The sequence below is a fragment of the Myotis nattereri genome (genome assembly GCF_964212035.1).
Source record: "Myotis nattereri genome assembly, chromosome: 7".
Classification (NCBI taxonomy): domain Eukaryota; kingdom Metazoa; phylum Chordata; class Mammalia; order Chiroptera; family Vespertilionidae; genus Myotis; species Myotis nattereri.
In genome coordinates, this window is record NC_138082.1 from 65400213 (window position 1) to 65544391 (window position 144179).

The 144179-nt window shown below is 39.2% G+C and overlaps 1 pseudogene across 1 annotated transcript; it reads left to right on the forward strand.

Moving 5' to 3' along the window:
• Nucleotides 1–6687: 6687 nt before the first annotated feature.
• LOC308522357 (small ribosomal subunit protein eS10-like) lies at nt 6688–7205 on the forward strand (annotated as a pseudogene). Its single transcript has one exon. The product of its transcript is annotated as a small ribosomal subunit protein eS10-like (transcript).
• Nucleotides 7206–144179: the final 136974 nt, after the last annotated feature.

Genomic DNA, 144179 nt, shown 5'->3' on the forward strand with positions numbered 1-144179 from the left:
GATAGCCAAAGGCCAGGTTAGAGCTCTGACCATGGAACAGCTGTCATATGACCTCTCAGGTATGTGAAGATTTTGTCTTAAGGGCAGTTTAGTTCCCCACAGAAAGTGTTTAAGTAGGGGAGTGGCATGATTAGAGCTGCATTTAAAAGAATGCATTGCCCCATGTACAGAAAGGATTGGAGATGGACGTGGGAGATTCATTGGGAGGTCATTGTAGCAGCCCCGGTGAAGGATGCTGATAATTTGAACTTGATTGTTAGCAGTTGTTGAGAAGAATGAGATATATTCTGGAGATAGAGTTCACAGATTAGATGTGAACTCTCGGGTCAGGGCTAACTCTGATGTTACTGGTATGGACTATGAGTCTATATAATGAAGTCAAGTGTTGAGGGAGGGTCCTGCGAAAGAATAACCAATGCAAAGTGGGAAGAGATATCAGAAGTTGACTTTGGACTTTTAAAATACCTATGAGACAACCAAGGGGAAACACCAAGTAGTTAGTTGAATATTCAATTTTAAATGCTTAAAGAAGAGGCTGGGCTGGAAATCTAAATTTGGGAGCCATTTTATATATTTGGAATTTAAAGCAGTATGTCATTGAGTTTGCCTAGGAAGAGAATATGATATTGGGGGGGGGGGGGCGGGGAGAGTGTCCAGGACACTCAATATCAGGTGGAAAAGAAGAGCCAGCAAAAGAGATTAAGGAATAACCAGAGAGAAATGATAGCAAAACTTGGGGACACAGTGTACTGTTAAGAAATCCAAGAGGAAGAAGAAAGAAGCAGGTGATCATGTGTCTTGAATGCTGGTGAGAAGTTCAGAATGAAGATGAAAACATCTCGTTCAATCAAGCAATGTAAATAAGGATGGTTTTTAGTGTGGGCAGATATCTGACTGGAGTGAAATGCAGAGTCCATGAGAATAAAGAAGTTGAGGCTAAAATTCTAATTGTGAGACTCTTGACCTTCCAGGGTCCTAGATGGAAAAGACAATAGCTGAAAGATGCCATGGGGTTCAGGTTTTCCCAGACTTCCAGTGAGAGATACTAGATCATATGTGAGTGATGATGAGAGGAGTTTAAAGGTTGATGATACTGCAGACAGAGGGGCTCTTTGGGTAACTCTTGGCCTTTGAAAGGAGGAGGGATATTTCTTCATTGTAGCTGAAGGAAAGGGCAAATGGTTGCAGACATTTGGTGTAAGAAAGGTGTATTTAAATGCACACTGCATGATATTTTTGAATAAATACTCATGTTACAATCATGATTCATAAATTCTAATAAAAAGGAGGAAGACTGGCAAAGTGTAAATTGGAAGTAATTCTATGTAAACATCAGTTTGGGTGCTCCTGTTTTCATATCTCCTTCAAACAGAAATGTCTTTAAATTAAAACAAATGGATCTTTTCTTACATCTGCACTTCTGTTGAGTGGTTATAATATTGTAGTTGGTTCTAGTTTTCTCTTTTGGCTTTGATCTGCAGTACATCACTTTTCTATAATTCTACTAAATGGGGGAAAAAATCATTCTCTGTGCACAAACTTTCAGTGCTCATAAAGATATTCATTTGTAATATTAGAGCTGTCACATGCCTACTCCTTCATCTAGCAGTGCAATTTACCTCTACCTGGATTGGCAAAAAGGAAAAAACTTAATTTTACTCTCTACTTTCCTGGCAGTTTTAAAGTTACATAAAAGTAACCTTGCCTCCTCTGGCAGTTCGAAAATGTTGTCAGGCAACCAGTCTATCAAGAGTAACAAGATTGTCTTTAAATTCAGTGATTTTGTTGTATTCATTCCTGTAACAGCAAGACAGCTGCAAAATGATATCCTAATTTCAGCTTCTACTGGGTACAGTCTTTCAAGATAATTCTGGCTCTTGCTTCTCATACTTCTCATACACCAGTAGACTTGGTCAGAGCAAAGTTACAATCTGGGACCTCTTTCTGGGTCTCACCAAGCATACCACATATAGCCAGATGTGTCTGAGCCTGTATTCTGCTTGTCTCTAGTTGCCTGGAGTAATGGTAGTTACTAATACTTATTTAAATAGCATTTTATAGGTTTACTAGAGGCCCGGTGAAATTTGTGCACTGGGGGTGGGGGGGGGGTGTGTCCCTCAGCCCAGCCTGCACCCTCTCTAATCTGGGACCCCTCGGGGGATGTCCAACTGCCAGTTTAGGCCAGATCCCTGTGGGATCCCAGATTGGAGAGGGTGCAGGCTGGGCTGAGGGACCCTCCCCCCCCAACCCCCATGCATGAATTTCATGCACCGGGCCTCTAGTATAATTATATGAAGAAAGTGCATAGTATTTCAAGGTAGAATATGAAAATATATGCAAAAATGGGTTATGCTAGATGTGTGCACTGCAGACATTTTGAATTAAAGTCATTCAGAAGAACCTCAGAGAAGAGGGTGCGTTTTGAATTACGTCCAAAAAACAAATCATATATGATATAAATGGGTGATATAAAAGAAGAACCAATCCCATTTGAGGAAGGGTTTGACTAAAGATCAAGGATGAGTCAGACATGTTTAGAGGTAGATATGGAGATCAGCTGTTTTTTAGTGTGTTCATTTGTGGGTTTTTCTTTTCTTTTTGTGGCTTTAATAATTGATAATATTGAGGCCATATTGTTAAATTCTCGACTACAGAATGAGAAATTTGAGCTAGCCTATGGCCAGGAGGGGCTAAGTTCTAAAACAGGAAAATAGCATGAACTGGTTGGTATTTTTGGAAGATCAATTTGGCACTTAGATTGATTGGACCTTGGAGAAACAGGGGACTGGAATACTAACTAAAAGTCTTCTTGTGATGGTGCATGTATAAGGAAGTGCAGGTATGATCTAGGATGGATTTGGAATCAAAACAATGGATACATGAAGAAGAATCAACCGAATTTGTGAACCAAAGATGAGAGATATAAATGGGAGATAATTAAAAGGGATTTAAATACCTGTTGGTTGGAATGCTTTTGAAATATAAAGCAGATCATATCATTCTTCTGCTCAAAACCCTCCAATAGCTTCCAATGATAGTTAGAATTAAATTCATCTTTACCATGGTCTATAAAACGCTACAAGTCTTAGCCCCTGGCTGCCTAGCTGACCTCCTTCCTACCATCCAAGCTTCCTGTGGGCCAGCCACACTAGTTCCTGTAAAAGTAGCCTACTTATTCAAGGGCCTTTACCTTTGCTGTTTGTTCTCTCTGTCTGGAATGCTCTGCCCCAGATGTTCATGTGGCATCACTGTTTCAGCCATACAGGTCTCTATTCAAAAGTTACTTTTTCAGAGAGGAACTCCATTTTCATCCATGTTAGCTGAAAGCTTCTGTTGCTGTCTATCCCATTACCCTGCTTTATATATCTTTATTGCAATGTATATGACAATATATCCCATACTCATTTGCTTAATGTCTATCTCTTATGTCAGCTCAATGAAGAAGACTTAGTCTGCTTATTTTCTATTGCTGTGTGGTACTTTGTAGGTGCTCAATAAATATTTGTGAATGAATGACTGATTTCTAAACTGTTGGGTGCTAATTAAGTTGTCCAAGATAATAAGAAAACTGATATGAGGACAGAAGATCCTGAGTTTGGTTTTGGTCTTGTGAGTGTGAAATGAAATTTTGGTGCTTAACAGTATAAATATTTTTCTGTTATTTTGAAAATGACATACTTTTTATCCAACAAGTAAATCCTCTCCCCACTCCCATCTCCCCCAAAACAATCTTAAGTACTTTGATGCTTACAGTAGAAAGAACACAATGATCTGATTCTAATCAGGTATTACAAACTTTCAAATAATTTTTTAAATTCATTTTCAGTGGCACCCAGAGCTTTTAAATAGGGGCTAATTTGCACCAAAGGAGATAAAGGTGAGGCATGTTAATTGAATGTTCTATCTATCTGTCCATCTTAATATAAAAATCAATTTCTAAAGTAAAGTTTTAAGGGAAAGTGATTTGCCTAATTTATAGGCCAGACAGTGTTTCCCTGAAGCTGACACCACCCCCACTCCCTCAGTTTCTTGGCAGCCCTGCTCTCTGAAAGGGCCAATTTACTCATCTTTCTGGAGACATTTATGTCATCAAAGCTCCCTCACTGTCATGACAGCAAATAGCACATATATTTCCTTTTCACTTAAAATACAAACACACAGAACATTCTCTTCTCAACTTGCAGCATTGAGGCAATAAGCATAGGTATTTGGCAATCCTGGAAGCAAGTGTAGATGGTACTTTATCCTACTCCAATATATTCAAGTGGAAGTCACCCTGTAGATATGTAAAACCCATGAAGTTGTATTGGAAAGGATTAGTTGGAGCACAGCCCCTCAAGGTGAATGGAATTGTTAGTCTCTGGCCAATGTTGTTGACTGATCCCTTATTTTAATCCCTTGGGCCAGCACAAGATAGTAATGGTGGAGGTGGTGGAACCAGAAAAGATTTTGCACAGCAAAAGAAACCATCAATAAAACAACAAGGAAGCCCACTGCATGGGAGAACATATTTGCCAAAGTTATATCTGATAAGGGCCTAATCTCCAAAATTTACAGGGAACTCATACATCTTAACAAAAGGAAGATAAACAATCCAATCAAAAAATGGGCAAAGGACTCAGATACTTTTTGAAAGTGGACACATAGAAGGCCAAGAGACATATGAAACCATGCTCAAAGTCACTAATCATCCAAGAGATACAAATCCAAACAATAATGAGACACCATCTCACACCTGTCAGAAGAGCTAAAATCAACAAATCGACCAACGACAAGTGCTGGTGAGGATGTGGAGAAAAAGGAATCACTGTGCACTGCTAGTGTGAATGCAGACTGGTGTAGCCACTGTGGAAAACAGTATGGCATTTCCTCAAAAAATTAAAAAGGAACTCCCATTTGACTCAGTAATCCCACTTCTAGGAATATATCCCAAGAAATCAGAAACATTAATTAGAGAGGATATATGCACCCCTATGTTGATAGCAGCACAATTTACAACAGCTAAGATTTGGAAAAAGCCTAAGTGCCCATCAGCAGATGAGTGGATTAAGAAACAGTGGTACATCTACACAATGGAATACTATGCTGCTGTAAAAAAGAAAGGATGCTTATCATTCCCAACAGCATGGATGGACCTGGAGAGCATTATGCTAAGCAAAATAAGCCAGTCAGAGAAAGATAAATATCACATGATCTCACTCATTTGTGGAATATAATGAACAACATAAACTGATGAACAAAAATAGAGCCAGAAACAGAGAAGCATCAAACAGATTGTCAAAATTCAGAGGGAAGGAGCGGGGATAAGAGATCAACCAAAGGACTTGTATGCACGCATATAAGCATAACCAATAAACACAGACACTAAGGGGGGGGAGGGCATGTGCTGGGGAGTGGAGGTGGCCAGTAAGAGGTCAATGGGGGGAAAAAAGGAGACATATGTAATACTATATGTAATACTTTAAACAATAAAGAATTTAAAAAAAAATGAAAGAAAAGAGGAACATGCTCTCTCTGTTTCCTTTGCTGTTTTGAGGCTTACAAACAATGGCTTTAGGAAAACCAAATGTAGCATTGTAGGCTGCATGGAAGAGTTGTGTATCTAGGATTCAGTGGGAATTAGAAACTCCAGTCATGTGTCAGTAAGATTCTCAATGAGTTAGAAGGACTGCATTTGGGTCTTGCTCAAAATTTCACAGTTGTATAAACTGGGCTGAAAATTGTAGATCTAGACCAGAGCTAATGTGAAAATAGAGCTGAGATTTGAGTCCTTATTTGGGGGTGGTTTCTATTTTCACTCAAAAAAATAAAACTTATTGCTTTAACATCCCCCAAATTAGCCATCAGAGTTCTCTGCCTAGTCTCAATGGGAAGCTTTGCTGCTGGTTTTGAGAATGCATTCTCGGTGGGGTGCTGGGCAATTACATTCCAAATAGCAGCCCAGGGTTCTAAGTCATGATTGGATTGTATTTTTGCTGCTGGCGGATGTGGCCAATCAGGCAGCAGGGCTGGGAGCAATGGGGAATAGAGGGAGGAGGAATGGGGTTGCTTTTACATTCCATTGAAATATAATACCACGAGAGTACTTGAAGGACTCATTTCTTTTAAAGTATAAATAAATAAATGCTTGTTAGTCTGTAAATATTTGCCTTAATATACATGGCCTAAAGTGGCACTTTTTCATCCTGTCAACTATTGGAAGTATCAGACTGCAATGTGGAGTGATAGGACAATGTTTGCTTTCTTAGGCATTGATCTTTGTCTGCAGTAGTTTATGGACAGGTCAAGTCCACATCTTTTTGGGTAGGAGATTGGAGCTTCAGGCTGGGAGACAATGGGCTCTTTTTCTAGATTTTCCACAAATGATTGCATGAGATGTCCTAACATCTCTCAGCCTCAATTTACTCATTTGTGTTAAGATGACTTTGGTTTTCAACCTTTCTTGCTATATGGACCCTAAAAAGAATTTGATAAATCTGTGATTCCTTTCCTGTGTGTGTGTGTGTGTGTGTGTGTGTGTGTGTGTGTGTGTGAGAGAGAGAGAGAGACATAGAGAGAGAGAGAGAGAGATAGAGAGAGAGAGAGAGAGAACATAACAAACATAACATATGAAAACAGGATTGGAGTGGTCCATGGGTTCCTACATAAGATTCTGAAGTTAAGATCCTATGAAATGGCCCTTCCTTTATAGCTCCAGTCCCAGACACAGCAGCCATGGTGATGCTGATGCCGAGGAAGAAACAGGTTTCCATTTACAATCTTCTTTTTAAGGTGGGAGTGATGGTGGCCAAGAAGGATGTGCACATGCCTAAACACCCTGAGCTGGCAGACAAGAACATGCCTAATCTTCATGTCATGAAGGCATGTAGCCTCTCAAATCATGAGGCTACATGAAGGAACAGTTTGCCTGGAAACATTTCTACTGGTACCTTACCAACAAGGGCATCCGGTATCTCCGCAGTTACCTCCACCTGCCCCCAGAGATTGTGGCCTGCCACTCTGCACCTGAGACTGGCAGGCCAAGGCCCAAAGGTCTGGAGGGCGATGACCTGCAAGATTCACACTATGGGAAGCCGAAAGAACACATACAGACAGGGTGCTGTGCCCCCTGGTGCTGACAAGAAAGCTGAGCCAGGGCTAAGTGAGCAACCGAATTCCAGTTTAGAGGCAGATTTGGTCGTGGACGTAGTCAACTACCTCAGTAAAGTTGGAGAGATTTATTTTGTGTTGAATAAGATCGTGATCAGAAAAAAAAAAAAGATCCTATGAACTGGATCATCCCTTCCAGAACTACTATGGCATCAAATGCAAATCACATATTTGAACCTAAGACAATTTTATTGTATATTTGTAACCTACTGTCTTACAATTTCACTTCCAACTAGATTTTCTATTCATTGTTAGTGAGACTGATTGTTTCTTAAATCAGGCAGAAAGGCACATTCTCAATTACCTGAAGGTCCCAGGGGGCTGATTTCTAGGGAAGTTCATTACATATACAATAGGTGTGTTACAAATAGAATTAAATGAAGGGCAGTTTGCTGGTCCCTAATGTTGTATCTCCACACCTATCAGCTAATATCTGCCGTAGCCAAAATTGTCTTGTTTACACATTTTCCAGCAAGTTAATTGTTTAGCAGAGAGTTTACACATTGATTATAGACTGATGAATACCATTGACAAACACACTGCTCTTGAATTCACTCAATCAGCAATTTTATAAGCTTTACCCCATGTGATGAAAGGATATTGATGTACTTTAAAAGAAAATCACCACTAACTTCTAGAATTAGAGTACAAGATCATTGAAAAGCTCATCAATTAACATTGCAGTGTAATAGGTAAGATTCAGGGCTTAGAAATCATGTGGATCTGAGTTCAAATCCCAGTTCTACCTCTTTCTAGATCTGTTACTTTAAACTCTCTAAGTCTTGCTTTCCTCATCTGTAGAATGAGATGAAACAGCGCACAACTCAGAGCATTGTAATGAGGATTAAATGAGATATATCAAAGTCCTTATCAAAATGCTTGCCTAACAATCTAGTTACTGTTACCTTTATTATTTTTATCATTATACCTGCATTAATGAAAAAGAAATAGGTTGACACATTGAAATCATTCAGCAAACAATTGTTCACTCTCTGCTGTAGTCTATGCCCTCAAGATATTGTGGATATAGCATTCCTTTGGCTCCCAAGAACACACACTGAACTGTCATGATTTGCTCATAATCTCTGCATATCAATGAGGCCCTTGAGGGCAGACACTATGTCTTATTTGGCTTTCATCCCTAGTTCAAGAAACAACTTTGGAACAACCTCTTGCCAGTCACTATGAGCTGCCTACAGGGTGATGTCTCAGCTTCCATTCCAACTCTTCACGGAAGGGTTCCCGCCTGTCTCTCAGACATCTCTCTTCTCTTTTGTGTATTGTGGACAAAAGCAACCTCCCATCTGATCATAAATTCCTTACTGGGCTGGTCATGATAGGTAGTCATGTCCCAGGCATATAACTTCTTTAGTAAAAGGCTTATATCTTTGCCTTTAGCAAGTCCTGCCCATTATTCCTGTGCACCAAGGCTAACATCCCTTTGACCCTTTGAAATGCCTCTTTTCAGACCCACCCTTCAAAGGTGACCACCCTCAAGAGAACATATGGTTGTTGTGTTTTTTTTTTAAATTATGCTTTTATTTTTATTAAAAGGCATCATAAAGAGAGAGAAGACTAAAATTTGGAGGGCTTGTTTGTCATGCATTCAATTAACAAAAGATTAGTATACAGAATTCATGGAGAGCTCCTAAAAATAAGCGAAGAACACCCTCCTCCCCTGAAAAAGGAAAGAAGCAACAAGAATGAAAAGGCTTTTTCATTCATTTTTTTTTTTTTTTCACGGAAGAGGAGACACCAATGGCTGATCAATATACGCAATGTAGCTTAATTTTATTAGGAATCAAGCAAAAACAGAATAAAATCATAATGGGAGATATATTCACATCTACCAGATTGGTACATATTTGAAGTCTGACAGTTTTAAGTGTTGGAAAGACTTTGTGGGTATAATAGGGTCTCCTGAACACCAGTGACAGGTGATAACAATCGCTTTAGAAAAGAGTTCGGCATGATCTAGTACAGTTGAAAATGCATATTTCCTATGCCTCTTAGGAGTATACCTTAGGAAAACTCTTGTACCACATATTATATTTATACTAGAGGCCCAATGCACAAAGAGATTCGTGCAATAGGCCTTCCCTTCCCCTGGCTGCCGGCACCGGTTTTCCTCTGGCACCCGGGACCCAGGCCTTCAGTCTTCGCGGCTCTGGATGGAGCCTTTAGTCTTCGTTCTGCCACTTCACCCCTGTGTATGCAAATTAACCGCCATCTTTGTTAATGGAGCTGGAGCAAGCAGGAGGTTTCCCTCCTGCCTGCTCTGGCCAGCTCTGAGCTCCTCTCAAGGCTACAAAGTTTCAATTATAGAAGGTAAATAAATCCCAGAATAAAAAGAAAAAAGCAAAAAAGGAGAGGCTGGGAGCTTCCTTTGCCCACCCAGACTGGCCAGGCACCCCAGTGGGGACCCCCATGCTGAAGGAGGTGTGACCAGCCTGCAAACAGCCATCAGCCCCTCACCCAGGCTGGCCAGGCACCCCAGCGGGACCCCCACCCTGATCCAGGACACCCTTCAGGGCAAACCAGCCGGCCCCCACCCATGCACCAGGCCTCTAATATGCAAACTGACCCTAACAGTTTGCATATTGACTGGGAATGACTGGTCATTATGACACACACTGACCACCAGGGGGCAGATGCTCAATGCAGGAGCTACCCCAGCGGTCAGTGCACTCCCACAAGGGGAGCTCTGCTCAGCCACAAGCCAGGCTGATGGCTGCCAGTACAGCAGTGGTGGTAGGAACCTCTCCCACCTCCTCAGCAGCGCTAAGGATGTCCGACTGCAGTTTAGGCCTGCTCCCCGCTGGCAAGTGGACATCCCCCGGGGGCTGCTGGGCTGACAGAGGGATGTCTGACTGCCAGCTTTGGCCCAATCCCCCAGGGAGTGGGCCTAAGCCAGCAGGTGGACGGCTGGGCTGAGGGGAACCCGCCGCCCCCCACCCCCACCCCCCCGCGCCGAGTGCACAAATTTTTGTGCACTGGGCCTCTAGCTAGGTAAGGTATATATATTTTCCTATTTATTGAATTTATCAGGGTGACACTGGTTAACAAAATTACACAGGTTTCAGATGCAAAATTCCATAACACATCATCTATACACTGTATTGTGATAGCACATAGTCTTAAAACTATTCTGTAATCCGATCCACCCCGTGCTTTCTTCCATCTTTATGTAGTCTTCCTTACTTCCCCTCCTTAATCTCAAATGCATAAAAGGAGGTGCAGGCTGTTATTGTTGGAAGCATTTACCTCAGTCTGTTGAGAATGTGCTTCCAGGAGTATCCTCTGTTTGACTCAAATAAATTTTTTAAAAGGGAGGAAGGGAGAATAAGAGAGAGATAGAAGCATCAAAGATGTAAGAGAATCATGCCCCACACTGGAGATCGAGCCCACAACCCAGGCATGCGCCCTGATCAGAATTGAACCATGACCTCCTAGTTCATAGTTCGATGCTCAACCACTGAGCTACCCCAGCCATGTTCAAATACATTTTTATAAAAATTATCTACAGGTTTGAACATTCTCATGTCAACAAATATTAAGCTCCCTCAAAACAACTCTGTTATATCTAATGAATCCAATAATCCGTTCCATGTCTTTCTGACTTGGTACCTGTGGGTGGTTGTTTTGGTTTCTGATGTCAATGACTTCCCTTCCTTTGTTAGTGAGTGATCAGATATCTATTGTGCACCTACTGTGTACAATTCTGAGCTGAACTGTGTTCCCCCCCAAAAAAAGATATGTTGAAGTTTTAGAATGTGACCTCATTTGGAAATAGGGTCTACAGAGGTAATCATCTTAAAATGAGGTCTTTAGGATGGCCTCAATCTAAAATGACTGGTGTATTTCCAGAGGCTGAGTTTGTACAGGGACACTGACACTCACAGAGGGAAGATGATGTGAAGACTCACAGAAAGAGTGCCCTGTGAAGATGAAGAATTGGAGTGATGCATTTGTGAAAGCTAAAGAGCACATAGCACTATAAGAGCTCAGAAGAGACAAGGAAGGATTCTCCCCTATAAGTTTCAGAACTAGCATGGCTATGCTGACACCTTAATTTCAGACTTTTAACTCCAAAACTGTGAGACAATATATTTCTATTGTTTTAACCCACACAGTTTGTGATATTGTGTTATGGCAGCCCTAGGAAACTCTTATAAACCATATGCTAGAACCTTATTTGAAATTTAGAATTAAAAACTTTTAAAATAATAATGTACGTTTGTACCTTCCTTCTCTCATGTGTGAATTATGAATGATGATACACACTTCTTGTTTTTGCCAATGGGCTGGACAAATACCAGGGCACACAATATATACTGATACAGAAACAGCACTGAGTTGTGAAACAAGCTGTGGTTAGAAGCCATTAAGCAGCTGAGTCTAGTTCTCAGCTTTTCAATTGGTCAAACAACGTTTGGGTCATATGGTTTATCTCCCAGATCTCTTTTTGAATTATTCTATGAGGCCATGTTCTGGGTCAAGCATTTTAAAATTATGAAATTTATTTTTAAATAATTGTATATTTACATGCAGTTATAAGAAATAATATGGAAGCCAGGCTGGTGTGGCTCAGTGGTTGAGTGTCGACCTATGAATCAGGAGGTCACAGTTCAATTTCTGGTCAGGGCATGTGCCCAGGTTTCCGGCTTGATCCCCAGTTGAGGTGTGCAGGAAGCAGCCAATCAATGATTCTCTCTCCTCATTGATGTTTCTACCTCACTTTCTCTCCCTTCCTCTCTCTGAAATAAATAAAAACATTTTTTTAAAAAAGAAATAATACAGAGGAATACTGTGAACCCTTTATTCGGTTTCTCTAAATGATAACATCTTCCAAAGCTATAGTAATTGTGCAGTTTTTAATACAAGCTAATCTTATTGGAATGAAATGTTGAAGACATTTTATTTTTTTTGCAGGCAATTCTGTTTATCTACCTGACTTAAACAAGATACTGAAACCCGGTCTCTGATCATCACTATGATAAAATCCTTGGTTTCTTTGCTTTATTGACTATTTTACCCATTGGCCTTTGTCATAAAGTAATTTTAGTTTGATCGAGGAGACTAAAGGAATGCAGACATTAGTCAGTTTTTTTCAGAAAAATGTGCCTGGCAACCAAGGTATGTATTCTCATCATGGTGTGCTGAATTTATAGTAAGGCTACAAGGATAATATTAATAGTAATAGTTATGACTTATTGAATACTTACTATTTTTCAGGCCAGCCTCAGGCTAAGTTCTTGAGAATCATTATCTTATTTAATTCTTAATCTATGAGGTAGATGCTATTATTGCATCCATTTCACAGATGTGGAAACTGAGGCCCAAGGTTTTCAATGAACGGCTATAACTGGAATTTGAACGTAGACTCCAGAGTGTAACTTAGCTGCCATGCCACAGTGCCAATGCGTAAAACTCAACTCATTCAGAATCGTTACTATTTAGTTAAGCTTTCAAACTGAGCCCAAGACATCTTGTCAAGTTCTGCCCGTTACTGGCAAAGTTTTGCATTGTGATTGTGTGGGCACAGTGGTACTTCTTTCTTGCCAATGCCCCAAGTGAGGAGCGGAGAGGAGTCCTCTCCTTCTGATCAGGGCTTTGGGCTGACTCTGCAGTTAAGCCTGGGATCGAGAAAACAAAAGAGGAGGAAGGTGAATGTATGTAGGGCTGGCAACCTCCTTCCTCTCTTCTCCTTGGCCTCTGTTCTGACCCGTGGTGTTCATTTCCTTCTCAGAATGGGAAGAGACTGTCCACCTGGCTTCACTTTCATTGGTGATCAATTATGCCGAGGGGCTGTTTCTTTCAAAGGTCATGCAAAGGAACCCAAACCATGTGCAGTAGGCTCATGTCTAAATTATTTATTTGGTTTGTGTTGTCTTGTATTAATGACCTTGCTTGTTAAAAACACCATAAAATGACTCATAGGGTGGTGTGCTGTTAAGTATCGACTCATGCTAATTAGCCACTTTTATTTTATTTATCAACATGGTTCAGAACTGGAGCAAAAGTCAACCCACTTTAAAATGTTTGTATTTTTTTCCTCTTGGCGTTTGCATTTTCAAACCTTTATGCATTTGCTCCAGGGTAATTCTAAGGCCCTTATCTCTCTTCCTTCATTATCTTGATAACTTCTCTTTTCTTTTGCTTGATAATGTCTTGTTATTTAGCTGGGTCATATTTATGTACATTTTATATATAACATTTCTGCATCCTTTGTTCTCATGAGCCTAAGAAGGGACTATACTGACCAACTCACATTCTGTTACACAATCCATGTCCAACATAGCCCTAATTTAAAATGCAAATAATATGATGTCAGAATATGTGGTCTAGGATGATGTGCCATTAACAACCCTCTGAATTTTGGGGGAGATCTGGAAGATGTCTTTTCCTGCATTCCTTATTTCCTAGGGTAAAGGGAAACCCAAGAAGTAATAAGATTATCCCTGAGGGCTAATCCATGAAGAATCAGCAGCCACTAACTCCAGTATAAAGTGATTAGTGAATAGCTAGCACTGGCTTAGCTGTGTTGGAGGAAATGGATCAGGGCAGAAGTATGTTTTGATGGAAATGGCAAGGCCTGGGGCATAGGCATCCCAGTCCACAATATTTGGGAATGCCTGGTAATGTAGACGTGTGGGGAGAAATGGAGAAATGGAGACTGGGAGCCCAAGACCTCCCACCTGACCTGCATTCTGCCAGGAGTGTGTGGTAGCCCCACATCCCCACATGTACTTTTCAGCCACCTCTTTTCTTATTTCCCTTATCCTATGTGACTCCATTACTTTGAATTTGACAACCTGCTTCACAATGCAGCTGTGTATGTGTGAGTGGGGGGCGGAGGGGGCGTGGGGGGGGGAGCGAGGTCTGCCTTAATAAAGGCTTAGTCCCTCCATTGCCTTGGATAGCTGAAATAAGACCTAGAATTATTTGGAACCAATTGCTTCCGTATTCAGCAGCTGAGTCAAGGCAAGTCTTGTTTTTGTTTTGTACCTGCACCAGGTAAATAGGGTTATTACTTTGAGGTATATCTCTAAGGTAATGGAGGCCTGTGCCTGAAAACTCAGGTATCTCCTTAGGGCTACATTTTAATTATTTATTACAATTAACTTTCCTGTCAAACATAAAATATTTATAAAGCCTATGGAATAAAAATTCTTTCTATTTGTTAAGATATTAAATAAGACATATGCTCCATTTGTAAACATTAAAGGAAAGACCCAGATCAGGTTTGGAATTGAATCTGGTTCTGTTTGATAATCTATAGCTCTTGTTGAGGTACACAATTCAGCACTGAAATAATTAGAACAGACCTTTTCCCCAAATATCAGTGCTATTCTCTAGATTGTGACAGACCCAAGATAATTTACACAGTGCAATGTGTAAAGCTTACTAATGGTTATTCACTTAGAAGTGCAAAATACAAAAGGCTCTGGGGTTAAAGCAATGGCAATGAATCATTTATGAGATATTATCTACTGAGATGGATAGGGTCCATCTGTTATAGCTGGAGAATTGTTGTTGTTTATATAACTTCATTTAATTTTGTTTACAGTATTCAAAATGAAAGAAGTATTAGGGCAGATAAGCAAGGTGTTTTTCAACTGACAGATAACTGGAGTCCGTGGTTTTCTACATAAAAGCCAAGAGCTGTCCACGTGTTGTGGAGAAAACACAAAATAAGAAAGCCCCAAAGAGCACGAGCACGAAGCAGAGTCTGAAAATGTTCACTGATATTCCAAGGTGCAGTCTGTCTGATTTCGGTTTTCCACTGAGCGCATCTGGGAGTCGTTTTCCTCCCCTTGACAGGATGTAGGCCTGTTGTAGGAGATACACTGTGGGAACTGAGAAGTTTGAAAATCATGTAGGTAAGAAACGTTTTTGTGTTCAATAGTAAATCCATTTAAAAAGAGAGGCGAGGGCAAGTTCAAAATGTCCTTTTAGAAAGCAAGTTGGGAACTGGTAGGTTTCCCCCAATGTTTAAGGAGGAGGGGAATGCCTGAGAGAATGGGACCTGCTGGCAAACATAGACTGGCTTCTGGTTGGTACTAAAGGTGGAAGGTGCAAACTGTTGAAGCAGAATATGTGTGTCCTCATTTGAATTCTCCTTAAACATTCATCATCTCTTCAAATAATTTGCAATTACTTAAGGCCTCTGACCTTCTTTATTTCTCTTTATCCTTCGTAGGGTTGGCTGGACATAAAATAAATTTTCTATCGGTGTTAGCTAGAGATGTTTTTCAAAGGTGGCAAGTTAAATGACCTATTTTCTTAATTTAATTGTGGAACATCTAGAAGATGTTATTGAGTGGGTACTTTAGAAATTTTTTCCATTGATTAGCACACAATGGGGCCTAGACTTTTCGAGTCTTCTCTCTAAATCTTTTCCATGGCCATGCATTAACACTTGAAGTGATCATTTTATTACATACATGTTACAGAGCGAGTATAACTAGATTACAGCAAGTGCAACCCACAACTGGAAAAAATAGCCTACATGCATGTTTAACTCTTTCTTCTTTACATTTAAACAATTGGTACCTACTAAGTCGACAGCTTATAAGGGTCATATAGGTAGTGACAAAGCTGTCAAAAGGTGCAGACATGAGCTTTTATAAAGGAAAAACGCAACAGTAAGCTGTACATTTGAAATTTAAAATGAGGCACATGTAATTTTTCCTTGAGCAATTGAGGAAAAAGAGGATTTGGGGAATAAGAACTCAAGGCAGGAGTTCAAAAACAGGGAGTATATCACCAGGGAATGAGCACTAGACTGACTGGAGCATGCGCTCTGTCCCTCTGTCAAGAAATAAGGACTTGATGTCATAGTCCTTTGGGTGGGAGGAAAAGCATGTGATAAAGGTATCAAAAAGTAGAGAGAATAAATACCAGGTAGAGGATAAAAAGTTTGAGTCTACAGGGATAGAAAACAATGAGGAGGACGAGAGTGATGGAGTCAGGGCACAAGTTTAATGAGGAAAGGGGAAAAGAAACAGCTGCTTTAATGTGCAAAGGTCACATGGCTCTACTATAATTCCAAAACTGCAGATTAGCAAAGGAATCTAAATCTGAAACCAACTGATGACTTTTTTTTTTTTTGAATGGGATTGTAAAACTTGAGCCTTTAAACAGTTGTATCTGTGTTTTAATTTTTTTTAAATAACAGAAATATTTGACCTCAATATCAGACTAAAGAATAGTAAATATTTATTTAGAAAACTTTCTCTCCATTTGCTGCTGGGGGTAGGGGACTGCACTGAGGTATTTTGCCATGATCTCCTCTATGGTAGATATAAATGTGTGCTATAGAGGGAAAGATGCCTAATTTAAATAAAAAGTAAAAGCCTTTTATCAGAATAAAAATGAGTCAAAAATGTAAAAAGACAAACTTTACCCTCAAAAATCTTGTCCTCTATAGGGCGATGTGAGAAATGCACATGTATTCATATAATAAGAGACAGAGACTGATCCACGTCCCATGAAGAGTGTTAAGGGAACCCTGAAGGAAGGAAAAATGCATTTAAGGTAATGAACATGCAATGCAGTCCTAGAACCAGGATTCAACCCCCCCGCCCCACCCCCCTTGCATATTTTCAAATCATTGTTCGAGGCGACCACTGGAAGAAATTTTGAATGGGCATTTTCCAACGTTCTGAAACTCTCTACTCTCGCAAGCCTTGGTAAGAACATGGTTTTTATATGAGCCTCTCACAGATGGAGGTAACTATTAGCGGAAGAAAGATTAACAGCTGGTACCACTTCAAAAACTCGACAAGGAGTGTGGTTCTCAACCCTGGCTGCACATTAGAATCACCTGGGAATCTTTTTAAAATCCTGATTTCTGGGCCTCATCCTCCAGAGAAATTCTGCTTCTTTGTTATGGGGTGGGGCCACAACATTAGTAACAAAGAAACAGAATTTCCCGAGGATGAGGCCCAGAAATCAGGATTTTAAAAAGATTCCCAGGTGATTCTAATGTGCAGCTCAAGTTGAGAACCACTGGTCTAGATGTTGAAAATACTGAGGTAAATTCATAAAAGAATTGAAGCATTTTGGCCTCTCTGGGACTGTTGGCTTTTGAAAAATAAGGCATTTGCCTTTTGCTGGTGGTGGTGGCACTGGCCTTGGTGTTGGGATGTGTGTCATTCAGCTTTCACATGGGACTTGTTTGGGGAATAGGCAGGTCTTTATTTGGGGGTCATTAGCATACATGTCTCTTGAAGTTTAAAATAAAAAGGAGGACTCTGCTTTTTTGCTGCTTTGATATTACTTATTGCGATGACTTTCTCTAATGGGGATATGTCTTTTTTTTCTATTTCAAAAAGAAAACTTTGGTAGTGCTGAGAGAAAGGGGTAGAGGACCACGTGTGGTGGCCGCTTAGGTGATATCTTTACTAAAAATGACTTTCTGTGCCACACTGCTCCAGGGACCCATAATGATTGCCTTAGTTAATCTTTTGAGTTGTGAGGCATTGAAACCCATGTCAAATTGCATGTGTTACCAGAAAAGGCATATTTATAAGAAGAAAAAAGCCATCCAAGCATGCTTTCAACAACAACAAAAAATTATTGTATGTAAGGGTTTGAAATTTAGGTCACCCCGAAGCTTGGTTCACCTGCTCAGAGATACTCTAAAGGCTTTTCCTGCTTTTCTGAATTATCATCCTCATGACATTGGCATTTTATCTTTGTAGCAGTCATCTCTTGGTGGCAAAATAATGGCCATGGCTTCAAGCATTATGTTCTCACACCATGTCAAAGCCAGGGACCAAGCAGTGGGAGCCAAAAGGAAGTTCCTCTTAACAGAAAGCCCTCTTTCCCCCATGAGGTAGAACTAGTCACATACAAATGAATCTGGGAAGTTGAGGATATGAAAGAAGAAAATGATGTAGTAACATTATTATTTATCCAATAAACTGGGATGCTGTTATTAGGGAGAAGTTAGAATGACTATTGGGTAAATCTCTAACCGAGGAATGCGCTAACATCCTTTATTCATTGGCAGGATATTTTTTACTTGTCTCAGGACAAGACAGCTGAGAATGATCAGATGCTACCAATGGTTCTGAGGGACTATAGACATCAGGATATAGTAATGAGGGAATGTATAGATAGGAAAGAGAAAGAATGCAGAAACACAGATTGAAGAGGTTGAATTCAATGTTTTCTGGGTCACTTCTGGTTCTAAAGTGGGGAGGGACCAAGTGCCCCTTTTCTACTTTCTCATTTTGTCAGTGCCTTGTTGTAGACATTGAATTTGTGACCCTATAGTTTTATTTAGAAGTAATTGTCAGAGGAGTCTGCTTTACAGCTTGTTTTGGGCCCCTATTTTCAGGAGCTGGGAGGGAATAATTTTACAAGAATATATTCTTTGTATTTTATTGATATTTTGTCAGTCAAGAAAACTAGAAAATGAAGTTTCAGGCTATCTCTACTTAAACACGTAGGACTTCAAGTTCCATTGATCTGGGGATTCTAGATCTGAGCCACCCTGCCATGCTTTTCTAAAGACCCTCCTTTGAGATGGGTAGAGAGCCTACAGTTAGGATTCTGATCCACTTTGCCTAATTTCTGATTAGGGCAACCAAATCTCATACAAAGAAATTTGTGCCAAGGGAAGGTCATATCTGCACCTTTTTCTGTTCAGTGGGAAATCTTGCTGTAATTACTTCAAGAGGTTGTTGTGAGAAGAAAATGAGATAATGTATGAGACAGTTCCTTTGAAAAACTGTGTGGATGGCATAATTATCAGATTGGTGCTGATGATTCAGTGTCTGTAGAAGTGGACAAGGGTGAGTTTGAGGTACCACTGTCTATTAGTGTAATTTCAGTGTTCAACTCTATTTTGTTTATTTTTAGCTCTTCTTTCTTTCTTTCTTTCTTTCTTTCTTTCTTTCTTTCTTTCTTTCTTTCTTTCTTTCTTTCTTTCTTTCTTCTTTCTTTCTTTCTTTCCCCTCCCTTCCTCACAGCTTCCTTCCTTATTTTCTTTCTTTCTTTCTTTCTTTCTTTCTTTCTTTCTTTCTTTCTTTCTTTCTTTCTTTCTCTTTTTCTTTCTTTTTCTTCCTTTCTTCCTTTCTTTTTCTTTCTTTCATTTCCACTTTGGCCTCAAATGCTTCCCTTCTATCTTCAAGTTCTTTGGGCACTGGAAAAAGCTATGTGGACAATCTTCATTCATTAATTTTCATAAGAACTTTAAACCTATTTCTATTAGCAGTTTTGCATATAGTCATGGGAAAGAAAGAGTGATATCATCTGATGTGAAAGCATGGTGAGGAAGGTTATGTAATTGCAAAATAAAAACAACAACACCATGATCTTGTAGGTCAAGGAGTTAGTGAGGCAGGTCTGTAGATATTTAAATGCTCTTCTCAAGAGTTATACTGGGAGTACTGAACACAACAATGGACCAGGAGTCACCAGGTGTGGGCAGAGTGCCAGCTCTAGAACTAATGATCTGTTTATGATTTAGCAAGTCACAGAGACTGTATGGGCCTCAACTTCCTCAGATGCAAAAAGGGGAATTCTCAGAATGGTAATTAAGAACAAGGAGAGAATGTATTAATCAACTAGATGATTTCTGAGACCTCATGCTTCCAAATGAAAATTCATGAACTTCTCATTGTCCTTATCTCTATGGTTGTGACTCTAGAGTGAATAATTTGTAGAGCATATTAGATTTAAAGAGACTTTAAATATCAACTGTTTAACTTCTTCAAAGAAGTATTCCTGGTCATAGACTGCAACGAAAAGTCTGGGCTTTGAACCAAGGACTTCTGACTTCAAACCCATTGTGCCTTCCATTGCACAAGACTAGAAAACCTTTCCAAAGGAGAGACCTTAGGGAACATAAAGGCTTTTGTTTACAGACCATATATGTAAATTTAAAAATCTGCCCTCTGGCTAATCTAGTGGAAAAAGGGAAAGGAAATCACCATATGTATGATGGTAGATGTGAATGTATGCATTGGGAAGGTCATGTCAAATGTTCACAAATATGAGAAAAATCAAGCAAATTGGAGCACTCTCCTTAACTGAGGATTATGGAGCTTTAAAAATGATGTTTGTAAAGATTATTTAGCACAATGAAAATTCTAATTTAATAACATTAGATGAAAAAAGAAACACCATGAAATTTTATAAATATCTCAGTTACAACTGTTAAATATATATCAGAAATACTGCAAAGCGATATATTAACATTCTAATAGTATGATGGGATTACAGATAATTTTTATAGCATAGTTTTAATGTATTTATCATAAAAAATGTCCAGTTAATTTAATTTTATTTTTTTAAAGGAAAGGCTATGCTACCAAACAGGCAGGTGTTTTAGTCAGGATTCTAGCAGAAGACAGATGGTGCATTGAAATTTAATTCACAAGAATTAAAGAAGAAACTGTTCAAAGGTGTAGGCAAGTTAGAGATGTGCCCTGGGGCTAGTACCACAGAAGCTTGGAACTCCACAGGCCAGTCTTCTGGAAGGTGCTGCCATGAAAGAAACTGCAATATTGACTTGAGGTTTGAAATCAGCCTAGAGAGGAGACATCACAGGGAGGAGCCAAGGGAGTAAATATGCCAAACTCCCTCTCGTCCCTGTCTTCAATATCTTGCCAGGGGTGCCTAGTAGCTAAGCCCAGCTAGTAGCCAGAGGGCATAGGAGCCCCTTGATGTGGTCCATGCAGGTTTCCCAGGGCAAAGATTTGGGTGGAGATAGATGAAGGTGGTATTAGGATGGGTAAATCCAACATAGCAGGACACACAGGAGGAGGGCTTGCTTAGACTGTTAGCTTGTCACAGGATTGGCCTCAAAGCTCAAATCTTAACCCCATTCTCCTAAAACAACATCTGGCTCATAATCTCTCAACTGATAGCCCATAGATGAAGGTACTGCATTTTTCCATGTATAAGATGCTATTTTTTTCTAAAATTGTTAGACTGAAAATTGAGGGGCATCTTATACACGGAAGTCAGCCTAGTAGCTGCCCATACCTTGTCAAACAGGCTTCCTTCAATCACGAGCCTTATTGTTACTGACGTCAGCTGATGCTGTGGGTGGATGTGGAGGTGGAAAGTGCACAGCTGCAACAGGGACCAGAGCGTTCTGAGCCCATAAAGATGTCAAAAAATAAAAAGATAAATCCCCTAAGTGATTGTTTTACACTGCAAAATTCTAACTGAATGTAATCAGCTATGCAAAAGGGCATGGGAATAGAGCTGCAGAGAGACAATTTGGACCTCCTCTTACCGAGTGTATGATCAGACAGTAGAGAAAACAGGAAGAGCAACTCCTTAAGATGCCAAAAAAGAAGAAGACCTTAAGAGGAAAACCAACAAAATGTTTAAAATGTTGATTTCTTAATTTTGGGTTGGAAAAGTGGGGAGTGACTTATACATGGGGGCATCTTATACACAGAAAAAAATACAGTATTTATAGACCATTTCTAGGACCTCTGAGATGTTTGAACTGCCTTCCAGATCTAAACACACAAAGTAGGCATGACTTGGTTCCTCTGGAAGAACAGGGCAGTGATCACATATAAATAAAGGTCTGTAGAAAGATCAGGAATGGAGAATCACTGACATATTGGAGGGGATTGATGCTATGGAAGGGGATATGGCAGTTCAGAGGGAATAAACAGGAGGTGAGAACAGATCCCCATGAAATCCAACTTTTCAGGGGCCAGCAGACACTAAGAACCACTAAGATACAGTAAACTAATAATTAACATATACTAAATACTTATTATATACCTAGTCACTTATATGCCTTATTTCATTAAATGGCCCTTGTATCTTTATGTCATTATCATCTCTGTTTTACAGATGCAGAAACTGAGGCTTAGATAATTTACTTTGTGAAAGGTCACATAGCTGTGAGGGGCTGGCCAGGATGTAAATCAGATTGACCTGGATTCTAGAAACTGCCTCCCAGGAAGCAAGAAAAGAAGGGTGAATAATGTAAAAATCCAAGAGAAAAAGAAGCTTTGGGACAGAGAGAGGGGGATTTACATGGTCCACAATGTTATATAGGAAGCTCAAGTAGGATGATGTCTAAAAAGAGGCCATTTTAATATGATGACCCACCCAATCTGTTTTTATTTATTTTTTAAAAATATATTCCCATTGATTTCAAGAGAGGAAGGGAGAGGTAGAGAGAGATAGAAACATCACTGATGAGAGAGAAACATTGATCGGCTGCCTCCTGCTTGCCCCCTACTGGGGATCGAGCCCGCAACCCTGGCATGTGCCCTTGCCTGGAATTGAATGTGGGACCCTTCAGTCCGAAGGCCAACGCTCTATTCACTGAGCCAAACCAGCTAGGGCTCCAATTGGTTTTTAAATAGCTAATGCAATATGACTAGGTCTAATACATGTTTTTGGATTGTTGCTTTTTGTTTGTTTTTATCCTGAGCCTAGAATATGGGTTCCACATTTATTTTTCAAATTTTGAGTACAGGCTCAATTTTCTATCATAAGTCTGTTTTTTCTTTTTCTTTTTTCTTTTTTTTTTTTTTAGTTTCTTTTGGAGATTTTGCCTTGAAAATTTTAGTTCTGATAAAATTCAGTAAATTAAACATTAGCTTTATGAATGTGTCTGTTGTCTAAGGTTACAGATATGATTTAGGTGTTATGAAGGAATGAAACCTAAAGTGCTGAGAATTATTCCATTTACATATGTAGACAGGAAACAGCATGTGTATTAACAAACTGATTGGGATAGGAATTATATCTCATACTCTGAAACATTTGACTTGGGAGCCATCAGGCATTAAGCTGTTATCACATTAGAGTGCAGTAAAAAGGCAAATTTAGGAAATTCCTGAAAAGATGATTTCTCCTATGATCTGATGATGGTACAGTAAATTCTTAGTTTTCGAGTAGAGATGCCATTTCAAGTTAAGTATATGCAATTTAAATTAAAGATGCTCAGATGTTAGCTGGCTGCCACAGCATATTGGCAACAGCATGTGTTTGAACTAGAGCAGATAATTCAAATGGCTCGTTATCCACTTACACTCTAATCATCTGCGAGGTGGCTTCTCTCTGGGCAGGCTCAGCATGCTCTCAAGGGAGATTTTATAGTTTCTTAACTTATAGAAAGAAAAAAGGAGTCCTTCTGGTTGCCGTGACTCAGCCAGTCCCACCCAGTTTCTAAACTGCTTCAGCTCTTTCTCTTATTAGGAAAGCCCAAATCTTTGGGTTTTAACCAGGTTTGCACAAAGTGGCTTCTGAACCTGTTTCCAGGCTGGGTATTTCAGTAGCACTGCATAATAAATCATTCCCAAACTAATGACCTAAGAAAAACAGTTATTTTATTATCTCTCATGGTTCTGAGGGTTGATTGGGTTCATTTAGATCAGTGGTTCTCAACCTTGGCTGCACATTAGAACCACCTGGGAATCTTTTTAAAATCCTGATTTCTGGGCCTCATCCTCTAGAAATTCTGTTTCTTTGTTATGGGGTGGGGCCACAACATTAGTAATAAAGAAACAGAATTTCTGGAGGATGAGGCCCAGAAATCAGGATTTTAAAATGATTCCCAGGTGATTCTAATGTGCAGCCAAGGTTGAGAACCACTGATTTAGATGATTCCCTTTTGGGGTATCTCATGCGATTGGAGTCAGATGCTGGCTGTAGCTGAAACCATCTTGAAGGCTTACTCATCCACCAGTCTGGTGGTTGATCCTATCAGCTGGGACTTCGGCTGGAACAACTATATGTGGCATCTTCGTGTGGTTTCTTGGCTTCTTAACAGCCTAATTCCCAGTGATAGTGTCACAGGAGGACCAAGAAGTAGTACCACCCTTTATGAACTAGCCTAGGGAGTCACATAGTCTCACTACCACTGTAGTCTCAGACCTCCCCGGATTTAAGGGGAGGGAACACAGGCTCACTTTTTGATGGGAGGAATGTCACTGTCACACGGTAAGAAGAACATGGTAATGAGAGGTTGTCTGGTGCTATCTTGGGAAATATAATCTGCCTCACTGGGGACTTTTCTATAGACATATCCCAAGGCAAACCTGTGACGCTCCAGTCATTTCCCATTTTAGATCCCTTTTGCTTTCAGCAAGCATTTCTTTCTTAACTTGTAGGTCCCCCTAAGGAGCCAGGATCCCGGGTTGCCCTAGGCTTGGTACACATAAGCAGTGACCTATGATCAAGACCTTTTCTCTAGGTATCTCCTCACCAAAACTTCCTTTTTTTATTTTTATTTTTTGGCACTCAGGGCCCATGGTCTGGTCTTTCTTCCTATGACTGGCTGGAATGTGGCTGCCTATAACTTCCCCCGCCCCTCGCCCCTCTCATATAACATGTATGGCCTACATTTATATTAAAAAAGGAGGTTCTTAGCCAAGACGTCCCATTTTAGAGGTATTTTAGTTTAAGTCCAAGGGAACCATGAGAGCTCCTATTAGGTGGTCCTTTCATAGATGAAGTTGGATTATGTAGAATGGTTGCAGAACATCCTGGCCTGCTTTTACTATGCAATAAATTTACATTAGAGCCGAAACCGGTTTGGCTCAGTGGATAGAGCGTCAGCCTGCGGACTGAAGGGTCCGGGGTTCGGGGTTCGATTCCGGTCAAGGGCATGTACCTGGGTTGCAGGCACATCCCCAGTGGGTGGTGTGCAGGAGGCAGCTGATCGATGTTTCTCTCTCATCGATGTTTCTAACTCTCTATCTCTCTCCCTTCCTCTCTGTAAAAAATCAATAAAATATATTAAAAAAAAATTTTACATTAGAAATGAGTTCTGTCCCAGGCACTGTGCTGGTGCTGAGACTACATATATGAATGCAATATGAATTCTTCCCCAAAGGTGCTTACCATTAGTGACAAGAATCCCACAGTAACTACTGCTTTGAGTTAAGCATTAACAGCTTGTGATTAAGTGGAAACCCATTATCTTTAAGAGGTAACATGTTAAGCTATTTTTATTTGTTAATTCTCAGCGTAGATTCTATGAACCAGAAGACATCAAGACTCAGGAAATTAAATGCCAGGTGCAGAAGCTTTGATAGGAGAAAGGGGAGCTAAGAAAATGTTGTAATTTGGTGGAAGGAAGGAATGAAATAAGCTGTTGGGAGAAGCCATAAACTTTTTCGGCCATACAGTTTTTTGGTAACAGATGAGAGACTGTAGACCATGGGTTTAACTTCATGGACTCTGGGTCCAGACTGCCTTGCTTTGCAACCTTGTTCTACCACTTACTAATTATATGGTCTTTGGTAAGTAACTTAACATTTTTATGTCTCATTTTTATCATTTGTAAAGGAGGGTTACTAATAATAAATCTGTCATAGAGCTGCTCTGAGCATGAATTAAATGAACTAATACTAACCAAGTGCTTAGCTCAATGCCCAGCACATAGAAAACATCCTTCTTTGATGGTTAAGTAAGCAAGAAGATTATTTTGCCTTATATTTTTTATACTCAGTTGTCAAATTAACTGGAGAATTAACATATTTCTACATTTGTGAAGTCATAGAGAGTTTTTTGGTGTTTTTTTTTTTTTTTTTTTTTAGAATGTGTTTCTTCTCTTGTCTATTTATAGCATAACTTAGTATAACTCTTTATCACCCTGTGGTCATATATCCATTGGATTTCATTCTTTTACTTTTAGATGTCTATTTTTCCCCTATTTTATTGAATTTATTGGGGTGACACCGGTTAATAAAATTAAATAGGTTTTAGGTGCACAATTCTACAACACATTGTCTGTAGACTGTATCGTGTGTTCACCACCCAAAGTCAAGTCTCTGTCTAACGTAGATTCTTCTTGTTCAAGCTTTAATATATTTGGGAAATTGTGAGGGGTGCAATAGACTTTCTGTTCTTGAAACTCATCAATTTAATGTGATTTCATTTGACAGTTTTATATTCTTATGCTCTTCTATCCTCTGTCAGTTAACCTATCTGCAAGGTGAAATTCTTGAACAAATTGTCTACCCAAAGCACTGTTCTGTAAAATAGATGATGTGCCTAGAGTGGACATATCTGTTGAGTCATAGGAATGGTGAAGGTTGGAGAGGACATTAGGAATTCCTATTTAAAAGGATAGTAAAATAGACAAAACTGGGAAAAACATTTGTGTGGTATTTTTTTGTGGAGAAACCTCAAAATTGTTCAGACCACTTGTGTTGTGCCTTTTCTTGGGGCTGTAGATAATATTTTTGCTTATGAATTCTGTCCCCATCACTCTGCTTGGAACCTTGGAAAGATGGAAAATCCATTTGCTTCTTATACTGTTGAAGTCCTACTTCCTGAAGGCCAGAGTAGACTTATGGTTCTTAGTCTTGTCTGGGCAATACTTGTGGGCTGTAAAAATTTTTCCCAAGCCCTCACAACTTCCTGAAAATCTGATTTATTAGATCTAGAGTGGGGCCAGGACTCTTTTTTCTTTTTAAAGTACCTCCCTGGATGTTCAAAATCAATGGAGCAGACACCTAAGGCAAAGAGCAGTTAATCCATATGATTTCACCTTAATAACATCATATTAATACAAATATTTCTCACATATCTGGTTATAAAAGTATTGCACTTTAGATTTTGCAAGCTCTTTGAAAACATGCCTATCAGTTTGAATTTATTGTCATTTTCAGACTGGAGTTTATGCTATACTGGAGACCTTGGTTTATAGCAATGGAGGGTCATATCTTCTGTCTCTAAGTTATAATTTATAATTAAATGGGAGAAATACTTCTTTAGCATTGTTCATTATGACTTGCAAGTGGACCAAAAAAATCCAATATGCAGAGGAAAACATTTTTATCCCTTAATTAAAAAGAAATCCTTTTGGATCCAAGGAAATAAGAAAATAAAACTAACATCCTGGAAAGTATAATGGGAGAATGTTAAATGATGTCTGCCAGAATCACTCCTTGAGTTATTCCAGTTGTGGTGCCAAAGGCCAATTACAACTTGTTTTGTGGTAAGAGATGGGTCTGATTTAGACAATAGAAGATTATAATAGAATACTGAGAATTTTCACAGTCAAAAAAGTTAGACCAATCTCTCAAGGTATTTGTAATGCAACAGAAGGCTTTCCTCCAATGCTTTAAACTTGTGCATTTATACAGTGCTGCTATTGTTTCGTTTTTTTTCCTACTGCTCTCTCCTTCTCTTTTAGTTCCCTTGCTTGGCTATGTGATGCCTTAAAAGTTCTAGGCCTATCACTGATGACTTGTAGGGAAATAGGACACAATTTTTTTTTATTCTGGTTAGAAAAATAATTCCAGAGTAGATGCTTTACCAAACAATAGTGCTATATTGCAAAAGATTCAGTCTTATTTTTTGTCTACTCATGATTTTACCTGGTGCCCTTTCCAATACAAAGGGAAATAAATGCATTTCTCTGAAGTATTATTCCTTTCAGTGAGAATGTCTGTTTGATTAAAGGAGAGGATTGTGGCTAATTTAGGATATTTCACAGCATCATTTGTGTGAGATGAAAATGTTCCCTCCCATGTAGTGGATGAAAAGTGACAGATGGTATTTCGGTCCAGACCAGGCCAGTCAAGCTCTTGGTTCCAGGCAGAGTTAGCTGTACCCATGACATGGTTTTCCTTCCTTTTTACCTCTGTCTGGAAATAGCTCCTTCCTTAGCATTCCACCCCAACACCTATGGTCTACTGAAATGAGAACCTACCAAGTTGTCCAATTTCCCCTATGTTCAGGCTACTTTTACTATGTGCATTTCTGGGCTTGAAACTGGGTGAGGGCTAGCTAGGAGTAATTATTATTATCTTTCTAATCTTTATTTAAATGGTCTGATTTTCAGCCAGCCAGCATGGCTCAGTGATTGAGCATTGACTTCCTATGCACCAGGAAGTCAGGGTTCAATTCCTGGTCAGGGGATATGCCCGGGTTGCGGCCTCAATCCTGGAATAATCGTGCAGGAGGCAGCCGATCAATGCTTCTCTCTCATCATTGATGTTTCTATTTCTCTCTCCCTTCCTCTCTGAAATCAATAAAAAATACATTTTTTTAAAAGGTCTGATTTTCTCCCCAAATCATAAAATGAGATTACCTCCTAGCTCCTTTCTCCGTGCCTGCTGGATACAGTTCTAATGAAGTTCTCTAATAACTTCAACAAATTTGTGTTAAATGAACTGGATATAGTGACCTCCTTCAAATGAATTAGCTTGATTCTTCTTGATTTCTGTATTGCTCCTATATTATTATCTTTTTGAAGAGGATAGGGCTGCATCTTGATCTTGTTTTTATGATGTTCTACATAATGTTCAAGAAATATTTATTGTAACAGAAACTTCACAAGGACCCACAAGGCTAGTTGCTTTTGGAGTCCTGATAATTTTACCCTTGCTTCTTGAAAATTTTTTTAAAAGGGAGGGGGTATAATAAAAGAAGTGGGAAGGGTGTTGCCAGGAGAATTCATCCAAAGGTTTCATTGACAGTTTACCTGGAATGACCAATTTGAGATTCACCTGATGGCAGATGGCAATACTGTGCCTCCTGAGCAAATATTAGACCCAGATGAAGGAAAGGGCTGGCTAAAGTTGTTGCTGGACAGGTGAAGCTTAAACTCGTGTGCAAAGTGATTTCATAGCACATGAAAAATGCTTTCAGTATTCTTTCCATCCTGCAGCCTGACGCACAAGCCCACTTAAAGTCATTAGTGTATAGCAGATATGCTCTTTTTTCCAAGCACTTTATACTGTGATAACGTTCCAGCTGAAGACGTGGGAATTTGACTCATGGCTCATCAATTGTTTCATTACAACACTCGTGTTGCCATGATCTGCTTTTTGCCACGTGTCCTGTTTGTTTTTGACTCTGAACTCCTCTCTCACCCTACTGTGTCACCGCTGGGATACAGCTACCCTGTGCTGAGTTTTGTTAAGGGGATAAGGAAACTTGCCTTACCTGGCATATGGGTTGGCAAATATGGCACATGCCGCTGCCTTATGTAGCTGAAGGAGTTAAAAGAGGATAGCATTGGAAGACCAGGCGTTTAGTATTGTCTCTGCTGCTTAATGATAACTGCTATGCTCCTCCATAATCCGCCCCATCTTTACTTCTTAAAGGGAAATGACGAGGAAACTCCTTTTGTTTTTAATTTTAAAGATGTCACACATGAGAAAGAGGACATATGTAATACTTTCAACAATAAAGATGAAAAAAATGTCACACATGGCACTGGAATTATGTTAAGAAATATAATTGCTGCCTAGGTTTTTTTTTAATGTAAACTTCTTTTTTGCTGATTCAAGAACTATTGGCCTTTTCCGCTGTGAGGTATAAGTGAGGAGCATTTCTGCACTAAAGAGAGTTACCTCATGAGCTGCCTCATTTTCCAGAATTTCATGGACCACAGCATTGTATCCTACTCTAAAATTCTCTCATCTTCTCCTTCAGGGAAAGAGCCTGGGGGAGAGCCGACTCTAGTCTAGGATGTGGATTGAGTTCCTGAGATTTATAATAATCAAAATATTAATGAAGTAGTCGATACAAATGCTGTTTGTGTAGAATGCCTAAGTAACCGGTTGTGTAATATATCAGGAAGAGATCCAGCGATGAGCAGCGGCAGAGCATAATAAATCAGGTCATTTGTTTTGCAATAATGGAATGATAATTGTGATAATTTCAGAAGTCACTATCATCCTGCAGCGTGAAAAAATCTTTTTGCTGGCTTCCCATTGTTTAAATATTCATGTGATGTCTATGAGTGACTTCCTGCTGAGAAAATCTTTGCCTACCTCCGGCTGGCAGGAGGACTAGAAATTGTGCTTTGCTTTACCCTGGGAAGGTTTTGCAGGAGCCTGGGTGCTCTCTTGGTTTAGTTGGGGGGGAGGGGGGGGGGGTTGGCGAGGGCGGGGGGAGGATGTTTCCTCAAAGAACAATTCTTTGTGTGAAATAAAGGCCCACAATACTGAACTATTTTCCAAATGCCTTCTCTTAGCCAGCAGCTGTGTGAATTTATAGGCTCTTGCCTTTGCCCTGTTGCACTGAGTGAAGAGGCAAAGGCAAAAATAACCGCGCTAGCTTCGAAGGCAGTTATGCTATAGAAATATAAACATAGCTAATGACCCCAGAGAAGAAAATCTGCAGTTGTCACCCATGCTTGCCCTCTTCCCTGCCCCCAGCTCCAGCTTTTCTTCTTGGTCTGGGTGAATAGGGCTGTTTTAATTGAGTTATCTAAATTTGGCAGGCTATGCACTCCACTGTCTCATATCCGAGGACTTAGGTCCACCTGTTGCCATTATCCCCCAACCAGCACAGTAGGAGGTAGACAACAAATGCTTTCAAATTCCTTTTCTGTATAAAACCCCCAAAGAATTGCAGTGAAGGTTTGGAATTATTTGGGTACCGCAATGAATGGGAATTTGGGTTCTTGCAACAGGGTTTTTTTTTTTTTTTTTTAAATAGCATGAGCAATATTGTGCTGCTGCTTTGAGCAAATGTTATTGTGAGTATGTATACTAGATTGCATATTAGATATTGTATATCAGAATGTCCTGGAGTTTGGTATTCTGTCAGTATTTAGACTTCTGGCATTTACGAGCAAGTCTCAAGTGATTGGCTGAGGGGAAAATAGAAACAGTAAAGAGGCAACAGGCCTTTTCTAAGAACTCAAGTGCTTTATGTTCATTGTTTTGTTAAGCTTCTTAACTCTTTTCCAGCACTGGGAGAGAATCAAAATTCTCTTATTAAGGAGAACAAAAGCAAGGCAACTAGGGGACAAGCCTCAGCCCAGGTTCTACAAGAATTACGGGTGGAATCAGGATCTCTCTCTGACAGAATTCTGTTAACCGAGATTCCTCCCTTGAAGAGTTAATGGCCTCTAATGGCGGCTTGATTTGGAGGTGATTATGCATCTAAACTACCTGATTAAAAAATACATTTCCAAATGTGGCTGATTACCTATTTACATATTGCTAGGGTTTAGGTGAAATTGTGAAGTTTAGTGCAATATGCAGAAGCAAATTCTGTTTTTAGCTTCGTGATTAGATTGGACACCAGTTAATGTTTAAATTAATAATCATTTTTTCCACTGAGTTAAAAGGAAGCAGTCCTGCATATATTCTTTCAATCAAGATAAAAGCAAATGACAGCAAAATTTCTGGGTTAGCAGAGGGTGGTGGTTGGCTGGGGTTTCAGAAGGGGAGGGTTCTGGTAAAACCACAAAGTCCAAGGTGAAATCTATAGCATTTGTTTAGCACCATTGTATAGTGGAACAAACAGTGATACTTAGATCCACTTAATTGACTGCCCTCTGGTATTTTAGAGCCGAAGGCCACTCACACCAGGGTGGGACAGTCCTAAAGAGGATAAGGACACTTAAAATGGCAAATAAATTTAATAACGTTGCAGGAATAACCTTACATATACAAAGAAGCGTTGCTAGGTAACAAGTGAGGGGGTGTCGAGGCTTCAGATCAGAGAGGGCTGGTTAGAAAATAAGATGACAACCTCTCTTCTAATTAGTCCTTCCCAATCACATGCATCAAGATAATTTTGCGGTTTGGGGCTTTAGCCTAGTTTGCAAAGCAGGATGCTTTAATCTCTGACTTTAATAGAGCCATTTTACTGTGTGTTTTAGACTTGGCCCATCAGCTGCTGTTTTTCTCCTGGCAGGCTGCAGCAAAGCCAGTTAACTGCAAGACCGAGGTGTTTGGTGGTGATAGTCAACTCTCCAGCAAATGTTTCTCTAAGCAAATGTTTCCAGTTTGGTGAAAGACAAAGGCAGCCTCTTTGCCTCTATAGATTGAAAAGCAGAGTTAGCCATGCAGTTAAGACCTTAACTCAAAATAACTCAATGGATCAGTTCTCTAAGATTAATCAGAGTTTTTCTCCTGCACAAAATTTTTAGAAGAGAGAAGAAAACATTTCAATCAACATTTCTATGTTAAATTCAAAGAGCTGCCCAATTTCCTAGAGCAGTGAACCTCAGGATCACCAGAGGAGTTTTTTCCAGACCAGGCATATTTCAGAATCTCGAGTAGGGTATGGACATATGTAGTTTGAAAAAACAAAAGACAAACAAACAAAAAACACCCCAAAAACCTTTTTGGTGATTTTTATACATTTATCCCTAATCCTGTTGAGAACAGCCATACTAAATCCTTGCTGTATCACTATCGCCTATATTGATATGGCATGTTCTGTCTTGAAGGCCTGAAAAACCCCGGATTTAATTAATTAATTAGAGTTGACATACAATATTATATTAGTTTCAGGTGTACTGTATAGCGATTTGACATTTATATACCTTAAGATGTGATCACCCCACTAAGTCTAGTAATCATCTGTCACATGCAAAGTTATCACACTATTACCTGATTACACTCCTCTTCACCTTTTTCCACATTCCTCCACTCTCTTCCCCTCTGGTAGTCATCAGTTTGATCTCTGTGTCTATGAGTTTGTTTTTGTTTTGAAAGGAAGGATCAATTATTTTAATAATGTGTATTTACTACAGTAGGAAGATGTTAATCACCTCATAAAATGCACAAACATTTATGTAGCACAAAACATGGGGAATCATTTCATAGGAAGTCTTCAAACAGTAAGGAATATTTGATTCTATTTAAATTGGCAAGAAAAGTGAATTAATTACCTTTAAATAAGACTTCATGTTGGCCTTCTGATGTACTGAGGGTTTATTATTTGATATTGAAAAGAGGCAATAATATACCACCTCCCAATTATCTTATTCTACTCAGGAGCACACATATTCAGTGCATTTGTCTTAGAATTTTGCCACCAAAAAGACTGTGGTGAAGGCACTCTGTTTTTCAGCGCACATTTAAATAATTTCCAAAAAAATCCAATTCAGGAAATGGAAATTAGAAACATTTAAAATATTATTTTTCTATTAGAGGCCCAGTGCACAAAATTCATGCACTGGAGGTGGGAGGGGAGTCCCTCAGCTCGACCTGCACCCTCTTGCAGTCTGAGAGCCCTCAGGGGATGTCCGACTGGTGGCTTAGGCCAGCTTCCTGTGGGCCTAAGCCATCAGTCAGACATCCTTAGTGCTACCGTGGCAACAGGAGAGGTGCCCACTGCCACAGCAGCTGCACTTGCCAGCCGTAAGCCCAGCTTCTGGCTGAACAATGCTCCCCCTGTGGGAATGCACTGACCACCAGGGAGCAGCTCCTGGGTTGAGCGTCTGCCCCCTGGTGGTCAGTGTGCATCATAGCGACTGGTTGTTCCACCATTTGGTCAATTTGCATATTAGCCTTTTACTATATAGAACTAGGGGCCCGGTGCATGAAATTCATGCACTGGGTGTGTCTGTGGGGGGGAGTGTCCCTCAGCCCAGCCTGCCCCCTCTCACATACTGGGAGCCCTCAGGCGTTGACCCCCATCACCTTCCAATCGCAGGATCGACCCCTTGCCCAGGCCTGACGCCTCTGTCAGAGGCGTCAGGCCTGGGCAGGGGACCCTCATTTCCCCCCATCACTGGTTCTGCCCCCAGCCCAGGCCTGATGCCTCTGGCCCAGGCATCAGGCCTGGGCAGGGGACCCCCAGACTCCTCCGATTGCTGGCTCTGCCCCTTGCCCAGGCCTGATGCCTCGGCCAGAGGCGTAGACCCCCATCACCCTCCGATTGCCTGATCGGCCCCTTGCCCAGGCCTGATGCCTCCGCCAGAGGTGTCAGGCTTGGACAGGGGACTCCCATCTCCCCCCAATCACTGGCTCTGGCCCCTGCCCCGGCCTGAGGCCTCTGGCCCAGGAATCATGCCTGGGCAGGGGACTCTCATCTCCCTCTGATCGCTTGCTCCACCCCCCGCCCAAGCCTGACGCCTCTGACCAAGGCTTCAGGCCTGGGCAAGGGGACCATCATATCCCCCCAATCCCCGGCTCCGCCCCCCATCCAGGCCTGATGCCTCTGGCCCAGGCATCAGGCCTTGGCAGGGGATCCCCAGCCCCCTGCCCAGGCCTGATGCCTCAGCCAGAGGAGTTGACCCTCATCACCCTCCAATCACCAATCACCGGATCAGCCCCTTGACCAGGCCTGAGGCCTCCGGCAGAGGTGTCAGGCCTGGGCAGGGGACCCCCAGCTCCCCGCAGTTGCAGGCTCCGCCCCTGCCCAGGCCTAACGCCTCTGGCCTAGGCGTCCGGCCCAGGCAGCGGGGACCTGCAGTGGCAGCCGGAGGCGCCACGATTGCACAGGCTCCGCCCCTGCCCCTGCAGGACGCCTCTGACTGAGGCGTCCGGCCCGGGCAGCGGGGACCCGCAGCTGCAGCAGCCCCACGATCGTGGGCTTCGCTTTAGGCCCAGGCAAGGGACCCCTAGCTCCTAGGACTGCCAGCTTCGACCGTGCCCAGCTCCCATCGTTGGCTCCACCCCTACTTCCTGCTATCACTGGCCAGGACGGAAAAGGCACCTGATTCTCAGATCATGGCTGGGGGGCAGGGCAAAGGCGGCCCCAGGGCCGCCTTTGCCCTGCCCCCCAGCTCTTAGCTCCCCCCTGGGTTTCCGATCACTGTCAGTGGCAGGGGGCTTCTTCCTGCTTTCCCTTTCGCCTCCCTGCATTGTGCCTACATATGCAAATTAGCCGCCATCTTGTTGGCAGTTAACTGCCAATCTTAGTTGGCAGTTAATTTGCATATAGCCCTGATTAGCCAATGAAAAGGGTAGCGTCGTACGCCAATTACCATTTTTCTCTTTTATTAGTTTAGACTAGAGCCCCGGTGCACAAAATTTGTGTACAGGGGGGCTGTCCCTCAGCCCGGCCTGCACCCTCTCCAATCTGGGACCCCTTTGGGGATATCTGACTGCCAGTTTAGGCCCGATCCCATAGGCAGTTGGACATCCCTCTCACAATCCGGGACTGCTGGCTCCTAACCGCTTGCCTGCCTGCCTGCCTGATTGCCCCTAACCCAGTGATGGCAAACCTTTTGAGCTCGGTGTGTCAGCATTTTGAAAAAAACCTAACAACTCTGGAGCCGTGTCACATATAAAAATTTTTTGATATTTGCAACCATAGTAAAACAAAGATTTATATTTTTGATATTTATTTTATATATTTAAATGCCATTTAATAAAGAAAAATCAACCAAAAAAATGAGTTCATGTGTCACCTCTGACACACGTATCATAGGTTCGCCATCACCGCCCTAACCACTTCTGCCTGATTGCCCCCTAACAGTTCCCCTGTCAGCCTGATTGATGCCTAACTGCCCCCGTGCTGGCCTGATCGCCCCCAACTGCCCTACCTTACCAGCCCGATCACCCCCAACTGCCCTCCCCTGCCAGCCTGATCACCCCCAATTGCCCTGCCCTGTAGGCCTGGTCACCCCCAACTGCCCTCCCCTGCTGGCCTGATCTTGCCCCCAACTGCCCTCCCCTGCAGGCCTGATCTCGCCCCCATCTGCCCTCCCCTGCTGGCCTGATGGCCCTCAACTGCCTTTCCCTGCCAGCCTGGTTACCCCTAACTGCCCTCCCCTGCTGGCCTTGTCTCCCCCAACTGCCCTCCCCTGCAGGCCTGGTCACCCCCAACTGCCCTCCCCTGGCATGATCGCTCACAACTGCCCTCCCCTGCTGGCCATCTTGTGGTGACTATCTTGTGGTGGCCATCTTGTGATGACATCATGGCGGCCATCTTGTGATGATGTTGTGTGAGGGTTTCGCATGACGCCACCTAGGCTTTTATTATATAGGATGGGGAAAAGACTGAGAAATAGTAAACAGTGTTTGACATAGTGAAGGCTGAGCTATTTCTTTTCTCTGATTTATGGGCCTGTGCTCATTTTTGATTACTGAAACGAAATGAGATTATTACATGTGCATTTTAAGTTACTCCGTATAACTTACATTACTAAAAATGCCTGTTACTAAATATATTTTGCATCTTTACATTGTGATTATGATGGAGTGGAGAAGAATTTGAGGGGGACAGGTGCTTTTTATGACAAGTGATTTATAGACATAAAGAACACATTCTTTATTGTAAATAAAGACAAAATGTTTTGTTAAGAAATAATGTATATGAATTTTATTTTATACTGGAGTGAATGTGTCACCAGGCTGTCTTAACTTCTGAGCTTGTTCAGAGTGGGGTATGGCTTGACATAGGTCTAGGAAGCTTCTATAATAATGAGGTCTTATACAGTTCAATCCTTATGGACATGGAAAAACGATGACTAAATGAACACAATGCTCAGATCTATGTTTGTCAAGTTCTTGTGCTTTTTACACAGGGTTTGGGAAAAAGCCTAGCAGGCTATTTCTAATCCAGGTTCTCTATGGCCCACCCATCTGCATTGAAGGATGACAACACTTCTGTTCTTGGATTTTTTTTTTCCTATTCAGCAGAACTTTAGACTGAGGGGAGGATTTTTATTGTCTTTTTTAATCCTCACCCAAGGATTTTTTTCCCCTGATTTTTAGAGAGAGTGGAAGGGAGGGGGAGAAACAGAGAGAGAGAAACATCGATATGAGAGAGACACATCGATTGATTGCCTTCCATACACCCCATCCAAGGCCAGGGATCATACCCTTGACTGGACTAAAAACCCAGATCCTTCAATCTGCGGGCCAATGCTCTATCCACTGAGCAAAACTGGCTAGGGCAGGGAAGGATTTTTTAATTAATATTATTCATTTTAGAGAGAGAAGAATGGAGAGGGAGAGAGAGAGAGAAATATCGATGTGAGATAAACTTACCAGGAATCAAACCTTGATATTTTGGTGCACAGGACAATGCTCCAACCCACTGAGCCACACCAGCCAGGGCTCGGAGAGGATTTTACCACCTTAAGGACCTGTAATGATTGCACCTCTGCCAGGATGTTTCCACAACACAATGATGGAGCAGAGGTTAGAGTGGCTAATCTGTTCTCCACTTTCTGAAAATACCTCCCTCCTTTTGAGTTGTTATTGGCTAAGTGTGTGAAGAAAGGGCATAATTTCCAGAATATGAAAGCTACTGCCATAAATTTGTGACTTTATAGATAACGTTTTTGCATTAAAGATGCCAACAGCTGGATGAAGCTATGTTCAGGAAAGGTTAGGTAACATTTGTTTATATCTGCATTCTCCAATATTTAATCTCTTTAGCTAAGAATTCTCATCTGAAAAATACTTTCAGATCAATTTAGTTATTTCTACAGATTAAACTTCACAAGATTATTAGGTTCATAAACCTGCTTTGAACTGGCTGAATTTTATTTGGTGTTAAAAATCTTTGAGAGCTTAGCTGCTGGGTATTAGAGATGATAAAATAATCATGACAACAATAATTTTATTTTCTAGTGTCTATTTCTGACAAGTGTACAGCTGTTATATACTCATAAAAATTATTCTCTAATCATAATCCCTGAAAAATGTCTATGATGAAGGCAACATCTTTCTCCATTATTTTCAATCAACACTTCCCCTCAGACCCAGAGTGCTGTCAATATACAGAAATTTTTGTTTAGATGAAACTGCAAGTGGTGAACTCCACACCCAGCAGAAGATCATAACAACTCTTTGTGAACAGAACCCATTCTTAGAAATGAGTTTATTTCTACATCAGACATTTAATGTTTTGTAAAACTGCACTATAACTACAGTATCTGATAGCCTTTCACTAATCATAACCAGTAATAACAATGACATGTCAGTCAGGTTTGCGTAAGTTATGCTGCAATAAGAAGAACCCCCAAGACTTTGTGGCTCAAAATAACAAAGTTGTTTTATGTCCTTTTCACAATACATGTCCGCTGTGGGCAGCTGGGGGCTCTACTCCAGCCTTTCTCACTCTGGAGCCAGGCTGATGGAGCCTCCAATATCTGGAGATTTGCTGGTGACATTGGTGGGAGGAAGGAAGCCTGCAAAAATGCCTGTCCCTTAGTGGGTTTTGCCCCAAAGCAATACACATGATTTTTCCCCCCTCTAATTATATTGGCAAAGCAAATCATATGTGTCTGACCAACTTTAAGGAGGCAGGAAAGTCAGTCTTACCCTGAGATTGATAGAAAATCTGCAGTAATGGTGAACAACCTCAGTATTTATCACAACAAGAAAGCCAAGACACTGTTTATTATTGCCTAACTGCAAAATAAGATAAGATGCATAGCAGAGGATTACACGTGAATAGAAAAAGTAAAAAGTAAAAATGGATAAACATATAAGAAAGAGCTTCCTTAATTTTTACTCTTTGAGTATCAAAATGACCCGTGTTTCAAAGCTCCTCTCTTTCTCCCCATCTCTCTCTCTTTCTGTTCCTTTCTCCCTCCCCCCATCCTTGTATTTTGAATCTGCAGGGACCTCTGCCTTGGGAAGGGTTCAGAGCTATTGGGGCCACAGCTGAAGATGTTGCAGCATCAGGTATTTAGTCTTGTCCAGGCCGTGACAGTGGGCCCAAGTCCTGGGTAGGTGTTTCTCAGACACACATGCTTGGTCATGGGAGGAGAAACCTATATCACAAATCCCTCAGCACTCCAGGAAAAAATGCCCCAAGTGTGCTTTTGAGAGGTATCTGTGAGCAATCCCTTCCTTCTACAGAAAGGAGAGCCAGTTCTAATATAGCAGAGGGTCTCTTGATAACACCATTGGGCTCTTCAGCTCAAGTAACTAATTCCTACTACATATTAAAGTGTGTAGAATCCTATTTCCTTGTGAATCATCCCACCCCCATGGTGAAAATCAGGTTAGAGATTAATGACAGAAAAAAATGACATCCTGGAAGATGCTCAGTAACTGTGGCACCCTCATGACTCTCGTCTGCCTTCTTCCCGTGTCCTCTTCTCTCCTAGCCACACCATCTGTGGTGCCTTAGTGAGGAATCACAGAGACTGGCTGAAGGGGAGCTGAGGGATGTTAGTTCTGCTCCTTAATTTTAGAGATAAGGACCCTGAGTCTCAGAGAAGTTAAGTTTCTTGGATAGAGGAGGCACCAGGCCTGGAACTCTGATCTTACAACATATTCAATACCATTTCACCTCACGGATATAAGAGACTCCTAGGGGCCTTGTTGGGGCGATCATTCCAAGAAATTCATGCAAAAGATGAGTGTCAGAGAACCAAGTGCTGGACGACCTTCCCGAAGCATGTTGCCTTACTCTGTGTTGCCAGGTCGATGTGGTCCTTCCCAGGCAGAGTGGAACACTTTGGATCTCTTCACTTTCTGGAAAAGTTCACCAAGTAGAATCTACCCCCAAATTACCAGGCACAATGAACTCAATGTTGGGAGAATTCAGTGTTGGAAGTTTGATCCTAATTAGGTGCCCCATTTTTACAAATTGAGAACCCATTTTGCATATTTATTCTCATTAAAGAACCTTGCTCTTTCAACACTTAATCGTGATACTGGATTGTTTTCTGAAACCATTAGTGAAAATAAAGAAAGAGAGATTGCTGAATAGTGAGTTTGAAACACTGGCGATTAATTATTGGGCACTCTTTGAAAACAGGTCTCAAAGTAAATAGCACCAACAAGGAGGCAAAAAATACCACCAACAATACAGGCAAATGGTTGATTTTTATTGAATGAAAGCCCAAGCCCATAAGAATCTTGCCTTTCCTTTCTTAATAATTTTTTCTTTCTTTTTTGGGAAGGGGGAAGGACAATGGGATGCTGGGCAGCTTGCCTATTCTGTGTAAGGAAACAAGGGAAGCTCAGTGATAAGACTCTCCTTTCTGTAAATGCCTGGCCGCAAGTGCCATTGCTGTGAAAACCCTGCCCTCATATCAAAACGCAGATTTCAGAGTATCCAATCGATGTATTCCAGACCAATCGAGGAATCAATTAATCCACAAGTCTTTACCAAGTGCTCTTTATAATTGGAATTGTTCCTGAAATAAGTAAGCCATTGCCTGGGAACTGGGCACTGTGTCGTGTTACCTAGAGAGAATAAGGTCTTAATGGTGTTTGTTTATCATGACTGCTTTTGGCTTATAAAGTGTTTTCTGTAGGCAGTGTATATATAGACATGTTGATGACGGTACTTGAGAAAATGATGTAATCCCTGCCAAGGAGAACAGAGGGCAGAATAAAGCCATTTCTCTTTGGTGCCTGATGCCTCATCAGCCAGAGTCCCAGGGGAAAATCTCAAGCACAATGGCAAGGCATCCTAGTTTCCTGGGAGGCCAATGAATACAACAACTGTTGTTTTCCTGACAGTCACAGAAGCAATCCCTCTCTCTTGACACCAGTCAGTGAGAATGCTCAGTGTTAAAATGGATAGTCCACAGTGGTTTGAGCCTGGAAGCTGCATTAGGCAGCTGCTTGAGGTAATTAGGAACTGGAAGGCAACTTTCTAAAGGCATCCAACTAGAGAACGGAACATCCATAGGAGGGCATGACAGAGGAGCAGGCGGGAGGGAAAGGTGGGGTTCCTGGGGGAATTGCTGCTGGTGTATAAAAATAGACACTTGTCGCTTATGCCTAACTGCTTATAGTTGAGTTACAAGTTGTCAGATGATTTCAACATCGACACCAGACTTCAGCACTTCGACAAGAGTTGAAAAAGTTGGGGCTAAAGGCTAGGTTGCATTATGGGGAAGCATTTTCCTGACTCATTCTTTCCCTCAGACTCTGCTAATTTAGCACCTGAACTCTCTAAGTTATGCATTTCGTCTGTATTTGGTTTTTAAATATATGCCAACACTCTGAATTCTGAAAAGTGCCTGAAGGGGCATTGAATATTCTTTTGACTGCAGTATTACTCTTTCCTGACAATCCTGATAAGACTATCTGGAATGCAGGCAAAACAAAAGAAGTTATATTTTTCTTCTATGGTCTGTAATTAAAAATGCTGGGGTGGTCTGCACATGGCTCAATAATCATTTTTCACTGCTCTTCAGTTGCTACTGTTTAGTCCTTAGAACGTTAATATGTGGGAGGATTTTTGTGAAACCCCCTTCCCTTGGGGAGAAGAGGGGAGGTCTTCTGTCACAATGAAATGCAGCAGGAGATGGTTCGAGGCCTTTGCTGCTCTGGCGTTGACATGAGGCCCCCACAGAAAGCCAGTTAATGTGGCTTTCTCTTGATCTGGAGCCCCATTGCTTTTCAGGGCTCTGACTCCCCTTGAGTAGAGACTGTCAATGGTAATAAATCCAGCTCCATGACAGGAATAAATTCACAGAAGAAACTCTAAACCAATTTCCCTGTGTCTAAACTCTCATGGGTAACATGTCCCAGTGCTAGTGGTGAATTAACTGAGCTGGGGATCTGGCTCACACATTTATTCAACAACCCTCCTAGGCAATTCACCAGTTGTAGATCACTAGGGGAAACAGTTTAGTGGAGGGATACTGGGCCTTGGGAATCAGAGGATTTCTGAGAAATATGAAAAACTCATGTACCCCCAATTAACATTTATGGAGTGTCAGGTGATGGGCTAGCTATCTCTCCAGGTGTTGTTCTATTTCATCCTCACAGTAGCCCCCGACTTACCTTCAAGCTGGGCACCCTCAAGTGATTTGCCTCAAGTTGTTCAAATTTGTGCCTGAGCAAGATTTGAACCACCTTTATTTGGTGCAGTCCACATTCACACTGCTCTGCACAGACTGCCGTTATTTTTAGTACAGGGGAAAAAAAAAGGAAAACGATGTGCTTGGGGCCCCTGGTGGATTGGATAAAGCCATTCACCTGTTGTTATGGCAATTGTTATGGCGGGTCCATCTTCTTCGTCCCCTCTGCCCAGAGAGAAATCTCCTGGTGGAAGGGACTGAATATCATTTTTCTTGTCTCCCTAACACCTACTTCAGAGCCTGGCAGTTGAAATACACTCAGTAAGAACATAGTTGAAGCAATGAGTAGGATCTGAATATCGGAGCAGAATGCTTAGGGGGAAGAGGGAAGAGAAAAAGGGCAATCAGGGAGGAAAGTCATTCAAAATATCCACCTTCCAGTGTCCATGAAATAACCAATTAAAAGCATCTATGTGAACTAGCTTGGACTGAACAAATCCTAACAGCAGCCCTGGGACCTTGAGGGAAGGAGAGGCAAAGGGAGCAATCAATAGGTATCTCTTGTGGCTGCTGCTGTAAACGTGCTCTCTGTTAGGCTCCAGAGTAAGATTATAGAGGACAGCCATCTTGTCATTATCAAAAGCAAAGTGAAATCGGAGCTTAATGACATGAGTGTTCAAAGGGCAGTGAGAGAGGGGACAATGTCATTAGAACAGGTAAGAAGGGGGCCTGTGAAAGGGGCACTTTTAAAAGCTGATGGTGTACTGAGACTAATAGATTTAATGGGCATGGTAAATAGGGTGAGACAAGGCCTATTGTGCGGTGCTCAGCCAACAGTGTCTCACAAAGAATGATGGATTAAGAAGAGAGGGGAAAGGATGAAATCGGAGACCCAGGGAAACAAAGAGGATATGAGAAGCAGCGGTAAGGAAGAAGTACAGCTGAAATTTCAGGGAGAGTTCTTTAGTCAAGCCTGTGAAGAAAGGAATAGACCAACCAGTGCAAGAATAATTCATGATGACAATAATCATTGGGAAGGTGGGGGCAGAATGTGTCCTTAGGATATAGCATATCACAGATTAATGGGACTGGAGAATAGCTTGTCTATCTCTACCACAGAACTGCATTTAAGTATTGTCCCTTCCGTTTTATTTGTATATAGAATCTCTGCCTCTCTCTCTTTCTCTCTCTCTCTCTCTCTCTCTCTCTCTCTCTCTCTCTCTCTCTTATCATCATGACATCTGTTCACCTCTCTCTCTATATATATGTATATATTTATGCACACATATTTCTATATATTTATACACATACATATACATATATAGGGTGGGGCAAAAGTAGATTTACAGTTCTTTGTATGGAAAATAATACAATAATAAATGCTGTTTCATGTACTCATAACTGTAAACCTACTTTTGCTTCATCATATATATATATGTAAATATAAATAGAGTTTGATGAGAGAATAATACAAAGTCTCCAGGGAAGATATTTATAATGTTCTTCCATAGTATGTTTTTATTCTCACAAACTGCTGTGGGGAGTTTTGTTCCCAGATGTAATCCTGCTGCCTGTCAGTAGTGGAAGAGAACAGCTGCTCTCGACAACCATGCAGTCACCCCTGATAAATGGAGGCTGTTACTGTCAGTCTCTGCTTCTCCCTGATTTTCATTCAGTGGCTCTAAGAAACTCCTGTACTTCACTCTCCATGGCTGTGCCCACTCAGGCAACAATTTCTCTTGCTGATTGCTCAACATGGCCAGAGACACACCTAGTGGTTCATGGGCAGCTCACGCATCACTACTCCAATCTGATTCAGTTGCTTTCCTGATTTTGCCAGGCCAGTAGAAGCTCAATGAGAGCCAGTCAGGGGTGACATTTTATGTTTGTGTGCAGAGTAAGAGAAACACACTTAAGCAAGGACACACTTTTTCAGGGGATGTATCAGTTATGGAGAAATTTTTCTGCAACTGAATCTGAGGTCCTGTTATAACATTCTGGGGATTTCTATAAGCAGATTTACAACAAGCACATCAATAGGGGCTAGTAGGTAGCTAGTCAAGAGAAGTTAATAAGTGTAGGAAGGAACAGTCAGTCTCTGGAAGATGGTCAGGACCTGAGGATTTCTCCAAGTTCCTTACCCCCTTTATATACTACGTTTTTGGTTCCCCTTCTTTCTTTAGTCACATGCCTTTGGTAGGAATCACAGAATCAAGACTGTTGGATAGTCTCTGTTATCTTTGACTCTGTAGGCTTAATAAGACCTATTTTTCTGGATTGGATATCAGTTAAGATGTATTCAGCTTCGGATTACAGAAAACACAACTCAAATTGGTTTAAACAATGAGTAGGTTAAATAGTTCACTAACAAGAAGTCTGGAGGGCTTGTTAGAGCACCTTCAAGGTTAATTATTATTTTCAGTGTCCCATCAGGGACTCATGTGCTCTCCATCCTTCTCATCTGACAATCTCAGCATATTGATTTATTGTCTCACATTGGTTTTCCTTATGATCAATCTCAAGTTACCCACTGTAGTTCCATGTATTACATGAAAATACAAAAAGGAAAATTTCTCCTTTAATGTTTATTTTTGAAAGTGAAAATCTATTTCCCAAAATCCCCATTAGATTTCCTGTCAAATTTCCTATCACATGTCCATTGTTAAACCAATTGATAGGAATACTATCATTATCTTAGGTCGGTAATGATTCACTACCTGGGTTTGTGAAGGTCCTCATCCCTTTGGAACCTATGGCCATGTATCCCCTGAATAAAATCTGAGCTCTGTTGGCAAGGAAGAAGGAACGGAAGAGGGGCAGGGTGTATAGGCTTTGAACAGGAAATTTGGTGCAAAAAACTAGCCAGTTCACATACCAGTATGTGGGTGCCCTCATATTTCTGTTGAGTGATATGATGTTTCAGGGTCAATGTAAACCACTATTTTTGGTCATTTACATTATAAAGTTGAGGTAAAGGTTCATTTAGCACCCTTTTGGCTTTTTTTTTCTTTTTTACAGTCTCAGACCACTGCCCAGTCCTGATTAGCTATCTCTTAAGCATTTGACCGTGTTCTCAAAATATATAGGTAAAATAATTTAAATGGCAATTGTGATTCTCCTATTAATAAAAAGCTACTTACTGATAACTTTATTCTTATCAATGAAAATGTAACTATATATCTTAAGAAGTAACCATTTTATCAGGAAATCTTAGAGATTATAAAACAATCATCTATCAAATACAGTAATAGCTACTATTTAATGCAGGGGTCCTCAAACTACGGCCCATGGGCCACATGCAAATACAGATATTGTATTTGTTCCCGTTTTGTTTTTTTACTTCAAAATAAGATATGTGCAGTGTGCATACGAATTTGTTCATAGTTTTTTTTTAAACTATAGTCCGACCCTCCAACGGCCTGAGGGACAGTGAACTGGTTCCCTGTTTAAAAAGTTTGAGGACCCCTGATTTAATGATTAGTTACTCTGGGGCAGGAACTACACTAAACACTTTGTATGTATTACCTCATTCAATTTCTCCATCAATCTGATAGATAAATAGTATATTTTCCATATTACTGACAAAGAAAATGAGGCTTAAAGAAGTTAAGTGACCCAGACTCTAAATCCAAGAGAAAAGAGGTAATATGTCATAAGGATTAAGAGACGTGAGTAGATATAGGACCAAATCCTGGCTCCATCTCTTATTGTGACCTTGGTCAAGTTACTAAACTTTCTACATCTCAGTTTTCTCACCTGTAAAATGGGGACAAGAGGAGTACATATCTCATGTAGTTATTGTGACAAAATACAGGTAAAGGAATGTGCCCAGGACTGGGACTTTGTAGCAACTCAATAATTATTAACAATGAATACTTACAACTAAGTGACAGAGCCAGCATTTGGCTGAAGGGCTGGCAGGCTGCAGATCCGCCCTTTCCCTTTTCCAGTGCTGCCTCCAGGGCAAACAATGGGCCAAGGGACCATGAGAAGTTTTGTGTCATTTAAGAACTCAAAAACACACCTTCCCAAGAAACACATTTTGGTTTAAGAAAAAGAGGAAACTTGCCACACTCAGATGTCCATTTGTTATACTTGTTGCTTTTCATCCCTCTTCTTAGAATGTCGTCATTTTTATAAATCATGTAACCCAGAGATTCAGTTAGTTAGTGTTACATAAAAATGAATCATCTATGCATACTGAGCTAGGACAAATCGTTTAGCTGATTGAGACCTATGGGGAACTGAGTTTTCACAATTCCAGGGTATGATATGTTAACTCTACAATTAATTGCCCTGTTACTGCTAAATCTTTCTTCAAGATCTGACTATGGAATTAGACATATCCTTTTTTTGGTACATGAATCTTATTTTAATATAATATTTGATTTTTAAATTCCATTTTAAACTTTTGTTCTTGAGAAGCGATTATTGGAGACATAAACATTTATACTCTTGGCCTGCATGAATGGAATCACTGAGTTGACTGTTTATCATATCTATCTTCAGGTCACAGAGGGGAATTGGGGGCACGAGCTGTTAAATAATTTATGGCCAAGTTTAATTTGTGGCTTGGTGTCAAAGTTTTGCACCCGTTTTTCCTCTTGGAAAGGAGGTGATGTCCCTACCATATAGGGAACAAATGCAGCCCCTGTCTGACTGGTGGTTTGGTCTGGGAAAGGGTCTATCAGTACCTTCCTTCTCAGTGCCATTGGAGTAATATCTCATCCTTGCCTAACCTCTCTGATTTCCGTAGGTAACACTTTATTCCCACCTCCACTTCTGCCTTTCTTCATCTTCTTTTCTTAGTAGCCTAGTCTGAGCTGCCTACATCTCTAGCCCCCATAAACTATAATATCTAATTACAGGCTCTGTTCTACTTCTTTGGGGATAACCATGTTCTTCCTTACGATTCTGATCATCGGCCTCCACCTAACTCTGCTCAAGTTTGCCTATGGCATTCTTGGGATCCATTTAAGGATCCCATCCCCGCCATACATACTTGCCTTTCAACTGAGATTTAACTCTTAAGGTGAGGCCAGTTACTTAACTGTACATTGTTTTATTTTCTTTTATGGTTGGTAGATGCTCAAACCATGTTTTAGAATTCATATTCCTACACTTTGTGCCAGAGTCTTCTGCTTTCTTCATTTTTTTTTTTTTGCTTTTCTAGTGGGGGTAAATCATAAACCTGACCTAAATAATAAAACAAGAATCAAATGTAGGAAATGATTTAAATTCCTGCAAAGGAAGGGCTTCATAATTCATTGAAATTTACCACAATCTCCTTCTCTGCACTCCCTAATTATTAATTACTGCTTTATTAACTTATTTTGTGCTTTGATTATTCTAGTATATAATCATTTAGCCTTTGGTGTACATATTTTGGCTTTCATCAGATTGTCAATTCTGTGAGGAAGGTCTCCAGCATTGTGTCCAACTCAGTTCCTAGCACATTTCTTTGCAATGAATGTTGTTGCTGCTGATGAGCTGAGGGGATACCAGAAGAAGATGATGAGTGCAGTTTTAGATAAAATGAAATCACTGTGTGAGGCCCTTTGAATTCCTCCAGGACACCCCTTAGTTTTTTCAGTGGGTGTCTGGTTTCCTGAAAGAGCTTCTTTTCTACATGAGGTAGACGTGTGTATTATGGACTCTCTGAGCTAAGTTACCAGTATAGTAACTCATCACAGGGCAAGGCCCAATGAATAACAGTGAGAGCAGTGCTGCTTTACCACCTACAAGATCCCCTGATAGGATCTGGTTCTTAGTTCCCACTCATGTCAAAGGGAATTGGACACCCATTGGTGCCCAGGGTGTCAGGGCAGCCACTTTGGCTTCTGTTCACTTTATTTGAACACTGTTGGCATCACACAGCCAAGCTTGAATTCACTGTCCACGACTTGGACGTGAAGGTAGAGAGTAACCCTGCAATAACTGTCTTAACCAATTCAGCCTTTGATATTTAAGATTTTTGTTGAATTAAATAAACCTCAGAAGAAGAAAAAAGAAGAGAGCCTAACACATTTTAAGAAACCACAAACACCTTGTAAAAAGTCATCTTGTAAAATCCAAGCTGTTAAAATAGTATATTTAGTAACTCCTTATACCTGCAGTAGGTATGGATGCAGGAGTATGCATGTGTGCCTGCACATGTTTTGGACTTATTTCAATAGGAACAAAACCAAAAAAAAAACTGTTCGGGGACAAGTAGATCAAGGTCTGTCTGTCTGTCTGTATTTCTTTTGTGTGTGCGTATGACCATCCCAAGGCCATTGGATGTTCAGGAAAAGCCATTTTTCTTTTTCTAAGTCTTCGTCTCTCTTCTCTAAAATATGAGGACCTGACCCTATGCTTCCCGAGGCTCTTTGGAGCTCTCACTTTTTGATTAATTGTTAATAATTTAAAGTCACGAACAGCTTGTTTTCTGATAATGCTGTCTGGACCAAAAATCAGGAATGACAACCAGTGCCCACATTTTTGACCTGAGAGGAGTGGATGTCCTTTACTTAGTATCATGGACTGAATGTTTGTGTCCCTCCTAACCCCCCAGCATTCATATATTGAAATCATAACCTCTAATGTGATGATATTAGGAGGTGGGGCCTTTGAAAGGTGATTAGGTCATCAAGATGAAGCTCTGATAAGTGGGATTAGTGCCCTAATAAAGACCCCAGGGAGCTCACTTGCTTGTTCTGCCGTGTGCGAACACCACCAGCAAATGCCATCTGTGAACTAGGAATTGAGCTCTCACCAGATACTGAATCTGCCAACTCCTTAGTCTTGGACTTCCAGCTCCAGAACTGTGAGGAATAAATTTCGGTTGTTTATAACTAACCAGCCTTCTATCATATTCTGTTAGAGTTAGGGCAGCCCAGACAGACTAAGACACTTAGTTACAAAGATGTCTCCTTCTTCCTCTGACTTTACTTGGTGTTCCTCAAGTGTACATTATGTCTTCCCAATTCCATTTCTGAATTTCTCTATATAGCTCATTTAATTAATTAAGTAATTATATATCTATTCATTCATATATTTGCAGATATTTGTAGATATGATTACAGAAGGGACTTCCCTCGTCACAGCCTCAGCTTCCTTGCATGTGAAGTGATAGGTTTGGACTAGGTGGAATTTCAGGTCTCTGACAGCACTAATGATCTTTAATGCCATGGAGAACTTTCCTACAGAACCCTGTCAGGAGGAAGTGGCCATCCAATCCTTCAGTCTCTATGCATTGATTCTCCCTACAGGTGTACAGATTTTTCCTGGTATGTTTTCTCAGATGGCAGTAGGGCTAAGGATGAGGTAACTACTGAGGATTGGCTGCCAAAACCTTATGTGGGAAAACAGTTTTCCAGAATTGATACTTCTAGGAATAATTGAAGATAAAAAAAAAATAGATGCAGCTCAACTTGGCAAGGTTAACAGCATAGGCAGCAGGCTCTTGGGCTCAGCTGCCAGCATGACCTTAAATAAACCAGCTTTGCCTGACAGGACACCTAACAGGACTGCAGGGTGCAGGGTGGCCCACCTGCTGCAAGAATGACATGGAGGAAACAGAAAACTGCAGAATTGCTGGGTGGAGATGCAGAGGCTGTCTCTAGTGGTCTCCAAGTCAGCACTAGCCAGAGATGACTGCTATGTGCATCAGACATGAGGAAATATGGAGGCCAGCTTCTCTGAGCATGAGCAGAGGATCGTCAATTGTTGACTGTTCTGTCTGCCTTCTTTCAGATCTCATTTCAAGTGTCTCCCAGAGAAGTGACTCTTCCTTTCTTTGGAGACTGGTCAGTAATGGAGTGAGTCACCAATCTGGGAAGTTCTTCATCTTTTGGTCTATTATTACTATTTTCTTTTGTGTCACGTACTTTCTGTCCTCTAGCTGTCATGTCAGAGATTAGATAGAGGATTGGAATGCAAGAGACCTGGTCCTTTTTCTACTCAGTGGTTGCCTTCTCATTGTTAAGAGACACATAATTAAGAACCCATTTGAAGGCCTGAGAACTAGAACATGATCAGTAAGTAGAAAAGGAAAGAACCTGACTGGTAACTTAATCTGACCCATCTCTTTGCGGGTCAGAGGGATACATCCTGTGTCTGTGCAGGAGCCAGAACCAGAGGCCAAGGCTTCTAATTTCCAGTTTATTCTCTTAACACTGTCTTCCAATCCTCATTTAAAAAATAAGGCAAATATGCTGTTCATAACTAGGTAGTATAAGCAGATGACCTTTTGTGGATATGAGGAAAGGGGCCAACTGAGTGAAACCAGATATATATCAGAGAAGAGTTCCCCAAGGTGAGGTTGGAGCTTGATTTAGAAGAAGCTGAATTTTAAATCTTGCTTTGGGGCATAGCTATTTGGCACTAGAAGAGGCCTTAACAAGAATGTCATCTACAAATCTCCCTTTATAATTGAGGTCCAAAGAGGTCAAGTGATTTTTTTTCATGCCCCTGAGAGTTAGCTTTATAAACACAACATTTTAATTTCTTTCTACCTTTTTTATTATTCAACTTTTGGACCGCCCCCCCCCCCCCCTCCCGCCTTTCTCTTTCTATTCCCTATTTTAGGACTGTGGCTTGATGATTATTTTTTGAGGGGGGATCCCATCAGATTTGACTATTTGTCATTTACTAAATTTCTTGTACCTCTCTCTGTTTTTCCTGTGCTATTGTTTTTTTAAATGCAAACCCATAAATAGCACCTTCTATCTGATCCCACAGACTTTTCCTGTGGCAGGTAAATAGTCTTTGCCTCATCCCCATGATCCACAGACAACGCCTGCAGCAAGAGCTCTCTGTTGCTTTGCCACGCACACATTCCTGCCATGTTGGCCACCCTTCTGGTCCTCCCGGCAATCGTGTGTTTTCAGACTTTCCATCATTCTGTAATATTTATTCCCCTGGGTGTATTGGTCTGAACTATTTTTTTTCATGCCAAATTTCAGTTGATTTCCTCCCCTTGTTTTCAAGGTCTTTTTGCCCCCAGTTGTCCCAGAGAAAAACACTCTTGTAATCACAATAGCAGAAGTGATTTAACTGATAATTAACAAAACAACCTGGAGTAATCATCACTTCTTATTCATTACTTTTCTACTTAACATTTCCTCCCCAGCAGCCATGGATTTGGCAAAGCGGTCTTGTCCAAAAGCCTGTCAGTAACGGGATCCTATGCCAGCATAGAGTGTGCAGTTATCGAAAGGCATTTCTAGGTCTTCACATTGTTTACCCCTCTTCTGCTTTCACTTAATAGTGCTTCTCTTCTTAGGGGGTTCCCCTTGCCTCTCCTAATGGATTAACCATTAGTGTCTCAACTCTTTGGTATTTAAGATTCAAAAAGCTCCCGTGGTTTTGGGAGCAGCGGAAAAGTCTATCCTTCAGTCTTGTCTGCATTATCGCTTGGGCTGGTGAGCCTAACAGATGAACGTTTCAGTGGCCCTTGATTAGTATGGGTGGAGATAAATAGCCAGGCAGCACCTTTCTTAGCACAGCTTCCTTGGGTTTATGCAAACTAGCTCTGGGAAATGCTCTGCATCTCCTGCTCTGATAGCCAGCTCTGTGGGATCCTGTGCCCCTCTCCACCCATGGCAGCTCGGTGGGACCCTCTGGAATTTTCCACTTTTGTCAGCTCTGTGGGACTCTGCCCCTTTCCCACCATGGCCGGTCATCAGCTCAATCTTCACCCCACTGCTTGAAATGACTTTGGATGTAGAAGGCTTGGAGCGGCATTCTGAGGATGATGAATGTGAATGTGTTTGTTTATTCTAAGTAAGAATTGCTTCCCTCAGGTTGGCAACTTAAAAGTAAAATTTTCATGGCTTTCTCTCTGTTTCAAGCTACAAAAGAACTTAAATCAGACAAACTGGGCACCAGTCAACACTGATTTGCTCCATGCAAAGGCATTGTGAAGTTGCTAAATCCTTCCAACTGTTTTGTTGAAGTTAGATGACAAAGGGCAAAGCGTGTATACCAGAGAGTCAGTCAATGTTTTCGATCTCAAATTATCTTCAAAGCACAAAATATATTCTCACTAAAGTACTCTGTTTCCCAAGGGGCTTATTTCAACAATTCTACTTTCAGGTCCTTTGCTTTCTCCATCTCCAAGGATTCCATCCTGGGCTCACGAGTAATTGGAATGTTTTGTTGGAGAGAATCTCCCCAGCTGCACAGGGCCATTTGTTCAATGAAAGTGCTTTCCTAAAATTTACTGTCATGGCAAAGCATGAAAAACATGAGATTTATCTACAAATTAATACTTATAGTCACATTAACTTACAGATATTAATCTCATAGGATTAACACATTGCTCTTCCCAAGAATGCTATTCTTCTGGCTAACTAAAATCTCCCATTGTCTTTTATTGTTTTATTTATGGCATGATTTCCAGACCACTTACTACCTGGTCTCTCTCACTCTATGCCATGCAGTTTGTCTAAATCCTCCCTAAGCATCACTATAACTCATATTTAGTTTTACTTTTCTTTAAAAAGGAAACCCATCATGATAATATATTTTAACTTCAGCAAGAAATCTAATATTTCTAAACATTTTTATTTATTATTGCTTAGACAGCTCTTCTAAGGTGTGCTTTAAAAAAGTCCCTAGAACAGCAGTTCTCAACCTGTGGGTGGCGACCCCTTTGGGGGTCAAACGACCCTTTCACAGGGGTTGCCTAAGACCATCGGAAAACACATATATAATTATATATTGTTTTTGTGATTAATCACTATGCTTTAATTATGTTCAATTTGTAACAATGAAAATACATTCTGCATATCAGATATTTACATTACGATTCATAACAGTAGAAAAATTATAGTTATGAGGTAGCAATGAAAATAATTTTATGGTTGGGGGTCACCACATGAGGAACTGTATTAAAGGGTCGTGGCATTAGGAAGGTTGAGAACCACTGCCCTAGAAGATAAATTGGGCCCAAATGTACATCAGATCTTAAGATCCGATTTTGATAGAACTTGAAATTCTTGCATAAGAAGAAAGGAAGATGCAGATAGAAGAAGAGGATGAGAGAAATTTTGAGACCATTGACGTCCTGTCTGCCTGGTGCTAGTACATTAGCCCTTATCAAAGTTGGAAGAGCTGGTACAACACAGCCATTGTAGGTACTGGATCAATACCTGGCAAACAGCCTGAAGGTCAGATAAAGTACTTAGGCAGGCAGTTTGCCAGGCTAAAGAGATGTCAAGAAAATCAATTAGACTCTAAAGAAAGAGTAGCAAGCTAACTAAAAATTTCATCTTGAAAGGCTTTCTGTATTTCAAAGGTGTTTGATATACATTCACAATATCTTTATCTCGTTCATAAAATTACATTTGGTAAGCAATTAAAACTATCCTTGGTTCACCTGAGGTCAACTCACAAAAAAATTGTAAACACCTGTACTATCCAAGATTAGAAATAGCTACAAAGGATGGAGATTTAATCAGGTCCTTTTCAGGGTATACGATTACATAACTTTCGATTAATTTGTTCTTTTTCTGTATTGATTACTTTATATGCATTTGGAATGCCAGAGATGCCCTTGCTATTTGAGCGGTGATAGACAATGTGGACTTTGAGTACTCCAAGGATGCCAGGTAGTTTATGTCATAAATTATAGCCCTCTTAAGTCAAAAATAGAAGGGAAAAAAAACCCAGGACTGATTGTTTGGGTCAATTTTTTCACCAGCAAGCAAAAGAAAGAAGCATAATGTTTACTGTGTGGAAGGCAGAAACATTCTTGCTATTTGTTTACCAGCGAAATCTTTTTGTTATATATATAGTCCCTTCTCTGTCCCAGGGACCTTGTGGGCACATTTTGGTATAAATAACATTATGATACTCTATTTATCCCGTGTCTTATGATTTTCCTGGTATTGTTACATAAGACTACTGACAGATAATTTGTATTTGTAGTACATATTTCTTTGCCTCAGGAAGTTTTTGTTCAGTCTGGGGAGAGAAATAATATTTAGGCCCTTCAATGCCCTGCCAGTCGCGATTTATTCCTAACAAATAATTACAAAGGGTAAACTTATGAAACTGTTGGGCAGTGGGTGGAGATACCATAGTGAACTCACCATATATAGTCCCTGCTTTCACGAAGCTTACAGTCTAGTGAGGGAAACAGGCAATAAAATATGGATGCTTAAAAGCATGATAAATGTGACAGCAAAAAAAGAGAAAAGAAAATGTAAAAAATGTAAGCTCAGTCACAAAGGGGTCAGCCTGCACGAAGGGTCTCATGTTGCAGGAACCTTAGGAGGCAGATCGCACAGGCCTCTTAAGCCACTGCAACTTATCATCACACAAGACGACGGTTGCCTTTTCTTTTCCTTTTCCTTCCTTTCCTTTTTGTTAACCTTTACATTATCTGGTTGAAAACAGATTAATTGCAATAACAATAAATAGCAATATGTGTTACTTTGGATTTTAAAGAACTTGAAGTTCCATGTATTTGAAGGATCTTCCTGGATCTCTGTCTCTATAGAGCAGTGATGGCGAACTTATGACACGCGTGTCAGAGGTGACACGCGAACTCGTTTTTTGGGGTGATTTTTCTTTGCTAAATGTCATTTAAATATATAAAATAAATATCAAAAATAAAATATAAGTCTTTGTTTTACTATGGTTGCAAATATCAAAAAATTTCTATATGTGACACGGCACCAGAGTTAAGTTAGGGTTTTTCAAAATGCTGCCACGCCGAGCTCAAAAGGTTTGCCATCACTGCTATAGATCTTTAACTCTAGTAGTTAGACATAATTGACCTTGCCTTTTAGGATGAGCCTTTTTCATGAGCACAATACAGACCTAGGGCAAAGAGCTGCCATTACTGATGCAATAATTCTGCAGCTTAGAACTGAGTCAAGATGGATGTGGGGGGTCTCAAATATTCCAGGGCTAGCCCCTGAACCAGGCACCCTGATGTCTTAGCTGAAGGTCCTGATACCCAGGGCCTGTCCATTTGGATGCCTCTCAGTTATCCCTCACCTAGTTCTCCACCTGTTCATACTCTGAGTTCCAACTGTACCTTGGGCTCCTTTGACCTTGATTAATTAAATTCAAGTCTAGTCTATCCCTTTGCATTGGGATAGTTGCTCTGTCTAGGTTCTGCTTAGCACACTCATGAACCTGTAGAACCTTAGGTAATGACACCTTTTAGAATCTTGAAGCTTCAGTCCCACTTACAAGAACTTCCATTACTGAGTCCTTTTCTTGCAAGGCTAAAAGGATCATTATAAAAATAACTAAAAAGTTTCCTTCTTTGTACAAATGCAATCCAATTATCCTGTTCAAGTAGTTTATTGGTGGCTTAAATAATATTAACATAGTGGTTGAAAAACATGAGTTTTGTAGCTATAACACTTACTGTGTGCAACTTGGGCGAATTATTTAACTACTCTGGGCCTCAGTTTCCAGATATGCAGAATTGGGGAAATAATAGAACCTACCTACTTCACAGAGTTGTGAGGATTAAATTAGTAAATACATGTAAATTACCTAGACTATCGTGTGGTGCTGTTGATAAAAGAAGCATCCAAATAGGTAGAGAATTTTTATGGTCTCATTTAATCCAAACTGACAACATGAGCTGGGAAGCAAAATCTCAATGGATTAAGAAAATGCTCTGGAGAAAGGCAGTGTTGTAGCTTATTTTATACATTAGAATCACAGGACCAGATATAAGGAGAGTTACATGAAATCCATTGGTGGTAGATTAAGAGGGCAGGAGAAAGCAAAGCAGAAGTCTCTAGCATTGGATAAAAGGCAAAATGGAGAAATATATACTTATTTTACAAGGTGGGTAATGAGATAGTTAATAACATTACAGCAAATAGAGATGGAATATGGGGATCAAGATAACAATGCGGGTTTCTGTGGTCTCATGCTCTGATATTCCAGTGTTCTGGTACTTGTGGTTGTCCTTCAAGGAATAGGAAAAAAAAATTACTCTGACATTTCAAAAATATCTTATCCTACGTGCATAAGGACAATGGATAAGTTTCACTAAGGTAAAGACTGACCTTTGTTAAAGACACTGTAGGCCTGGGACATGACTACCTCTATGACCTGCCCACTTAGGAATTTGTGATCAGATTATCCTGTGTGGTTACTTTTAGTCTCTGAGCTTGTCAAGCATCTAGTATGGCCCCTCTGAGCTTTTCAGGTTTATTAAATAGCCCTCTTTTTGTACTTCATAAGCTCTTCAAAACTGTTAGCTAGTAAATAATGGAATTAGGGCTTAAATTTAGACCAAAGTCCAGAGAACATGCTTTAATCACATATTTTATTCCAACTTCTTCTTTTTCTTTTGGTTGTCAAATGATCTTAACAGAAATATTTTCCTTTGTAATCTTAACTAGTTGGGCATCCACTGTATCACTGCTGTTGTCATCTATGATGTCATGGAGGTGGCGGCCATCAACACTGCAGCACATAGACTGGGCAGTTCCCAGGATCTCTTTAATGGTTCCAGAGAGTTCTCTAGCTCAAGATCGGCACTGCATCTGTTAACAATCTCATCAAAAGTGATATTTCCACTGTGCTTAAGATTTGTTTGTATTCTTTTGTTTGTTTTTGTTTTTTTGTTTTATGCTTCTCTCTGTCTCTTAGTGGAAGTCTCTTTGAAGGCTTCGATGATCAGGGCTGGGGCAGAAGGCACTACTTCAGTCTGGTCCTGTCTGTTCTGACTGGTCCATTTCACTGTAATTCTCAGATCTTTCCAATCATCATTTACTTTGGCAATGTCTTCACCAGGGGGCCGGTCTTGGGAGTAGGGCAGATGTGGCACTGACTTCCTCACCAGTGCACAACAAGTATATGACTTTGATCTCCTTGAGGCTGAACTTCAGTGGCCTGGTAGAGACTGCTGGTGTTAGATGAACCTGGATTTGGAACAACCAAGGAAAGTTGCACCTAAACCCCCTCGGAGCTGAAAGCTGGAAGCTCCCCCAACTTCTTAAGACAAGCATCTACAAATGACCATCTTTGGACCAAGTCCAGCCAAGGAGTTAAAAATGGAATTTTTATCTTTTTAAAGGGTTATAAAAGCGAACCAATCAAGAAAGAAACAAAAAAAAGTAGATGACAGGGACCTTGTGTTACTCACAAAACCTAAAATACTTGTTAATCTTCATAAAAAATCATTGGCTGATGCCTTGTTTAATGTCTTGCTATGCATCTTGCATGTTGTGTGATTTGGGACTGTATATTTAAATCCCAAACCTCTCTTTTCCCATCTGCAAAAGGGAGGTTATAATATCCATTGTATAACATTGTGTAAGGACTGAAAATGACAATATACATAAAATACTGAGCATAATGTTCCGCACACAGTAGGTGTTCCCTAATAGATTCCTTTTCCTTGTGAGAGTTATATTGGCTTCTCTTAAGATACATTAATTTTTAATAGTATAAAATTGTCATCATGTCTCTCTAGATAAGCAGCTTGCTGAGGGGCTCCTGCGTGATAATTTATCAAAGAGAACCAGAATATGTGGAAGGGGCTGGCCACCTGAAGCAGTTATAATTTGGCCCTTTTGGGGACTCAGGTGTGTCAGTAAATGATCTGTGAGTGGGAAGAGGCTCTCCTAGGAAATAGTAAAAGCAAAAACAAAGCATTATCTGCCATCAAGATCAAGTGGACATTTGGATGAATTTGTATCAATATGTGAAACAGCCTCCCTACTCTTAATTGCTGTGGGAGGCAAACTAAAAGATGTCAAAGAGAGAGAGAGAGGCCAGTCTGAGAATGATTTCCCAGAGTGACCTGCGGAGAGAAGGAGGTGACTGCATGGCCAGTGCAGCATGTTTAAAGGCCAGGAGGAGAATAGCTGAGGCTGGTAGAAAAGTCTCTTTCTTTGAAGGCCCACAGGCAGGGCATATCCTTCAAGAGCCAGGGCAGCCTTTTAGCAGAAGTAGAACATTATTTATGACCCCAGGGAGTGGATTGGCTGTGACCGCCAGGATAAAGACCAGGGGCAATGTGTAGGGAGTTGTGAGAAACTTATGAATTCTAGAAGAGCAAGGGATCTTGTTTTATCTTGAAATAGACATTTAAGCCTGTGTTGTTATAATGCAGATCGTTACTCCAAACTTTTCTATCTCACAGGTAATATTTTATATAGTCCATTTTAATCTCTCCAAACATTAGCTCTTCAACATTTCAAGCATTAGGGGCTTTAATAATCTTCTATTGCAGTATAATACATATACAGAAAAGCAAGTCAATGAATTTTTACAAAATTCCACACACTCAATAAATTACTATCCTGATTACCAGTACCTTAGATGCCATCCTCATCCTACTGATCTGTTACCATTCCTCTTTAAGGGTAACAATTATCCAGGTTTCAAATAGAATGCATTAATTTTGCCTCTTTTTGTCCTTTACATATGTAAAATCATGGAGTATATGCTGTTTTTGTGTGTGTCCGGCTTCTTTCGTTCATCATGAAGTTTGTAAGATCCATCTCTATTGTTGCCTGTTGTTGTCATTATTCATCCCCAATGCTGCAAAGTATTTTACGGTGTGAATGCAGCACATTTACTAATTCTCCTGCAGTTGGATGTTGCAATAGTTTCTACTTCTGGACATTGAAAAGCACACTGCTACAAACTTTTTGGTACATGTCTGTGGGTGAACACATGTAGGCATTTCTGTTGCTGGGTCATAGGGTATGTATAAGTTAAGCTTTAGTAAACATTGGTTTTTCTGATGTGGTTGTGCTGATTTAAATTCCATATTGATGGGCTTTTGAAGAAAGGGAGTATTTTTAGAAATCTATCAGAATATTATCTATCAAGAAAATCCTGAGTGCTGGATATGGTTGTGTTGGTAGTAACTGGATCATCTACTGAGCCAACCGGAAATTAGAGAAATGGACAGCTGGAGAACAGGTTGCCTGTCAGGTACAGAATGGGGGCAAACTATTATTCTTGGTGCACTGCCACTTTTAGGTCCTTTTCAATGACCCATTGCAGGAGTTAGCTTAAGCATTGTCCTTATAAGATGAATGATAGTGAAAGCAGTTGAACATAGAATTTCAGATAACATCTGTTAAACAATTCTATGGGCTAAGTTGATTTCCTGGATTGTTTCCTTTTCCTATTTAAATACATATTAATTATTAGCTACCTGCTTATGACAGGAAACTACTATCATTGAACCATGAAAATAGATACTCAGGCTACTTCTGAAGTTGTTGAGTGCTTTCAACTATTATTAGAATACTTTCTGCAGAAAATAAGAATGCCCAAAGGTGGAAAAATATGGTACCTTTTTTAAAACTGGAAGAAAAAGAATGGCTCTTGACGTTATGGATGCAGTATTATATCCTCAGGCCCTGGTAACATAACTAGCAAGTCACTGGGTAGTTGGCTTCCTGAACTCTAGTCTCAGAAAGTTTCCAGAATAATTTGAGATGAACTTATGTCAAATCAGCTTATGGTTTTATTTTGACTGAATGCCACATAAAATAAAAGCAGCACTCATTATCTGGACTTCAGAAATTTTGGATTTCCCCCCACAAATCATTTGTGTGTGTGTGTGTGTGTGTGTGTGTTAATAAACTAGAAACATAGAGAATGTTTGAAAAGCAACATGGTCTTATACATGAACTTTGGAGTCATATAGACCTGGATTGGAAATTCAGTTCTGTTACTTATTAGCTAGAGGTGCGTGACCTTCAGATAAGTTAGCTACCTTCTTAAATACTGAATTTCTTCATCAGTAAAGTTGGCATAACAGTACTTTTCCTATAGGGTTGTTGTGAAGATTAAAAGAGCTAATTTTTTATATTTGTGCAAATTCTCAGCCTTTTTGCCTCTCACTCTTCTGCAGCCTTCTCTTTGGAGGTCAAGGTGGCACAATAACATGCAGTCACAGCCTCTAGACCCATCATCGTCCTTGTGCTCAAAGTTTCACTTTGTCCTATTGCCATTTTCCCTTCCTATCCTAACCCTTATCACAGAGGCTGGCAGTTTTCTATTTACTTATCTCTAACAGCCTGTATCTATCTAGCGCATGGAACCAAGTAGGAACCATGTTTGTCTTACCCCTAACACCTAGCAGAGAGCCTTGCACATGTCTGAAACAAATTACTGAGCTCCCCTCTGACTTTTTATCCTTTGATTATTTGAAATTTAGAAAAGATGGTCCTCATTTTGGTAGTGTTGCCCATACATGGAAACCAAGACAACAATTTTCAGCAGACCCTTGAAAATGGAGAAAAGTTGGCCAAGCTAAACAGGATGAGATTAGAGAAGAAAACAAGCCAGCTGACACAAGAAAGGGAATAATTATGTAGGTATGAAGGAAGTAGAAACATGCCCGAATGTGAGTCAGCAGCCTGGTGCTGTTATTAAAAGTGTTAACATGATCCTAGGATGTATTAATAGATGTATGACATGCAGAAGCCATGGAGTAATCTGTCTATTTTGACCTGGTATTTCTTGGGCACCTATTGAAGAGTTGTGTATTTTTTGGCGCTCCATATTTATTGGAATTTGCAGAGAAATTGAGGAGAAGCTGGCTGGTGGACACAAAAATGGTGGAAGATACAAATGTACATTCTGTGAGGAAAGTTTAAAGCTGTTGTGATATTTTCCTGCAGAGGATGAACTTGAGGATATCAAATAAACATAGAGTGCATTGTGTTTTTCAGAATATTACGTAATGTAATTTATGAGGAATATAAGATAAAGTCATTAAACTATAGAACTGGAAATATTCATGGAAAACAATATGGTGCACACTCATTCCTGCATACCTAGACCTAGCTGAATATCTAGACCTTTCCAAATGGACAGTTTTCAGTCCTTCCTGGAAGGATATATAACCCCCCTCAAGAATCATCTAGAGTTTTATCACTCACAAAGCCATTCTTTTCCCTAAACTCAGTATCTCGCTCTTTGATTTTAACAGTATTCTTTGGTTTTGATCACTGATATGGACAATTTGAGTGCCCTTTCTGTTAACTTCTTAATATATCTCCAATCATTAGTTATCTCGTTGCTGTAATTTTAGCATTTCTGCCCTAGCCTAAAATTCCCCATCTTTTCCTTCTGTTAAATACTCTTTGTAATTCTTCTCTGAACCTTCTACCCAAATCTACTATCCTTGAGAGTAAAATGGCGATTTAAACCAGACAGCATAATCTGAAGACTTCTGACCTGGTAAAACAAACAAAGAAACCTTACATTCAACTTTAGTTTCTTGTCATATTTTTAAAGTGGTTTCCAACTATTTCTTCATTATATTGATTTTTACAGCTAGTTTTTACCCTTTAGGAGGCTATCATTTGTACATTTATATTTTTCTGTTTTTATAGAAATATTTTTCATTCAACATAGGTGACTTTGAATCTTATTCCCCCATCATAGTGTCAGACATACATTTTGTGAGTAGAACATTGGGTCCTTGATTTAGATACCATTCCGACGACTTGCTAGGAAAAGCCCCAGGACTGATTCTTACAGAGCTTCATAGAGGCAGCACTCTGGACTGGTGCAGAGGCAGTGATGATAATCGTTTCAGTATAATCTTTAAATCAGGTGTTTCTTCATCCAGTAGTGATAAGGTAAATTAGAAGATGAATGGATGGATTGAAAACTTTTATTATCATCATGATAAATCATTTTTTTGGTTATAATTTGTCTATGTAGGCTATTACTTTAGAATCTGGCTCAATACATGGCAGGCGCTTGGAATAGAAGTGAATAAAGGTGAATAATAGGTATAGAATACATATTATTAAACTAGTGAAGACAAAAACTATGGAAAAAATGTTTGAACAAAAAAACATCTCATCATATCAACAATAATGAAGGCTCGAGTAACAAACATACAACAAGGGAATGGAGAAAGTTTCAGAGAGGAGGTGATATTGAAGCTGAATTTTGAAACATACTTAGAGTAGCCTGGTCTGGGAAAGCAGGCAAGGTCTAGTTCATAAAGCAAGAGTTAGCATGGCATGCTTAGGAACTGGGATTTTATCCTATGGGTCAGTAAGAAAACTTTTGCAAGAATTCCAGACCCTTGTTACCTTTCATGTGGACTGAAATAATAGTAGTGACCCTAGAGCAAAGGGCATTTATTTGTGGGTTATCATGTAGGTAAAATCAACAGGACTAAGTGATGTGTGGATGAGAGAGAGAGGAAGCTGTCCAGGGAACAAGGTTGATACCTTGGGAGATTGCATAATGGTTTTGCCATTAATTGAGAAAGGGGATGTAGTACAATTCAGTTTGAGGAGTAAGGTAGTGTGATTAGATTTTAAAGACTGGGTTCTAGATGTCCATAAAAAAAACAAGATAGAGCTGTCTAGTGGGAAATACAGGTACATTTAAAGTTAGTAACAGATATCTCTCTGTGATGGAAAGTTGCCTCTATACAGATCCACACTCAAGAGCAATAACTATTGTAAATAATGGAGAAACCAGGGTTTTAATACTAATATATCTCTAAAGAGGAGCATGACCTTGGAAAACAGTTGTTCAATAAAAACTGCCCTTATAGAGAAGACTTCTTCACATGTTTCTTCTTATGGCTTTACCAGTACCTATGGGTGCCTTCTAGCATGCAATACTACATGTCTGTTTCAACACATGTCACTTGGCTCTATTCTCTTTTCTTGAAGTTTTCTATCGAAGCTTTCATACCAGTCTGTGTTGACTGCACAATTCTCTTTGGATGCTTATATTTTTACTAGAGGCCCAGTGCATGAAATCCGTGCACAGGAGTGGGGGGGTCCCCTCAGCCCAGCCTGCACCCTCTCCAATTCAGGACCCCTTGGGGGATGTCTGACTGCCAGTTTAGGACTGATTGGGCCTAAACTGGCAGTCAGACATCCCTCTCACAATCCTGGACCACTGGCTCCTAATTGCTCACCTGCCTGCCTGCCTGGTTGCCCCTAACTGCACCCCGCTGATGGTCTGATCACCCCTAACTGCCCCCCCTTGCTGGCCTGGTCACCCCCAACTGCACCCCCTGCTGGCCTAGTCATCCCTCACTTCACCCCCCTGCCAACCTTATCACCCCCAACTTCCCCCCCTACTGGCCTGGTCACCCCCAACTGCACTCCCCTGCCAGCCTGGTCACCCCCAACTACCTCCTCCTGCCAGCCTGGTCGCCCCACACAGCCTGCAGTTCAGTCATTTGGTCATCCCGCATTAACCCCTCTGCTGGCCTGGTTGTAGGCAGCCATCTTGTGAGGGTGTGATGGTCAATTTGCATATTACCTATTATATAGGATTCATGTTCATTAAAAGAGAAGAAATATGTCATGACTAATATGCCTCAGTTGGTTGGGTGTCATCCCATGCACCGAAAGACTGCTGGTTCCTTTCCTGGTCAGGACACATGCTGGGGTTGCGGACTGGATCCCCAGGAGGGGGCATGCAAGAGGCAGCCAATCAATGTTATGCTCTCACATTGATGTTTCTATTCTTCCTCTCTCTTTAAAAAATCAATACAAAAAACCTATTTTTAAAAAGGAAAAGAAATAGATACACGTCTTTTGAAATTATGAAATTCAGAAATTTCTTTAGTTTGTTTGGTAGGCAAAAAAGTTGCAATTAGACACACACATGCACACATATATTGCACCTTCTATTCTGACAATGTTCCTTGCCCAGCTCCATCTCTTAACCTCTAGTGTAGGACTCTAGAGGCAGCCAAACTACTAGTCTTCAGTGGTTCCTTTTGTTTACCCCAGTCTTTTTTTGTTTTTTGTAAAATATTTTACCTGTCACACCAGGCTGTTGTAAGGATCAAAGGAGGTAAAGCTTTCAAAGTTCTTTTTTAAACTATAAAGGACTATACAAATGTAAAAGGTGAAGAAACAGAGAAAACTATTCATTTTTATTTCCGATGCTGCAGTGTACCTGTTTATAATTTTCTTCTTCATATTAAGGATGTTTACTCCTAAGTGGGTCTGTGGGAAGACTTTTTTGATCGTGCATAATTTCTCAGGCACACACCGCTTAAGGATACATTTATCTTTCTCTGACCTAATCCCTCTGTGTATTTCAATTCATTTGAAGTTGCTCACAGGCTTGCACTGTTTTCACTAAAGTTTTGCCATAATACGCTTTACGCACACCCTTACAGACTGAAATAATGTATTGATCATTCTGATGCAAACACACGCTGGGAATCTGCTTTGAGGAGAATTGTTTCCCCTGGATATGCTCTAAACCACTTCTCCAAATGTGGTTAACTTAGTGTTTACTTACTTTCACAGTTTATTTTGGTCAGTTCTCTATCAAAGTGCCTTGTACAATCCCAGAACTCTAGGCCTGTTTCTATATACACCGCGTTGTTTGCAGATGATATTTGTGGGGAAGCCACCAAGAAACCATGAGCAGGTGTTTTTAGGCTCCCTTGTGGCAAGCACTTGGCCAGATGGGGTCAGAAAATCTTATCTAGGGGCCACTGAAGACTAGTCGTTTGACTGCCTAACCAGAAGGGGTGGTGGCAAGTCTGCCGATTTTTAGGCCTGGTGACTTTGATAGGTAACCTTAATGAGATACATAGTTTCTAATAAATAGGCATCAAAGTGGTTATAGCCATAAATCCAGTGTAAAAGAGCAGGACAGACTACATATTCTAAAATAAATTCATGCTGACAACTCTTCTTTAACTTGCAACTATAGACGTTCTTGTTACTACACTTCACACTTGTATTTCTTCTCAATTAGATCATGAATGCAGATGCTATACATACTTGAACTTCACCTCAACCATCTAAGGAAATATTAATCTGGTCTGTAGATGAAATCTTATTGGGCAATCTCAAGTCAAAATAATTACTGTCAGAAAGCAGGGGAATGCACAGGCTTTGAGTTTCCACAAGAAAACATACATTTGAATACAAATGCCATTAGCTCATCATTAGTTTTTGTAGAAAAAAATAACTAAAAATAACTATATTGAGTATTACATGGAAAAATGATATATGCTTTCCACACATTTGTAGTGACCAAGAAATGACACAAAAAATGTTCGTTATAGTAATATGTGGGGGGATTGCATTTACTCATGTTTAATTTTTTAAACTTAGTGAGTCAATTTTATGACTCTGTTTACGTGAGTCAGAGAATAATTCTGAGGGACTCAACACATACAGGAATTTGAAAAACAATTTAGCTTATAAAATTACATCTTAACAAAATAGGGAAAAAATAATCAATGGTGGAAGCACCCTTCAGTATATTTAGTTTATCAAAATGTTCCTAAATGACTCAAAATGTGGTTCTTATGTATGATAAATATTTCCTATACCGCAGCTATATGTTGACAAATGAACAACATGTACTGTTGGTGAAGAGGCTCTAAGTGTCAAATACTAATTATCGTGATTATGATTTGAACTTGTCAGAACTAACATCTTGAAATCATGAGAGTTTGTAGAAAGATGGGAATGTAGCATGTTGCAAGTTTTTATTATTAAACTACTGAGGATATGCAAATAATTTCAATGATAAAAGCCAGTGCTGTGAAGTAACTAAACATACATGTACTAAAGAGCATTCTACATAATATCACACTCTGCCTGGTTCCTTTGTTCTTCCTCCAGATCTACGCTTGTCCTAAGAATTTTTGCATGGCTTTTTCTAGATTTCTTACTTATTGTTTTGTCTTGTTTTCAGGGATAAACAAATTTTTAATTGTGGTAAAATACACATAACATAAAAACAACCATTGCTAGCCATTTAAGCATGTACAGTTTAATAATGGTATGTATATCCACATATTCACAGCCAGAACTTTTTCATTTTGCAAAACTCAAATGACGTCCCATGTTCCCCTCCCCAAGTCCATGGCACCCACCACTCTACTTTCTGTCTCTATGAATTTGACGACTGGGGGTACCTCATAGAAGTGGAATCCTATGGTATTTGTCTTTTTGTGACTGGCTTATTTCGCATAGGGTAATGTTCTCAAGGTTCATCCATGTTGTGACATGTGCCCAAATTTCCTTCGTTTTTTTAAGCTGGATAATAGTTCATCGTGTGGATAGATCACATTATGTTTACTCCTTCACCCCTTGGTGGAGACTTTGATTGCTTCCACCTTTTTGCTATTGTGAAAATTGCTGTTAGGGGCACAGGTATGCAGAAATCTCTTTGAGGATCTGCTTTCAATTCTTTGGATACATATGGATTACAAATAATAGCACACCGCCCGATCTCCCCCTAGAAAGATTACAAAAGTTAACCTCAAAGCCAGCCAGGAGTTGAACCTGGAATTTTCTGATCCACAGTCAGAAGTTTTAACTTAAAGAGAAATGTTGGAAAACATCATCAGGTAAGTGGATTTTGATACACATGAAACTGGTTTAACATTAGGAAATCTCTGAGGAGGTAAGTACTCACCAGGACAGAGGATACCATTGAGATGTCTTTTCAAGTCCAAAGTAATTTGATTAGGATTTCCTCACTCTTTTTTAGAAGAGAATTAGCTCTTTTTCTAGGTTCTTGCCCTTCTAGTGAATTGCCTACCCTACCTTGACTAATCCTTCTAAAACTTGCATGCCACCATTTTACTCTCCAACTCCAAGCCCTTGACTCATAGTCTCCTCCATAAAATCTTTCTGGGAAACTCCTTATCTACCCAATAGAATCTTTAGCCCTTCATTGTGTTGTCCTCAGAGGGCTGCTATGACTCATAACACTTTGTGGCACTCATTTGACTGCATATTGTATATACTATGGTGCACTGTCCATTGCTGAACACGGACTGGAGATGCCATGTCTGTATCCCCAGAACTTAGCACAGAGACTGGCCTAAAGTAAATTCTTAACAAATATATATATTTATGTTGTTTAATGTATTACATATGTCTCTTTTTTCACCCATTGACCCCTCCCCGGACACTCCCAACCCAAGGACAAGCCTCTACCGCCCCAGTGTCCATGTCCATTGATTATGCTTATATGCATGCATACAAGTACTTTGGTTGATCTCTTACCCACCCACCCGCCTCCTTCCCTGCCTTCACTCTGAGGTTTGATGGTCTGGTGTTTCTCTGTCTCTGGATCTATTTTTGTTAATCAGTTTATGTTGTTCATTATATTCCACAAATGAGTGATATCATGTGATGTTTATCTTTCTCCGACTGCCTTATTTCACTTAGCATAATGCTCTCCAGATCCATCCATGCTGTTGCAAATGGTAAAGTTCCTTCTTTTTTATAGTAGAATAGTATTCCATTGTGTAGATGTATCACTGTTTTTTAATCCACTCATCTGCTGATGGGCACTTAAGCTATTTCCAAATCTTAGCTGTTGTAAATTGTGCTGCTATGAACATAGGGGTACATATATCCTTTCTGATTGGTGTTTCTGGTTTCTTGGGATATACTCCTAGGAGTGGGATCACTGGGTCAAATGGGAGTTCCATTTTTAGTTTTTTGAGGAAACTCCATACTGTCTTCCATAGTGGCTACACCAGTCTGCATTCCCACCAGCAGTGCACAAGTGTTCCTTCTGACCTTCTTGTCCCGGTGGTCATGCGTCTCTCTCTCTCTCTCTTTCTCTCTCTCTCTCTCTCTCTCTCTCTCTCTCTCTCTCTCTCTCTCTCTCCAGCCCAGACCCCCCAATCCTGCCATTCTCCAGGCGTCTTCTGTCCTTTCAGGCTGTGGTTTGCTCACCAGCTGTGTTTAATTCACCAATTCTGTGTGGATATTATTTGATTTAGTTGTCCCTTCTATCTGCTCCATGAGAATGTGCAAGACTCGTCTGCCTATTTGGCTGCCATTTTGAAAAGTCCCAGCAAATATTTCTTTACTACATAAACAATATAACTTTCTCTGCATTCAAAACTGTTCAAGATCTGGCTCTCTCTATTGTTCCAGCCCATCTCTTTCCCCTTATCCTCCCCTTAGCTCTCCTTAGCAGGCATCAGGATCATTTGGTGATCCTTGAATATGCTGAGCCTTTCTAAGCATTAAAGTTCTCGCCCTGTGCCCATACTGATCTCCATATCTCTTTTTCTTAGAATCTCATTAATCTGTTTCAGTCCCAATGTGTGTATGTGTGAGAAAACTCTGACCTTTCCCCAACCCCAGCTAGAATTTTGTCTCCTGTGTGCTGTCCTGTAATTTGTTTAGTCACTGTTGGATAGCATTATAGTTAGCTGTGCCTATCCTGATTTTCCCTACTTGCTGATGAGTTCCTTGAAGACAAGAACTGTATTGATATACTCAATCATTTAAAATATCTATTGGGCATTTTCTCTGTTTCAGGTATTATTTTCTGGGTAAAATATGGTGATTATCATAAATAAAATTCATATTCTCAAAGTGCTCTCATTCTAGTCAGGGGAGAAATAAAATTAAAACGTAAACAAATAATACAATATATATCTGATGATGATAAGTACTCCAGTAAGAAAAATGTAAAAGAAGAGGGACACACACTAATCACAAAAAGTCTCTCTGAGTAGACAAGTTTTGGGTAGAGATCTGAGGGAAGTAAGGGGCATCTTGGTAGAGGAGCATTCTATCTACAAGGACTAGTGACTCCAAGGGCCCAAAAGCGGGCGTGTTCTTGCAGTGTTTCAGGAAGAAGAAGGAGGCCAGAATGGGTGGGCAGAGAGAACTGGTAGAAAGTAGAAGTGGAGGGTGCCCTAGCAGGATTCCAGATTAAGCAAGGCCTTGTATGCTCTGGCACACCCTTGGTATTTTACTCCAAATGACATGGGGAGCCTTTAGTGGAATGTAGATAACAGGAGCGACATGTTCAGACTTATGTTTTAAAGGTGTCATCCTGGCTTCTGTGTCTGTAGGGAAGCAAGTATGGAATTGGTGAAATTGGTTAGGAGACTAGTTCAAACAAGAGATGTTAGTGGGGCCTTGGACTAAACTCTTGGCAGTGGAATCATTGAGAAATGGTTGGAGTTTGGAAATAATTCATAGGACGTGCTGACACTTTTACTGAATGATTTATTGATAAAAAGAAAGGAATCAAAGATCACTGCAAGAATTTTAGTCTAAGTGGCAAGATTGAAATGCCAATTACTGAAATAAGGAAGACTTCAAGATGGTTGGAAAGGGGGAACCAAATAATCACTTTTTGATCTGATAAAGCTGAGATACCTATTAGATATTTAAGATGAGATGTCAGGTAGGTGGTTTTGTAGTTGAGTCAAGAGCTCAGGTCTAGAGATAAAATTTGGGAATTTCTTTTTCTGTGAATAGATAATATTTAAAACTCCGGGACTAACATCTCACTAAGTATAGATTGTGAAAAGAGTTTTAATGACTGAGTCCTCTGCTGCTTAGAGATTAAAAGGAAAAATAAGGGGAACCTGCTAAGGAGACTGAGACGGAGCACCTATTGATGGGTGTTGCTCAGGAAGGACTACCGGGTTGTTTGATTGTTTCTAATGGAAGGGCAATTTGTGTCATTCCACTTTGGGTGGTTCTTATAACTAGGATGCAATAGAAGAAAATGAAGTGCTTCCACCATTTTTTCCTAAAGACTGAGTTTCACATGTAGGTGTCAACCTGGAGAAGCCAGATGTGCTTTTCTTGGATTCCCACTTCATCCTAAGGCAAAGGAATAATCCCACTCTCTTTCCTCTGCATATGTGTCTCTGCTTACAGAGGGGAGTCATGTGGCTTATCCTATATAATAAAGAGATAATATGCAAATCAGCCCTCATGCCCTCACAAGATGACTGCCTACAACCAGGCCGGCAGGGGGGTTAGTGAGGGACGACCAAATGACTGAACAAGCAGGCTGTGTGGGGTGACCAGGTTGGCAGGGGAGTTAGTGAGGGATGACCAAAAAACTGAACAGCAGGCTGCGTTGGGAAACCAGACTGGCCAGGGGGCCGTGAGGGGAGACCAGGCCGGCAGGGGGGGAAGTTGGGGTTGACCAAAGCCAGCAGGGGGGCAAGTGGGGGCAACCAGGGGGGCCAGTTAGGGGTGACTAGGCCGGCAGAGGGGGTCAGTTGGGGGCGACTAGGACAGCAGGGGAGGCAGTAAGAGGTGACCAGGCTGGCAGGGGACAGTTAGGAGTGACCAGGTCAGCAGAGGGGGTACAGTTGGGGTGACCAGGATGGCAGGGGGGCAGTTGGGGGCAATTAGGCTGACAGGGGTTGGGGCAGTGAGGGGCGACCAGGCAGGTAGGCAGGTCAGCAATTAGGAGCCAGCGGTCCAGGATTGTGAGAGGGATGTCCGACTGCCAGTTTAGGCCCGATCTCAGGGACATCCCCTGAGGGGTTCCAGATTGAAGAGGGTGCAGGCTGGGCTGAGGGGATCCCCCTGCTCCCTGGGCCTCTAGTCACATTTTTAAGGTTGCTCTTGATATTTATTTAATTTAATTTTACCTTTATTGGGAAAGGGTCATGATTTGGCCAGGGGTTAATTCTATAATGACAAGGTTAGTTCTGGAATTAACTGAGGACACAGGTGATTTCAGTGCAGGAACTTGAGTAAATTACCTCTGTCACAATACCTAAGTCATGGCAATGTCTTTAGCAAATCCTTCACTCACTCTGGGTTTCCATAGTGTGATGTGTTATTGCAAATGTTTCTAAGGATGTAAATGAAACCTGACTCATAATGAACCTGTGAACTCTAGTCACTAGAGCAGATGGAATGTGAACAAAGGTCAAAATAGATTCATCTCAGTAGTATGTCTGCTGACACTGTAATAAGTACTTAACTGCCTCCATTCCCTTCTCACAACAAACTATGAAAACTACCCATGAGAGTTTAAAGCAGCTTTTCACTCAACCTCTATGACATTTCTTAGCTCCAAAGTGGAGGCTGCCATCTTGCTATAATAATTGTCAATTAAAACTGGCAACATGAAAGCCTGATGAAAGAAAATGGAACCTCATTTCCCAGAAAACTATCAACTTATTGCTTTAATAGAGACAGATTTTTTTTTTTAAAAAAAGGTGATCTACATGTAAAATTTGGTGCATTGGGAGCACATTTTATGATTTTCTGTATTGTGTTTATTTTTTTTTAGTATGCATTACCCACTGTAATAATAAACTTTATTTACCTATCTTTAGCACCTATCTAAAGTTAAGTGATATGGATAGAAACAGTTATATAACACACTAGAGGCCCATTGCAGGAAGATTCCTGCAAGAATAGGGCTTCCTCGGGCCTATTCCTGCAAGGACAGGGCTTCCTGAGGCTGGATTGAAGCCTCGGCAGGCTTCGCTCCCTTCTCCGCTGCCTTGCTCCCTTCCATCTCCGCTGCCTCGTTCCTTCCCTTCTCCGCTACCTCACTCCCTTCTGTCTCTGCTGCCTCGGCTCCCTCCCTTCTCCACCACTTCGCTCCCTTCCATCTCCGCTGCCTCGCTCCCCCCCTTCTCCGCCACCTCACTCCCTTCTGTCTCTGCTGCCTCGCTCCCTCCCTTCTCCGCCACCTCACTTCCTCCCATCTCCGCTGCCTCATTCCCTCCTTCCTCCATTGCCTCGGCTCCCTCCTGTCTCCGCTCCGTTCCCTTCTCCGCCGCTTCGCTTCCTTCTGCAGCACTTGGCTTCCTTCTACACTATCTTCAGTCTTTGCTCCATGCCTGTGTATGCAAATTAAGCGCCATCTTTGTCAGGTTAATTTGCATATTGCTCTGATTGTCTGGTGGGCATAGCTGAGGGATGGTCAATTTGCATGTTTCTCTTTTATTAGTGTAGATTTAATGAATGTCATTTATCTATCATTAAAATCTGTAAGGCAGGCAATTTATACTTTATTTGCCAAAAAATAAAAATAAATGGAGGCTTGCCGAAACCGGTTTGGCTCAGTGGATAGAGTGTCGGCCTGCGGACTGAAAGGTCCCAGGTTCAATTCCGGTCAAGGGCATGTACCTGGGTTGCGGGCACATCCGTGGTGGGGGATGTGCAGGAGGCGGCTGGTCGATGTTTCTCTCTCATTGATGTTTCTGACTCTCTATCTCTCTCCCTTCCTCTCTGTAAAAAATCAATAAAATATATTTAAAAAATAAAATAAAAATAAATGGAGGCTTAGGGTGTGTAAATGGTGTAACACAGAGTCATTAAAAATATTTAGTAGAGCTGAGACTGGAACCCAGATCTGACTCAAAGGATGTATTTTTCTCTCTATACCAGTGATGGCGAACCTTTTGAGCTTGGTGTGTCAGCATTTTGAAAAACCCTAATTTAACTCTAGTGCCATGTCACATATAGAAATTTTGTGATATTTGCAACCATAGTAAAACAAAGACTTATATTTTTGATATTTATTTTATAATAGAGGCCCGGTGCACAAAAATTTGTGCACTCGGGGGGGAGGGGAGGGTCCCTCAGCCCGGCCTGTGCCCTCTCGCAGTCTGGGACCCCTCGGGAGATAACGACCTGCTGGCTTAGGCCTGCTCCCGGGTGGCAGAGGGCAGGCCCAATCCCTAGGTGCAGCCCCTGGTTGGGCTCAGAGCAGGGCCGATTGGGGAGTTGGGGCATCGCCCCCTGTCATGCACAGAGGAGGGTGGATTGGGAGGTTGTGATGCCACCCTCAGTCACGCTCAGGTTAGGGCTGATTGGGGGGTTGGGGCACTGCCCCCTTTCACACTCAAGGCAGGGTCGATGGGGAGGTTGCGGCGCCACCCCCTGTCACGCACAGAGCAGGGCTGATCAGGGGGTTTGGGCGCTTCCCCCTGTCACACTGATCCCGGTGCTGGGCGACCTCGCGGCTCTGCTGATCCCGGTGCTGGGAGGCATATTACCCTTTTACTATATAGAATAGAGGCCTGGTGCATGGGTTGGGGCTGGCTGGTTTGCCCTGAAGGGTGTCCTGGATCAGGGTGGGGGGTCCCCACTGGGGTGCCTGGCCAGTCTGGGTGAGGGGCTGAGGGCTGTTTTCAGTCTGGGACTGAAGCTCCCAACTGCTCCTTTTTATCTTTTTTTTTTTTTTTTTTATTCTGGGCCACCTTTAGCTCTGAGGCTCCAGCTCTTAAACCTCTGCTCCTGAAAGCAGGTATCTGGTTTGTTTTGGTTCTATAATCGGAACTCTGTATCAACTCTGGCTCTGAGATCCCAGCCGGCTGAAAGCTGGTTTCTGGGGTTTTGTTTAGCTTCTATATGTTACAATGTTTCTTAAACTGCAAGCTCAGAGGCCGGCAAGGCAGGCGGGGAATGTTGCAGTCCTCCATCACTGAAGCAAGCAAGCCTCATGTTCAGTTTAAGCTGCCTGGTTGCCAGCCGCCATCTTGGCTGGCAGTTAATTTGCATATCACCCTGATTAGCCAATGGGAAGGGTAGCGGTCGTACGCCAATTACCATGTTTGTCTTTTATTAGATAGGATATTTAAATGCCATTTAACCAAGAAAAATCAACCAAAAAAATGAGTTCATGTTTCAACTCTGACACGCGTGTCATAGGTTTGCCCTCACTGCTCTATACTATACCATGATCCAATGACAGACAATGACTTTTCTATGTTTTATTACAGATAACCTAAAACAAATAAAATAGGTTGAAATGTAAGTTCATTCTTCTAATGGATCCGTTTTTGTTTTTTTCTGTTCTTTTAGAAGGTGGACTAAACTGATTCCCAGAACAGGACACAGTGTTATCTTAGAAGCACCATTTTATTAACTCTGAACACTGAATAAATGCGCAAAGGAGAAAAATATGGGAATGGTGTAAGTTCATTTTACTGAGCTATCTCTCTCTTCAAGGAGATACACTTTTATTGTTCATAAGGTCTTTGAAAGAATGTGTATCTCAGCACAATTTATGATGTTACAATCAGAGTGTCAGAGTTCAAATAAAATTAAGGCAGAATTGAAGAAAACAAAACAGAAAAGAAAAAAATAAAACCAATAATCTAGAGTCTACAGTCGCAATGTTACTTGAAGAGGCAACATATCCACCAAGTAAGTGGCCTTTAGTGTTGAAATATGCCCTGAAGTTGACTCCATGGAAGACGATGAAATAGTCAGTGAGTTAACTTCTAGAGACGTCACAGGCAGCCATAAATTTGTCTTGGAAATGATGCAGTGAAAATGTTCTCAAATATTTATTTTAGCAGAGGAATTTTAAATGAAGAGGAGCCAGGAAGGAGAAAATGGACAGCTGCAGACTAGAGAAGTCATGAAACAAGAAAGAAAAAGGCCTTAAAAGAAATTTTCATTATTAAATGTGTGTGTGGGGACGGGGAGGGTTGGGAGTGGGCAGTGGTGGTGGTAATGGTGGAGATCTATTGGATCACATTAGGATCTGCTTCTAGGATGGACCTGCGAATCTCCAGGCCGCACTCTTGCTGCCAGCTGCCAGACTCTCTTTCCCTCTCCATAGTTTATTGGCGATTATAACATTTTAGTGTACAGCACAGATTTTACAAAGTCAAGTTCTCCATTACATGTTCATATCAAGTATTTGATAAGAATTGTTCTACCTGAACACATTTTTCTCATTAAAAATAATAAGTAGTAAGATTATTTTTGCATGAATACGAGATGTTTCATGCTGAACACAGATTATTCCTGCTCAATAGGCGTTATTATTAATGATAATGTGTCTGCTGAAGGACAAAGCAGAAATTTTGTAGGGTAGAAACTGTTCTATTTCTACATCTGTAAAAAAAAATTTGTATTATTTCTGATTAAGATATTGAAATGTAGAAAGAATAAAATGAAAAATTGCTTATGATTCCAGCTTTCAGAGATAACTACTGTTAATATATATTTAAAATGTGTGTGTATTAGTGGGATTCATACTGTATGTACAATTTTGTATCCTGCTTTATTAACCTAGCAATACTTAGTATTTTCCAGGCATTCAATGTTATGTGAAAATGTTATTAATTTGTTTTATGTTTATTGAATATATATTTATTGCTTAAATATATTTCTACCCAGATATGTAAATTTATCTATTATTTGCTTTATACTATAAATAAAGCTATAGTAAAAGTCTTTGTGCACAATTCTTAGTCCAGGAATAACAGTGGATATTTTTGCCTGTATCCTGAATCTCATGGAAATGCCTCTAGTGCCTTATTTTCTTCAACTTATTTGCAGAATACAACACATTGGTAAATAGATGTATCAAAAAATTAAAAGATTAATGTTGTCAAATAGGTTTGTGAAATGTTAGGTCCAAAAAGTTATAGAGATTTCTTTCACAGAATTTATTAATGAAATTAGTTGACCCAATAATTTTAAACATTCTTTTAAATTTTTTCAATATATTTTTTCTTTCTTTAGAAAATATTATGTGCTTTTTGTAGATTATTTAGTAAAAAAATAAAAGAACATATAAAAAGTAAAAATCAGCCAGACTTCCATGACTGATAGATGTTTCTAGCAATTTTTTGTTAATTTCAAATTTATTTTATTTAACATAAGAGGCCTGGTGCACAAAATTCATGCATGGGAGAGGTCCCCTCAGCCCATCCTGCACCCTCCCCATCTGGGACCCCTCGGGGGATGTCTGACTGCCTTTCACAATATGGGATTCCTGGCTCCTAACTGCTCACCTGCCTGCCTACCTGCCTGATCACCCCTAACTGCCCCCCCCCCCGCCAGCCTGGTTGCCCCCAACAGCCCCACTCTGCCAGCCTGGTCGCCCCTAATTGTCCCCCACCACCCCGCTGGTCTAGTCACCCCTCACTGCCCCCTGTCAGCCTAATCACCTCCAACATCCCCCCTGCTGGCCTGGTCACCCCACGCAGCCTGCTATTCAGTCATTTGGACGTCCCTCACTAACCTACCTGCCGACCTGGTTGTCCCATGCAGCCTGCTGTTCAGTCATCTGATCATCCCTCACTAACCCATCTACCGGCCCGGTCGCCCCATACAGCCTGCTGTTCAGTCATTTGGACATCCCTCACTAACCCCCCTGCTGGCCTTGTAGCCCCATGCAGCCTGCCAGCCTGCTGTTTAGTCATTAATGTTACTGTGACAGTGTCCTTGAAAATTTGCATATTCCTCTATTATCAGTATTAGAGGCCCAGTGCACAAAAATCTGTGCACTCGGGGGGTCCCTCAGCCCGGCCTATGCCCTGTTGCAGTCTGGGACCACTCGGAGGATGTCCACCTGCTGGCTTAGGCCCGCTCCCTGGGGGAACGGGCCAAACTGACAGTCAGACATCCCTCTGGCAGCCTGGCAGTCCTCGGGGGATGTCCACTTACCAGCAGGGAGCAGACCTAAGCTGCAATAGGACATCCTTAGTGCTGCGGAGGAGGCAGGAGAGGCTCCCACTACCACCGCTGTACTGGCAGCCATCAGCCTGGCTTGTGGCTGAGCAGAGCTCCCCATGTGGGAGAACACTGACCACCAGGGGACAGCTCCTGCATTGAGCATCTGCCCCCTGGTGGTCAGTGTGTGTCATAGTGACCAGTCATTCCCAGTCTTTCTGCTGTTAGGGTCAATTTGCATATTACCCTCTTATTATATAGGATAGAGGCCTGGTGCACGGTGGGGGCCGGCTGGTTTGCCCTGAAGGGTGTCCTGGATCAGGATGGTGGTCCCACTGGGGTGCCTGGCCAGCTTGGGTGAGGGGCTGATGGCTGTTTTCAAGCTGGTCACACCCCCTTTAGGGTGGGAGTCCCCACTGGGTGCCTTGCCAGCCTGGGTGAGGGGATGATGGCTGTTTGCAGGCTGGTCAAGCCCCCCCAGTGGGGACCCTCACCTCATGGAGGTTTGGCCAGCCTGGGTGAGGGGCTGATGGCTGTTTTCAGGCTGGCCACACCCCCTTTAGGGTGGGGGGTTCCCCACTGGGGTGCCTGGTCAGTCTGGGTGAGGGGCTGAGGTCTGTTTTCAGGCTGGCCAAGCCCCCCAGTGATGGAAGCTCCCAGCCTCTCCTTTTTTCTTTTTTCTTTTTTTTTTTTATTATCCTGGGATTTATTTACCTTCTATAATTGAAACTTTGTAGCCTTGAGTGGAGCTCAGAGCCAGCCAGGGCAGGCGAGAAGCTTGGCTTCCTCTATCACCAGGGTCAACCCAAGCCTCCTGCTCGCTCCAGCTCCGTGGCCACGGCCAGCTGAGAGCAAGTATCTGAGGTGTATTTATCTTCTATAATTGAAACTTTGTTGCCTTGAGTGGGGCTCAGAAACAGCCGTGGCAGGCAGGAAGCTTGGCTTCCTCCATTACTGGGCAACTAAGCCTCCTGCTTGCTCCAGCTCCGTGGCTGCCGACCGCCATCTTGGTTGGGTTAATTTGCATATAGTCCCTCTGATTGGCTGGTGGGCGTGGCTTAAGGTGTAGTGAGGGTACGGTCAACTTGCATGTTTGTCTTTTATTAGTGTAGATAGATGACAATTTTAAATTTTACGTTTTTGTAGATGGATCTATATTTAATTGATTTTAGTGCTCAGCATTACAATTACAAGAGAGAACATGATAGTCCATGCCTTCCTGGAGCTTATAATTTACTAGAAAAGACAGATTTTGAAAAAGAAAGTATAAAGGAGATGAAAATATAAAGAAGAAATGGTAAGTGTAAGTCAGAAGGAACAACCTAACAATATAGTTTAGGGCAGTGGTTGGCAAACTGTGGCTCATGAGCCACATGCAGCTCTTTGGCCCCTTGAGTGTGGCTCTTCCACAAAATACCAACTTCTGCGCATGGGCCACGAAGTTTCAATCACACTGTACATGTGTGCTCGCATGTGGTATTTTGTGGAAAAGCCACACTCAAGGGGCCAAAGAGCCACATGTGGCTCTTGAGCCGCAGTTTGCCGACCACTGATTTAGGGGATCAGAGAACATTTCTACTTAAACAAACAAAAAAAATCACTAGACCAAGACCTGGAATTTGTGTAGAAGTGCAGTATGGGAGGAAAGTAACTTATGATTTATGGCCTTGAGGCATAAGCATATAGCAAATTTGAGAGACAAACCAGTATGCCTAGAGCACTGGGACTGAAGAGGTGGGACATCTGAGTTACAGGGAGGGGTGCTAGAAAATCAATTGTGGATTACCATATGAATTAACGATGGGATTTGGTACTTTGTTCTAAGAGAAATGAAAATCTGTGAGGTATTTTAATATGAGGATATGATTAATTCTGCATTTTAAATAAGTACTCTGGATATTAAATTCACTTTCAAAATTATATTATTTTGTTCTTTTGTCTTCAATTTACTTTACAAAATAGAAGTCTGAGGCTAACTTTAATTCTGTTTCTTTGAGTATAGATACATTTTTTCTACATGTTTATAATAAATATTTTTACTCTTGAAATATAAACATTTTCAAGGTTTTCTCTAGGTCAGTGGTTCTCAACCTGTGGGTTGCGACCCCTTTGGTGGTCGAACAACCCTTTCACAGGGGTCGCCTAAGACCATCCTGCATATCAGACATTTACATTACAATTCATAACAGTAGCAACATTACAGTTATGAGGTAGCAATAAAAATAATTTTATGGTTGGGTCACAACATGAGGAACTATATTTAAAGGAGCAGAAGGTTGAGAACCACTGCTCTACGTATAAATATATTTTACTTAATCTTTCTTGAACATAGTGAAATATATATGTATTATATATAGTTATATATAATATAAATATGAAGTATATATAGTACATATAATATATGTGTATTAAGGACATTTTTTTTCAGATATAGTTACATCTTTACTAATTGATTCAATTTCATTTATTTTGTTTTCTTTCTTGGAAGCCTCTATAATTCTGTCATAATTCTGAGACTTAATTTCTATTTTTTTTCCTATATTTACCATCATTCTCATTTAAAAAATATATGTATATACACACACACACACATAAAACACAAACACACAGATACTCAGGCATTTGTGTATGCATATTTATGTGTACATATTTATATATAAGGACATGTATGTGTCTATATGTATACACAGAACATACATGTATGTGTGAAGTGAGAGTGAGACAGAGAGATTAAGTTCTCATCTTCTTTGTCTTCTTAGGGATTTTTAATTGAATTTAGATGTTCTGTCTTAGTAAGTGACAGCTAAATGCCAATTTAAAAATATCATCCTGTTTTTGCAATTTTTAATCTGAAATTAACACTAAAGATATAATCCATGCAGAAGAGGTTCAGAATGTGTTTAGTGTTGTTGAGAATGTTGTTGAGATGTCCCATGTGAGTAAAAAAACAGCTGAGTTCTCATCCCATTTTATTCCAAAGGCAGAATGACCCTCATGAGGTTATGGAGACCATTAATTAGTCTCCTTTTAGGAACGCACCAAACCAGTCTCATCCTGTAGCATTCTACTGTATTAAAAATCAAAATCAACTAAACAAAATATAAGCATAACATCTAGAGGAACAATTTCTGTAAATCATTTTAGAAACACCTTTTGGCCTAAACAAAGCTCCCCTGAAATTCTAACCCTACCTGAATGGAAACTTTTAGAAGCCTATTTTTATGTATTTATTTTTTATTTTTATTTTTTATTATTTTTTTTGTTGCTCTCTCTAGGAAATACAGAGAATTATGTTTTTGAAAAACGTCCAATTTCTTGCTGGAGATAAGTTTTCTCAATTGACTTTATTTATTTATTTATTATCTAGAGAGGAGAGGAGAGAGAGAAACATCAATGTGAGAGAGAAACATTGATCAGTTTGCCCCTGTACATCCTCATCCAGGGATTGAACCCACAACCTGGGTATGTGCCCTGATGGGGAATTAAACCCACCACTTTTTGGTGTATGGGATGATGCTCCAACTAACTAAGCCACCTGGCCAGAGTCTCAGTTGATTTTGAGTTCTTTATGCATCAGATATATTTGTATGTAAAACATTTTCTGACTTAGCAGATCCCTCAACTCTAGTCTTTTTTTAACGTACTTCCTTTGTTTCTGGATGTTATTATATAAATGTCTTTAATTTAAAGGGATTACTTATAACTGTAAAATTTTGCTTTTCACACTTGGTAGATTGTTTTTTTCTGCATGTTTGAGAGGAGTCTAGTATCCTGATGAAGAACATGGACGGTAGGGCCTAAGGCCTGGGTTGGGATGTCCACTCCATCTCTTATTAGCTGCATGACCTTGGGCGAAGGACAATATTTCTGTGCTTCATGTTTCCCCTCTGGAAAAAAAAAATGAAGGTCCTATTTTATTTGATGAGCTAATTTTTAAAACATTATTATTATTGTTAATCCTCACCAGAGGATTTTTTTATTGATTTTTAGAGAGAGTATAAGGGAGGGAGGAAGGGGGAGAGAGAAAGAGAAGGGGGGGGGGAGAGAGAGAGAGAGAGAGAGAGAGAGAGAAAGAAACATTGATGTGAGAGAGACTCATTGACTGATTGCCTCCCAAATGAGCCCAGACCAGGACTGGGGATTGAACTTGCAACCAGGTATGTGTTCATGATCAGCAATCAAACCGTCAACCCTTCGATGCATCCGCCGATGCTCTAACAGCTGAGAAACACTGGCCAGGGCACAAGCTAATGTTTTAAATCTTATAAAACAGTTCCCATTGTGCTATACATGTATCTTGTTACTGTTACACTTTATGTAATCATCAATAAACAGATCTCTCTTTTTAAATTGACATGAGACTGCCTCTTACAGAAAAGAATTATAGAAAATACCATCTAAGAAACAAAATTAAAACTTCTTGAATTATAAAAATTATTATTAAAAAAGAGCAATTACTTCATCACTCTAAAAATGTTGGTTAGAATTTTAAAAACTTATTTTATTACTGAGTATCCTTTAAAAACCTTATATTTCATAAAAGGTACCTTGCATGGTCTTCATTAAAGAATATGATTAACTTCTTGCAGAAATTTAACCCTTGCTACTCTTGGAAATTCATCTTGTGCTTCAATTAATTACATTTGCAGGGATATTTGGGTTTTTTATTTGTTTGTTTTGTTTTTCCAGTATAGCTTTTAAAGCTATTATTATCCCCTCCAGTGCCCATTGACTCAGAGAACATACCAACAAATGGAATTTATTGCTCTGATTTTGCACTGGATCTTGTGGCCTGTTTTCATTGTAATTCAAGGGACTGTTTAATCCCTTTGCTCAGAAACCATTGGAGTGAAAATGTTCATGTTGCCGATTACTTGTTGACAATGATGCATGGGAAGATTATTCTGCAAGAACCAGAAAATATGATACTTGCTGGAAGAAATTCAATGTCGCAACTAGTTGAAATAAAGTACACCCAATCCCACGTGCTAATAAACTGGGATTCCTTTCCAAAGCTTTGTACTATGCAAAGGATACTTATCTGGTGTGCTGAGAAGTTGTCCCTGGGACCGTCACACTTGGAATTCCAGCAGATTACCCTATCATCAAGTCATCAGTATGCTACTATTTGAATAAACACAGCTGTTGTTTTCCAAGAAATATGGCTAGGAGCAGCAAGGAAAAAAAGGGCAATTAGTGTTATTGAAATGGAGGGGTACTCAGGATGGCATATATGTATTTATGAGCGTGTTCTTTCCCGAGTAGTGTGTTTACCATGCTGTGACTGATCAGTGGGGGAGAAATGATCCCCTCTCCAAATCCTTGGTACTTTACTGCATTTGGCTATTTGCCCAATATTAATTATGAATATTTTTCATGATTAATTAAATACATATTTAAATGCATATCACCTTGTGTTATCTTCTCTCTAGCGCCTCTTAAAATCTTGACAGCAACTTGTAAGATAGATGAACAGGATAACGTTTTAAAATTTCTGCTGACGATTTTAATTAGTGTTCTTCCCTTTGGAACACCTGTAGAGCAAAGGCGAGTGCCAGTGTTGGGAAGAAGTCTTGTTTTTAGGGGGTCAAGGAGAGCCTTCAGCATGCTGTAATTAAAAGAGTGATGGACCGGAAAGATTCGACTATCCACTGGCTGTGTGGCCACAGGCAAGGGCTTCCCTCCCCTGCATCCCAGCTTCTTTATCCGTTAACTACTGAGATTTGATAACGTGGTATTTTAGGTCCCTTCAAATTCCATGGTGCTTTTAATGTAGGCCTTCTATTATTCAAGCCTGACATGCAGGGCCAGGTAAACATTAATTACAGAGACCCGTTAGAATGGGCGGTTGTCACTTTTATAATTAAACCAACAAGCATACAAATATCTAGCTGGTTTTGTGCTTTTAGTATAAATGGAGACGAATAATGCGATGAGTAATTAGAATGTCTCAGTGCCCCATTCACCAAAAACAGTTGGTTTTGAATTTGTGTAGTCTTAGGTCTTTAGTCCATGGTTAAGAATGCTGGTTCAGGAGAGTTGGTTTGGCAGGTGGAAGGGAGAATGAGGGAAGACCAGAGAAAGGATGTCAAGGTTCTGTGTCTGTGGTAAGACTGCCAAGAAAAATTAATGAGGGTAGAGAGGCAATGTTTTTGCGTTATTGTTGTGGTACACTTTAAAATCATCCCATTAGAAAAATACAGAAGATACACTAGCACCCACCTGCTTGGTGCCTGTGACTGCCTTAGTATCATTCCAATAACCACCATGACCAAGTTAATGCATCTTGTACTTTATTTCTTCTGAAGACAGAATTGACCCTGACTTAAAAGTTAATCCTCAGATATTTCATTCAATGAAACTAAAGGGTTTTAGACAATCCTCACAGATAAAATAGCACACATCAGAGGTGAGGGCATGATGACTTTCCAGTGTTTTTAAGTAGGTGTGAAAGAAAACTTCATTTAAGCCCCATCAGAAGTCAACAGGAGCCTTCAAACAAGGATGATGAAGCAGCATGAGTAATGTTTGGGGTCTGTACAGGGACAAGGAGGACAGAGGGCATTTGTTCCTTAGTCAGAGCAACAACCGTCTATACGATGTCTGCGGCCTGACTGCATGACCTTGGGCCCAGCCAGGAAATACTGTCGCCGAACCCAACCCTTCCTCATTAATAGTAACAACACACAGTAGTTTAGTGCTTTATACTTTCAGAGATCTTTTGCATTTATTATCTCATCTCTTGATCCACATAGAGGATGGTATTAGCCTTACCTCATGCCCTAGCATTTCATCATTTCTTTGCAGACATTATGGCTACCTGATAGGTCTGGTTTTTTACTCATACTTTAGGCAACCTGTTGAGGGGATGAAAGTGACATTTTGATTAGTGGTTTAACCAAATAACAAAGTTAAATTGAAATAGAAAGCTTTTAAAGAGGTCAAACAGTAAATCCTAAGGAATACAATTAAGGAGGACTTATATAGTTGTGTTTTTTTCTCACTATAACTCCATGTCAGGCAAACCATTTCCTATTTATTTTTTTTTCCATTTGATTCTCATGGAAAGCCCTGAAGAAGGACAGTTTATTATTATCCTCAATATGTAGATGAGGAAACAGACACTTGGGCAGTTTCAATGGCTTAAAGAAGTCACAGGGCCAATGGTAGAGCTGGGTACATAACTAGTTTTATTGCTTCATTGGCCAATGCTCTTTCTACCATACCCCAGTATCTCCCTGTGCAGAGAACTTTTAAGTTGGGACTGGTGTGTGTGTGTGTGTGTGTGTGTGTGTGTGTGTGTGTGTGTGTGTGTGTTTTGCATACATCACTTGCCCTTCCAAAGTTAACACTACAGGCACAGGAGACTTACTCTGAGTAGTGTTAACAAAGCAAGCTTCACTGCATCCTCTATGTTCTCAGGGCAGCATGAATTGCCTAAGCCCTAGAGAAAAATCTGAGAAAGTAGATATCAGAAGAGAGCTGGGACTAAAGCTGCAAAATCTTCACTCTGTCACTGGGTCTTTCTTTCTTTCTTTCTTTCTTTCTTTCTTTCTTTCTTTCTTTCTTTCTTTCTTTCTTTCTGTGTAGTACAAACTTCCCCCCTTCACTTGTATTTTATTTCATTTTTTAAAATAATTCTTTATTATGGAAAGTATTACATATGTCCCCTTTTCCTCCCTATTGACCCCCCCCCCCCAGACCACCCCTGTCCCCTGCCCCGGGCCCTCACCATCGCATCTATGCATAGCCTCTTCTGTGTCCATGGGCCATGCATATATGCATAGAAGGTCCTTGGTTGGTTACTTCCCACCCACTCACCCTCCTCTGCCTTCCCTTTAAGATTCCATACTCTATTCCATGCTTTCATGTCTCTGGATCCACTCTGCTCATTAGTTTATTTTGTTACTTAGAATCCACATATGAGTGAGATCATGTGATACTTATCTTTCTCTGACTGACTTATTTCACTTAGCATTATACTCTCCAGGTCCCTCCATGCTGTCAGATTTATATAAGATAAGTATAAATCTAAAGGGTAAGAGATTCTTCTTTTTTATGCTCATGATTACAATTGCTTTTGGAAGAGTCTATTCCATGGTATAAATGTACCACAGCTTTTTTATCCACTCATCTACTGATGGGCACTTGGACTATTTCTAGATCTTAGCTATTGTAAATTGTGCTGCTATGAACATAGGAGTGCATACATTCTTTCTAACTGGTATTTAGGTTTTTTTGGGGATATATTCCTAGTAGTGGAATCAGTGGGTTAAATGGCAGTCCCATATTTAATTTTCTGAGGAAGCTCCATACTGTTTTCCATAATGGCTGCACCAGTCTGCATTCCCACCAGCAGTATATTAGGGCTCCTTTTTCTCCACATCCTCGCCAGCACTTGTCATTTGTAAATTTGTTGATGATAGCCATCCTGACAGGTGTGAGGTGATACCTCATTGTCATTTTAATTTGCATATCTCTGATGATCAGTGACTTTGGGCATTTTTTCATATGTCTTTTGGCTATCTGTATGTCCACTTTGGAGAAGTGTCTATTTAGGTCCTTTGCCCATTTTTAATTGGATTGTTTGTCTTCTTTCTTTTAAGTTGTATGAGTTCCTTACATATTTTGGATATTAACTCTTTACCAGATATATCATTGCCAAATATGTTTTCCCATCAACAAAACAAAAAAGCTCCTTTTTCGTTTTGGTGATAGTTTCTTTTGCTGTGCAGGAGGTTTTTATTTTGATGTAGTCCCATTTGTTTATTTTCTCCTTTGTTTCCTTTGCCCTAGGAGATGTATCTGTAAACATATTGCTATGGGAGATGTCTGAGATTTTGCTGCCTATGGTTTCTTCTAGAATTTGTATAATTTCATGACTTACATTTAAGTCTTTCATCCAGTTTGAGTTTATTCTTGTATATAGTGTAAATTGGTGGTCTAAGTTTCACTTTTTTGCGTGTACCTGTCCAACTTTCCCAAAACCATTTATTGAAGAGACTGTCTTGACTCCATTGTATGCTCTTGCCTCCTTTGTCAAATATTAATTGAGCGTAATGGTTTGGGTCAATTTCTGGGGTCTCTGTTCTGTTCTATTGATCTATATGCCTGTTCTTGTGCCAGTACCACGCTGTTTTGATTACGGTGTCACTGGATCTCTTTCCTATAAAGTGGAGAGAATTCCTGTTCTTTGGTATATTGAAATCCATGCTACTCTTCGAGTACTTCAGATGGCTCAATACTTGATTGTTAATTAAAATTGTTATGGGTTAATACTAATTGTTGTGCCATGGCTAATACCTTGATGCTCAAAATTATGACATGACACCTGCTGTATTGAAATTTGTCCATATGATTTAATACTAATTAATACTAATTTTTGTGTTATGGCTAATACCTTGATGTTCAAAATTGATACCTGTTATGTTGAAATTTGTCCACTCAAAAGCCATCATCTGTTGCTCCTTTTGGTATGAGTTCCATGGGTTTTTAAAAAGTTATTGAAGATGAAAGCAAGAAAGTTGGGAATGAAAAGGCCTGTTGGGCAGTTTTTTTTATGTTCAGTGCCTGTGGAAGTTCATGACCCACCTTATAAAGTTAGGAGGGAGGGCACTCTCAGCCTGAGAGGTAGGAGGGGTGGGAGGTCAGGGAAGAACTAGACATAAATGGGGAAGCCGTGGCTGAGTCACTTAACTCCAACAGTAATTCAATATTGAGAACAGTTTAAAAAATCCATTGCTGCAACTTAAACCCACGACATCTTCCAGAAACCCAGGGTCTTGTAGCTGCTCTGTCACTCTGGTTTATTCATAATAACAGATGAAAGGTGCCCTGTAAAAACCAGGTCTTGGGATAATGCTGTCATTTTTCTTCCCATAGTGGTTGGGATGGTAAATTAGTCAAGATTTTTAATGCTCAGATAACAGAAACCAATTCGGGGAAGTTGAAGAATATATAAAGACACAGGGGAGGCTCATTCTAGATCTGAAAATCAGCAGGGCCGATTTGTAGTAATAAATGACTTTTGAGAGCCTGCGATATTTTCTCTCTTTCTCACTCATCTTGGTTTTATTCTAAACATTTGCTGTTTCTTTCTTCCTACAGACACTCTTTTCCTGTTACTCAGTGTATGTATTAGTTATCATGCTGTGCTCACCTCCTGAGATTACAATAAAGCAAGACATTATTAGGTCCAATATCAACTTTCCAGGAAAGAATAGGATTGACTTGGTTTTAAATATATGTCCACTTCTGTTTGCTTCAAAGATGACCACCAAGGTTTAACCTCCTGACCATGTAAAGGGTGAGAAGTTCCTGGAGATAAAGAGAACCATGCTGAACTGAAAACATGAAATAAAATGTCTACTGTAGGTAGAGCTTTAAATCAGAGATGACACCAAAGGTTATATATAGGAAACTGGATCCAAGTAGGAACAAGTAGAGAACAAATTGGGAGGCTGTGGGACTGCCTTGCATGGACCATTGTGATCATAACTTCTTCTGATTGGTTCATAGGTAATGAACATAACCTACAGTTATAATGCTGGCAGGACAGGTGACAAGTACGGGAGAGAGAAGGAATTGGGTTCATAGCAGGATTAAAAATATCAAATATAGTAGATATGTAAGCTCTACAGCTGATAGAAATTAAAAGCTCCAGTTGCTGAGATAGGAGTTCAAATTAGATGGTAAATGGCCAAAAATCTATGAAATCCCTGGAAATGGGGACATAGAGTTAGTAATTCAAGAGAACAGGTAAGCAGTGCATTCAGCAACAGAAATCCCCCTAGGGAGGTAGCATTGTTACCTGTTCTGTTCCCACCTTCGTTTCTTCTCTCATTCTTGAAGAGGTCCCGTATGCAGGTAGAACAAAGCAATAAGAGTCTAGGACCAGGAACATTAGGCCACAGCTGGGACATCAATCCTTGAGAGGTTGAATCTTTAGCAAGTGTCTGGAGTTAGAGGTATTGAGTCTGGGTATTGAGTCTGAGATGCCATCCAGGAGGCCCAGGTCTTACCCTATGCATTTGCACATTGGTCTAAGGCTAGCAGACCTTTGCCAGCCCTCATTGGCAGGCCAGGGACCTTGTGGATATACTTCAGTATTTGCTCAGGAAGAGGTGAGGTCATTGGTGACTCTAACTAAGAGATGTAAGTAAGCAATAGATGAACTTTTGGCAGTCATGCTACTGTTGGTATTTGAGTCAACTGTTAGTGGTATTTATTATGCCCAACCCAAAATGCTTTCTTTTATCTTTCATGTTTTCAGTTTTCCTCCCCTGGATTCTTTTCTTCTCTTCAATTGTAAATTGGTAACATTTGAACTTCACTATCAAAATTCAGTATTTTCAAAAAATTTGTGAAGACTTTGTAACAAAAGAGTTCTTTTTCTAATGCAAATAATAACTTCCTAATTGCTCTGTGAGATTGTATTTTATTGCATGTATTTTTAAAGCAGGCAGCACCTGCAAAGTGATCATCTTATTTACCATTTTTTAAACCAGGCAGCAATGCTATAGGGCAATTTCAATTAAATTAAAAAAGACTCAATAATGGAGACAGGGTGAGGAAAATGGGGAAAATATATCACATAAAGCAAAATTGTTTTGGAACAGAGACTTTTATGTGGCCTCCCTCAGGTTTCAGTGGCTTTTTAAAGAGATGGCTTCACACCTTGATTTACTATCCATTTAAAAGTTTAAATCTAAGGTTGTTTTTACAATGATGCCTCCATTTCAAAGTGTTCTTATTAGGAGCTGAGAGCACCCAAACAGAGAGGTGAACATTTAAAGCACAGAGCATATAATGAAGTTGCACTAATATGAAGCAATTGCTTGGTATTAGACTCCAGAGAGTTGAATTACATAATTTATACCTAAGAATAAGATGAGTTCCATATTAAGCAAATTTCTCTGTCTTTGAAACCAGGCAGAAAACTTATAAATGCACCTCAACTATCTTCCTGAAGGAGCATTGTTATTGGTCTGCAGCTACAGAGCACTCTGTTCTCTCTTGAATGTACCTGATTATTAATTCTTAAGCTGTTGAAAGGAGGCCTTGAATTGGAACCTATCCCACAATGCCCTTTATGTATTGCAACTCCCAGGGGCCCCTGCCTCCCACACTTTGGCAAAGACTTGCTTAACTTGATATGCTTATGTATTATACTTTTCTTCTTAACAGAAGTGGCTAGGGCTGGGAAGAGAGTAGAAGTAGGAGAAGATTCTGAGTAATAGACATGATTACAATGGCTTTTGGAAGAATATCAAGGAGAGGTTAGATTTTTGTAGAAGAGAAAATCTTTCAGAATGTGGTATTGATACAGTTGTAATTAACTAGTTATTAATAACAGGAATGGGAAGGTCAAAAATTATAGGCATGTTCCCTGCCAAACACTGAGGGAAAGGGGCTGGACAAAGGGAGGACAGACACATGCCTAGTATAGTTGGGGTGACATAGGGAAGATGCTTGCTGTCAGTCACACCTGGGAACAGAGGCCATTGGCCAGAATGGGAGTGGCCACTGGAAGCCCATGAAGCTTTGGGATTCTTACCCCCTTAAATGAAGGAGTTTGCTCTCTTATGCTCTAGTCTAGCCTCTCTTGAAATTCATGTGACGCTGAGCTTGTGGGGCTCTTTTCCTCCTGCTTCCTTGCATTCACCCACATGGGCCACAGCCATGAGGACCACCATGTGCAATGGACTAATGGACTGTAAGTGGCCTGATGCTATACTGGGCCCGGCTCCAATATGGAAAGGAAACGCTGGACACTGGCTTTGCTTTCAGCTTTACTGAAACCCCAGCTACACTTCTTCTATGACTGGACTAAGGGAAGTGGGACTTTGAAAACCCAGTGACATTATTCCATAGAAATAAAGCTTTCTACCATATCTTATCCTTCCATGGAGGCCTCTGTAAAAGCCTATTTTAGTGATACCTCAAGAACCCCACTTCTACAATATGGCCCATTATTTTTTTCTGGAAATAATCCTGTCCACAAGAGGCACTTCTCCCTCACCCACAATTCAAAGGGATTGAATATTCATATAAAACTTTAAATTACAAATTTGAGTAAAGCCTGGGACTTGCAGAACTAAATTCATCATAGGTCTCTTTTCTCTACCAATTTCTGCTTTATTATACATTAGCAGCTCACAGAAAATGTTGAAATCCCTTTGTGAAAATAGAAGGCATTGAAATGGCAATTATTGTCTCATCTTAAGTATAAATTTAATGGCCAGAGCTTCTTTGGTTTTAACTTCTAGCAAGTTTCACGTGTGGCCCCAGAGTCCACTATTAGCTCATTTGTTGATAATATTTGGGTACTTTCTTGGTTGTGTGCATTAACTGTAGAGTAGAAATAAGAGCTTTAAGCCCTGGATCCATCAGCAGTGCTAAGCCAAGCTGATGGAATTTCTGAGTGATACTGGTAAGTACTAAGACTTGGCAGACAAATGAGGGGGAAAAAGTTGTTTGTGGGATACTATCACTAAAAGGAAGAAGAGACAGAGGAGGCAGAAACAGGAGAAAGGAGCAAGTTGTGGGAGTAGTGGACCCCTCAATCACCTTGTGCTGTGTTGGAGACAGTCCCAACAGGCCGCCACAGCTGATTATAGTTTCCTTCTGAATCCTGGTTTCCGTGATTTCATGTTGACCGTTTGAAATTTTGAAATTGGCACAGTGGGAATATTTACACCATAGAAATTGGCAAACACTGCAAGTCAGGGCTCTTTTCCTTCCCCAGAGCACTGCTTATTAAGTATCTACTAGCACCTTACTGACCTTGGATGTTTCTTTGTGACACAAGCGGGTTAAATTACCAAATGTGTCACAGTTGGAGAGAGTTTGGGAGAGGCTGAGTTAGTTTGGCAGGAGCCAGGTTCAGGACCAGAAAGACACTGAAGTTGACATTCCACAGCTGCCTGAAATCAGAAGCAGGTTAAGATCAGGGAAAGGAGAGGTCAAATCAGTTGATAAAGGTATATTTTCGGGCATTTTGTAGATAATATGAGAAGGATCTTATTAAACCCTCAGGACAGGTGAGTAGGCTGTGGTTGAGAGAGGTTAAATCTGTTCCACATAGCACACTGGTAAGAACCAGTTAGATTATATTTTATCCCAAAGTCTTAATGTTTAATTCCCGAACTATATAGTTCTTCTGTGGCCTAGACCCAGTCCTCAGCGCTTAGCTCTTACTAGTACTTTCTTTCCTTTGATGCCCCACAGGAACCTGTATGAATAGTGCCTCCGAAGTATTATGCTGCCCACTCTGTACAGTTGTACATAGCTTGTTTACCTGTGATTACTTTGTAGTCACTTCCCTCTAATTCTACAAAGGTAAAGAACATTCTTAGCCAAAAGATTACCTACTTCACTCTAGAGCAGCCATGGGCAAACTACGGCCCGCGGGCCGGATCCGGCCCGTTTGAAATGAATAAAACTAAAAATAAAAAGACCGTACCCTTTTATGTAATGATGTTTACTTTGAATTTATAGTCACACAAACACTCCATCCATGCTTTTGTTCCGGCCCTCCGGTCCAGTTTAAGAACCCATTGTGGCCCTCGAGTCAAAAAGTTTGCCCACCCCTGCTCTAGAGGTAAAAGCAATTTACCCTTCTCATCTAGATTTATAACCTTTCTTTATTTCTACCATATATTTATTCATTTGTTAATTCAATAAACATTTGTTAAAGACCTATGGGCACTGAGATAGAAAGTGGGACTACAACAGAATACAGGATTGAGAGGGCACCATGTGTGTCTACCTTGGAAGCTGCAGAGGGGCAGAGGTGAAGGTGTGGGTTTGAGGACTATGGATAGGAGCCCATACTTTCTATACCATCATGGTGACTCCACCTCTTTTGAATATTTCTCTTTATTATGAGCAAAAGTCTTAACCTGGCAACTTACACTTTTTTCCTCCTCTACATTATGTCTCTGGCCCTAACCTAGGACCTTCTTCAAAAGATCTTGCTTGTAGACATTACTGTCCTAATTATTTTCCCTTCAGAGATTCTGATACTGCCTCAATATTGTGGCATTTTGGTGAGCTCAAACAGCATGTAATTTTACTTATTGGCATGTACTTTATTTGTATTTAGTAAATATTTTGATATGTTGATTTAGTAAAATGCCTATGGTTTTGAAAAATATTTAATTTTGATTATGCATAATTGTGCATTTATTAATGATATATGCATTTCAATTATAAGTGGCTATGGTTTTAGGTGTTTTACAAGATGATGAATTATCCAGAATTATATGAGATAGTCTAAGGAGGGGTTGGATTTAGGCATGTATGGATAGAAGATCATACATGCATAAAGACATCTTAAGTTAGAGATTCTCAAAGTGTGGTCCAAACAGTAATATCAGTGTTATTCGGGAATTTATTAAAAATGCACAGTTTTTAGCCCCAGCCCAGGCCTACTGAATTAGAAACTCTGGGAGTGGACCTAGCTGTGTTTGTTTTGAGAAGCCCTATAGATGATTCTGATGTTAAAGCATGAGAATCACTGGTTTAAGTAATACCAGCAAGTGAAATTGATAACAATTAAACAACAATGCAAATGCAATACAGAATTATATAATTAACTCATTTTGGTTAAACCAATACTAGTTTGGATCTTTGGGTATATTTTTTATCTTACTGTGTTCCTAAATTCCAGAAGTGTTTCAGTATTTTTCACTTCTTTTGCAAATAACCATTACACAGACTTATAAAAAGATTGGTTATACACTCTCATTTCCTCAAGGGGTCATTTATTTGTTAAGATAATACTCATTCTCTGGGCGGCAGACAAAAGACTTGAAGACACACACAGCTGAAGGAAATGAAAAGGTGACAAGTCTAAGAGAAAGAAGATGAGTATTACCACGGTCCAGAGAGGGTGGCTGTGGAAAAAGCAACCTGCCTTTATTGAAACCTTCAGGAAATGAAAGTGTGTTTTTTGTGGGGTATATTTGGCAATGATTTCTTTCGTGGAGGATCTTAAACTTAAGCAGATGCAAAATTAGCTTTGAGAATAGAAATACAGAATTAAAGTCCACAAATTTAATTATTGCTTTCCCTGGTTAGCTGAATTCTACCTCTCTGGTGTAGGGGGTTAATAGGCATACCCATTTAAAAATTATGTTGTGTTTAGAAATTAGACCAATTCCCTATACAGAGAAAGTTTTCATTTGTTTATTTATTATCAATGCATATTTACTAGGTCTCACCACATTATTCAACTACCTAAGCTGCTATAAAAGCTATAGGGTGGGAGGCAACATGAACTCTGCCCTTGGGGCATTTAAAGTTTACCAGAAGAGAGCTGCCATTGCAAAAGTGAGCAGAATAAAAGCAAAAAGCAAGTTTGCCATAAAATAGGTCAAAATAAAGGACTATGAGAGGTCAGAGAGAGAAAAGTGTTCCTTCTAGCTTTGATCAGCTTTGGTCCAAAATTAAATAAAATTCTTATTAATTAGGTTCTTGTTCTGTCTCTTACTGTCACTGGCAACTAAATTGCTGTAAGAATAATCTTCTCCTATGGGAGATCTAACAGATAGACCCTAATTGCCCCTGCCAAGCTCACTACAATTTAGCTCTGAAAAGAATGACAAAAGAGGTCAAAGAGGCAACCAAGAGATTTTGAAATATTTGGTCTTTAAGGGTGTGAGCATATAGGATGCCAAATTGGGGATGAGGGGGGTGGTGAGGGGGGATACTCAGCTGAGGTCAATCAGCATTAATTGCTAACACCTAGAGGTAATTAGCAATAATTACTCAAAGGAAGAGGGGAGCAGCCAAACAGACTTAAAGGCAGCATTTCCAGGAGCTTCTACCACAACTGGGAACCTAATAGTTTCTAGGTTAGAGGAAATAAATAAGTTTTTCACAGCAATTTACTTAAGAGAGTTATTAAATTGCACTCTGGAGGACCCCCTGATAGCAGTTTATTTATATATTATTAAAACTGGCAGCTCCTCCCATTCAGAGGGTGAGTTTATTTGCCCATCACTTGAGTCTGAGCCAGTCTTATGACTTGGCTTTAACCAAAAGAATTCAGGGAAAGTGAAATTAGGCAACTTTTGTCACTAGACCTTAGGACAGTGGTTCTCAACCTTGGCTGCACATTAGAATCACCTGGGAATCTTTTTAAAATCCTGATTTCTGCCATAACCGGTTTGGCTCAGTGGATAGAGCGTTGGCCTGTGGACTGAAAGGTCCCAGGTTCGATTCCGGTCAAAGGGCATGTACCTTGGTTGTGGGCACATCCCCAGTGGGGGGTGTGCAGGAGGCAGCTGATCAAAGTTTCTATCTCATCGATGTTTCTAACTCTCTATCCCTCTCCCTTCCTCTCTGTAAAAAATCAATAAAATATATTTTTTAAAAAAATCCTGATTTCTGGGCCTCGTCCTTCGGAAATTCTGTTTCTTTGTTACTAATGTTGTGGCCCCACCCCATAACAAAGAAACAGAATTTCCGGAGGACGAGGCCCAGAAATCAGGATTTTAAAAAGATTCCCAGGTGCTTCTAATGTGCAGCCAAGGTTGAGAACCACTGCCTTAGGAGACCTTGCAGCCTCTATCTTCACCTTCTAGGAACGCAGCACTGAGATCACCTGGAGAAGAAGCCAGTCTGGCCGACAGGGGGATGAGCCCTGCTGGAGGGAACACCCCAGCAGACGGCACCAGCTCGAGACTTACGGCATGTATCTTTGATTTTCTAGATAATGGTGTACCTTGAATATTGGACACTCAAAATGGATTCCTTTAATACTTTGCTCTCCTCTATGGCAAAGTTATTTTAAATAATAATCAATAAAATTATATTTTTTGGTATATTCCTTAGTTTTAAAAAACAATTGGCAAGTAAAATAATAAGCAAATGCCAATTTCAAAGATATTCAAGTCGAATATTTTTTGTATGAACTAAAAATTGTGCTTACCAAACAAAAATATTATACCTGATGATTCTCACTTTGCCTCACCTTAATTTTTTCCTTTTAGTTTTTTCTGTTTGGAGTTTTATAACTTTATTTGACAGTCAGCAGTTACTTTTCGTCCACATTCACTGTTTGTAAGTTTTGTAATTTATTGATAATTTTGAAAGAGAGAGAAAGAGAGGGAGAGAGAGAGAGAGAGAGAGAGAGAGAGAAAGAGAGAGAGAGAGAGACCTATTTTTTGTTGTCCCACTTATTTATGCATTCATTTGTTGATTCTTGTATGTGCCCTGAACAGGACCTTGGCATACCAGGACGGTGCTCTAACCAAGTGAGCTACCCAGCCAGAGCCTTGCCTTACCTTTACAAAACTTTTACATAAGTAAAATCTCCAAGTATACAGGACAATGTAAAGACAAAGAAACGGCACTTGAGTTCATTCATTCTATCATTGTTAATTTCAAATCTTAAACACAAGAATATGTAGTAGTACCCCAGGGTTGGAGATACAAACTGCACACCAAGAAAGCTTAAACAATTGCCAGTCATGATGAAATTATGGGCAGCTAACACTGAGGGGAGCACCAACTGTTTTCCAAATTATTTTCCAGGTAGAATATAATGTTTGCTATGGGATAATTAATAAAAATACTAATTTGAAGCTTATGTCTATATTATTAAAACTCAAGAACTTCAGCACTATTTAGAAATCAGACCAATTCTGTTGATTGTTCCTCCAAAATTTATGTTGAAAAACCTAATCCCCAATGTGGTGGTATATGTGGGTGGGGCCTTTGAGAGATGATTAGATCATAAAGGTAGATTTTCATGAGATTAGTGCCCTCACAAAAGAGACCCCAGAACTGCTTCACCCCTTGTGCCACATGAGGACACAGCCAAAGGATAGCCATCTCTGAGTCAGGAAGTGGGTTCTCACCAGAGCCAGCCATGCTGCTGCCCTAATCACAGACATCTAGCTTCCAAACTGTGAGAAATAAATCTCTGTTGTTTGTACATTACCTGGTCTGAGCCTGAAAAGACATTGTTTTTCTAGAGAGGAGTAGTTTATCACTGACACTATTTAGAAATACTAGCACATGGTGATACTAAAGAGCAGGCTGACTTTTAGTCATTTTTGCTATTGTTTTGAAATTCTGCAAACAATGTACCTTATTGCCTGTACCCTAGGTGGACTGCTTCCAGACATCCATGTCCCATCTGACTGCAACTCCATCAATGAGCCAGGTAAGACCAGCACAAGAAGTGCCTAACTAACCCAAAGAACTGTCAGAAATAATAAATGGTTATTTTTTGCTACCAAGTTTTGAGGTGGTTACATAGCCACAGAGAACTGTGCAGGGAATAATCACCTACAGCAGTTGGCCTAGATTTTCCTTCCCAAAGCCAGAAACAAATGTCGGAGCTCTAAATGTATACTGGGATCCATGTTCAAAGTTGAAGGTTAAGATTTGGAGAATATAACATTAGGTTCATGTTATGGCTTTTTAAAGAAAAGGAAGCCATTTTAAACAAGATTGGAGAGGTGGTTTAAGAGGGAAACAAGGAGAGCAGAAGAAGGTTGCTGTGGGGATTAGAGATTTAAAATGATCTTGATGTTGGTAAGTAGGAGAATGTTTCAAAGAAAACCTAGTGTTTAAACCCCTGAGCACAAATCCTCTGTAGCATCCTATGCATGCAACCAGACTCTCAGGAGTGGGATCTAAATAGTCCTGAAACAATGAAAAATACAGTCCAAGCAAAGACACAAAGCTCCATTTTCTAGACCAGGAGGAATAATACATTGTGAAGACTGATATTTTCCAGATAAGAAGCTTTAATATGCTTAGTTAACAGGTAATTTCTGGAGAAAAAGCTAAGATATATTGGGGAAAATTGGCAGGAAAAAAAAAAAGCCCACTATAACCACTAATAACTTTTTCTTTATCTGAGGATTGAGTATATAATCAAAGGTAAATACCATTTCTACATTCTGTACCTGAAACATCTACAAGTAGGAAACTCAAGGCACAGGAAACTGGAGAGTTATTTTAGGCATTTTTTCCTGTTTATTTCATGACTTTTATGACTTTCATTAATTTTCATTATATCCCAAACATTTCTTTTTCAAGAAATGTGGGTTTTTTTAGCTATAGTTTGGGAAAGATGAAGTGCATTATTATGAAAATTGGAGACTGTAGTTACCAGAAGAGGTGACAGTCTATCCAGGTGAAATTAAACTGGAACTTGTAGGGATGAGAAATAAATTCCTGCAAGTAATGAAGGGCTCTCTGTTATGGAATACAACAGATGTCTGCAGGTAGAAGAACAATGAGGGAAGTTGTGCTTGTGAAGGGCAATGATCAGGGCTCCAAATTATGATCTCAGTTGGCCAATGACAAACAAAATAAATTTGAAAATAGAAACTCTCATGTATCACTGGGACATAATGAGTAGAAATTTAGGACCATAATGTGGCAATGGGAAGTATATGTCTTATTCAAACAACATGGAGTGTAAGGACATAGTAGAACTTGATGTGATTTATAAGAAGAAATATGTATTTGGTCTTTGTCCCCATTTCTGGCACAGAGCTCCTAAATCCCTTGGAATTTCCTTAGTTATCAGAGTTGTAAGCATTTCTTATGTTATGTTAATGAGGCATTTTGGGACTGGAGCCAACCAGATTATAAGAGAGTTGAAACTCTCAGTACTCCCTCACCCCAATTTCCTGAGAGGGGAAGAGGGGCTTGAGATTGAGTTCAATCACCAGTGGCCATGATTGAATCAATCATGTCTATGTTATGAAGCCTCTACTTATATAATGCCAAAGGACTGGATACAGAGAGCTTCCTGGTTGGTGAATGTGTAGAGATTTGGGGAGAATGGCTTGTATACAGGCAGCACAGAAGCTCCATGACCTTTCTGAATACCTTGCCCTATGTATCATTCCATCTGGCTGTTCTTGAGTTATCTACTTTTATACTAAACTGGTAATTCAGTGAGTAAAATGTTTCTCTGAAATCTGTGATTCATGCTAGCAAAGTAATCAAATGTAAGGAAGGGATCTAGGGAACCTCTGACTTATAGCCATTCGGTCAGAAACACAGGTGATAACCCAGACTTGTGATCAGTGTCTGAGGTGTGTGTGGGAAGTTTTGGAGGATTTAGCCTTTAACCTAACCCAAGGAAGGGGGTCACTGGAACTTCCAGTTTATAGCTGGGAGGTCACAATCACAGGTGCCAATTTAGGCTTGCGAGTGATTGGTTTCCGAAGTGGCGGACAGTCTTGTGGGATCTGATGCTATTTCCAGGTAAGTTCCTACAGAATTGAGTTTAATTATAGAACACAGCTGATGTCAAAAAATTGCTTGGTGGTATGGGCATTCAACCCTCTCCACACACATTGGAATTGTTGGGTTGTTAGAACCCTTTTTATAGGATAATCTATTTTTAATAGAGTAGAGGTATGATGAGTGGTGGAGAGATTTGTGGGGAAATATAAAGAGAAAAAATAGATCTGATATTTTTGTAGAATTAATTAAGGTATGCCTTGTCAGAGAATGTGAATGAGATTTTCATAAGAAAGATTACAAAACTGGTAAGCAGATATGGCATACAAAGGTGTGGCTATTTTTTTATTTACTGTCTGGACATTAGTAGGAGATGCCTATTAAAAAAAATAAAGGGATTGGTAATGAGTAATTTTCCTGGTTGATAATGAATTTCACATGTAAGAAACATTAAGAGAAACTGCTGGTTTAGGCTTATTTTAACCAGTAAGAAAACAGCTTGATAAAAGAACAGTGTCAGCAAATTTGGGGTGGAAATGATTATGATATGAAAGAGGTTCTTCATACGTTAAAGCAGGGAAAGGTGAACCAGGTCAGGACTGATTCAGGCCTTTTTAAAGGTATACTTCAAAAAGTTGAAAAAAAATCAAGTTTTAATTCCATGGCCAAGGATTCAAAATGAATTAAGTTAAAATCAGGCAAAAATATATACCAACAGCAGTGGTAATTGAGTTACTACTACAGGTTAATTACTTTCCCCATCACTTTGAATATGTTATTTCTAGAAAAACAATTTGGTTTCACATTCACCAAGAACCCCAAAGAAGAGAAAGGGGATGTGTGTCGGGTTGGGGGTGGGGAAAAGATTCGATGACACTGCTCATAGATAAGCTCAGATATTTTTGAAGGTCACACATCAAAAGTAAAGGAAGGCATCCCAAATACGGGGTAAAATCATGGCATAAATCTGTAAGGAAATGTTATGAATATACTGAATTCAAAATATGCTAAGGCTTGAGAACGATGCCAACCTAGAGCAATTCTCAAAATAAGGAATTTGGGGTTGCTTGTGGATGACAGTGACAGAAACACTATTCACTACTCTTGTTTGCTTCCTTTTTGGTCATGAAGAAGCTTCTAACTGGAAAGAGAACAAATATAGCTAAGTAATATTTAAATGCATGGTGAGGGGGATAAATGGTAAAGAGAACCTTGATGTTTTATACATATGTATCTCTGGACCACATCTGAAACTGGGACAGGACCATGTCTGAATGAAGCAGTCATGGTCAGACAATCACTCTTCCATCTGTGGTGTATCTGTGGTCCTGTCTGTTGCTGTCATTCTTAAAAATAAAATAAATATTAACAAGTTTATAAGTATACTATATGGTATTAAATCTTATGACTAGTATTCCAAGAAATAATGCTTTGAGAGCAAAATAAATCCTAACAATGGCAATTTCAACATGTAATTTTGGGTAGTGCTGTGACTTTGTTAGGAAATCACATGTTATCTTATTTAAATATTAAATAGCAGCTTTGTTGGCATTTTCTAGTGCTTGAATATTTGCTATAGATTATGGCTCCTTGTGTAATTACTGTTAAACATATAATAATAGTTCTTATTTAGTAAATAATGTTTTAGATATTCAGAATAATGAGTAAAGGGTATTCATAATAATAATGGAAGTATTTTAACAGTAGCTTAAGATTTTAGAAATTTCTTAAGAATTCCTTGGAATCTGGTTTCTTGTTGCTAAATCCCAAAGATTAATATCTGTCAGCAACTTGAAAACACTAAGTGAACAATACTCCGCTCGAATCAATTATGACAAATTAACCTGATTTTATTTTTGCTAATGTAGGTGGAATGTTTGTTCCCTAGGCTGCTTCGGATTTACTGCAACTGATTTCAGTAAAGCATTTTAGTCTCATTATATTTTAGCAGAGAAGATGGAGATATCTGACCTGAATTATAGCACCATTAAGTAAATTTGTAGCTCATTAAACCATAATATCTATTAGTATGTTGATTAACAAATCAGTATCATCTTAAAGCTACTGTACTAAATGTCAGCTCTGTGGCTATGTTCTTGGCCAGGTTCTCACCAATGTCTCAAATGAAGCTAAAAAACTTACTTTTCATATATGTACATGATTAAATACACACAACATGTAAATAACATACTGGTTGATAAAGATTCAAACATTTCCAGAAAGTTTAAAGAAGGTGCTGAAAAAAATTAGATGAAATTTAAGTGTAACAATTACACTTAACAAACCCAACTATCTCTCTATATAAAAGCCTAACATGCAAAGTGTCCCCTTGGGAGTTTGAATGACTGGGAGTTCGATCCCTTGCTATGATGTGTACTGACCACCAGGGTGTGGTGCGGAATGAAGGAAGGCCCGGCCTGCAGCTGGCAGCCAGCAGCTGCTAGGGACCCTACCTGTGCATGAATTCTGTGCACTGGGCCTTTAGTACAAGTATATAATGCAGGAGTTTTAGACTTATGATAATTTATGTGGAAATACAATCCCAGAAGTTTTAATTGACTGAAAGTTCAATATGAACTTATAATGAGACAGGGTTGCCAAGAAATCTAATGCAATCTTTAGTTTCATTAACATAATTCAACATTCCAGAACATACAAGGTATTATTATCCTTGAATTCTATATGGGTCAGACTATGTATAGAGTATTGTATTCAGTTTTAGAGTGTCATTGACAAATGGGCATAAATCCAGAGGCAGATGCCCTAAATAGAGCAAAAAATCTAGATATCACATCATGGGAGAACTAGAGGAGTTTCCTTGGAGAAGATAATACTGTAGGTGAAAGAACAATTGTTTTCAAAAATTTGAAGGGCTCAGTCTTTCCTGTGCATATAAACTAGAGATTATACTTGTTCACTATACTTCCAGGTAACTAGAGCCAATTGATTAAGGTTATAGGGAGATGAATTATAATTCAGAATGTAAAAAGAAATGAGCAGGACTCTAAACTTCCATCACTGAAGACATTCATACAGATGTTAGAATGTTTGCTGCTTCACAAATCTACCTATTTTATTTTCCTGCATTTTCTGGGAGATTGCATTAGGTGATATCTAAGTTTCTTTCATCTATGATTTTATGCAATAACAAATAATCAGACGTGGAAATGGAAAAAATGAGCATGTCTGCCATATTATTGATTCTCACATTCTATGGTTAGATTAGACTGATCGCTCATCCTGGCTAGTCTTGGGCTGGTTCCCATATCCCAGGAAACACCTCACTCTTGAGCAAACAAGATGAGTTGGCCACTTTGGTTAAACTCAGTCAATAATTCAAGGTGCACATCTCATCTCTTGAGTTGCTTTAGAGATGATCATGGAATGAGATTGACCTTAAAGTATTGGTTGGTCTGATTTTCTGTGGCTATTCTTAGAGAGTGGGAGGAAATCCAAAACTACTAAAGCTACTGAATGTGGATACTGATTTTATTATCGAGGAACTCTTTTAAGGATTTGAGCACATGGTTTATTTGTGTGGTGATTCTGGGAAGCCAAGCTAGAGGAATGAGGGAAGTAAATGGAAAAGGTGAAAAAGTGTTGCCCTGCTTAAGGGCACTGTTCAGTTGTGTTAATTTCCACGTATGTCTCATCCATCCTGCTCACTCCTCCTTCCACAGGAAACCCTCAAGACTTCAAAGTATAGTGTAGTGGGATATGGGTGGGACACTTCCAGAGACTGTGCCATGCTTCAGATTTAGACTTTGTTGTTAACTTTTACCCCTAAACTAGTCTATATACACTGTCACAGACACACACTGGATTGAAAAAAGAAGCATGCTTTTGTGGCAGATTAAATAAATGGACTAAAATACTTCACTACTTCCTTCATCTCCACCTTTCACAGTATCTTTTCAGTTCTTCCCACTAAGTATGGCATGAACTTTCCTCCTCTTTAACTTTGAGTCTGACCATGTGATTGTTTTGTTAACGGAATGGAGCCAGAAGTGACTGTGTTCTCAGGATGAATCTGAGGCTTAAGAGTTTTTGTGTTTTTGCTGGTGATCTTGTGCCTCTGCCACTGCCATGAATAGAACATACCCCAACTAGCCCACTAGTCCAAAGATGATGAAAGGCATGGAACAGACTTAAATCCAACTGCAGCTTAGAAATGCACAGATGAGCCTAGTAGAGATCAGCAAAGCTACCCCAGCTGACCTGTAGATACATGAGAAATAAATGCTTATTCTGTATAGCCTATCATAAAACTTTAATTTTAAGACTTTAAAATTCAGACCATACCATCTATTGTACACTTTATTTAATAATTTTATAATTCCTAAACTCATTTTGTGACAATCACAATTGCACACCCATGTACATGTCAGCCAGTTGTCCATGTCAGTACCTTACATCTCCTCACCCCCTCTTAATCCATCTCTATTTATCTCTCTCTTTCTCTCACTTTTTAATTACAGTAAGTCCTTACATCAATAGGTTCTGTGACTTTAAATGCACAGATGTATAACACAACCAATTTTGCCAGAGGCTAATTGACGTAAATAGCAGTGAAGTTCTTTTCCTTTCCTCTTTCTTTTCTTCTTAGCACTGCTGAATAATGTAAGATGAGCACTGGTATAAAAGTGTGGGTATCTGGAAGGCATAGATTTATCAGAAGGGACTGCCACCTAAGCGAAATTTGACACTAGCACTTGGACTCTTCCTTCCATTTTAATGATCTTCAGGATATAGTCCAAAGATAACAACAGATAGATAAACAGAAACACTTAGATAGCTAATAATCAAAACCCTGCATTAGCTAATAATCAAAATCTTCCATAGGTGGATTACATTGCACTGTTAAACTCACATTTACAACATATCATGTATATATGATATTTTTCCAAGTTGTATGTTTTTTAAAATTTATTCTCCATGTTTCTAATTTATTGTTTAAGAAATAACAGGTTATTTTGACACTTTGGGGGAAATCTCATGTCTGCAGTGTTTGGGATCCAAAGAAAAAACTGACTCACTCCTAGATACCATTAAATATTTAAATCAATTTCAATTATTATTAATAGAAAATTTTAAGTAAAATTTCAAAAATGTTGCTTAAGTCATATTATAGTCTAGTAAAATCCCTTACTTCCATTACTGCAATTTACATTTTCCTACAATATTTATCTCTTTGCTGTATGTCCCCAGTCATAGAGTGATTTTATTACATATTATATTCCTTTTACAAAAAAAATTTTTGATGAACAATGTTATTAATGACTACAAATCTATACCTATAAAAGGCTAATATACAAAGTGTCCCCTCAGGAGTTTGACCAGATCAGGAGTTGGATCGCTCGCTATGATGTGCACTGACCACCAGTGGGTGGTGCAGAATGAAGGAAGGCCCTGGCCTGCAGCCAGTAGCTGGGGAAGGAAGGCCTTGGCTGGCAGCCAGAAGAAGACCCCAGCCGGCAGCCAGAAGGCCCCGATTGGCCCTGATCACTGGCCAGGCCTAGGGACACTACCCATGCACAAATTTTGTCCACTGGGCATCTAGTATTCCCATAAAACTAGGCAAGTGTCCATCCATCTATTCATCCTCTATTAATCTATTCATTTATGAACCAGGAAATATGCTATTGTATGAAAAAGCAAGAAAAGAAACACAATTATTCCTCTCAGTTAACACACAAAACTAATGAAAGAAACAAAAAATAGTGTGATGTAGTCAGGCTGCTAATTTAGAGTAGAGTGGTCAATGAAGGCTTTTTGAAGGAGATGAGGAAGGGGCCAGAATAAGAAGCAGGGATGGGGGTGGAAAGTTGCATCTGAGAAGTATTATAGCTGGGAGGTATTCCAAGCGAACGGGGGGAGGGAGCATAAATATCAGAGAGAGCATGTCATATTGGGTAGGTGTAATGCACATTTTAACACATCTAGGACATAGTGGGTAGGTGAGAACCATGAAAGGTGAGCCCAGAGTTATAGGCAGGCACCAGATCAGATTATAAGAGCTCTTGTTTGTCTTTGAATGGTTCCCATGAGCGGGGAGGGTTTACATTTTTTTGAAAAACTCATTGGCATGATACTGATGGGTATTGAGCAGAGTAGTGTGACCAAATATGTTTTTTAGAAGGATCCCTTTCAGGGATCTGAAGAATGGATAGGAGGGACTAAGAAAGGCAGTGGAGGTGTTAGACTGTGAGTGAATGAGAGCAGGGACCAGGTCTGCTTATTCACTATATTTTTAGGATCTTGACTAGTGTCTGGCCCATGCTTATTCTTCCATAAATATTTGTTAATAAAAGAATAAGCAGAGAGATCATGTAGGAAACTATTGAAGCAATCTTAGTAAGAAATGATGAAGGCCTGAACTAAGGTATTTGATAATGGAGAAGGATAAAGAGAGAATTGTTTGTATTAGTGTTTTCTAAACTTTTCTAATTATGATCTATATTAGGAAGTACATATACATGACTCAGGATACATACATATGTGCATATACTCCCCCCCATCAGAAACTAATGTTTTACTAACTTGTATTTACTCATACTGCCTCTGATATGCTCTATTTTCTATCCTATGCTATCCATGCTACACTATCTATATTGATTTGCTAGGGCTTCCGTAAAAATTCCATAGACTGGGTGGGCTTAAGCAAAAGAAATTTATTTTCTCACAGTTCTGGAGGTTTGAAGTCTGATATCAGGATATTGGCAAGTTTGGTTTCTTTTGAGGGCCATGGGGGGAAGGGTCTGCCCAGGCCATTCTGCTTGGCTTATAAATGACTGTCTTTTCCCTGTAAGGTCTTCTCTCTCTGCATTTCTGTGTCCTAAGTTTTTTATAAAGATGCCAGTCATATTGGATTAGGTCCCACCCATGTGACTTAATTTTTCCCTAATTACCTCTTCATAGGCTTTATCTCCAAGTACAGTCTTATTCTGAGGTACTGGAGGTTAGTGCTCTGAGAAATTAATTTTGGGGAGAATACAGTAAGCCTGGGTCCAATCATCCACCTGCTATGGAACACCTTTAGCCCTTTGTGTGCTGGAGGAAAAGAGCTCCTACCTGGCTCTTCTTGCTTCATCTTTGCATTGCATTGGATATCTCTTTCATTCCTTCTCCATGGAGATGCTTGCGTGTGTGTGTGTGTGTGTGTGTGTGTGTGTGTGTGTGTTTTGCTGTGAATGTGTGTATGTGACTATTTCTTTTGAATTTTTTAGTTTTATATTTCATATACTATTGTTTTATGTTTGGAGTACTAAGGAAGTCTGAAAGTATGAATTGCAATTTTACTGGAAAATCTTCATTCCCTCTGTAGAATTTCAAATTTAATTGATTTCTTGCTAAATTTATTTCTAAATGTTTAATTTTTAAAATATAATATCAGTGTGATCTCCCACCCATTATAATTTCAAATGGGCCATTATTTCTGCAAAAGGAAACTATTGTGTTATATATATATATATATATATATATATATATATATATAAAGTTTATTTTAATTTAATTTTATGTATATATACATACATTTATATATACCTATATAAATGTATTAATTATGGTGATCAGGCATTTTAAATTCTCCTATTTTTCAAATAGTGTTTATAATATATTTACCAATGTTTCCATAACAAAATTTTAATATCTGAAAATGACAATTTTGCTTATTTTTCTAATATCTATACTTTATTTATTTGTGTGTATGTGTAAATATATTAACAATAACTGCAAGAAGAACATTGTTGACTTATTCATAACTTTTATGGAAATTATTCAATTAATATTTAATGGAAACATGTAGTTAATATTTCACTGTACTGTACAGTACATCATCTTTTTATTTTATTTAGAACCAATAGATTATAGACTATTTTAAAAAGCAGTTTAAAACCTCAAATTAAAAAAAAATGATTTATACCTTAAACTTTATATTTTACCTTAAACATAAGCAATTATTTGTTTTAGAATCAAGGCTTTTTATTTGAATATGGGCTGCTGATTGGAGATTTACCTCTCCTTAATATAAACCATACTCACAAAATATTGTCTATATTTTTTAAGTACCTTAGATTTTAAGGTATTTATGGAGCCATATGAATACATAATACTTTTAAACTTTATGACTTTATCCCAAACCATTAAAATTTTCTGAAGTATATTTTAATAATTCACACTTACTGGATCTTTCAAAAAAAATGTTAATTTCTTTAGAAACAATAACTCTTTTCTAGCACTTATGTTTTATTGATTATTGTAATTAATTAATGTTGTTATAGCATAGTAGATCAGAATAAACAGGTTTTGAAACATAGAATTTTTATACATTTATCAAGTTGGAGCAAAAGTGAATGAGCCCATAAATGAGTGGCTCTTCATAATTCCATGATCAATAATTTCTTTTTTAGAGAGAAGCTGAGCAATTGTTGTGCTTGGAAATTGGTCAAGTAGATGTCAATTAAATGTGCTTTTTCTTAAAATGTATATTTGTCACCCTAAAGAACATCATAGCTTTGTGATTACAGTAATGGGGGTTAATTTTTTAATTAGAAATATTTATTGAATTAATATATTAATTATTTAAATTTTTAAAATGACAGTGTGGTTTTTCTCTTAATGTAAATTACATCATAGGGTTTCTTTATATTAACCCATTCTTGATTTCTGGGTATATTATTATTTGAATTTATTATTATAATACATTTATTAAATAATTTTTCAAAATTTTTTATTTTTATTTTTAATTTATCTTTATTGTTGAAAGTATTATAGATGTCCCCTTTGTTTTTTTTTCCCATTGACCTCTTCCAACCCACACCTGATTCCCACCCCCCAGGGCCTTCACCACACTATTGTCTCTTTCTATGGGCTATGCATATATGCATATAAGTTCCCTAGTTAATCTCTCCCCCTACCCCTCAACTCCTCCTTCCCTCTAAAATTCATCAGTCTGTACCATGCTTCTATGTCTTTGAATCTATTTTGTTCATCAGTTTATTTTGTTACTTAGATTCCACACAGGAGTGAGATAATGTGATACTATCTTTCTCTGACTGGCTTATTTTGCTTAGCATAATACTTTCTAGGTTCATCCATGCTGCTGCAAATGGTAAGACTACTTCTTCTTCTTCTTCTTCTACTTCTTCTTCTTCTTCTTCTTCTTCTTCTTCTTCTTCTTCTTCTTCTTCTTTTTTTTAAACCGTGTAGTATATTCCATTGCGTAAATGTACCACAGTTTTTTATCCACTCATCTAATGATGGGCACTTGGACTGTTTCCAAATCTTAGCTATTGTAAATTGTACTGCTATGAACATAGGGGTGCATATATTCATTCTGATTGGTATTTCAGGTTTCTTAGGATATATTCCTAGAAGTGGGATCACTGAGTCAAATGGGTCATTTATTAACATTTTAACTCATTTGATTACACTATTATTTTAATGTACAGTGAAGCCTACCTGTTATCATTTATTTAGGATTCTTACATATAAATTTTACATTTAAATGTGAAAAAATTTTAACTTCTTTTGTAAGATGTCTTCAGCATATTTTGGCAATTTTATAGTAATATCTGGAGGATTCATAAACTTAAATGACATTATTCTTTAAATTTTGTCCTGGATGAAATTTTCAATTAGATGTTTCATACCTTGAGAAGTTTCCTATTAATCATAACAGTAGTATTTGTATTGATCATTGCCACCACCTATTTCTACTCTCCTGATGTTTTGCCAATCTCCAGTGAGGAGCCTCTCTCATTTTTTGCCTGAGTAAATAAATTTACCCACTCTGTTAAATTTATTTACCCACTTATTCAAAGTGCACTATTTTTGTGATGGTGTTTAATCAATTCTTACTAATTATAATATTTTTATTTCATCATTCTATTTGGACAGAGAGGAAGGCTGAGAATTGAGGGGGTGTATGGTATATTGAGGGGGTATATGGTATTGTTTGAGCGGTAAGAAATGCTTTTGGAAAAACCACAGGTGGATATACATCTAGTCATTACCTTTCTGTATGAAAATCAAACACTTTGTTATTGACAGATAATTTTCTACCTTGAGTGTAAGTGTGTAATTTCCCTTTTTTGAGGTTGGTAAACATGCCATGAAGCAATATCTTTATCTAACAAATTCCCACATTAATACCTATATTTACTTTAGAATCAAGCATGATATATTACCATGCAGAATTCATTTTGCATTTTTGTTAGGAGACATTATTAAACATTTCATGTGTTGTAAATTATTTATAATGCTACACTCAGCAGCATCTTGAACTACTTGCTGATCTGTCTACAAATTCTATCTTTAATCATAGTCTGCATATTCAAGGAGGAAAAAACCTTATAGTAAGAACTGAATTTATGAAAAAGAAAGGAAACAGATCCTAATACATGTAATTGATGGTAATGGAACTAAGAGAGATAGTGTAACTTAAAGTGATAACAGGTTGAAAAATAAAAGAAACAAAACAAAGCTACCTTGTTGTGAAATCAATAGGAGCAAATCTTGCCAGAGATTGGCCTTTAGTTGTTAACAAAGCCATGAAAAGAAAACATTTAGCACCTTTTGGTTTTAACAGATGAACACAATTGAACCAAGAGTGGAAATATAAAATATTTTTATTATTCATTATTTAAATATTAGAAATAACCTTTTATTATTTAGCTTCTTTCTCTTTGGGTTAGATATTTTCATATTCGCCACAATTTTCTTAAGGAAATTGCCAAGCACTTTCTTTAGCTGAGCTAACTTGGCTTTAATTGATCTGTTTTCTGGTTTCCCCAATTTATAATTAATAGCATGGAAAGAAAAACCCATTTGTACTGTCCATCCCTGCGTAGCCATGGCTGTCTAATGTAGACTAGTGGGTACATCTATCTTTACGTTTTCATCCAGCAGTCCAGCAATAATGACTTAAGTCTGTTGTCTGGCAGAATTCCCAGGTACTTATGAAGAGACCAAGATCTCCGCCAATGATAGGTTCCTTCCAACACACTGTGCTGAAAATCTTGTCAATTGTAAAATAATTGTTAGCCATTGTAAGGTTTGAGGCAATAGGGATTTACATGACTATAGAGATCATTTTTTTAAGAACTGTGTAGGGTCTAGCCAACAGTTCTTGGCAGCATTTTAAAAAGCATTAAGTTTCCTGGCAATGCCAAGGATCAGGTCCAGGGGAAACTGACTTCGTCACTATAATTATTTCCAAGCTTATTCTGTTCCAAAACAAAGCAACTTGAGGACAGGGCCATTGTAAATTTTCTAAGAGTGCTTCACATGCAAGGTCCTTAGGTGTCTCTTCCAGACACACGTGTTTGGACCAACTCAGATATGGTTTCTTTGATTTTTGCTAATTGGCACTATTGCTACACTCTTGGTCAAACTCTGGAACTTAAGATTTAATAGTCATAAGGGAACCGTGGCCTCAATTTCACTGTTCTATTGTATGAAAGATAATATGTAAGCCTGTCCAAAGAATGGGCAGCCACATCAAGGACAAAAACTGCTTCCTATCAGCCCCAAACAGTCATAAATGGTTTAATTTGAGTGTGTGCGTATGGGTGGAGAGGAGGAAGTTCAGTCTCCACTGATCCCAATGTGTATGGGAAGAGTGACTATTCATTGAACTTTTACAATATGCTTAACAGCTTAATGAGTTTTGGAATGAAAGGGAGCATGTAAATCATTGCAAGTTCACTGTTTAAGCTTGCCATTCTTATCAGATCAAACTGCTGTGACTCCAACACGTGACTGCAGGGACCGCATAATGTCACTTTTTATAGAGGGAGCTATGAACTAAACACATCTGTGGAGTACACTGCCCCATTCCAGAAAGGGGTTTGAAAAAGAATCCAGATAGTTGACAATTCCAGGTGAAGACCTGTCCTCAAACCATGTTTCAAAAGATTTTCAAGTGTCACACCAGAGTGATGTGACTCAGCTTTCATATACCAGCTCTGGCAAACTTTGTGCTTATGTATTATACAATACAGCAGTTTCCTCTGTAGAACCTGATTTAGACATAAGTCTTTAAAGGGCAAGGGAGGCACTTATTGGAGACTAAGAGTGTCAAAGTTGGAAGAAATTTTAGACATCATTTGACCAATCTCTTTTCATAGGCAAGCAGAGGCACAGAGAAATTATATAACTTGGTTGGGTCATGAGTTACTCAGAGCTGGACCCAGACTATAGATCTAATTGTGATGATGTTTCCCTAGATTGGGAAAAAAATCAACAGGGTTAGAAGCAGCATGATAATAACGATCCATGTGTTTTTGTACTTAGAACATCTTTATAGACTGTGTTCTCCCTCTGAGAAGGTCACTGCAGAGGCCATCTCTCTATAGTCATTCAGGATTAGTTCCCTGTTGAGTCTGTCTCAGTGATTTGGGAAAGATAAAATATTTTCAGGGAACTTTTTTTCTTCTTCACATTGATGGTTTCACTTTGTTTCTCTTTTAGTACTTTGTTAAGGGAAGTCATTCTTTAAAACATTTTTTTTTAACATTAGTAGAAAAAATACTTATGATGTAGGTGACTCAAACTATGAGATTTATTTATTTCAAAGGGATTGGTTCAGAATAGAATTTACACTGTCTTATATAAAGAACTAGAGTCCCGGTGCACAAAAATTTGTGCACTCGGTTGGGGGTGGGGGGAAGGGGGGGTCCCCCAGCCTGGCCTGTGCCCTCTTACAGTCTGGAACCCCTTGGGGGATGACTGCCTGCTGCTTTAGGCCCGCTCCCTGAGGAATTGGGCCTAAGCTGGCAGAAAGACAACACTCTGGCAGCACGGGAGCCCTTGGGGGATGTCCACTTGCCAGCGGGGAGCAGGTCTAAGCTGTAGTCCGACATCCTTAGAACTGCTGAGGAGGCAGGAGAGGCTCCTACCACCACCTCTGTACTGGTAGCTGTCAGCCTGTCTTGTGGCTGAGCAGAGCTCCCTCTGTGGGAGCACACTGACCACCAGGGGGCAGCTCCTGCATTGAGCGTCTGCCCCCTGGTGGTGAGTGTGTGTCATCGTGACCAGTCATTCCCAGTGGTTCTGCTGTTAGGGTCAGTTTGCATATTACCCTTTTATTATATAGGATAGAGGCCTGGTGCACGGGTGGGGGATGGCTGGTTTGCCCTGAAGGGTGTCCCGGATCAGGGTGTAGGTCCTGCTGGGGTGCCTGGCCAGCCTGGGTGAGGGGCTTATGGGTGTTTGCAGGCTGGTCACACCCCCTTTAGGGTGGGGGGTCCCCACTGGGTTGCCTGGCCAGTCTGGGTGAGGAGCTGAGGGCCATATTTCAGGCTGGCCAAGCCCCTGGCGACAGAAGCTCCCAGCCTCTCCTTTTTTTTTATTTTTATTCTGGGATTTATTTACCTTCTATAATTGAAACTTTGTTGCCTTCAGTGGAGCTCAGAGCCGGCCGGGAAGCTTGGCTTCCTCCATCATTGGAGCAACCAAGCCTCCTGCTGGCTTCAGCTCCATGGCTGCTGGCCGCCATCTTGGTTGGGTTAATTTGCATATAGTCACTCTGATTGGCTGGTGCGCATGGCTTAAGGCATAGCAATGGTATGGTCAATTTGCATGTTTGTCTTTTATTAGTGTAGATGTTTGATCTATTTTTCAAAAGTTCAAGGTCTTTTTGTATCTTTGTACTAAAAAAGTACACACATGGCCCTGATCATTGTCTCAGAAGGCATGTATATTTTGAAGCATGCAATCCAGTCTACATACATCTGATAAGACATAAAAGCTTATACTTTATGGTAATATTGTCATAATCTGCTTAATGATAACCAAATGCTTTAGAAATGCATTGCTTAAATCTGGCAAACACTAACTATATGTGGCTATACAAATTAATTAAATCAATAATAATAAAAGTAAGTGTAATATGCTAATTAAACCAGATATCCTTCAGGATGTCTTTCCTTCTGGACAAAGCTGCAGTGAGCAGGGGCTGAGGCAGAGGTGGCAGAGGCCCCCAGCAGCAGTTGCAGTGGGCGGGGGGGGGGGGGGGCCACAGCAAATGTGGTAGAGGCTCTTGCATGAATTTCGTACATCAGGCCTCTAGTTTAGCAATAATTAAAAATTCAGTTTCTAGTCATACTAGCCACATTCCAAGTGCTTAATAGCCACACGTGATGATGGCTACTGCCTTGGATTGCATAGATATAGGAAATTTCATTTTTTCAGATAGTTCTATTGACCACTTTGTCTAGAAGAAATCATGCTCCATCCCAAGATCCCTGTGTTTAAGATGTCTACTATACCTAAAGAATCATGCATCAATTAATAAATATATCAAGCATGTGATTTTCTTAAATATTTCTAATTGAGAACCACGGATAATGACATGGTATTTTGTTGACCATGTCAATTTCTAGCTGTGCAATATTGAAAAATTGACTCCCTTCCCTTTAACTTATATATATTTTTTAAATAGAGGCTATAATATTTGATAGGATTGTTTTGAGAATGAAATTACATAATTCAGGTCAAGTGTTCAGCACACTAATGTATCCCTGATAATTAATGATCAGCAGGTCCTCAATTTACTGCTCTTACCCATACATGTAATACTTAGTAATTGTTAATAAAAATATTTCTATTACAACACCTTTTCTTAGAAAATTCAGAAGTTAAGATGAAGCAGTGATGGATTCTTAATAATAGATAATGGTTACAATCTACCACTTAAAGCATTCATCATCCCTGTAAGATTTTAGTAATACCTTGAAAGTTTTATTTTATCCTTAGATATTGTTTAGTTATTGGACGTAATTATAGCTTACAGTCGGGGAACAGTGTGTGTGTGTCGGGGGGGTGTATGTGGGTGGCAGGGGGGCAGGAAATAAAAATCAACTTTATTATTTTTTAACCTCCTTTTTACAGATGTCTCCATTCCACCCCTCCTCCTTTGCCCACCTCTACCCAGCCCTCACCCCACTCCCTTTCCTCTTGCCATCGCCACACTGTTGTCTGTCTATGAATTATGCATATATTTTTTTGCTTAATCCCTTCACCTTCTTTCATCCAGTCCCTCCCACCTCTCTCCCTCTGACAGCTGTCAATCTGTTCTATGTATTTATGTCTCTGTTGCTATTTTGCTCATCAGTTTATTTTGTTCATTAGATTTCACATAGAGGTGAGATCATATGGTATTGCTCTTTCTCTGACTGGCTTATTTCACTTAGCATAATAATCTCTAGGTCCATCCATGTTATTGCAAAATGTAAGAGATCCTTCTTTTTATGGCCGCATAGTATTTTATTGTGTAAATGTACCACAGCTTTTTTATCCACTCACCTACTGATGGGCACTTGGGCTGGTCCTAGATCTTGGCTATTGTAAACAATACTGCTATGAATATAGGAGTGCATATATTCTTTTGAATTTGTTTTTCAAGATTCTTAGGATATATTTCCAGAAGTGGATCACTGGGTGAAAAGGCAGTTCCATTTTTAATTTTTTGAGTAAACACCAAGCTGTTTTCCATAGTCGCTGATCCAGTCTGCATTCCCACCAGCAGTGCATTAGGGTTCCCTTTTCTCTACATCCTCATCAGCATTTGTTGTTTGTTAATTCAATGGTGGTAGCTGTTCTGGAAGTTGTGAGGTGATATCACATTGCAGTTTTAATTTGCATCTCTCTGATGATTAGTAACTGAGCATTTTTTTTTCATATATCTATTGGCCATATGTATATCCTCTTTGGAAAGTGTCTGTTCAGGTTGTTTGCCCATTTTTAAATTGGATTGTTGGTCTTCCAGGTGTTGAGTTGCATAAGTTCTTTATATATTTTGGAAATTAACCCCTTATCAAATATCTCACTAGTAAATATGTTCTTCCATACAGTAGGTTCTCTTTTTATTTTGTTGATGGTTCTTTTGCTGTTCAGAAGCTTTTTTAAAAAATAGAGCCCCATCTGTTTATTTTTCCCTTGCTCTAGGAGGAATATTGGCAAAAATTTTGCTATGAGAGATGTCTGAGATTTTACTGTCTATGTTTTCTTCCAGATTTTTATGGCTTTGTGACTTAATTTAAGTCTTTTATATATTTTGAGTTTATTCTTGTGTATGGTGTAAGTTGGTTGTCTGGTTTCATTTTTTTGTATGTACCTGTCCAATTTTCCCAGCACCATTTATTGAAGAAACGGTCTTGACTCCATTGTATGCCCTTGCTTTCTTTGTCAAATATTAATTGACCATATGGCATGGGTTTATATCTGGGCTCTCTGTTCTGTTCCATTGATCACATCTATTCTTATGCCAGTATTAGGCTGTTTTGATTATATTATCCTTGTAGTATAGTTTGATATTGGGTGACACCTCCACCTTTTGTTCTTTCTCAAGATTGCTGAGGTTATTGAGGGTTGTTGTTTTTTGTTCCATGTACATATTTGGAATATTTGTCCTAAATCTGTAAAATATACCATTGGTATTTTTTTTATTTTTAAATATATTTTTATTTCAGAGAGGAAGGGAGAGAGAGAAACATCAATGATGAGAGAGAATCATTGATTGGCTGCCTCCTACACATCCCACACTGGGGATCAAGCCCACAATCTAAAAATATGCCCTTGACTGGAATTGAACCTGGGACCCTTTGGTCCAAGGGCCAACGCTCTATCCACTGAACCAAACCAGCTAGAGCTCCATTGATATTTTAATAGGAATTTTATTGAATCTATAGATTGCTTTGTGTAGTATGGACATTTTAATCATGTTAATTCTTCCAGTCCACAAACGTGGTATCTGTTTTCACTTATTTGTATCTTCCTCAATATCTTTCTTCAATGTCCTATAGTTTTCGAATACAGGCCTTTTACCTCCTTGGTTACATTGGTTCCTAGGTACTTTATATTTTTGTTGCAATAGTAAATGGGATTTTTAAAAATGTTCTCTTCTGAGAGTTCATTATTGGTGTATAAATTGCCACCTATTTCTCAATATTAATTTTGTATACTGCTACTTTGACTAATTAATTTATTATATCTAGTCTAGTAGTTTTTTGGTGGAGTCTTTACAGTTTTCTTTGTACAACATCATGTCATTTGTGAATAACAACAGTTTTACTTGCTCCTTTCCAATTTGGATGACTTTTATTTTTTCTTCTATTTTTTTTAATATATATATTAATTAATTTCAGAAAGGAAGGGAGCTGGAGAGATAGAAACATCAATGATGAGGGAGAATCATTGATTGGCTGCCTCCTGCATGGCCCCCTACTGGGGATTGAGCCTGCAACCCAGGCATGTGCCCTGACAGTAATCAAACTGTGACCTTCTAGTTCAGCGGTTCTTAACCTGTGGGCCACGACCCTTTTGGGGGTCGAATGACACTTTCCCAGGGGTCGTCTAAGACCATCGGAAAACACATATATAATTACATATTGTTTTTGTGATTAATCACTATGCTTTAATTACATTCAATTTGTAACAATGAAATTGGGGGTCACCACAACATGAGGAACTGTATTAAAGGGTCGTGGCATTAGGAAGGTTGAGAACCACTGTTCTAGTTCATAGGTTGATGCTCAATCACTGAGCCACACTGATGGGGCTATTTTATTCTTCTTGTCTGATCTCTGTGGCTAGGACTTCCAGTATTATCTATATCTCTATATATCTATAATCTCTATCTCTATCTCTATCTCTATCTCTATCTCTATCTCTATCTCTATCTCTATCTATCTATGCCTATGTTTATGCCTATGCTTAAGTGACTATCCAACCGTTCAACCAGTAGCTATAATGCGCACTAACCACCAGGAGGAAGATGCTCAATGCAGGAGCTGCAGAGCTGTGGTGACTTGGCAGTTGTAGTTCTCGGGTGACATACCCAGAACCAGAGAGGAGGGAGCCATATTCTGGGGTTCATCACTTGAGAACTGCCCTCTCACAAGCCGGGACCCCTCAGGAGATGTCATAGAGCTGGTTTTGGCCTTATCCCTGCAGGCAAGGCCATGGTATCCCACTGGTGCACGAATCTGTGCACTGGGCCTCTAGTGTTGATTTTAAGGGAAATGCTTTTAGTTATTGCTGATTGTTATGTTGGTTGTAGGTTTTTTATATATGGCTTTTACTATATTGAGGTATGATCCCTCTATTCCCACTTTGTTGAGAGTGTTTATCATAAATGGGTGCTGAATTTTGTCTAATGCTTTTTCTGCATCTATTGATATAATGTGTTTTTATCTTTCATTTTGTTTATGTGATGTATCACATGTATTGATTCGCAAATATTAAACCAACCTTGCATCCCCAGATAAATACCACTTAATCATAGTGTATGATCTTTTTTTAGTGTATTGTTGTATCTGATTTGCTAATATTTTGTTGAGGATTTATCATCTATGTTCATCAGGTGTATTGGCCTATAATTTTCTTTCCTTGTAGTGTCTTTATATGGTTTTGGAGTTAGGATAACTCCCTGTAAGAAGAGCTTGGAAGTCTTCCCATCTCTTGAATTTTTTGAAATAATTTGAGGAGAATAAGTGTTAGTTCATAAAATTCATCTGTGAAGCCATCCAGTCCAGGATTTTGGTTTACTGGAAGTTTTTTGATCACTGCTTCAATTTTATTAGTTGTAATCAGTCTATTCATGTTTTCTGATTCTTCTGATTCAGTTTTTGAAGATTGTATGTTTCTAAGAATTTATCCATTTCATTCAGGCTGTATAATTTGTTGGCATATAGTTATTCATAGTACTTTCTTATAATCTTTTACAATCCTTTGTATTTCTGTGATGTTAGTTGTTACTTATCCTTCATTTCTGATTTTAGTTATTTGAGCTCTCTCTCTTTTATTCTTGATGAGTCTGGTTAAGTTTTTGTCAATCTTGTTTAATCTTTTCAAAGAACCAGATTTTGGTTTCATTGATCTTTTGTATTGTTTTTTGTTTGTTTGTTGTTTGTTTCTTAGTCTCTATGTCATTTATTTCCAGTCTGATCTTTATGACTTCCTTCCTTGTATATACTGTTGTCTTTTCTATTCTTTTTTTCTAGTTCTTTTAGCAGTAGTGTTAGATAGTTTATTTGAGGTTTTTCTTGCTTCTTGAGACAAAACCTGTAATGCTGTGAAATTCCCTCTCAGGACTGCTTTCGCTGTGTCCCATAGATTTTGGGTTGTTTTTTGTTTATTTTCATTTGTTTCCAGGTAATTTTTCATTTCTTCCTTGATTTCATTGTTAATCCATTCATTGTTTAATAACATGTTATTTAGCCTCCATGTAATTGAATGTTTTTTGAGTTTTTTATTATAGTTGATTTCTAATTTTATACCATTGTGATCTGAGAAGGTTCTTGATATGATTTCAATCTTCTTAAATTTGTTAAGACTTATTTTATGTCCTACCATGTGGTCTATCTTTGAGAATATTCCATGTGCACTTGAGAAGAATGTATATTCTTCTGATTTGGGATAAAATATTCTGTAAATATCAATTAAATCATCCAATCTAGTGTGTTTTTTTAAGTTTGCCATTTCCTTGTTGATTTTTTTTAAATCTGTAAGATCTATCCATTGATGACAGTGGGGTGTTAAGATCCCCTATTATGACTGTATTGTTGTTGATCTCTTCCTTAAAGTCCACCAAAAGTGTTTTAATATATCTAGGTGCTTTTATATTGGGTTCATATAAGTTTATAAGGATTATATCCGCTTGTTGGATCAATCCCTTTAGTATTATGTAGTGATGTCTCTGTCTCTTGTCAGATATAAGTATTGTTACCCCAGCTTTTTTTTTTGTTGTTCATTTCCATTTGCATGGAATTTTTATTTCTCCCTTCACTTTCAGCCTGTGTCAATCTTTTGTCTTGTAAGACAGCATATATATGGATCATATTTTCTTATCCATTCAGGTACCCTATGTCTTCTAATTGTTACATTTAAATCATTTGCATTTAAGATTATTATTGATAGGTACCTACGTATTTCTTTTTTTCTTTATACCTATGTTCCTTTGTCTATTTCTTCTTCTTCTTAAAGCAGTCTCTTTAACATTTCTTGCAACATATACTGATTTGGTGGTAATGATCTCCTTCAACCTTTTTTTTTTTTTTACTGGGAAGCTCATTATTTTGCCTTCAATTTTTAATGATAGCTTTGCTGGATAGAGTAGTCTTGGTTGCAGGTCCTTGTTTTTCATCACTCTGAGAACTTCATGCCAGTCCCTTCTGGTCTTAAGTGTTTTTGTTGAGAAATCAGCTGATAGCCTATGGGAACGCCCTGGCAGGTATCTGTCTCTCTCTTGCTGCCTTTAAGATTCTCTCTCTGTAATCCTTGATTGTAATATTTCAATTCAGCTAGCCTCCAGTTGGTTGTTCAGGTAAATTGCTCTGTAATTTAACTATAAATTTATTTTGGGGCCAATAGCAGGTGGATGTAGCTTCTACTTACTCTGTAACCCTCTTAGAATCCCAGTAAAAATCAACTTTAATGTAGATTTAGTGTCTAAAACCAATACATCTTTGTTGAACTATCTATATTCAAATGATTCCCATGACAGTAGCTGCTACAGACTGAATTTTTGTGTTTCCCACTCAAATTCATATGTTGAAAGCCTAACCCTCCAATGTGGTGTTATTAGGAGGTTGGACCTTTGGGAGGTGATCAGGTTATGAAGGTGGACCCCTTATGAGTGGGATTCATGCCCTTTATAAAATAGACCTCAGAGGGCTCTCTTACTCCTTCAGCAATTTGAGGACACAGATGGCTGTCTTATGAACCAGAAAGTGGGCCGTGATAGTCTGCTGGTGCTGTGATTTCCATAAATGCAAGAAATAAATGTTTGTTGTTTAAGTCACCTAGTCTGTAGTATTTTTACTGTAGCAGCCTGAATATACTAAGATGACAGTGAAAGATTTTTGATAACTTATTCACATCTTCTTTCTCAAATAGCTTCTTTTATTTCCCAAGGTACCTCCTTATGAGAAGGCTGATCCATTGCAAGGTTCTTATTTGCCATTGTCTGGAAAAACAAAGCTGAAGATATTGAATTTACAGCTGTCATGCACAATCATATTTTTCAAATCAAGATTTTAAAGTTAGGGTCCAGTTCTTTTCCCTTGTATTTTCTATAGTGTTCTGGCATTCATTAAATACGTCTGAATTCTGCCTTTTACTCACTTTTACTTTAGACATGGAATTCTAGGTTGGTAGGTTTGTTTGTTCTAGCCCGGATAGGACCCCACCTGCAGCTCTTTAAATGTGTCTTTTTATTTTTTGTATCCTGCTTGTTTTTATTGAGACATCATCAGTATACTTGTTGTTCCTTTGTTGGTTATATATAATCCCCCCTATTCCCTGCTCTGGCTGTTTAAAGATTATTCTTTGTCTTTGGATTATAGCAGTTTGACTGTGATGTGCTGAAGTATGGTTTTCTGTGCATTGATCCTGTTTGAAAGGTACTTGAATCAGTGGCTTGCTAACTTAGGTTTTTGGAAAATTTTAGTGATCATATCATCCATCTTCTTTCTCCTTTGTTCTCCCTCTGTGATTCCACATACACTTCTTATATGTTCTGTATATTCTTTTCTATATTTTTCACCTTTTATTTTCTCCCTGTGCCTTAATCTGGACCCTGCTCCCAGTCTGTATAATCTCTTTTCTAAGACTATTTTTTTAGAGCAGTTTTAGGTTTACAGTGAAATTGAGAGGGAGGCACAGGGATTTCCATGGGATTTCTTGGTGTCTCAAACTTAGTATGCACAATTTAGGGGTTGATAATTGTCTTAAGGAGAAATTGCATGCAGAATTTGGACACACTGCTTTTGGGTGTTGGTCCCACAAATCTCAGGTGACTTGGAAGCCCTGAACCACAACCTCTGTTCAAAGCGCATTGAAATTGTTGCAGACTCCAAGTCATTGTGTTTTACTAGCCTCAGTTTGTTTTATAGAGAGAATGGGTAAATTTTCCGAGTACACTGCAGAGATGAAAGTTGAACTTTCATCTATGTAGCGTGTTTCCCCTGTGTTTGGTAACTTGGCCCTTCAAGTCCTATTGGCCTTGGTTGTTTGTGAATGCCTTCAAAGAGCTGTAGTTTTTATTTTATTCAGATTGTGTAATTCTTCCTAGTAAGATAGATAGTCTGATATAAGATATCACATCACAGCTGAAAGCAGCAGCCCAGGATCCTGCATGTCATTTGATCTCCAACAAATCTGTGAAATAAGCCTGATATGAAATAGAGTTTTAAGAAAGTTAGATAACTTGCCATGACCCAGGCAAGTAAGATGAATAGGTGGTCCTAGAGTTCAGGTCAGATATTTTGATTTTCAACTTAGCATCAACCGAAGCCTGAAATTAGTTTCATATTCAGGTTTAGACTGAATCATTAAACTTTCCTTTTTAATTCTATTAGCTTAAGTATGCTTTTTCTTTTCTTGTTAATCTGTCCAGTTAAAATAAAATTATGAGCACTTTAAAATGATGCAATACAGTACTTACATTCTTTAAATTGACACAGATTTACATACAGTTTATACCTTTTACCATTTACTTTGTTTGAATAACAAAATCTGCTGACTTCGTTTTCTGTGGGGATGTTGGGCATGGGCTTCCTTCATAAATAGATTCTAATAATCATTTATCTAGGAGTCAGGGACCCTGCTCCCAGTCTGTGTTGTCATACTCTTTTCTATCCTCTGCACCTTTATAGTCAGTGTGGCAGGTAGGTAAGAAGACTTTCAAATGATACATTTCTAATGTTCTGTGTTTCTTACATCTTAATCTTCCAGGAAACCATTTCTTGAGATTCATGGAAGGAGGGTACATGTAAGGCATCTTATACTCAGGCAAATCCTATATTCTCCTTGGATATACATTATATTTCAATGTGAAGACATTAGGCAACAAAAGAGTTTAGCTTTGTGAATTCCACTAAATGAGCTACATGGGTTAGGATGATGCTGTTAAACTCATGGCATCCCTGGGTGGGGCAATAATAATTCTATATTGTCAAACTTTAAAAGATTATTTCCACTGAGTGATTTTATTAGCATACTACTTCTTAGATAATATTTGCTAATCCCTTAAATATTTTCAAAGCACTTTTACACTCATTATCTCACTGGATCCCCATATATACCCTGACAAGCGAGCAGAACAAATCTTATTCTTTATTTTAAAGATGATGCCAGAGCCATTGTTACTTATCCAATATAACACTGCTAGCAACTAGGTAGAGCTGGGACTTGAACCCAGATCTTCTGACCACCCCCATACCGCCGCAACTTTTGTATTAGATGGTCTCTGCTACATAAGGAAATTGAGTGAGGAATTTATGGAGGCTGCTCTTTTGTCTAAGGAAACGTGATTTTGGCCATAGGAACTTCTCTATGTAGCACACACCTGATAATGTTATGTTTCTCTCTAGTTACATTTCCTATTTCATTAATGGGAGCTCCTGGGAAAATGCCTATGTAGTCAACGAGGTAGAAAGTCGCTTTCAGACTTATTTTAACAAGTCTTTCCCTCAGGGAAACCCAGAACAATCATCTGCCCTCTTGGTGCAAGTAGCAGCAAGATCCTTAAAAATACCTGTTTTTCTCAGAGACAGGGTCCTCTAACTACCTTAGAGAAACCTGGTGTTCTGTGGGAGAACAATATTGAACAGGGTGAGGGAAGTGCAGCTTGTGAGTCATAAATATTTACATTTTGTGGAGGCTTTGGGTAAGATTAAGAGGGTTGAACAGCACGACTTTATGTGAGGAGGTGGCAGCGCATTCTCTGAAATAGCCAAGGTGAGCCTGCGCAGGCCTCCAGCAATAGCATAAATACAGTTCTGAAAGTTATTTTTCAGTTGTTCAAGTCTCTGTGAGTTCATTTAAATGCCCACTTTTTCTGCTTTGATTGATTCTACATTTGTCTTTTAAGGGCCATCATTTGACCCACTCCCACCAGTTGGGAAAGTTTTAAGAAAGAATGCATAGTACCAAATATTTCTACATGGAAATTTGAAATACCAAGCAGAACATTCACTCATGTATTGATTTTCAGCTGAATTACCTCAAAACTGATAACAAACATGAAATAGGGATGCAGTGGAATATAGTACCCTTTAAGAATGCTTTTGGGGGCTATTTTTTGTTTGATTAGGGTTCAATTAGAATTTTAATTTATCTGTTTTATTTGCATAACAAGGTTATGAATGATGAGGCAGCTAGAGCCAGACGCGTTGGCTCCAAGGTTGCAATTTAAGTAGGGAGCATTTTGCAAGAGAGAAAGAGAGGGAGGGAGAACCCACTCTTGTTATAATATGCACAGCTTGCTGAAACCTGAGGTTCCCAGATTGTCTTCCTTGAGCTCCCATATCTGTAAGAATAAAGGAGAAGCAGGAGGTGGCACAGCAGACTTGGAGAGCAGATTAGCTTTCTTAAGTGGGGTGAATGCATCACCAAAGCAGGAACAGTTCCCATGTTGCCCGTGGCTGCCCGGTGTTTCCCAGGGCTGCCTGCAGTCTGCAGGAGAGAGGGTTACTGGTGCAGAGGAAAACCATGGGCTAATATTTCCTAACATCCTCCTCCTTCAGGAATGATGACAGTTGGAAATTGTTCTTTGTTATCATGATTATTGCCTCAAAGATATGGACAGGTTTATATGAGGTAGAGGGAATTTCTCCTCAGAAATCTTTTATTTTCCTGTGAGTCTCCTGCTCGCTCACATTCTAACAAGGGCTCTGACCCAATCGCGGCGCCCTTTTGGCTATCTTCCCAGATCTGTGGGGGCAGAATCTCTGGGCCTTGGGTCACTGGGCACATGTACTTGGAAAAGCCTTTGTAAGTGATTGTGATGTGTTCCTCATAGCTTTACTTTTGTCCTATCTGTCTGAATCCCATGGCTTTAAACCATGCTTAGTGACAATGTCTAATCCCAACATTTACCTCATGTTTTTTTTTTTTTTTTTAAATATATTTTTATTGATTTCAGAGAGGAAGGGAGAGGGAGAGAAACATCAATGCTGAGAATCATTGATCAGCTCCTCCTGCACACCCCCTACTAGGGATCGAACCCGCAACCTGGGCATGTGCCCTTGACTGGAATCAAACCCAGGACCTTTTAGTCCATAGGCTGACACTCTATCCACTGAGCCAAACCAGATAGGGCAGCATTTGCTCTTTAATAGTGACCTTCATTGCTTTGTTCCCAAAGAAGTGGCCAAGAGCTTCCAAAACATGGGGAGGACATAAGGTATGTTTGGAATGAGGGAGGAATTGGGGGGGGTGGGGTGGTGCATTGCACACATCACATAGTGAGCACTCCTTCTAACTAAGCATGAGATTGTCTTTGCACATGAACTTTGTGAGGCCTAATGTATTGATAAAATTATTGAAAGAGCAGACTGAAATGATATCTCCTTGTTTTAATTCAGCCTGAGGCAAAAGACCAAGCTGAAAATTGCCATTTGGCTTCCCAATGCATTAAAGGCCTCTAGATGTGCCCTTTACTGCCAGTTTCACTTTCAATTTCACCTTGACACTTCCGATAATTCTGTTTAGGAAACCCAGTTACCAGGCTGCCGATGAGATGGAGTCAGAAATAGGTAGGCTCAAGCTATATTGAACCTCAGAAAAGAAAAAGCTATTGTTCCTCAGGGACTCTCTGGGGGAGGGACTGGTGTGACTTTTTCTGCTGTTTCCTGATCAGCAGCCACAGTGAGGAGTCAGGGTGGTTCTGACTTCTGCTCTCAGCATCCCTTCTTTCCCCTGTGGCTAAGGCAAGCCTCTTATTAAGCATCTCAAATACCGGCTCCGAGGTAGCTCAGGTATCAGCAGGAAAGGAAAAGGGGAACAATTCCTCTGGGCTATCAAAGTTACTGTTTTCTTTTTCACCTTGGTGAGTATCTGAAAGACATGCCTAGGGAAAAGTGATCCTCCATGCTGATCTCACTTGAGATAAGGGAAAATACTGTCCCTGTCCATCTTGTCCTCTTGTTTGCTGGGGATAGTTCTGGGGGAACAAGGAGAGCATAGGCTAAGATCTAAGATCCATGTTTACTAAAGTATGACATACAAGCAACCGGTGGCATGCGAGATTACCTTAGGTGGTACCAAAACAATCTTTTTCTTTAAAATATATTTGATTGATTTTTATTTTATTTTATTATTTTATTTTATTTTATTTACAGAGAGGAAGGGAGAGGGATAGAGAGTTAGAAACATCGATGAGAGAGAAACATTGATCAGCTGCCTCCTGCACACCCCCTGTTGGGGATGTGCCCGCAATCAAGGTACATGCCCTTGACTGGAATCGGACCTGGGACCTTTGAGTCCGCAGGCCGGGGTTCAATTCACTGAGCCAAACAGGTTAGGGCCCAAAACAATCTTTTATGTACTATATTTAAGCATTTATTTTTATAGCAACCTCTGATTTCTGCAAATGAAATGAATTTGTCATTTATAATTGCAAAGGAAAATTTCTTTTAAAATAAAATTATTTAAGTTTAAAAAGAGAATCATTTTAAAGAAAAGTACCAGAGGAATAATTGTGCAGTTGGTATGCTGATAGGACAACATTCATGAAGTTTGGTATGAGAATGACTGAAGTTTAAGAAACGGTGACTCACAGGGTCACACACAGTGAACCCAGAAGGGGGAACAAAATAATTGGGAACACCTTAATTTAAACTTTTCTTTACAAATCTGTAGGCCAGGAATATTATGTGAGGCTAGCAGTTTGATCCTTTATGGTTTCTCAACATTTTAGTTTTGAAAAGATGTCATTCTTAGAAATGTGTTATAAACTTAAAACCCGCAATGTGGATTTTAAAAGGAGTAAAGAGGTCATGCCTCACTCTGGGCTTTTAATGTTGGTTCTTGATTTGTCTGTTGAGTACTTAAAGCTCATTCTAAAACATTGACTACGAGAGCCCATTTGGTTTCCTGATTTATTGCCTCTAAATTCATTCATCTCTATGCCTAGAGCTAATACTGTTTTCCTACCCCCAACTCAACTGTCTAATTCCCTGGGGATCTTCCTAAAATCACAAATAATACAACACAAGTACCATTATTCCTTAATTAGAAGAAAGATTTTTAAAGAAGAAAATAGAAAGTCAAGCTTGCCTTTATTTATTCATTGAAAAATAGTTCTAAAAGAATTTTGCTGTGTTTGGATATACTCGTATTAAGGAAAACAACAGGGATGATGCTGTTTAGCTGTCATTTCCTTTGTAAAAAGTATGTTATTATTAACAGGATCCAAAATACAGCATTATTATGGTTTGGTGGGAAAAGCTATGGAGTTAGAGAGAGATAGTGTGAATCTTAGTTTTTACTACTTTTAGCTTTATGATCTTGTAAATATTCAGTCTAAGCCACAATTTCCTAAACTAGGAAATAGGAAAAAACAATATTTGTTTTATGAGGCTGTTGAGGTATAAATTATGCCTGAAAAGGTATAAATTGGGCTTGGCACTCGTGGTGTGTTTTTGCCTTTTCCTATAAGTGGAATTATGTAATTTGGCACTTTATTTTATACTGATCTAGTATATGCTTTCATTTCATTGCTTTTTAGTTCTGCCTCCATATGTCCATTATGGTAGGGACAATGCCTTCCTATTTGTAATACCTTCAATCTTGGGCTCATAGTCAGTGCTCAGCATTTAGTTGATTGGAGGAGGATAGGTGACCAGGTTAAGAAGCGGTGTTCTCATAGCTTTGTGGACCCGGAGAGCCCTGAGAGCTCCCAGAGCTGTGCTTTGTCTCTGGCATGCATGATGGTGGCAGGCAGTGAAACTTTCTCAGAAAGGTGACTTCCAAGGCAAAGAGATTCACCAACATTTCTTAGTGTTTGGTGCTCCTGCAACTGGCGATTCGATTTAGGCATCTAACTTTAATCACATCTGTTGCCATGTGAAGCCTCATTCTCTCATTCTGACTTCCGTGAAAATAAGGAGCATTTAATCATTGTTCTTTGCAAAATGTGTCTTTCAAATTCTTGAAACCTATTATTGTCATCTCACCCATTCCCTTTTATTTTCCAGGCACTGTAATTCTAGGCAAACTGGGAGTGTTATATCTGTTTTCTAGCAACTCAACATTTGATTCAGGACTCAGCTCTTATTTGTAATGGCTGCAATGGAGTCAGCATTACAATACAAGGAAATATTCAAAACCAGGCATCTTTTGAGTATTAGTAGGGTAGGGAAGGCATTGTCACTAAGCAGTCAATACTTACAAATGTATACGTTGTAGATCTAAAGTTCTAGTCATCTTGTTATTAAACCTCAACTCACTGAGACTTTAAAAATATGAACAATTTACTGAAATGGCTTTATAAGGGACTTTCTAAATTTGCTAATATCATATGAACTTCAAGTCATATAACTGACTCTGATCTGGTAGTTCAAAGTGGTCATATAAATTGTTCTAAAATTACCATGTTCTCTTCTTTTAGAAGCACTTAGATGCATTTAGATAAACCATTTTCTCCTCTCTATATGCTTTATCTACCAAATGTTTCTGGAACAGGTATAGCTGTCAGCATTTCACAAATAAATTATCTTAGAAATTTTTTGCATTCTGCAAGTTGATGTGAATAATTTATATGTGTTAACAAAAGAATTTACAAAATAAAATCCCATTGCCACAGAATTATCTTTCATTGTGTCTCCTAGTAGACCATACTTTCCACAAGGGTAGTCACTGTGCCAGCTGTTTCACCTTCAGTGCCTTGCACATTGCCTAGGACTTAGTAGACACTGAATCTTGTCAAATAAAGAAAGAAATGAATTAAGCGATGCTGAAGCATATGAAATGAGTGACTCTTGGTCGATTGCTTCCTTGGTAGATTGTTTCTGGCCTATATGGCCAGAGTTTGGAGCTGTTTGTATCATAGAGATACAAGTTTATTCCTGGTCCCAGTGGTCAGATCAGGGATAGTACCAAGAGTTTAATTCCTTGTCTTCCATCTAATACATTTTTATGAGTGGCTAGAACTTTGGGAAGGGCTATGGCATTGACAGGACTCTTTATATCACCAGATCCAATAAGGTATCTGTGCATCTAATAGTGTGTCAGCTATTATACTACGTAGGCTAGTATCTGAGAATATGTACTAGCTGCCAGCATCCTAGTCATAGGTGGTTTGAAGGTCATGGCTGAGGTGTATTTCTTGAGGTCTAGCTATTTTGATATAGGTTTATAGGCATGATCTAGTTCAAATTGATTATGACTTACTGTAAATTGCATAGTTGGATGTCACATAGAAATAGCCCAACTGCCTGCTTTCAAATTCTGGCTTTGCCACTTTCCAGATAAGCAATCTTGGTCAAATTATTATATTTTTTGGTACCTCATGTGTGTATATAAAAATTGTGAAAAATTTCCATACCTCTCTCCTAGAATTTTTGTAATGATAAAATGAAATAATCCATGTAAAACATTTATTAGTCTACATGGCACATAATTATAGCCTAGTAAATATTAGAAGCTATTATTATTATATTAATATTATTACTACTTCATTGAGGTATGAAAATAATTCAGTTATTAAGTTATTTGGTGAGTAGAAAATTAAGAGTTTCAACTATGCTGTTCTATAATCAATGGCTTGATAATCAGTCTCCTTCATTGGAGTATGAGGTCCTTATTAGCCTGCCAGATTTTAATTGCCTTTGCCTTTCACTCACCTGGCATAATGATTGTCATATGGCCAGTTTTCAATAAATATTTCGTGAATGAGAATGAGTAAAAGTTTCACAAAGCTGCAGAGTGTTAAAGCACCATTAAAAATACCCATGATCTTACTTCGTGTTAGATTTTGTTCTCTGAAAAGATTTCAGAAATACATTTCTTTAATTTCTCTTGTTTAAAACTTAAGACGAAAGAAAATCAATCTCCCTAAAATATAATTGGTCATGTTTATTTTTAGAAAAGAAACTACTACTGTGTTTGGATAAGAACAATCAAATCTGTACTTTTTCATAAATGTGTCACATTTTTTAACTATAAGGACAAAAAAAAAAAAGAAAAATTTTATCTGCTGAATTGTTTCAAACTCTATCTGATTTAGAGACTTTTTTTTTTACCACCCCTGGTAAGTGTCAGCTAGAACCATGGTTGCTGGTGCAGTGGCCACTGTGGCTGGGCTTAGGCTTGTGCACCAATGTGTAGTTAGTGTATAATATCTGGCAGTTGCTCAGTGCACTTAGCGCTCCACCCTTGCCAGCTCCACTTGTGCCTGGTGGGTTAAATGGGAAAGGCTCTGGAACCAAACATATCCCAATTCCCCTGGGCTATCTGCTTTTAATAGTGGGTTCATATATAGCTGCACATATTTTCTTTAAACCCTGAGGGATAATCATTTCAGACACTCCTTTCGCCGGCCTTTCTTAAGTTTCCCTCACATTCTGTCACAAGTGGAGCCACCTGATTCCAAACCTCTTTTCAGGGTTTGGAGAGATTTTATCTCTTCTGTCCCATCCAATTGGTCTCTCTGCTGCTCAGATGTCTCCTCTCCTCTTCTGTGTTCCTACAGCTGCCATTTTTTTTTGGGGGGGGGGGTTGCTTTCTCTGCGGCAGCTCTTGGTCAGACCTTAACTTCAGGGTTGAGAAAGTTGTCACAGTGATCCCTAGATTCCTCTGACTGGCACTTGAGATCATTTTCCAATCTGTAATATAATAGAAAAAGTCACAAAAAATTCCCAGAAATTAATAATAGTTAAAATGAGTATGCAAATTTGAGTATATCACATGCTAGTAAACTATAAAAGAGAAGAGAGAAAAAGAGTAAAACTCCGTGGCTTCTGCTTCTCCTGAGCCAGGCACCTAAACACATTTGAGTGAAAACATTTATGCATCAAAGGAGTGTCAGTTAGTAAGATGTGACTACACTAAGTTAGGGAAACGCTGCCTCCATGAGAGTTAGCGTTCAGAAAACACTACTGTTAGGATAAACTCCAAAATTCAGGAGCTCAACCAACAGATTTATTTCTTGTTCACTTATTAGTCCATTGTAGGTGTTACTGGCCCATGTTGCTTGAGGGCTGAGGCTCTACTGAAAGATGTCAAGAATGAAACCCTCACATAGGCACTGCCATCTTCTGCATGTTTTCCAGTAATTAACTGAGCGCATAGAGGAAGAGGCAAGAGGCATGGGAGATTCTTTTGGGTCAGGTTTGGAAATGGTGGACATCAGTCACTTCTATTCACTTTCCATTGAATCAAACTCACATGGCCACACCAAATAAAACAGAAGCTGAGATGTGTAGGAAGAAAAAGAAACATACACCTGTTTGCTTCCAGGTTGGCTCCATGTACCAAAAACCATTCCCAAAGTTCCTTCTTAAACATAAATCTTGTCTTATATTTTTACTTTAATCACTCTAAAAGAAATCCTCACCCAAGGGTATGATTTTAAAGAGAGGAGAAGGGAGAAGGAGGGAAAGGAAGAAGGAGACATCAATGGGTTCCATTCTGTATGTTCCCCCACCAGAGATCAAACCCACAACGTAGGTATGCACCCTGACTGGAAATCAAACCTGCGACCTTTTGGTATACAGGATGATACTTCAACCAACTGAGCCACCCAACCAAGGCACTTTAATCATCTTAATGGTAAGCTGAGAAATGTAAGGAAAAAAGGAAACATATTTTGAAAAGAAGCTAGCATTTTGATTTTGTTTTCTATTCAAAGATTATACTCAGCCGTTCCCAAAAAGAAAGTTGTACCATTTAGCTTTTGTCTCAAGGTTGAGGTCCATAATTTCTGAGTGAGCTGTAATTCCTTTAATCAAGTATGGACATGGCTCTATGAGTTCCAGTCACCTCTACCTGAAAAAAGAAAAAAAACATTCCCTCCCACCAGCAGATTTACAATACTGGATCAAGGACAGGATAAATGCAAGACACAGTCCCTGTAGAAAAAAGACTAGGAGGCCCAGTGGGAGGTCACTGGCCCATTTCAAGAACAGACTCTTGCCTGGCAAGCATTGGAGGATGTTCAGCAGAGGAGGCTGTTCTGAGCAGACCCTGAATTCACTCTCAGAACAGAGCTCCCCCTTTTTTTATTGTTCATTCTGCTTCTGATCTGCCCTTGAGGTCTTCCTTGACTTGAAGTTCTTATTTTCCCTGTTCGGGTGAAGTGGGCCATTGGTAAGGGCACTTTCCTTGGGGACAATATAGCTTTTGCAGCCTGGTCTCTGCTGGTGCAAGTTTGTGGTGCAAAGACTTCTTGTGCAGGCATAGGTTAGTTTTTCTTTTATTTATTTTTGGCCAAGTTCAGTTTTGGTAATACTACTCCTCGAAAAACTCACTGGGCTTTTGAGCTATGCTTTCAAGTTAGTTTCTTGTACAAATGATCATCAGCCAAAGTTTTTTTCTTAGATATATTTCTCTGCATCCTCCTCTTAATGCTTCTTTCTCTCAATATAATGGAGGCTGTTCTGAGGTCATATGAAACAATTTGAGTCCTTTGTTCAATTGTTAAGACTTACTGGGCCTTTTCCATTCAAAGCCTTTTTCCATTTTATTTGATATGTTTTTGGGGACTCAGAAGCTGTTGGCTTTTCCAACCCTGTGAGCCTTCAAATGTTTGGACTTGCTTTAATCCTGGAATTTTACTCAAAATTTGTTAATTCTTGCCTTAGCTATAATATTTCTCATAATAACTTGCTATAAGCAGCACAGAGCAACTGCTGCACACTCTTTTCAATGAGTTATTCTAAGGCTAGTCTCAGTAGATACCTGGTCTGCCTTCCAGATAGTTGCAGGCAGCCCTTTTAATCTTTTTGCCTAAATGAAGTAGAGTTCTCCAACCTTCTAGCAACATCTACCACCTGAGTGCTAATCCAATGCCAAATACTTCTGGGTTTTGTTCCAGCAATGTCCCACTTAACATAGGATAATGTTAGGATTTAGGACAATGTTAGCCACTGTAACAAATTAGTCCCTAAATTTCACTGACTTAATGTACTATACTTTTATTTTTCTCTTATGTGAAAACCCAAGCTAGGTGCCCCTGTTTGCTGTGGGTGGGTTGTGAACCACACAATCATTCAGGGAACCACACTGGTGAGTCTTTGCTAACACTGACCTTCAATACATGTCTTCCATGTCTGCGTTGGGTGTTGACTTTCAGCTAGCAGAAGTAGGAGGAGCATGAAAATATACATATAGGAAATTTATGTAGACCAGGCCTGTAAGAGTGCTTGCCCCTTTCACTATGCTCATGTAACTGCATTTAACTGAAAGGGGGGCTGGGAAAGTAATGAAGTTCAGGAGGAAGAGGAAATGGTTTTGAGGGTCAGCACTCCCAGTCTCTGCTGTAGTGCCTCAAACAAAGATGTTTTCCTTGTGTACAAGAAGTCTCCAGGTGCATTGTCTAAAGATGGCACACTGACTCCATGATCAAAATACATACTCTGATTTTCTTTCCTACCCCCACCCCAACCTCATTCAGGGGGAAAAAGTGTCCTTAACTGAGATTTCTGGCAAGAGGTTATTGGCCAGACTCTAGGAAAGTGACCATTATTAGAAGTAAAGTAGGCTGGGAAGTTGGGTACTTATTGACATTTCTACTCTGCTTAACATCCCCTCAATTAGTAAGGAGGAGGAGAATGGACTTTGGGCATGTAATTAGCAGTATCTGCCTCTAAGATTAATACAATTTCCATATTCTAGGGGGAAAAGCCTTCCCTGGGACAGACCTCTTTTCTCTGGAATGTACCATATCAGTCATTTCAAATTCCTAGAAACATTTATATTTGAAATAAGTATTTCAGTATGTTGCACCATGCCCAGAACATAGTAACAAGTTAATATTTTTATTGAAATAGTTAAAAGAATGAATAACATCAGTACAATTGTTATGACTAGAGGTGTTAAAAGGAGATGTCCTTTGACAACTGTGACTAACAAATGTGCAAGTCTAGCCATGTAATGAGTAGTAGATTGACATATTTACTGTCTATACACAAATTCATTTTCCCTAGATGTTTTTTATTTATAAGGTAATTTATGCTTTCTAAGTCCTTAGCAGTCTGTATTCAACTATCTTCTCTCTCTTTTGTACTCCTAGAGGAAAAAATGTAAAGAAAGGAAGGTCCAAAAGAGGAACATAAAAATAAGTCACCCAAAAGGGTAAAATTGTATATGAAGTGAAGGACTTCACCGTTCTGGAAGGCAGGAACTGTGTCTTTGTTTTGTTTGTTTGTTTGTTTGTTTGTTGTTGTTGTTGTTTTGCATTGTTTAGAAACCAGTAAAATAATAGGCTAATTTATTTTTTTGGCTAAAATTGATTGTGATAACATTGATTATTACTACACTTGGAAAAATTATCTAGTCAAAAATAGCAAATGCCATGACTACCTGTTCATAGGTCTCTCTCATTTTAACTTGCTTTGACTGGTGGTTAAACAGGAAGGGACAGAAGAGTAAGAGATACATGTTTTGTGCTCCTGCTCTGAGGCCGCCACTGCTAAAATGGCAGGGTCAAAGGCACTTCATAGAAGTGTTTGGAAGCCACAAAAGGCGTCCTGTGATGCCAGGCATCCTGCAATAACGCACATGGTGGCCCCAAAATGCACGTCTCTGACGCCAGCTGCCATTATCAAGCAATAATTATTTCTTCTTTTGAAGAGTCAGCTTGCCAATCACTCTGACATGCTTTCAGGTTCTTTCAGTGGTACACGTTTTCCCTTTGCTTTTCCACGGGAAGAGTCTTTGACAGACTTAGTTACTTCCAGTGCCAGTCACTGCCTCGCCTGAAGTCTGTCTGGATGTCCCTAACTGCAAAGCAACTAAGTCCCTGCAGCATCAAAGAGAGGATAAAAATATCTTGACAAGCTCATCTCTCTTTCTGAATTCCTTGTATACTTGGGCACCGGTGTGCTCCAAATCCAGCATCATTCTGGGAAAGCAGGAAGCTGATGGCTGTCCCATGTGCCCTTGCAAATGGGATGGCCTGGAGGTGGGGGATTTCAGGCAGGTGCTGGCGACCAAGTACATGTAAGCAAATTAGCCCCGGATTTGTGCACTAAGCTAGGTTTTAACTAAAATTAAAAACTTGCATTGTGAAAAGTATTTTAAGAAAACAGGAAAACGTTCTGACATAGCTTGTCAGAAAACATACAACTTATTTCAGGTTATTTTTTTAAGGACTCATATTTGAAAAATGTAACAGGAACAAAATTAAGATTAATTTTAACACTTGCTAAATAGTGGAGTGAGAACGTTTTTTTGAGAAAAGACCTAGTAGGTGTTCTTATGTTTCCTCTGCTTTCCCAGCCTCGGCCCCACAGTCTATACTGGGATAATATGTACATTGAAAACTTCGTTCTACTTATGAAAACCGGCCTTTCTCTGTTCAACTTTGTGTTTGGGGGTGCCCCATGTCTCTTCAATAGATATAATTTCTGCTTCTCTGGTTCCTTTTAAAAACCACTATTATATTTGGCATGACCTGCCTTCACTCTCAAGGGAATTCTGTGGGTCTCATATTTCCTTTTCTTTTGCCAGGCTACTGAGTTTTTAAGAAAAAAAAAAATGTTGGTATGTATTTCAAAATATTTCCTATTGTCCAGGGCTTTGTTCAAAATATCTATATTTTCCTGCTTTGTGTTGTTTCTTATTAACAGGTCAACATGATGCCATGGACCCGCTATTGCTATTTTGATCCATCTCTCCGGCTTACTGAGAAAATAACTTTTTTATGAAAAAAAAAATGATACCTCCGTTCCTAGCACTGACAACTGGGAGGGACATTGCCCTCCCTCTCATTCTTCATATCCACTCAATTACCAAGGCCTGTGGATATGTATTTCCCAAATGTCTTTCTAATCGGTTCCTTTCCTCCATTCCTGCTGATAGAGTCTTGGTTCGTTCTAACATCATCTCTCAGGTAGACTACTGCAATAACTTCATTACTGACCCATGCTCACACTCCACCGCCCACCCCATCCATTCTCTGTATTGTAGCCAGAATCGTCTTCTCTGAATGTAGATTGAAGATGACATGTCCATGCCTGAAATCTCTCAATGGCTTTGTCTAAAGACAGAGACCAAAGTCCTTAAATATAGCCTAACTGTCCTGCATGACCTCAGACCTCATCTTGCTCTTTCCCGTCTAAACCTCTGTCTTGCTTGAAGACACATTGGGAAAGCATGTCCTTTGACCCTCAAGACCTTTTTGCTTGCTATTCCATTTTTCTGGTCTCTCTTGTCCCTCTGCTTCACTGAGCTGATGCGACTGTGAACCATTGTAACACTGACCTTGAAAAATAATATGACTCAGACAATGGTCATAGAGTTATGGGACTGTGCATCTCTGGGTTACATGTGTCCAGGCCTTTTTGCTTTTCCCGTCCTGGATGCTCTGCAACAAACCGGCAGCCCAGTCCTTTGGGTGAGTCAACACCAGTTCCTTTCTTTAAATCCCGCATGTTGCACAAGCCCCGTCTGCCCTGGCCTGCGAGACCAGAGCACGGTACTCCCACTCATGAGTCCTAATTGGAACAATCCAGCAAATGAGTCTCTGGAAGTGTCATCTTGGGGACTGTGTAACGTGTCTGCCGGAGCTGCATTTGTTTACACTTTGCCAGTGTCATCATTTACAAACTTCAAAAAACACATTGACAAATTCCCTCGCTGTTTTGGCAGCGCTTCCATCAATCACCCAACTAATAGCACCAACATTTCTCCTGGGCTATTATAGTCACTTCAGTCGCTGCTGCTGCCGCTGCCTCAGGAGGAGATAAATCAGAAGGGCTTCTTTTAGATGGTCTCAAATACAACACCATTTTTAATTCAACAGCGCTTTCCTCCTCACTCTTCTTTCCCAGCCCCTCCTCCATCCTCCCGTGAACCATTCTCTCTGTTTTGCACATCGCCTGAGATAAAGCAATCTGCATCTATGCCTTTCCTTTTAGGGGCCCCTTTGCAACGTCACTGGGTCGTGGGTCCATTTATTATTTTGGATTTTTGTGTGTCCTCTTTCGTTACTCCGTGCAGCCCTCTCAAATCAATAAGTGTATTATGTTTCTGCCGGCAACAGGTGCCTAGCTTCCCAGGCCCAACACAGCCTCGGAGAGCGGCTCACATGTCTAATGACCACAGCGTGAAAACCTGAAACCATTTTGCCTTTCAACCAGGTTCTTTGTGTGGCAGCGTCAGGCAGCAGCTGGACCTCTAAGACGCAGTGGCTAGAGTATCCCTGCTCTTGCGCTTTCACAGGCTAGTCTACTGCAGAGCAAACTCCTTTTCAGGAGGAATAAATAGTGCAAATACTCAGCTGCTGCCTCACCTATGGAGACTTGTTTTCCTTGGGGCTGTAGTCCTTCCCATCTTCTCTATTCAAAGCTCATCTTTTTCCCTCATAAACTGACCTTTCTTAAAAAAAAAGTGTATTAAAAAACCCAAACAAAACACAACCACCAACCAAGGTCTTCCAGGTTCCTCACTATTAAGAAGCACGGCCACATCTTCTCCCGTCACGGCACACACACTCAGAATCCGGACAGTGAAAGGGGAAGCGCCTGCCAACCTTGGCAGATCAGGTGAGGAGGGCTGGCCGGAGTTCTGCCACCCAGATGGAGTGTTTGCTGGCTGTGATGCCAACTTCAGAGCCAAACAAAGCCTTAGCCTGCATTTCAAGTTGCTGCCCAAGAGATGCCGTTCACTCCATCACTGAGGGCTCTATTCATCCTCAATGATCCATGGTTCTGGACAAAGCACCGACTGCAGCCCATTGCAAATCTTGGCTCTGTACCTGACCAACCTATTAATCAGAATTCTAACTGGGCCTTGGAAGCCTTTTTCTTTCACGTGTAAGTCAGAGAGCTGATCGCGGTGGAGACTTCATGTAAATGATGCCATCAACTTGATGCATGGGGCCTTCAGTGTTGAATCTGTGGTCACAGGGAGTATTATTTACCCTAAAAAAAGTAATCCTTCTCCTGGATGCCTTAACTGCTCTGGGCTGTCTTCACTTTATGCAGTATCTTTGATTGCCAGCTCTATCTTGGTGCTGAAATGACCAAATAGCAGTAATCATTTTTATGCTTGAAAGGACTTTTCTCTTTATTTGAAAGAGAAATACCCCTATCTTTCACATTTTTTAAAAGCAGTTTTTTCCAGGTGGATTTTTTGTTTAAATCCTATATGGTAGTCAGCCTCAAAGCTGTGTTTGATTGATAACAATAATTCTTTGGTTGTATTATTCATAAAGAGAAGTATTCGTAAAGAGAACTGGCTGATTAGAACTTGATGACTTCATAAGGGAGGGATATTCTGAATTCTATTTTAGCCTTAGTACTGAGAAAGAATCATCACTGTTCCTTGTGTATATTGGTGATTTTATTCATATCAGACCTAAAACTGGGCTAATACATATAAATATGCCAACACATTTACAGACTATTTTGAGTTGATATTTTAAATAGTACAATGTTTGCCAAACTGGACTACTGCACAAATTCCATTTGCAGAATAAAATTCTTGTGGCCCTCCAGTGTTGACTTGAATTTATTAAACTAGCAAAGACCTTTTTATGCCTATAACTTTTCCTACCACTATAAAATATAAACAAATAAGAAGTTAAATAAAAAAAATCACAAAGTCAATAAAAACATCAATTAAATGAGAAAGAAAATGTTGATTGCTAAACCTAAATGGATCACTCTCAGTAGAAACACAGCACTAAACCATGTACTAGTTTGGTGGAACAGGGCATGCTTATGCTAATGTGTTATGTGATCACTAGTGTACTGTGATGCCATTTGGACGTCCGTGTGTAAATACATCCATTTATGCCATTTACTTCATTCTTGTCCCATTGGCTCATGACATTAGTGACAGACTGGTTGGCCTCACCTTGACCATGAGATACATGCCAAAGCTGAATCTCAAATCATGGCGAGGAGGCCATTTTTCAGGAAATTCAGAATGTGCACTATAACTTTTTAAATCATCACCAAAGTGAAGATACAAAATTTTTAAATGCTTATAAATATCTTGTTGAATTCTGGAACTGTCTTTTAATTGTGATTTTAGAAATTCTGGTTTAAAAGAAAGCATGTCCGACAGTGTTGCAAACTTCACACTTCTAGTCCACTGTCCATAACCCACTGTGATAGTCACTTACCCTTCTCATTTTTTACTTATTACTTCTGTAGTATAAGACCAAATAGAAAGGACACAGTTAAGTTCAGTGCAATATATTAGGTGCTTACTGTGTGCCAGTCTTTGGGGCAAAAGGTAGAATAGATCAAAGAAGAAAGAATGAAAATCTACTATAAAGTAATATAATAATTCTAATACGAACTATCCAAATGGAATCTCTTTGAAAATTTTGATAATCTTAAACTTGGTTAAAATTTAACTTTGCTCTGTATAAACTGATTTGGAGAAGTTTAGATGTTTACTTACAGGGCTAAGACACTAATGCTTTCTGAAAAAAAAAAAAAAAACTTCCTAGAAATTTTCTTATTAATAACTTGAAGAAAATGATATGTACTTAAAAATAATAAGCTTACCTCTTTCTAAAAGAGGACAATAATTATAAATGTTCTTCAAGTCAACACTGATCTACCCCAATTGATACAAATTATAGAAGTTTGACTCTGCATCTCTTTTAGATTCAGTAATAGGCCTGAGTTGACTGCATATAATATATATGCACTATGCCTTTTATTAGCAATGCATTCAAAATTGTAAACTGAATGACCAAGAGTTTAATTGCTGGCTTACAGCAACATAGTCAAATTAGCTAATACTGAAAGGCTTTCTTACCACTATAAAGCCATAGAGATGCTAATAACCAGGACAATTTTAATATACACCTAAACTTAAATTAGATACCTGGCAGAATCCTTTCATCATCTGGCAGAGGACTCCATCAGCATGGTCCCCAAGCCCTCAAAAGGACGCCTACTGACTGAGACTCCAGCTTGACACACATTATTGTCAAGGCAGGAACAAGGGATGTGGTGAATAAAGTTCTGGCTTTTAAAACTTTTATAAGTAAAAAACTCAAGTTAATTGTTTTTACATTGTACTGTCTAAAGAGAGGTACTTTAGCAACAACCAAGTTCAATGCTGATAGGGAACTACAATCCATTTGTCCAAAAGAAGAGCAGAACAGGAATATTTGTGAATAGCCCTAATAAGCTAAGGATTAAAAATCTATAAGCCACACTAAGGAGTTGAGCTAGGCAAGAGAGATTCATCAGGTACAAAACAAAACAAAACAAACTACATCCCCCTCCAAAAACATTAGTATTTCAGGCACAGTGTATGTGTATAAATATGTAAGCAAAAATATAAAGCAAGTATGCTTATGACCTTTAAAGAGAGAAGGAGGAAACTAAAATGAGAAAACAAGAAAAGATAGAACAAAAGACAGAAGTTTAGCAAAAATTGCAAAAAGCTAAAGAAGAGAGAGAATCTGGGACATGCAGTATTGAATGGGATAATGGCTGAACAATTCCTTTGGTTATAAAAAATCAAGAATATCTGAGCAGGATAAATAAAATAAATCCTCATGTAGTTCTGTCTCAGAAAAACTGTAGAATATGAAATGTAAAGAGAAGATAGTAGAGCAAACAACAGGAGAACAGGAGAATGAGAGCACAGATTTCATCAACTCTTATAGACATCCCAAAGGTGATCTCAGGCTCCAAAAACTCCACTCTGGGCCAGCAATGAAAAACATATGACAAGTTCATGTACTAGAACTGTGAATGCCAGGAAATTACAACAAGACAGCAAACAAATATTTCTGGGAAATACCCTGTCTTTAGCGAGATTTTTTTTGTTGTTACAAAATGTTGTCTTATATTTTTTGAGATTCTAATAATTTTAAAAATTTATTTTATATAATTTTTAATGCCATGTTGATAGTAATTGCCTCCCATAGGCAAGGCAATAATTATTAGTTTAATTTTAAAGATGGCACCACTGAGATTCTTGTAGGTCAAACAATGTTTACAAATCATAAAGCAAGAAGGTGTAATAGGGGAGTTGAGAAACTCAGTTGCTCTGATCCTTGATTCATGTTTTAAGTGAGGGCTTACATAAACCAAATAGTTGGTTATTGTGTTTGCAACCTATGCCATATTGAAATGGGGTAATATTTAAACAGAGATAATCTGTCAGTTCCAAACACAGTTGCCTCAGAGAATAACACAAGAACTGCTAACTTCGTCTTTTTACAGCAATTATATTTGAGTGCAAAAATTCTTTTAATAATGCAATGTGTTTCTCTAAACATTATACAGATACTTACCTTTTAAATGGCTTTTGCTAAGGATATGTTTGGTCCACACGTGTTTGCATTAGTAGGGATTTCTGAAGTGTAAGTTCCAGAGTTAAGTTACAGTAGAAGCACATGAATAGTTGGGACTGTTCTGTGAATAATCAAATCTAAGCCAAAACAGTGGTTCGATTGTACTGGGGTTCCTTGTTGTAGATGATATGATGTCTACATAGAAAATTGAAAATAATTGACAGATTAAATGATTAGAAATAAAAAGAGAATTTATTGATGGTAAATTATCTATAGAATATTGAAATAATTTAATAGACAAATTAACAGAAATAAAAAAATTCATATATATTTTTAGAGGCCTGGTGCATGACATTTGTGCATGGGGGGGGGGGATCCCTCAGCCCAGCCTGCACCCTCTCGCAGTCTGGGACCCCTCAGGGGATGTCCGACTGCCGGCAGTTTGATATCCCCTGAGGGGTCCTTAGCACTGCAGTGGAGGCGAGAGAGGCTCCCCCGTCACCGCTGCTATGCTCACCAGCCATGAGCCTGGCTTCAGGCTGAGTGGTGCTCCCCCTGTGGGTGCGCAATGACCACCAGGGGACAGCTCCTGTGTTGAGTGTCTGCCCCCTGGTGGTCAGTGAGCATAATAGTGACCGGTCATTCTGCTGTTTGGTTGACTTGCATATTAGGGTTTTATTATATAGGATATTTTAAATTCCTTATTGTTTAAAGTATTACATATGTCTCCTTTTACCCCCATTGACACCTCCCCAGCCAATTCCACCCCCATGCCCTCACCCCCTTACTGTCTGTATTCATGAGTGAGGGTGAGTATATGTAGCATGTGGAAGCAGCATGAATTGTCATGGCCTGAGGCCCCATCAATTCCATCTCTCTTTATATGTACTTGCTATTCCTCATATCAAGAAATGGAGTCTATTTTTTTCTCTTAAAATTGAACTGCATTTGTGATTGGATTTGTCCAATATAATGAGGTGGTAGTTAGTTATGCTGTGCCAATTACAGTACCCTTGAAGAGGTTTGAGGACTTTTCACCTTTTTTTATTGGGAGCCAATCATCATGTCAAAAGTCTAACTACCCTGAGACTATCAAGGTGTGAGCAAACAAAAGCAACCCACACGGAGAGACCTAATAAAGGGGGAGACATGCTTATCCTGTCCAAGTTTTCCATGTTATCCTTCAGAGACAACAGTCGTAGGTGTGGAGGAGCCATCTTGGACTGTTGAGTTCTGCAAGCCATTATGTGGAGCAAAGAAATGACCTATCCTGGTCCAGCCCAGAGGCTGGAATCATAAAAATTAATAGAGTGTTTTTTTTCTAAGTGACTAAATTTTGGGGTGGTATATTGCACAATAGCATATAACCAAAACTTTCAATTTAAAAGTATATTGTTTACATTAATAACAAAGTATTAGTAACAAAATATAATGACTTTTGTGTGGAACGTAATAAGAATAATCAAACATTATTGTAAGTTATTAAAAAATACCTGAATAAATGGAAAAATGTAGTATGTCCATAAATAAGAAGACAGTATCTGTATTATTGTCAATTTCCCCCAAATTAACCTGTAAATTTAATTCCAATAAATATCACAGATTTTTTTTTACAAGAAAATTTCCAAACTTAAATTTATTTTAATGGAAAATCACCCTTACTAACAAAGTCATTCCCCATGAAGAGGATCTGGGGAGTAGTTTTTTTGGGGGGTATCAAAAAATAAGAATATAGTAATTAAGACAGTTTAGTATCTGTACAGAGTCACATAAATTAAATGGCAATAATGGTGAACTTGGAAACAGACTCATAAATATATGAAAGCTTAATTTATGACAAACTTGGCATTAAATACAATATGGAAAGCATGGAGAATTTAATAAATATGCCAGGACAATTGATTTTGAAAAAAAAAATGTTAAAAATTATATATTAAAATATTTAAATTTCTACCTCACATCACACACTCACAGATTCCAGATGGATTAAACTTTAATGTGGATGACAAAACTTTACATTTTAGTTGATTATATAAGAGAATATCTTTATGACTTGGGGTATTAGAGGATTTCTTACATGATACTCAAAAAGTATATTGTACAGGATAAAATTAATAAATTCACCTAGATTAAAATTAAGAATTTATATTTATCAAAACACCATAAAAGAGTGAAAAGGTTAGACATGAAGAGATCTAAATGTATTTAGCTAACATAGACAACCTCTTGACTATATACAAATAAGCTATCAATTAATAAGAAATAAATACTTTAAAATATGGGCAAAGGGGCTATTTGACCTTGGACTGCTATTTGGCCAATGGAAAATAGACACGAAAATATTCTCAAAATTATAAATTATAAAGGAAATACAAATTAAAACAACAATGAGATACCATTTGGCACTATTGAAATGGTAACAAGGTGTACAACAATATCAAATGTTGAACAAAATGTGGAGCAATGTGCACACTCAAATTGTGGCTGGGTTTAAAAATCAGAACCTCTTTAGAAAAAAATAGACTTATTTTATAAATATGACAATAAATATATCCCATTGACTAGCAGAATCATGAGTAATTAAATATACACACTAAACTTTTATGCTTAGTACCAGGAGATTTACATCTCTACATGAACATACAGCTCCAATTAAATAAATACATGATTTGTGTCATCTTCCTGTTGTATAATTCTCTACTTCAATGGAAATTAATGAGCTACAACTACATTAATGTGGATGATTCTCAAAATGATTTTGAGAAAAAATATCTTAGAATGATACATCTAGAATCATTACATTGAGTCCAAACCAGCCAAAATTAAATAATGCATTAATAAAGCATATTTTGTAAATATACATATGAGTATATCACACACATATACATAAAATACATAATAAAATTATAATTCAAAAATTATAAAGATATAATTATAAAGAAAGGCAAGGAATAAAATTAGGCTTAGACATAAACTTGGTAGTACAATGACATTTATTTTATTATTTTCATCATCATTAAAATGTGCTTATAATCATTCTTTTTATGCATAGGATATATTATACAATTTAAAAAGTAGAAAATTCCTCGTTATTGAAAAATGCAAGGTTTGAAATAATGTGTTCTATATAAAATCCCTTTAAAAACTTACAGTGACATCCAATTAAGTTTGGCAATCATTGTTACCAAGATGAAGATAATTGTTATATTCTAAAAATTAAAGCTATTTTATAAAACAGTAACATTTGATGATGATATCCTGGCATGAAAATTCCAGAAGAAGCCAACTAAAACACTAAGGGGAAAGAGTAAAAAAAGAGGTAGGAACACAATAAATATTTCTGGTTTCAAATGGCTAAGTATCAAAGAAAAGGATTTTTATGGGCCAATAAATAAATAAATAAACAAACAAACAAACAAACAAACAACCACACCAAAATGAAATGATAACAACAACACACAGTTGATATTAAAAGACGTAAAACAAGAGAATCACAAATGTAAAATAAGTTGGCAGAAGTAAATTCAAAATTATTTTTAGATTGACTGTGATAATTTGAATATAAATAAAATAAACTTTCCCGGTTTAAGGTAAAAACCAAAAAGAAGCATAAGCTACCAGATCTGTTTAAACAAAACAAAACTAAAATCCACTTCAGCACAGAATGTAAGAGACCTACTTAAAAAGTGACTATGAAAGGTGATGGAAAATATAAAGTATATCCAAATCAAATGAAACAAAAATTGCAGGACTAGCAAAATTTATATCATATATAATTAAATGGAAGGCAAAGAACATTATATGGAAAAGAGAATCTTTAAGACAACTGCCCACATTACAGATATAACTGATATGACCTATTGGTGTAAAAAATAGGCTGATATAATTTTATGCATATGGGTATGAAAAATATCAACATCTTAATGCACTGTCTCATATGTAGAATCCTAAAAAATTACCCATTGTGCCCTAGCTGGTTTGGCTCAGTGGATAGAACGTCAGGCTTCGAACTGAAGGGTCCCAGGTTCGATTTCAGTCAAGGGCACATGACCCTGTTGTGGCTTGATCCTTAGTAGGAGGTGTGCAGGAGGCAGCCAATCAATGATTCTCTGTCATCATTGATGTTTCTGTCTCTCTCTCCCTCTCTCTTCCTCTCTGAAATCAATAAAAATATATTTTAAAAAAAAGTATCCAATGTGTTAAGCCATATAAATGCCTTTATTTGCAGACTTCATATGAGGGTTGCTTGTCCTGTCTCAATCAACTTTAAGATTTATAATCTTGAGACAATAAAAATGTTTTACTTCATGACCTGGAAATTAAGGGAGTATCTTTCAAATTAAATGCAGTTATATCAGTCACGTCTGCTGCTACTTTTGTCATTTTCTTTACCTATCACATACATTATAAATTACTTTTTTTCTTTGACAAATTGTCTTTAGGTTTCTATCACTTGCAATAAAAGCCATCCTAACACATATGGCATCTGGATAACATTAATCACCTGGACATGGAATTGCTGGGGAAATGCCCCAGGGCACTGCAGCATTTACAACAGTTCTCTTCAAAGGCTACAAAGGTGAAATACAACTAGTACATAAATTCAAGCAGTGGTGTATCAAATACATATTTTCACTATAATAAGACTATTTTGATGCAATTTTTTATTTTTATTTTTGCCAGATTTGTTGAAGTAGCTCACAATGATTACCCAGTTAAAGCTTTGGGAACTGAGTTGTGAATCATTTTGCCACCAAATGGGTCCCTGGTTTAAAAAGAAGTCAAACAAACAATTCATGAAAAGCAGATACTTTATAGAAAGAACTTGAATCAATTCTTGGGATTTATACCATCAGAATAGCCAGACTTCAAATACTTGTCCAAGATTTATCACAATTTTAACCAAGGAAGTACCAGATTATGAGGGAAACAGAATGTGATTGCATTTAGATTTGGACATTTCAAGATTAATGTGAAACCAGAAATTGTATTGGGCGGGGGTGGGGGTGGGGGGAGGAATGAAGATCTTGGACATTTAATTGAGTGAGGTGTTTTCCATCCAGCCAATTATAGCTGGATATGTAAATATGCATACATATACCCTGTGCAGAGACTCACCTTTAATAATGCAATAAGGCATGGAATGTGTGTGAGACACTTCTGTAGTCTGTCATAGCAGTCTGTCAGTTTTCACCAGCCTTGCTCAGTAAGGAAGGGAGGAAAGGGAGGGAGGGAGGAAAGAGGGGAGAAAGAAAGGGAGGAAGGGAAGAAGGCTTCCTTTATAGTTAATGTAAGATGTGACCTATCACTGGCAAATGAGGTGTAGAGAGATGTTGCAACACAGTGACTTTCTTTCAGTGGTGAGAATTGTGAGACACATATACATACAGAGAAACACTTCATCACTTCGCCGCACTGAATTTGTTAGCATTAGTCACTAAGACCAGCCCATTTTCAAGGAAAGAAGAAATAGACTCTACTTTTAATAGGAGGACTTTCCCAAATTCATAGACATGTTTAAAACCATCAAAATAGCACATTGCAAATTGTCAATAAACATTCATGGCTCCTTTCTTTTCCTTCAAATTTTCTCACCGGCTTTAGCTTAAGATTAATCACCAAGAAACTCAGCAGGAAGGTTAATTATTATTGCATTTATCACTGCTGTTATTTCAGTAGCACTGCTTAATAATTATTTCCATTTTACCTTTCTTATTAATATACTAGAGGCCCAATGCACGAAAATCGGGCAAGAGTAGGCCTTCCTTCCCCTGGCTGCAGGCACCGGCTTCCCTCGCAGCCCTGGCTTCGTCTGCAAGGATGTCCGGTCTAATTAGTATATTACACTTTTATTATTATAGATACACATATAAAATAAAATATAAAATATATGTATCTATAGGTGTGCACATGTATGTTCAAATATGTTTATAGTAAAAATAGCAAGAACAATGGATTTGTAAACCAAAGCTTCAAATTCATGTCCTGGCTCTGCCACTTATTAGCTACATGACTTTATCTTTGAATTTTCTCATTTGTAAAACAAAGCTAAAATCCATCCCTAGGGTTATTG